The sequence below is a fragment of the Phocoena phocoena genome, chromosome 2 (genome assembly GCF_963924675.1).
Source record: "Phocoena phocoena chromosome 2, mPhoPho1.1, whole genome shotgun sequence".
NCBI lineage: Eukaryota > Metazoa > Chordata > Mammalia > Artiodactyla > Phocoenidae > Phocoena > Phocoena phocoena.
The window spans coordinates 119,820,766-119,962,852 of NC_089220.1; the positions used below are offsets into that span (position 1 = coordinate 119,820,766).

At 48.6% G+C, this 142,087-nt stretch overlaps 2 protein-coding genes and 1 non-coding gene across 5 annotated transcripts in view; 1 reads left to right on the forward strand and 2 right to left on the reverse strand.

The window, feature by feature from the left end:
• The first annotated feature begins 10,473 nt into the window (after nucleotides 1-10,473).
• TBC1D2B (TBC1 domain family member 2B) lies at nucleotides 10,474-95,326 on the forward strand. Of its 3 annotated transcripts, none has more exons than XM_065871435.1 (13): nucleotides 10,474-10,830; nucleotides 31,334-31,487; nucleotides 41,056-41,221; nucleotides 63,320-63,483; nucleotides 66,301-66,533; nucleotides 67,239-67,634; nucleotides 73,336-73,446; nucleotides 74,683-74,876; nucleotides 77,841-78,335; nucleotides 81,128-81,245; nucleotides 89,133-89,318; nucleotides 91,001-91,122; nucleotides 95,131-95,326. In XM_065871435.1, the coding sequence occupies exons 1-13, from the start codon at nucleotides 10,474-10,476 to the stop codon at nucleotides 95,324-95,326; spliced, it is 2,892 nt and encodes a 963-aa protein (XP_065727507.1). The 3 variants fall into 3 exon arrangements, with proteins under 3 accessions (XP_065727507.1, XP_065727508.1, XP_065727509.1); XM_065871436.1 differs by having other exon boundaries at nucleotides 66,304-66,533; XM_065871437.1 differs by having other exon boundaries at nucleotides 95,183-95,231.
• Nucleotides 40,092-40,198, reverse strand: LOC136119475 (U6 spliceosomal RNA). The gene has a single exon (XR_010655477.1). It is a non-coding gene; the product is annotated as a U6 spliceosomal RNA (small nuclear RNA).
• A 5,734-nt stretch (nucleotides 95,327-101,060) lies between the features above and the next one.
• ADAMTS7 (ADAM metallopeptidase with thrombospondin type 1 motif 7) overlaps nucleotides 101,061-142,087 on the reverse strand; it is a 56,958-nt gene continuing 15,931 nt past the window's right edge. The window contains exons 5-24 of the mRNA XM_065871411.1: nucleotides 141,403-141,486; nucleotides 140,932-141,056; nucleotides 137,537-137,686; nucleotides 136,248-136,391; nucleotides 117,474-117,618; nucleotides 116,793-116,885; nucleotides 116,266-116,411; nucleotides 114,737-114,906; nucleotides 114,353-114,486; nucleotides 113,252-113,372; nucleotides 111,777-112,021; nucleotides 111,352-111,493; nucleotides 109,064-109,190; nucleotides 108,425-108,638; nucleotides 106,720-108,099; nucleotides 105,587-105,739; nucleotides 104,948-105,121; nucleotides 104,718-104,864; nucleotides 103,548-103,710; nucleotides 101,061-101,218 (exon numbers count right to left, since the gene is read on the reverse strand). Of these exons, the coding sequence (XP_065727483.1) occupies nucleotides 101,061-101,218; nucleotides 103,548-103,710; nucleotides 104,718-104,864; nucleotides 104,948-105,121; nucleotides 105,587-105,739; nucleotides 106,720-108,099; nucleotides 108,425-108,638; nucleotides 109,064-109,190; nucleotides 111,352-111,493; nucleotides 111,777-112,021; nucleotides 113,252-113,372; nucleotides 114,353-114,486; nucleotides 114,737-114,906; nucleotides 116,266-116,411; nucleotides 116,793-116,885; nucleotides 117,474-117,618; nucleotides 136,248-136,391; nucleotides 137,537-137,686; nucleotides 140,932-141,056; nucleotides 141,403-141,486 (4,215 nt within the window). The remainder of the gene's footprint in view (nucleotides 101,219-103,547; nucleotides 103,711-104,717; nucleotides 104,865-104,947; nucleotides 105,122-105,586; nucleotides 105,740-106,719; nucleotides 108,100-108,424; nucleotides 108,639-109,063; nucleotides 109,191-111,351; nucleotides 111,494-111,776; nucleotides 112,022-113,251; nucleotides 113,373-114,352; nucleotides 114,487-114,736; nucleotides 114,907-116,265; nucleotides 116,412-116,792; nucleotides 116,886-117,473; nucleotides 117,619-136,247; nucleotides 136,392-137,536; nucleotides 137,687-140,931; nucleotides 141,057-141,402; nucleotides 141,487-142,087) is intronic.

Sequence of the window (142,087 nt, forward strand, 5' to 3'; positions counted from 1 at the left end):
GAAATACTACAGGACAGGCCCACGGGCACATAGCAAGTGTTCCCGAGGGTCAGCTACCGGGAACATCACTTTTATAAAAATTTCCAGCCTTGACAGAGAGGAATCAACTCCAGCCAGGGGACACCGAGAGGGATTCACATACTTGTGAAATGGTCTTCCTGTCACAGATGTAAGCCAGTGATATACTGGGGTCATAATGGAAATCCCAGGGCCAAACTAGAAAGGACTGGAATTTCCTAATGTGGGGTGGGGGAGGCGTAGGAGTGGATTACATCTTTATCTTCCCCAATCTCTAACTGAAATTCAGCATTTCCTTCCATGGCGAGTGCAGAGAACATATCTTATTAGTGTTCGTAACACCTGTGACTTTGTCACCAAAGGAGATCACAGATATTTTCATATCACATTACAGCTGCTGCAGACATCCTGAGATATTGATTTTGCTCATTACCCCAAAATTATAATAATTAGACCCAAAGCTGGATCTTGATATTTAACATGCTAATAAAGAAGCACATCGTATTACTACATCACAGATATTTAGATAACCTTATTTCAATATGATTGATTTCCACAGTAATTCTATGTATTTTATTTCGTGCATTTAAAAATATTATTCTGAGAAAAAGTTCATGAGCTTTACCAGATACCAAAGAGGTCCATGGCCCAAACAAGGCCAAGGAAGCCGGGGTCTGACCCAGAGTCGGTTTGCTGCCAACATGAGGTCTTGGAGGTATTCAAATACAAAGAAATGTGTTTCTACAATTTTCCATGAGGTGTTCTCTCTCCACCTCCCTTTTAGGTGGGGCACTTTTATGAGCAGAACCTGGCCATTTGCATAAGAAGACAAAGGCTTTGTGTACTGGAAGGGGGAGCCCAGGATGGCTGCAGGACAGATGTGAAGATTCCAAGGTCAGGCAAATAAAGGAGAGCCTGTATTTATACTCAGAGGAAATGGGGGTGAGGAGGGGTTGAAGCCAGGTTTGCAGGCATCAAGAGAACTCTGTGAAAGACTGGGGATGGGTTTTCTCTGACAGTGTTCCACATCCCACGGTGCAGTTCATGACCTGTGCTCACCTACTAAGGGCTGGGTCTTGGGACAGAGAGAGGACCCTGGAGCAGCCCCGTCCTCCTTCTCCAGCCCTGGGTGCCCAGACGTGTCCAGAGAGGAACTAAGAGGTTTCAGGCTCTTCAGTCAGACTAAGCGACTTAAGAATCCTGGTTCCCCCTTTGCTGGCTTTGTGAGTTTGGAGGAGGTACTTCACCTGGCTGTGTCTCCAGTTTCTCATCTGTAAAAATGAAAGGGAGAAAAAGTACGCACCTGGTAGGGTTTGGGGATCCAGTGAGCTGATCCGATGCAAGGGAGTGGTGGGGAGGCATGGTGCACATGCAGTAAACATCAGCCCCAGCTCCAAATCAATCCCCCTGCTGGGAAGTCCCCAGAATTCTATGTCTCTGTCTGTCTCATCGAAATTTCCTTGTCCTAGGTTCTCCATCAAGGTCATGCTTCTCCTGTAGGACCAATAGATGGTAATGTATTATCCATTAATTTACTCTCTCCCGAGGATGCTCAGTCTGGCAAGCCTTCTCGGGAGGAGAGCGCTCAGATTTCTCCAGAAAGATGCTCAGGGTCAGTGTCTTTCCAGCTGTTTTGATGGAAACCCACTGAGTATGGCCAGAACCCCAGCACTAACGCTGCCACTCCTTCTTTCTTGAGCCTGTGCTGTGGGAACACAGTACATGGCCAAGTGCTGCTGGCAGCCAGCCTCCTGGGTAGAATGCCAAAGTGGGCTTTTCAGTAAATTCTAGTCGTATGTTCATTTTAGTTTATGAACACTGCATTTTCGTGCCCCTTAGTTAGTTATTCCATTAGAATTTGTTCCACAATAGTAGTGAGTGGAGAATGAACGATCCTATTTCTTTTTTCTCAGATTGTCTGCCTCATCCTCCACTGTATTCTGTCCCTAGAATAGTGCTTGGCACAGTTAGATGCTCAATAGGTATATTTTATTTTATTTTATTTTTTTGATGTGGACCATTTTTTGTTAGTCTTTATTGAATTTGTTACAATATTGCTTCCGTTTTATGTTTTGGTTTCTTGGTCGTGAGGCATGTGGGATCTTAGCTCCCCGACCAGGGATCGAACCGGTACCCCCTGCACTGGAAGGTGGAGTTCTAACCACTGGACCACCAGGGAAGTCCCGGTATATTTTAAATTATCATTCAAATTCGTGATACATCCGCATGGTTTTTAAAAATAAAAAGTGTGAAAAAGGTACCAGTAAAAATGTTCTCCTTCTAGGCATGAACCCCCATCTACCCAGTTCCATCTCTTTCCCACAAGGAACCGCTATTATTCATTCCTTGAATGTTCTTCCTGGGTTTCTTTATGCATATTCAAGTAAATACGTATATTCTTATTTTCCTCCCTTTGTTATATAAGGGTAGAATCCTATGCAGTGTTCTGCACCTTGCTTTGTAAAACGATTTAGTAATATATCTTAGAGTTCCTTTCATAAGAGTACATAGAGGGATGTCATTCTTTTTGTTACAGCTGCATGGCTGCACCATAATTTTTGTAACCGGTCCCCTACTGACGATCATTTGGGTTGTTTCCAGTGTTTTGATATTTCCAACAATGCAGCAGTGGATGACCTTATACAGATTTGATTAAACATAAGAGTGAGTACATCCATGGAACACATTCTCAGAAGAGAGATCGCTCAGTCAAAAGGGTATTTGCATTTGTCATTTTGATAGATGTTGCCAAATTGCCTTCTTTAGGGGTTGTAGTCATTTACGCTCAGGAAATATCGAATGAATGAAGAGACAAATAAATAATATATCCAAGCTCAGACATTTGGGGGCCCCCAGCTTGCAAGAAAAACTGGGAGGGGGCTGATGCTGACTCAGAGAGGTCACCAATTTTACCGTGACTCTTTCGGCCCCTTGATGTCACTGAGCAAACTCACCTTTTCACCTATAGATCATGGCTGTTGGGGTAGGAGGGCAGTACCCAGAGATGCTCCCTACAGATGTCTTCCCACCAAACAGGCAGCTCTGTTTCATTCACAGGACAATGGCCAGGTACCGAGAACTTTACAAGGGCTGGAAAGAGGCCCTCTGGGCACTGGGAAAAACTGGCACAACCATCCTTCAGATGGCCAGATATTTTCAGAAGAAGATTTTATGAGCCCAATTCTTGCATCTCCTCGTGTCTAGAAAAGCACTAAAAACACTGATGGTGACATCTGCTCCTCGTGACCAGCAGCAAGTCTCTGCAAAAATGGGCTACACATACCCCCGTTCACCAAAATCATGTATATACTGACCTCCCCCGCTACCCCTTTGGAGCAGTTTCTCAGAGCTCTCTGAAATGCTGTCTCCTGGGCTACAGTCCTCATTTTGCCCCAAATAAAACTTAACCCACAACTCAAAAAAAAAAAAAAAAAAAATGTCTGAGACCTGAAAAAAAACACCAACAACAAAACAACTCTACCACTATTGGCTCCAAAGTCCAAAAGGAGAAAACTGCAAAATCACAACAAATGCGTAATAAATGTCTATCCAATATATTGTTGCATCTACTTCATTTAGTGTTCATAAAATTTCACCATATCTGAAAATGGTTTGGAGGTCAGATTGTCTTACCTCACAAGAATCCCCAGGTGTTCAGGAAAACTGCCAACAGATTGTTACTAATTGTCAATTAAATGAATTCTCAAAGCCAAATCATTCCAAAGGAAAATCATAAAAGTAATCATTTCAAAAAAGTTCAAAGTAAAGAAAAATTATATATAGTATTATACATAAGATATATAGAATATTATGTCATATATAATATACATATGTAATGTTAATTAATACTATATATAATATTAATTAATATTATATTGTATATAATTTAAAATTTTCAAATGTGGATGTGTCATTAAATTTATTCATTTATTTATTTGCTACATAGGGAGATGCAGACTCCAAAAGTAAGAGTGCCTTGGACCTACCAAGGTCTTAAGAACACTGCCAGCCCCACCTACTCCACAGAATACCCCTGCTCTGGGACTGTGGGGTCCTGACAACCCCGGAGGAAAGGGAACCCACCCCTCAGATCAGAGGCGCTCCCCCGTTGGGTGTACCTCTCAGTTTTAGCAGCAAGAACAAGACGTAAATTTATTTCTCTATAGATTATCTGGCCTCACCAGTGAGTAGTTCTGAGTCCCATGCAAAAATGAAAATCTACAGAATTGCATGCTGTCTGCTCATGAGAAGTAAAGAAGGGACGGGTATGTAGGGATCAGTTTAGGGCCCGTTGGGAAGATCAGGGGCCAAGGACCATATGTTGGAACTCTTGTTCTATAGTTTCTTGGAGGCCAGTTGGCCGCCACGGGTCCTGGCACACCTGACAGCTTGGACAGCTGCGGCTGCCCCTCCCTTAGTCCTGTCCCCGTCTCCCCTCCCCTCACTTCACAGCTGGGAAATGGAGGCCCACAGTAGATCTATAACGATGTTGAGCCCCTATCATGTGCCAAACACTTCAAATACATACATATGATTGCCTTTCCTCTTTATAACAGGTAGACAAGGTAGCATTACTGTCTCCATTTGTCCCCATTGTAAAGATAGGAAACTGAGACTCAGGACTGGAAATGGTCTGCTTGAGACAAAGAGTAAGTCAGTGGCAGGGCTGGGACCAGAACCTGGGTGTCCCACCCCGGTTCCTAGTAAATATGCTGCATCTGCCTTCCATGCCTTTGCTCTTGACGTCTCCCCTGCCTGGGGCTCCTTTCCTTGCTACTCAAATTCTATAAGTACCTAAAAAATGCCCTGAATCAAAATTAATAAATATTTTGTCAATATATTCAAAATACAAAACAAATCTTAAAACATTCTCCTCTTCACTCCAAGATCGGCTCTTTCTGGGTGTCCTCACTGCCCATTATCACATCCTGACTGCTTTCTGGGACCTTCCCTCCAAGGTCTTGTCTCCTTATTGCTTTACTTGCACGAGCACCTTTTAAACTCCTTTGGAAACCCCTTTACCCAACCGGATGATGTCTAAACTTCTATCATCAGAACAGCATCTCTTCAAGACTTCAATGAACATACCCCCACCTCCCAGGCTGGGCCTCACAGTGGAGGCTGCAGTCCCAGCGCTTGTGTGAGCAGGAAGGAAGAATCTGAGCTCAAGTTTGGCTGAGGGACGGGGATCCTGGGAAGGGGACCGCAAGAGGGCCCCTGGGAAAGGTGAGCGGGGAAGGCAGAAGGGCTTACAGTGTCCTGGGCACAGTGCCAGGCCCAGAAACAGGACAGTGACCAGAAAGGACAGGGCCTCTGCAGCTACAGCCCCATTGCCTCCCCTGGGGTCCAGTTCTCACCTGCTTCCTGGGCAATGTGGCTTTCCCTAACTCCTATGCGGGCCTCACACGCAGCCCCTGCAAGCTTTCCACCCCCTATCAGCTCCCAGGGGCACCCAGGCCTCTACCTATCTGAGCCCTGGCTACCTGGTCCCGGGGCTGGGAGCTTGCCCAGCACCCCAGATGCCTTCCCTCCAGGAAAGAGAACCACAGGTGTGTAGATTTGCCTGCCAATTTGGTAGGGAAATGAGGCCTCCTGGAAGCTGGAGATGGCAAATCTAGGCCGAGAGGGTTCCCTTGGGGGGCTCCCCTGTCTGAAGCTCCCCCACCTGCCTAGACCAAGAGCTTCCTGCAGCAGGGGCCAGGCCCACTCCTTTTCGGAGTTTCAGCATCACTAAACACCAGGCGGAGGCAAAGAGGAGGGGCTGGGGATGTTTACTAAATGAATCAGCTACCATGCTGAGGCCTTACCACCCATGAGGGGCTGTGTCAAATGCTTGGCATTTGTTATCTCGTTTAAGCCTCACGACAGCTCTAGGAGGTAAATGCTATTATTATGCCCCATTCTATAGATGAGGAAACTGAAGCAACGGAAGGCTGGGTGATCCACCTAATGTCACACAGCCCCTCCTTTATTTGGGAAACCGTCCCCCCCAACAGCCAGAGGTCAGGCAGCGTGGTGCAGGGCTGTGTGGAAGCACGTGGACAGCCCTCTCCCTGGTGGTGGTGGGGGTTTCCCTGTGGGAGCTGTTCACCCTGGTCAGTGCAGCTTCTGCTATGAAGACGGTCTGGCTTTCCCTGTTCCCTCTGCCACCCTCGTGTGCTCCGCCCATTCACAGCTCCAGTACACCAGTCTTGCCCCATGAACTCTAGTACCCTCCCCATCCAGGCCAACTTCCTCCAGATGTGCTCCGGGTTGAGCAAGGCCCCACCAAGGTTGCACTGTGTCCCCCCGACGCCCCGAAAATGGAGCCAGCTCTGCCAGTACTCTCTGCCTCGGGCACAGAAGGCCTCCATTGGTGCCATCTGTGTGTGAGGCAGGATGGTTAAGGCAGCTTCTCCAGCAGGGCAGGGGAAGATGCAAAGTGGTAATGCTTGCACTGACCAGAGTGGGCGGCCAGGCCTGCAGGATGACATAGCACTCTGAAGGGAAGGGTTAGGTCGGTTGTAATGACTGGAAGAATCAAGAGACCTTTGAGCATGGAGGCTCAAAAAAACAGAGCCTCTGCTGGCCTGGGGAGCTGTAGGGAGAATGACCACAGGCCCTCACAGCTGGGCCTCATGCCACTGATCCATTTCAGAGCAGGTGGGGCAGGGCTCTTGGAGATCACCTTGCCATCCATTCCCTCGTGGAATAGATGGGAAACTGCAGCCCAGAGAGGGCACAGACACACCGAAGGACACACAGCATATCAGGTGGTAAGGTCTACGTTCCTCTCTGGGCTCCCCACGGGATTGTGGGCTCCTCCTGCGGCAGGTTGGTGTCTTAGCCAGCTCTGTCCCCTGGGGTCTGAGAGATGCAAAGGCAATGTGGCTGGGTGCTTCCTCAGAGGCCTCTCACCCTGTCCATCTCTGGGGAAACTGGAGTAGGATGAGTCACTGGCTCTGTGTTCCCTGGGGTTCGCCCAGAGGCTGGCCATGTGGGACCAAGTTCACTGCTCAAATTTCCTCTTTTTAGTAAACAGCAGCCACTTCCTCCTGGGTTGGCCATTTCCTTCTGGTCGCTGGTTCCTGAGAGGCTCGAGGGGGCAGGGGCTCACATGGGCAGGCAGGGCAGACCCTCTGGCACCAAGCCCACCCGTACTGGACACGGGGGAAGGCATGTAGGCTGTGTAAAGCTGGTGTCTGACCACAGGACATTGACCTTTAATCTAAGAGACTTTGGAAACTGCAAAATGTCAATAAGCCATCAAAGAAGGGTGCCAAGGAATTAGGAACCACCAGGGGCAGGCCCAGAAGGTCCATGTAGGAGGGCCTGGACAGAGGTGATCTGGTTAGAAAAGGGTAGAAACTGAAGCTGCATTTGTTTAGCATTTTACATAACATATAAAAATTTGTCCAAAATAAAGTTGGAGAGAGGTGTTAAGAGAGACGAGATGAAGGTTCACTGTCCAGCCCCGTTCAGCTTGTAGCTTTAGGAATGGGGAGTGACGCAATGCAGGATTTGCTCATGAAATAACCGGCATCCCAGGGTGGCCAGGAGAGAACTGGCAGGGCAGGGGGCCCTGGGAGAAGTCTGGAGGATCCAGAGGGTGTTGGGGTCTGTCCTGGAGCCTTGGGCCTCTTCTGCTTGGCTCTGCAGAGACGTGGGGCCCTCCAGAGGCCTCTGCTGAGATGTTGCCACCGGCTTGGAGGCCTCCACATTTTGCCTTTTCTCACTGGGGTCTCTGGGCTTGTGGCTGAGCAGCCTCCTCAGAATGCCACATTCTGGGCCTGGCCAGAGCCTGGCAAAGGGCCAGGAGAGTTTAGATATAGAGTTTTTATCAGTAGATAGTGTAGGTCCAGCACCCAGGTCTGCCAGCTTTCAAGGGGCCTAGGAAATGTTTGTAGCCTAAGAAAAGGATATTGGCTGCAGAACCCAAGAAAAAGAGGAAAATCAAAATTGATAAATATTTCATTAAATGTCTACAAAGTGTAACATTATGTCAACTTCATAGTTATCATAAAAATGTCACTCCCTTTGGAAACAATTTATAGGTTGGGTTTTTTCTCACTCAGCCAGGATTCCCAATAGACATGATGACTGCCAAGATATGGTAGCCAAACGTAAATTAAAATGAATTCCTCGTAGTCAGATACTATCCAGCGCATAATTCTAGAAATTCCTTCAAACATTTTTAGAGCAAAAATTATGTTTATTATGGGATGTGGAGCATTTTAATATGTTTGATATGATATGCGGTGTGGCCTCCATAAGGAAGAGGGCAGGGCCTGCGAGCATGTTAAAATGACAGGGAGAGAGTGGAAGTTCAAGTGCAGGAGGGTGAGGCTTGAGGCCAGCTTGCCCACTGAGAAGCACAGACACCAGCTCTGGGAGGGACGGCAAAGGTCTCTTGTCTAGTACCATCTGCCCAGACCCGGCCAGCCAGGCCAAACTCTTGCCCAGGGTGGGGGGCTCACTCCTGCCACCCGTGAAGGATGCTTTCCTCCTGCCTAGCAGGTATCTGCCTCTACCAGATACCCCACAGGGTTTAGTTCTGTCCTCTCAGTCGACAGTCTCTGGTCACCCCTACTTTTGCACAACTCACTGACAGAGCTGAGGGCGGAGGTGGGCTGTACCCCACTCCCACCCTGTGGCCTCCTGTATACCTCCTGTGTGTAGCTGTGTACTGCAGTCTCAGTTCTCCCAGCTCTTCCCCTTTCCATAGGATTTCCCGGTCACCTCCCACCCTGGCTGCCTTCCCCATAAGCCAACTAATCACAGCCCCTCTTGCCCATGGCAAGGCCCAAATTAAACATGGTTCCCTCACTCCTGAGGGTGGCCCATCCTATCCCTGCAGTGCATTCTCTGGCCTCCCATGTGTTGGGGCTGCTAGAGCCCCCTCTCCGAACATCAATGCTAATTGTAGAATAATAATAATTGACATACTGAGTGCTTACTATGTAAGCACTTTTACATGATCTTGTAATCCTTACAAGAACAATGGTATGAAGTAGCTACTTATACTGTCCCCATTTTATAGATGAAGAGACTGAGGCTCAGAGAGGTAAAATAAATTGCCCAAAGTCACACCTCTGGTTAGTGGCAGAGCTAGGAGACAAATTCCATCAGTCTGCATTCAAAGAGAACCAAAGGGCACTAAGGTAGAGGTGTCCTTGCTGTGGCCAGCCAGCCAGATTCTTGACGGACCCTGGGGAAAGGGGTGGTCATGTGGCAGCTCACATAGAGCCCGTAGCTGGTTGGCTGGCGGGGTAAGCTCACTCTTGCTACCTGTCTCCAAGTAAGCAGTCTAATTTGGTATCCGTGTCCATTTCAGAAAGCTCGATTTTCCACCTGCATCTGTTAGTGTGTCTGTGTAAAAACATGCAAAACGAAGATGAGATATTGTTTTGATTTGGCCATTTCACAAACATAGCTATGACCTTCCTTTTTTCTTCAAGTAAAGTGAACTTTTGTATTTGCTTCTCCCCCACATCTTTCCACGGCTCATTCCCTCACATCATCCAGGTCTCTGCTCCATGTCACGTCCTCAGAGGGGCCTCCCTGACCCTCTGGAACGTAGCCTGCCACTCCTGCCCTACATCCCCCCATCCTCTTACTTTGCTTAATTGCGAAACAATGGAACTTGCCTCTTGAAGTTATTGTGAGAATTCAAATGAGTTAATATATAAAGCACTGGTAAGTAATACATGCTATTTAAGTGGTAGTCCTTTTTAAAATTTCATCACAGCGTGTATACAACACAGTATACATTTATCTGTCTTCTTTATGTAGTTTGTATTACCTCTCTCCCTTACTAGACTATTATCTCCATGAGGGCAGGGAAATGATTGGCTTGTTCACTGCTGTGTCCTCCAGTGTCTGGAACTGTACCTGGCACATACAAGGCGTTCAGTAAATATTTGTTGAAATCGGTGAACGAACTGAGGTCTGGAGAGGTGGGAAGTGCTTTGGCTTTCATTCACGCATTCTATAAACATTTACTGAGCACCCACTCAGCGCCAAGCAATAGGCTCTCTCATTTTTGTAATACTAGCCTGTGAATCTGGCAGGGCAAAGATTTAAAAATAAAGTTTTTTAGTGAGGTATAATTTACATAGAGTGAAATGTACAGTTTTAAGGGGACCCCTGATGAATTTTGAGAAATGCGTGTTCCAAGTACCCACAATCCCATAAAAGAACAATGTTTCAGCCCGGCAGCGCGAGGTTTTGAGCCCCAGGTTACACAAAGGAACAGAGGGTAGGGGTGACTCTTCCGGACCAGCCTCTGGGGCGCCTGCGGGACCGCCCCGGGTGCGGGCAGGCGCTCCCGGGGGCGGGCGGGGGCGGGACTACAAGTCCCAGGCTGCTTTGCGCGCCCGCCAGCCGTGCGGAGCGGCGGGGTTGAAGGGAGGGGGCTCAGCGGCGGCGCCGAGGCGCTGGGGGCCGCGGCGCTGGCGGTTGGAGCGCGGGCTGGCGATGCTGGGCCCCGGGGCCCGGGCGGAGGAGGGTAGCACTGGCGAGGGCGCGGCCCCGGGGGCCGCGGCGGAGCCTGGGGCAGGGCCGGGGCGGGAGCCAGCGCGGCTGTGCGGCTACCTGCAGAAGCTGTCGGGCAAGGGCCCGCTGCGCGGCTACCGCAGCCGCTGGTTCGTGTTCGACGCGCGCCGCTGCTACCTCTACTATTTCAAGAACCCGCAGGACGCGCAGCCCCTCGGCCACCTGGACATCGCGGACGCCTGCTTCAGCTACACGGGCCCCGACGAGGCGGCCGAGCCCGGCGCGGAGCCGCCCGCTCACTTCCAGGTGCACAGCGCGGGAGCCGTCACGGTGCTCAAGGTGGGACAGCGCGCCCCGCAGCCCCGCACCTGCCTCCCGGGAACCCGCCCAGACGCCCTTCCCCTGCTCCCCCTGCCTAGCCTCTGGGGCTGCCCCCGATGCCCAGCTCAGCCTAGCTCCTCTGACCATCTAACTTTTTGCATACCCTCCTTTCTCTAAAGCCCTTCTGTCTTTCTTTCCCCACTTCTTCCTCAGACTCTGTCCCCGTCCCCATCTCAAGCCCTTTACCTGGGTTTAGGCCAGAGTGGCTGGGGGCTACTCAGTCCCTTGACCCGTTATCTCCCTCTGTGCCTTGCCTCGGGCCCTTCTCTGTCCACCTCCCTTCCCCTCCCCACCCCTGTCCTGTGGATGTCCTGTGTAACCCTCCCAGGCATTCATTACTGTAGGCTTCCTGCCCTTGGGTAAGTTATTAGCTTCTTCAGCTGCCTCTTCTGTAAAATGGGGATAGCAGTAGTATCTACTTCGTGGGGGTGTTGGAATTACAAGAAATATACTCTGACCTCTCCTAAGTGTTACTGCATTCAGGGCTATAGACCGAGAGAGTCAGAGTTGGCAGGGCCCTTAAAAGATAATCCACTGCAGTCTCCTCCACAGTGGGCAGAGACACTCCAGATAAGGTCACACAGACAGTAAGTAGCAGAGACTGTTTGCTTGCTCCGTATTTTGGCTGGGAGAGGAGGGAAACGTTTGCTTCAACCAGTTCTGCCTTGCCCATTTGAGGCTTCCGTAATCTTTTTTCTACACAGTGTGTAGAAGCATGGGACTAGAGTCAGAAGTCCTGATTCTGGTGCTGAGAAGCCTTCTCTGTCCTTGGGGCATCCCATTATCTCCTAGGGGCCCTCCTGCTTCCAGCACCTGGGCGTCTGGGCCCTGGCCTGGAGTTGGGTCTCTCTCTCCCAGCCTCCTTCCCTGCCTGGTTCCTGTGAGCCTCCACCCTCACTCCTCTCTCTCGCTTCTCTTCCGTATTACAAGCTGGGCTTTCTCCAGAGCAGCAGGGCTGGGCTGGGATGTATGAAAACTCTGCAAAGCTCGCCAAGTGGAGAGCAGAGTGGGCTGAGCCTGACGCCCTTGGCCTTGTGAGCACAGGGCTGTTCCCAGGATCTCCGAAGGCAGCAACAGTTGGAGCTGCTCCCCAGGTCGTTTTTAGAGCTTTGTCAGCTCAGTTCCTGCTGTTTCAGGCAGAGTCTGATTACTGTGTTCTTTTAGGCTCTACCATCCCTTCTTGAAGCGGGTGCAGACAGCCTTTTTCTCCAAAGGAAGCCAAGCAGAGTTTCAGTTCAACTCGGGCTTACTTAGAAAGCATTGGTGTAAACTTGGGAGTGATCTGAGCAAGTACACAGGGACTTTTGCCAAAGAAAGGCTTGTCCTCACTGTATATATGGACTGTCGCTGTGCACAGCTGAATTTCCTGTGGAATTGTTTGTTAAAACAGAAAATAGAGCATTCTGTTTCAGATTTTCTCAAATGACTTTGGAGCCCTCCATCAGGTTTTTTCATTAAAATTTTTTCAGTGATGGAGGTATCTACCTAAATGGGGCTACAAGATGCAGTGTCAGGAGTGTGGCTTTAGAGTTGGATTGACTTGAACTTGCGGCCTGAATCTGCCACTCACAGGTGTTGAGCAAACTATACCACCTCTCTGTCCCAGTTTCCTCTTCAGTCTAATGGGAATCTTACGTTCCTCATTGGTTAGTTTTGAGAATTCTGGAAAATAGCTGGCACAGAGTAGGCACTACATGGCAGCCATATGAAACAACAGATGGTGTCTTTGGCCAATTAGGTAGTACATTCATATAATGGAATATTATGTAGCTGTGAACATAAAGGAATGAGAGCTCTAGGTGTCAACATGGATGACTCTCATAAACATAAAATTGAGAAAGAAAAACAAAGTTACAGATTGATTGCATACAGAGGTACCATGTAAAGACTAAGAAGATCATGCAAACACATATGCTGCATGGGGAGTGGGAGAGCTGTGTGGGCATGATGAGCCCTGGCTTCAGGATGGTGGTTCCCACTTGGGAAGAGAGGGGAACGTGAGTGGGAATGGGTGCTCAGGGGGGTTCTAGTGTCTTTGCAGTGTTTTATTTCTAGCACTGGGTGGTGTTTGTTATATTATTCTATCTGTCTCTTTGTATGTTCAGAATATTTCTTTAAAAAAAAGGAAATTGATTTTCATGTAGGTTACTGACTATGGAATATTTTGGTACGTAAAGTTGAATTAGTCACAGAATAAGACAGCATGCCCGAGACAAAGGGTTTGCTTTATAAAAACAATGGAAATGGAAACACAGGCAAGCCTTTTCAAAGGAAGGGAGCAGTCAAAATGTAAGGTTTCAGAGTAGGGGTGTGTTTTAAGAAGGATTTTTAAAATTTTAATTTAACTCTTTTAATTTCTAAAAAATTTATTTTATTTTTGGCTGCGTTGTGTCTTCGTTGTTGCGTGGGGGCTTTCTCTAGTTGCGGCGAGCGGGGGATACTCTGTTGCGGAGGGCGGGCTTCTCATTGTAGTGGCTTCTCTTGTCGCGGAGCACGGGCTCTAGGTGCGCGGGCTTCAGTAGTTGTGGTGTGTGGGCTCAGTAGTCGTGGCTTGTGGGCTCTAGAGCGCAGGCTCAGTAGTTGTGGCGCACAGACTTAGTTGCTCCGTGGTATGTCGGATCTTCCCAGACCAGGGCTGGAACCCGTGTCCCCTGCATTGGCAGGCGGATTCTTAACCACTGCTCCACCAGGGAAGCCCCAAAAAGGATGAATTTTATTGTACAGTAATTCCTTCTGAATTGTGGGCATAAAAATTTTGTGGTGGTAAAAGTGGAAATTAGCAATTTATCTTCCTTTTCACCTTTCAGATCTGAGAACTGACTCCCATAAGCTTTAATGCTTCCCTTTAGGGCTGCTCAGCGGTAGGGCAGACCCTGATTTCTAAGGGGGATTGTAGGTTAGTGAGGATTAAACCCTGCTCAAGCTTCAGCTAGTTATATATAATTTTATAGATACCATTTCTTTTGACGGGTTAAAAAGAAAAAAAAATAAGCAATTTGCTTATTGTATTATCATATGGTTCTTATTTTAAAGTGACTTTCTGCCTTCTCTGGAGGAGCTGTGGTTTTGTTGAAGTTTTCCAAAATGTTTTACCGCTTGAGTCTTAATGAAAGCTGATATTGGAATTTCTTGGTAGGCTTTTCTATTCATAAACTCAGGGATGTGGACCTTATTTTACAGATGAGGGAATGGAGGCCGGAGAGGGGTTGTGATCTGTCTGAGATCTTGAAGATAGACTCAGATGCTCTTGGCTAGTAGAGACTCTGGGAACAGTGAGTGTCCAAAATGCCAAGTATCTCATTCTATTATCAGTTTTGACAAGTCTCCCTTTTTTTTTTTGCTTTGGATTTCAGTGATTTGGGATTAGATAAGATGTAGTGGTTTTTTCCCTTACTGCATTTGATTTCTGTCCTTTTCACGCAGAATGAAAGCACCAGGAACATTTTACCTACCGATTCTTTACCAGGATGTATGGTACCTGTTACTAGACATTTGGAAACTGCTACAACAGACAGAAACTGATGCTTCCTGTGTGTGTGTGTGTGTGTGTGTGTGTGTGTGTGTGTGTGGTGTGTGTGTGTGTAGAGGTGCTGGAGGCTTCTCACTGAGCTTGCCTGGGATCTGAGGCACAGGAGACCGTTCTGGAGTGAGCTGGCACTTAGGGAAGAGAGAGCATGTGACTGGGGGTAAAGCGTGAATGACCCTGCTCTGCCAGATCTCCACAGTCCCTGGAGCAAGGAGCATCATCAGACTGTCAGCAGATGCACTCCGCTCCCTCTCCTCCCTCTCTTGAAGGCATATGGTGCACAAATGGACGTGTATGTTGGTTTCTGAGTCGCACGTAACGGAACAATCATGCATCCCTATTCTTAACGCACTTTTGTGGGAAGGATGCACATTCTCTGGTGTTGAAACTGCTCTCAGGTTAATGACAGACATTTGCTAGCTTGGGTAATCATAGTGTGTGGAGTACAAAATAGATGTGGTGAACCAGCCTTCTTGGCTAAATGGCTCTGCTAAGCTGTTCTTCCCTGGGGCGTCCGCTCAGGGGTCTTGAAATGTTATTTAAATCTTTTATCGAGACCTGACTTTCCATGGATTTTTCATGGCTTCCCAATGAGTAAGTTTCTTAAAGGCAGGTATAGTCTCACAGGTGTGATGTCGCAGTGGCTTTCTGTCTCCCATTGTCTGTCACACAGGCCTCATGGTAGTGTGACCTCCACACTATTTCCTGCTCATGGGGCTCCAAGCACTGCTGTTTGCATCCTTGCCCTCCCAGAACAGCACCTGCACAAAGTAGGTGCCCAGGCAGACGTTTGTTGAACGAATGAGTAGAAGGTCATTACCCAGTAAGCGCTGGTTTTGGTGTGAGCTCCAGCCCTTTAGAAGTGATCAGCCAGAATTCTCAAATGTATTAAATGACATTCTCACCACATGTCATGGAAGTGCCTGCCATTCAAGGAATGCCCAGTAAATATGACAGGCATCAGGGGTTCAAAAGATGGATTACCGTCGGTCCTTAATTTTCAGGTCTCTTGTATTTCATGCACACAGTCTTGACTCTGAGGACACTGTTGTAGCAGTGGGTGAATGTTTTATGTAAAAGGCCATGTAGTAAATATTTTAGGTCTTCCATCAGTGCCATCTCTGTGACTACTCTGCTCTGCTGTTATAGTACAGAAACAACTGTAGAATGAGTGTAGCTGTGTTCCCATAATTTTTGTTTATGGATTCTGGAATTTGAATTTCATGTAATTTTCACACGTCACAAAATACTGTTCTTTTGGGTTTTTTTTTTTTTCAGCCATCTGAAAACATAGAGACCTTTCTTGGCTTGTAGCTGTGTAAAAATAGGCAGTAGGCTGGATGGATATGGTCCTCAGGCTGTAGTTCACTGGCTCTGGTGTTTTAGAAAGGCCTGGACACTTCTCATTCATTCTGTCACTTACCCATTCTGTGTTCTTAGGCACTGGGGGTATAGACTGAACAAGGTGAACACAGTTCCTGTCCTTGGGGAGCTTTCTGTGTAGCCCAGAGACAGACGTTAATAAAAACAAAACCAACACCAACCAGTGCTGTGAAGTTTAAAAGGAAAGAGATGGGATGCATGTATAATAGGGGATCCTAATTTAGATCGGAAGGAGGAGGGCTAGGGAAGACTTCCTGAGGAAATGACATTTGAGCTGAGGCATGAAGGGCACATTGGTGTTGACTGGAGAAATGGAGAGGGGAGTAGAGTGTTCTAGGGAGAGGAAATGGCAGGAGCAGAGCCCCTTAGGTGTGTAGGGGACTCAAGGAATGCCCGGTGGCAGCTGGGGTGGAGGGGAGGGCCTTGGGGCCCGAGTTGTAGGAATCAGCAAAGAATTTTCAGCAGGGCTTAACAAATAGTTGGTGTTTTTTTTTTCCTCCCAAACTGATGGTTGGGTTATATCCAGTATTTTCATCTAATTATGTTGGAGGATTGTCTTGTCTTGTGTTTTAAGAGTTGAAATATTAATATGTTACCCACTGGAAAACAGGTTTTAAAGTTGATAAATGCAGAGTTGAAGATCTCGTGCTCCATTGCCTCTTAAGCACCATTGTTTCTGAGCAGGGGTTGCTGGCTCGGGGGCTGTGTGGCTACAGCCTGCCCCACCCCTCTCAGTGGACTGCCTTTCCCAAAGCCTTCCTCATGGCCCCCTTCCCTGACTTCTCTCATGTCCCACTTGCTTTGCTCATATGCGTGTTACCGGTTTCCTTACCCTTTGGAGGAAACTGTTGCTTGAGAAATGGAGGGAGGGGTCACATGCATTCAGGGTTGAGATGTAAATACAGCTCTCACATCTCACTGAGGCTTCTGAGGGGTGGACGGCTCTCCTTGTTCAGGTGCCTGCATCCATCGTCAGCCTCCCCATCTCTGGGCAGAACAAAATATAGATAATAACCCTCCTTCCAAAGAAAGAAAAGAACCCCGTTATTGTAGAAATGACTCTCCGGTTGGTGGAGTGGAAGGGGTTTTGATTAGGAATTTTCAGTTCTTTTAGAGATTTATGTAGTAGGGTCTTAATGACATTTGAGTGGGTGTTTAGCTACATCCTGGAAGGCCCAGTCCTAAGTGGATTTTGTTCACTTTCACAGAGTGAATGCAGTATGGAATGGTGAATTAGGAAGTAGTGATGCTTCTAACCAGCGTCCTGCTAAATACTCTTCCTGGGAACTTGGTGAAGTGAATGTGCCAGGTGCATGGATGTGCGAGGCCTTCAGGGGCAGGAGGCCGAGGTGGTCCCGGAGAGACTGCAGGTGTCATGATCACGCAATGAACAGTAGCTCACCAGTCTGCACAGGAAACCCCGAATGGACAGATTCAGGGTGGTGGTGCTCCCTAAAATGGGCCTAGTCCTGTTCTGGTGTTTGAGCATCTGATGCCGTGTCCTACTAGAGCCCAACTCCCGGAGAGCAGAGTTTTGTCCCTGGTTCACCGCTTCAGCCTTAATGCTGAGCAGAGTGTCAGGCACGGATTATATGCTCTGTATATACTGGGTAGCCGAATGAATACTTCATACCCTCATGCCCTCTTGGGGTTGTTGCGCGGTCAGAAGGAGATTTGCAGTGTCCATTTCTTCCTTTAGCAAATAGTTTTGAGCATCCACCATGTTGTAAGCATTATGCTTTCTCTGCATATACAGCAGTGAAAGTTTTCCATTCATTTCAGAAACTACAGTGTTAAGACTTTAAAAATAGATTAGCACCTGATAGCTTTGAAAAAAAACTTTGGAGAGAAACCATTTTTGTCTGTAGTATTCAGAGTTGGGAGTAAATATCAAATGTCTGCAAGTTTTTTGATCCTGAGGGGGGTCTGGCATCTTTCCATAGTAAATAAAGAGGGAGGCAGGGAATCCTGAATGTAAAGTACTGATTTGGATATCACCCACGGCCAGAAATCTGTGGTTTGTACAATAATTTCTATGGGCATTGTGGAATTGGGGAGATCTGTGTGACTGATCACCAAGAAGAGCTCCCTGGAGAAATGGGCTGGGGAGTTGGTTAGGTTTTGGTATAATCGTGTAGCTGTTCAAAGGTTTAGTTCCTTTTGGATCAACAAGAAGTGTTCCCAGTCTGATGGGAGTCAGCATCTTTTCATGAGTTTGCATGCTTGGCCAATGCTTAACTTCTTCTGACGGATTGTGTGGGAAAACTGGAATCTGGGGGAGAAGGGGGCATTCAGGAGCTGAGATCCTTTGGCCTCCTCTCTGGCCCTTTCCAGGGCCAGCCGTCCTGGAAAGAGCAGATGTCCTTTGAGCGGTCTGCCCTCAGGTGAGAACTTGTCTGGGCGTCGGATGGCAGGCCTGACGGTGGACTGGAGGCTGACAGGCCAGTGTTATCAGAGATGTTGATCTTGGATTATAGGAATTATTTCTAGGCAGCGAGCCCAGTTTTCATTTCCCTTTCCAGCTCTGTGACGTCCAGGGGAGACTGTGCTTGCAGAGAAGGAGCCTGTGTTTGGCAATCTGATGCAGTCAGCCAGCCATTCACGTAACAGTCTTGGTTGGGCAAGGCCGTGATGGACATCTAGCGGGAGTCAGGTGTTGCCTCTGGCCTCTCGGAGCTGTCCTGTTCTGGGGTTTCATTAGGGCATTGTCATCAAGTGGCTCTGTGAGGTGGAGGAAGCCATTTGGTGTTTTTGTTCCAAGGGTCATTATCCCTGAGTCAGAACTGACGAGACCCTCAGGTGAGCCCGCCCTGCCCCTTGTGTGATAGAGTGAGAAACAGAGGCCCACAGCTAGTTGGCAGCCGCTCTGGCACTAAAGCCTCCCCCAGACACCTGAGTGATATTTAGCCATTTTAAACCCAGCGGTTTGATGCTGTTTGCCATTTTACTCCCTTAGTAGGAAATCAGGCTTATTCTGTTTTTAGCTGTTGTACACAGATTCTGAAATTGTACATTTACCTCTTTGGTGCTGCAGCACAGATGTAAGATGTTCAAGTCACGTGAAGATTGGAAGTTAACAGTCTAGATGATAAGCTTCCAGTGGGGGTTGATTGATTATAGACATTCGTGGTGTTTCCCTGGCAGGGACTAGACCTGCACACCTGTTCAGGAGCCTTCTCTTTGGAGGTGTGCAGAGGAAAACTGACCCTTGGTGTGATTTCTCTTGCTGCTCTGTAAGCCATGCCCTCTAGCTTCAGAAGCGAACCAGTTTGGGGGCTTCCCTGGTGGCGCAGTGGTTAAGAATCCGCCTGCCAATGCAGGGGACACGGGTTCGAGCCCTGGTCCTGGAAGATCCCGTGTGCCGCAGAGCAACTAAGCCCATGCGCCACAACTACCGAGCCTGTGCTCTAGAGCCTGTGAGCCACAACTGCTGAAGCCCATGTGCCTAGAGCCTGTGCTCTGCAACAAGAGAAGCCACTGCGATGAGAAGCCCGCGTACCACAGCGAAGAGTAGCCCCCGCTTGCCACGACTAGAGAAAAGCCCTCACGCAGCAACAGAGACCCAACGCAGCCAAAAATAAATAAATTAAAAAAAGAAGTGAACCAGCTTTTTAAGCTTCACGGTTTACACAGCTCTCTCACATATACTATCCCAGAGGTAGCATGATGATAAGGCTATCTTTCATTTCTGTCCTTTAAAGGGAAGCATCTCCTTGAGAATGGTGGTTCTCAGATTGGTGTGGGGAAGGAGCCTCCTGGGATCCTGTTAACATGCAGGTTGTGGGGTTCCCCCCTAGAGATTCTGGTTCGGTTGGTAGGCCAGGGTGGACCTCAGGAACCTGTATCCTTATCCATTGTGCCGACCCTTCTGCTGCAGACCTTTGTGGTCCTCTCTTTGAGAAACACCACTCTCCGCCAGATCATGAATTACTGCTCTCTTTGACTGTGAAGTAAAGACTGGCCCTATTTGAGGATGGTTTTCTAAGCAGACTAGAAATAACTAAACTGCGTGGGTGGAGACCGGTGAAGTGTGAGCCATTTATCCTTAGGTTGACACTCTGTGGTTTATGTCTGCTACCTTCTTTGCATTCTGAGTTTCTGTGCTCCAGAGCAATGGTTTGGGGCCTGGGACTCCCTCCTCCCAATGGCCCTGAAGTTTCTGTCTCCTGAGCTGATCGCTCAGTCACTGGCACAGCACCACATTTCAGTGTTCCTCCAGGGCCGTTCAGAGGGAAGCTCCTGGAGGGCGATAGTGTTCGCTTGCCATCCTTAGGGTGATTCTGGGAGGGTGAGTTTTAATGATTACCACCACCAAACAGCTGATAAGGACTTTTAGAGCCCCCAGCTTTTCACCCAGAGAGGGGGGAATAACCGATTGATATAGGAGAACCATCTGGCACTTTCTGGAGGTACCAGCTCTATCTTAAAAGACTGTTAGAAATCAACATGCTTCCCAAACACTCTTGTAAACTCACTAAAAGGTTAGGCAGATTTCTGGTTCAGGCTCCCGTGTTCCTCCTAATCTCTGATGGGCGGTGCCTGGGAATCTGCCCCTCCCAAACCCCAGTTCATAAAACTTCATATTAAGTCAGTCATTCCTGTGTCCTACTTTTTTTTTTTTTTTTTTTTTGCGGTACGCGGGCCTCTCATTGTTGTGGCCTCTCCCGTTGCGGAGCACGGGCTCCGGACGCGCAGGCTCAGCGGCCATGGCTCACGGGCCCAGCCGCTCCGCGGCACATGGGATCTTCCCGGACCGGGGCACGAACCCGTGTCCCCTGCATCAGCAGGCGGACGCTCAACCACTGCGCCACCAGGGAAGCCCCCTGTGTCCTACTTTTAAGTTAAAAACCAGCAAGCCGGAACATTGCAGTGTTGCATGGTGTGTGGAAACCATCGCAGACAGAGGTGGCGTGGGGCTCTCCAGCAGTCTGCTGGCTGTTGTTGCAGGAGTTTTTATTTATCCTGAGCTCATGAAACCCTGGCGCTCTCTTATTGTGCAGTGGCAGAGCTGATAGGCAGCCATAGGAATGTAGCCCTGTGGTCACTCGGAGGCCGCGTGCTCCCCTTCCCTCTGAAACAGAAAGCGTTTTGACAGGCTTCCTCACTTCCTGCAGGGAAGAGCAGGCCCAGAGAGTGTCTTTGTCCTTGCCCTTGCCTTGGTGAAATCTGTCATCTAGGCCAGGCCCCTCACAAGCCGAGTTATCTTTATTGTCCTCTTTTCTAGAACACGCATTTGCTTGTCTTTGTTCTGTTTGTAGTCTTCTCCTAGTTTGTAATCTTCATTAAATTGTTAGAGATGGGTTTAAGGAGTGGCTGATCTCTCAAGGTGTTTGCTTTTTAAAAGAAGATGCTTGAGTATCAGAGATGGCAAAACTCCTCAGACTGCTACCTCCCAGAATGGGTGAGAAGTGGGGCACCTTCCCGAGGAGAGGCTGCCCCCCACTGCCAACTGTCCAGGGAAAAGTGATGGCGGGGGAGGTCTAGGTTCTTGCTCAGCCTTTGAAAAGGATTTAGATTAGAATTCATGTAATTATTTTGCGAAATAAGTTATGTGAAAATGCTGACTTCCGGATAGCCATTTAAAAAGACAAAGAAATAAGAACTTACTGTGTTAGAGGAACGGAGGTCTGTACAATTGCACTCCATTTTCCCAGGAGCCAGGAGATCCAGTATTATTTCCCTTCTCAGCATCAGTCGCTGGGCTGAAACAGAAGATTTCAAAACTTTCCCAAGGAAAAATTACTTTTTTTTTCATTGGTACTGGGCCAGATCCCTTGAGATTGTTCCCAGGCCCATGGTTTTGAAATGTTCAGAAGAATATTTGGAACCTAAAGTTATTTATCAGATATGGGGTTGTAGTCTGTTTTTCATCCGAGTTTTGTTTTGTATTATCAGGCTGTTTACAATGTTCTTGTGCTTTTCATTGCTTATGGAAGAATTACCTTGGAAATCCAGATATACTTCTTTCTTTGTTTGGCCACGCCTTGGGGCTTGTGGTGTCTTAGTTCCCTGACCAGGAATTGAACCCAGGCTACAGCAGTGAAAGCACCGAGTCTTAACCACTGAACTGCCAGGGAATCCCTCAGATATCCTTCTTTAGATTTAAGAAACGAAAATTCCTTCATTATGAACAGGCATTGCATCCTTTTAAGATATGACTGAGTCAAACTATGCATGCAGTTTAAATTGCTTTCTATGACGTGTGCAAACTTAGCCCATCTCTGTTCTCTTCTCGTGGCTGTCTCGTGACCATTGGTTATTCTGTTCTTCTGACTTATAAACATGGTAGGCACTGACACTTTGGGGAGGAGCCCAGAGTTCACACCCTAAGTGGGTGACTGAAGTGGTCTGTCATCACCATATAGCATGATTGGTTCTATAAAGGACGTCGGATGGCCTCACAGATGGGGTGTTTGAACTGGGTCTTGAGGGGTGAGTAGGTGTTTGCAAATGGGTTTAATTAGTGCAGTAGGAGGAGGGGTCGTTGAAGCCGAGCTGGCTTCTGTGTGCCTGTTGTGTGGGCAAAAGGCTATGGTCCTGTGGAGTGTGGGGCAGTGTAGGCCAGGTGACCATGCCAAATTGCCCAGCACTTAGAAGCCACCAGAGAGTTTTAAGCATGGAATAAATATGGCTTAGGTGGCTATGTGTAAGAAGGGGGTTTGGGGAGGGGCGACTGAGGACAGCAAGACCAGTTAGGACGCTCTTGCAGAGGCCTGAGTTTGATGAACCAGGACAGTGTCAGGGAGTGGGAATCTGAGAGACTGACAAAGGGATTCTTTGGACTTGGAGACCTGGTGATCCTATTATGCTGGAGGACGGTTCCTCTCTTCTCTACATTTGTTTATGTGTGGTCTTATTATTGCTCACTGCAGTCTATTTTTAAAGAAATGTCTTTAGAGAAGAATTGTGGCTCAGAGCATCCAGTGGGAGCACCTTATAGTCGATTGATGGTCATACTCTCTCCAACCCAGTGAAGCTGTGCTGAGCCCCCTTCGATGTCCTGAGGAACTTCTGTACTGTCAAAAAGACCAGCCTCGGGCTTCCCTGGCGGCGCAGTGGTTGAGAGTCCGCCTGCCGATGCAGGGGACACGGGTTCGTGTCCCGGTCCGGGAAGATCCCACATGCCGTGGAGCGGCTGGGCTCGTGAGCCATGGTCGCTGGGCCCGTGCGTCCGGAGCCTGTGCTCCGCAACGGGAGAGGCCACAAAAGTGAGAGGCCCACGTACTGAAAAAAAAAAAAAAAATAGACCAGCCTCTGATGTGGGAGTTGTCCTTGCTCATGAAGCCAACACACTTTAAACTGAACTTGGCTGTTGGTTGGGGTCATCAACATTTCAGTATCTGAGAAAGACCATAGAGGAACTTCTGATTCCTGCTGACATGCTGAGGGGATGGATTTTGTCTTGGACGTGCACTTCTCCGTCTTCCCATTAATAGCAAGGAACACAGACCCAGGTTTGAATTTTGATGTGCCAACTGGCTGTGAGATCTTGGGTGATCATGATAATATGGATGGTTGACGCCTAATGAGTGTGCCAGGCACTGTTTTGAGCTTAACACGCATTAACTCATTTAATCCTAACAACATCACATGAAGTAGGTTCCTGTTGTTCCCATTTTGCCAATTAGAAGTCCGGGACACATTAAGTAACTTGCCTAATACAGCTAGCAAATGGCAGAGCTGGGATTTGAACTCAGTTAGGCTCCTGAGTCCAAGCAGGTAATACTTTGGGAAAGTAGATGATACTATCTTGTGAGATTGTTATGAGCTTTAAATGATAGCGTGTATAAAGTGTTTAGCACGATGTCTGGCACATAGTAATTGTTTACTTAATGGTATCTAATATTATTACTAATATGCACGTATACATTATGAAATAGTCTATATAATTTTATTCCATCTTTGTAAAGAAAATTGCTACATGTATTTATGGATAGAAAAGTATCTGAAAGGATGTACTCCAAAGTGCTGATTGAAGTTATTACTGGGGATGTGGTTACATTCATGTTATTTTCTTCTTTGTTTTTCTGGATTTTTCAGATTTTCCACAGCAAACATGGGTTATTATTATTATTGAAATAAAAGTCTAAAATATGTTGGGTTTTGTTTTTGTTTATTTTTTTAAAGCTGAATAGGAGCTCCCAGGCAAACAGGAGCTCCTTAAGTGCTGGCAGAGTGAGGTGCCTCTGAAAGCTGTGGAACTCCACACTGTGTTTAGTGACTTAGAATTTGTTTGGTCTTTTTTCTCAGTTTGCCTTTTAATTTTGTATGGTGGTTTTGGACACACATCCAGATATTTTTCTCTGCTGTCTTTCTTTTTGGGTTTAGACAGGCTTTTACATTCCAAGAGAATAGAAATGTTACAGCAGAGACTTTTTTCCGTGTTGCTAGAGTAAATAATCAATGCAGTGAAAATCAATGCCTCCCTGCCCCTCCTCAGCCTGGAGTCAGCTCCCTAGAGTTGCCTGTGTGAGAAGCAGCTCTGTGGCTTGCAGTCTGAAGATCTGCCCTTCGAGCCTTCAATCTGGGGCTCAGTCCTGAAAGAGCATTGGTTTTCCTTGTCCACAGAGTCAGGACGCACAGGGCATTTGTTGTCACAGGGCATTCGTCGTGGCCGTTGATTGTACGTCAGTGTGAACTGTTCAGGAGATCTCTGCACAGACCTTCCGTGTGAAGTGCTGCTATGCTGACGGTTGGATGTAAAGTCAGATCATCCCTTGTGTACCTTTAAAATTTGGCAGAAATCTACGCAACTGTTGTTACAAGATGCAGAAAGAGACAGAAACTTAATTTTAATTTACATAGACATCTTCTACTAATTTAAATGGCTTTTATCTTGCATTCAAATCTTGAATCAATTTTGAATTTATTTTCTTTTATATTGTGACCTAGGTTTCACACCTAGGTCGTAATTCATAATACTTTTATTTCTTTCCAAATTTTTAGCCAGTTGTCCTAATGTCATTGTTTAATAATTAATAGTTTTCCCACTGATTTGATTTGAAATGCCACATAAGTATTTTATATCTATTTAGCCCTGTATTTTGATCCTCTGGTAGTAGAGTGCTGGTTTAATTATTGTGGCTTTATAATATGCTTACTTATTTGGTAGGGCAAAGCCTCATGCCTCATTTACTTTTTCAGAATTCTCAAAGGTTAAACTTCAGATGAATTTTATAATTTCATTGCCATACTTTGAAGAACTTTTTAGAATTTTGGCTGGATTTTTTTTGTTTCTATAATGCATACAGATTTCTTAAATGTATACCTATGCATTTTATGTTTTGTTTGTAATTGTGAACATGTTTCTAACTGTCTGTTGCTGGTATAAAGGAAACGTTTGCTCACTGGGAACGTCTGAGAGCTGAAAATTGACCAGGTCTCACCCAGTTCTGTACCCCTAGTGTTGACTGCTGCGTTGGCCTAAGTCAGGCTCTTAATAAATATTTGCCAAGTGAATGAACAAACATTTCTATGTATATGGTGTTCCTCCTTTTTCTTCTTTTGGATTACTTTAGATAGATTCCCAGGAATGGAGTTTTTGGTTAAAGGAAATGAGCATTATTATAGCTTCTAAAATGTGCTGAGTCTTTTTAGATGGAGATTCTTTACCAAAGGGCTGGGGAATAAGAGTGCTTGGGTCAGTTGGTGGTATAGTGAGAATGTAGTTAGGAGATGAGGCCTGACTCTTTGTGTGTGCTGCAAGATTGTGGCTCCAGCCCCCATCCCCAGTAATGCACTTGCCTGCAAGAGTGGGCCCTTAATAAATAAATGTGTGTTGAGATGAATTAACTTTACTGTGGGAGTTTTCTGAGCACCAAGGAAAGAGCTGGTGTTGGAGAGAGGGAAGTCCCTGGGGCCCAAGAGAAGGGACAGGTGTCTGGGGCCCATCTCCCGAAGAGTGGACTTGTTTTGGGCTACTAGAGGTCTGGGTGCAAAGGCTTGTGGGAACAGCTGGAGTATCGCATGGTTCTTCTCAGCCAGCTTTCAGGGACCGATTTCCACCTCAAGCTGGATGAGGCATGGCCTGGTTTCCATTCTCTGAACTGGCACTTCACGTCATGGTGCCTAAATGCAGCAGGTGTCTGTCATCTCAGGACTGTGCCCACCCAGTCCTTGTCTGCCCCCAGCTCCCCAGGACATTCATGCAGCTGTGTAGGGGACAACCAGAATGGCTTTCCAAGATGTTTGGCATGGTCTCTCATGTTTGGATTTGGTGCTATATTTGAATTATAATTTTAGCAGTTTTGAGGCAGTAGCAGTAGCTGAACATAGGAAAGAATGAGTCAGATATATGAATGCTTAACTGCATTCCAATCACTGTGCTACACATCTTGGGCCATATTGAGGCCAGCAGGTTTTGCCTTTGTCTTGGAGGAACTTAGACTAGTGAAGCACACTGCCGTGGGAAGCTGTCCTGGGCTACATGGTGCTGTGAGTTCCCCATTCCGAGGATGGAAAGAGCATGCAGGTCAGGGAAACCTTATTTGGGTTTTGAAGAATGAGTAGGAGTTGGAGAGAATGGTGTCATGGGAGACTCAGGATATGGTCCCAGTGAGACTTCAGACAGTAGATGCTGACACTGACCTGTTGGATGCCTGCCTGGCATCGGCTCTTACTGTCTACTGAGCTGTGAAGCTTTGCCTCATCTTTGCTCCTTCCAGTATGATTGGAATGTCTGTCTGGCTTTTCAGAATTTGGGACTGAAGTATTTAAAATGGTGTTTTGGGGTAGGGTGGGGCAGATATTGATTCTCTCCGGGTTATGCTGGTGGTGGTGATAAGCTTCAGCACTGACTGGCTCATTTGTCACCAGCTGGGCTGCAGCTCAGTGGAGTGAGCCCTGGTGATGGACTCCTTGAGGTGCTGTCTGTGAAGCCAGATCACTCGAGGGTCCTTGCCTTCCTTTGGGAGGGGGCAGTGAAGACACTGAAACTGTGAGCCATCAGCCAGACCAGCCAGACCCATTCTTTGGGGTCCTCAAATAATGTTGGCATCTCCATGGACATTAACAGAGCATGGGGTGCTTGGAGATATGGAGGTACCTAGTTAAAGAAGAAAGTTATTTGAGTCATAAAGTCCTTTGGGAGGTGAATAATGTTGGCTGCCCCACACTCTCAAGAACCCCATGCCCTTGGTCATCCCCAAGGCCGTTTCCCACCCGCTGGGTTTCCCACCTAGCCAGATCTCCCACCAGCCTTGGCTCTCAAAATGGAATTTGTTTGCAATCATGATCTAGACCAGCATTGTTCAATAAAGACAGTGTGAATCAGTTATATACTTTTTAAAAAAAAAATAAATTTATTTATTTATTTTTGGTTGCGTTGGGTCTTCGTTGCTGCGTGTGGACTTGCTCTAGTTTCGGTGAGCGGGGGCTGCTCTTCATTGCGGTGTGCAAGCTTCTCATTGCGGTGGCTTCTCTTGTTGCAGAGCACGGGCTCTGGGGTGCACGGGCTTCAGTAGTTGTGGCACGCAGGCTCAGTAATTGTGGCACGTGGGCTCAGTAGTTGTGGCTCGCAGGCTTAGTTGCTCCGCAGCATGTGGGATCTTCCCGGACCAGGGCTCAAACCTGTGTCCCCTGCACTGGCAGGCGGATTCTTAACCACTGCTCCACCAGGGAAGTCTCGCCAGTTATATACTTTTAAGTTTTCAGATACCCACATTAAACAGGTGAAATTAATTTTAATAAATATATTTTATTTAACCCAATGTGTCTATAATATTTCATCATGTGGTAGTAGCCGTATTTCACGTGCTCATGAGCCATGTGTGGCTAGCGGCTACTGTGTTTGGATGGGGCAGATTTAGACTAACTTTACCTGACTAACCAGGACTGGGGCAATGAAGAGACATCTAATTAGGACTGAACAAGATTAAATCTCAGTTCAGTCTCTGTTTAAAAGATATCAAGTGGGAAACATGGAGGTTTTGTAGATCGCTGCTGATTGTGCTGTTCTACTTTTAATCCTGCCCTGTCTCATGGGTCTCAGCTCCCTGAGGGAAGGGCCTCTGGGGGCTTTTCCCGCCTCCTTGATCATAGCACATGCCCTGGAGCCATGTGCCCCCAACAGCCTTTCACAGCTGCTTGGGATTGAATTTGAGGTGCTTTTAGTGGTTGCTAGATTTTTTTGTTTTTAAAGGAAATGAACCCCAGTTAATCATTGTCTCGAGGTAGTTTTGCCTGCCTTATTGACCAGATTTCTGTAACATGAATAATATGTCAGACATTGAGAGCACATGATCTAAAAGTTTTTTTGCCCGAGGAATTTAGTGAGAGATGATTAAGAAGTTACTAACTGTTCCTCAGTCCGAATTTAATACTCAGAGATTTAAAGGGAAAAGGCTTTCTTGTAACAAGCAGCTTTCTCATGGTGTTTGCATTTCAGGAAACAGCTAGAGAGGTTAGTGATGGATCTGACACAGTATGGTCTTCTCCCTGGGATGGGGACGGGGGCCAGGCAGGGGAGCTGGTGGGAGGACCAGAACACACGCACACATGTGCACACACATGCATGCACTGTCAAAACACACACTTTCCCCTAAGCTGGGGGTCGGGAGACTAGGTGCTCAGTATGGACTCTGTGAAAGGAGGGAGGAGGAGGGATTAGGTGGGCTTTGGGTTCTGATTTGGCTGTCTCCCAGCCCCTTGCTCTTCCAGCCACTCTCTCCCCTCCTCTGGGAACGCTGGGGTCTCTTGTCCTGCCTCGGAGCCAGGCTGAGCCCCCAGCTGTGCTTTAGGGCTCTTGGGCCTGAGCAAATCTCCTCTTCTACCTGAACCCTTCTTCCCCTGCCCCCCTCCCCGACCCCCCCAATTTCCAAGAGCAGTGACTTTGTCTAATCTCATCATTGCCCTGCCAAGAATCCAGGAAGGCACTGGAGTCTCTTTGGGCGTTGTCCCTGCTTATCCCAGCTCCACCCTCCTGCCAGCCTCCGCTTGCCTGTGCTCTCTTGCCTCTGGGCCTTTGCACATACTCTTGTCTCTGCCTGGAGCTTCTTTTTTGTCTTGTCCTTATGGCCACCACCTGCTTCCCCTTTAAGACCAAGCTCCTGCATCATTTTATGATTACTTGTTTATTCATTTCTTCACTTACTTATTCAGCCAATATGTATCTGGCACTGAGCTGGATGTTAGAAAAATGGAGACATCTCAGAGTTTATGTTTATTCGAGAAGAGAGACATTAAGCCAAGACTGTGAACGTTTTGAATCCACAGGTAGCAGCTTTCCTAAACTTTCAGTACCTGATCCTTGACCCATCTCCTCTGCACCCTTCCGTCACACCAGCCCCACTTCACCCACTCAGACCTCTGTCATAGCACTTAACACACTCTTGAAACTACTGATTTATTTTTCCTATCTTTCTCACAAGCCCTGATTCCAGGTTCCTGGTAGATAAATATTAATAGTAAATGTTCGTTGAATGTATGGATGAAATGATGGCTTGGCTGATAGTTGGAGGGCTTTTCTGTAAGAAACCCAGAGATCATGTAGCGAATGGCTTTCCTTACCAGGGCTGTGCCTGCAAGTGTCACTAAAAAGACTCCAGGTTGTAGCAAGAGCACTTTGCTTGTGGACAGTAGAGGTTTGGTCTCTGGCTTGTCACTTGCTGTCGGGCCTACAAAGCAGTTTTCCAGATTGCCTCTGACCCTGGGATAGAATTTATAGGTGCCGAAACCACCGTGTCTGATGTCTGTACACCTTACTGGGTGCCACTGGTTCCCATAATCATGCCGTGGCATCCTTCTCCTTGGGACTTCTTTTTGGGGGCAGCCTGGAGACCTGTGACCCACACCTGCCATCTAGTTTGTTTTTTGTAGCTAGGTTCATTGTTTTGGGTTCCCTCTGTATCTTGGTTGATTTTTTTTTTTTTTTTTTTTACAGTACGCGGGCCTCCCACTGCTGTGGCCTCTCCTGTTGCGGAGCACAGGCTCCGGACGCGCAGGCTCAGCGGCCATGGCTCACGGGCCCAGCCGCTCTGCGGCATGTGGGATCTTCCCGGACCGGGGCACGAACCCGCGTCCCCTGCATCAGCAGGCGGACTCTCAACCACTGTGCCACCGGGGAAGCCCTGATTTTTTTTTTTAATGTTTACAGTGAAATTCACTCTTTGTGGTATATAGTTCTTTGAGTTTGGACAGATGCGTAGAATCATGTATCTACCCCCACAGTCATGGTGCAGAATAGGTTGATTACCCAAAAATCCACTTGTGCTGCCCCTTTGTAGTCAGTCGCCCCCTTCACCCAAGCCCTGGAAACCACAGATTTGTCTTCTGTCCCTATAATTTTGCCTTTTCAAGAATGTCACATAAATGGTATTGTGCAGTATGTAGCCCTTTGGGACTGGCTTCTTTCACATATGCGTGTAATATTCATCCATGTTGTGTGAATCAATCGTTTGCTCCTTTTTACTGCTGAACGGTATTTCATGGTACGGATGTGCCACAGTTTATCTGTTCACCAGATGAAGGACATTGGGCTTGTTTTCACTTTTTGGCGATCATGAATAAAGCCTCTGAACACTTGCATGCAGGTTTTTGTGTGAATGTACATTTTTATTCCTCTTCATTGAATACCTAGGAGTGGGGTTGCTGGGTCACTTGGTAAGTGTATGTTTATAAGGAACTGCCAAACTGTTTTCCAAAGAGCTGCACTGTTTTACATTCCCACCAGCAATGAATGAAAGTTCCAGTTGCTCTGGATCCTTTCCAGCCTTTGGTATTATCAATTTAAAAAAATTTTAGCCATTGTAATAGATGTCCTCTCTAGTTTTTAATCTGCAGTTTTCTTTGCTCACTCTCCCAGTTGCTGACAGGATCTAAATACCATTATTTGATTTGATTTGGCAGGGATGTTATCCATACCCATGTGAGATTTGACTTCTTAATTTATAGGTGCTCAGAGTGAAAGGGCACTGGGGATATCAAGCCTTCCTAAAACCTTTTGAGGAAAATGTTATGTTGTATCATTCTGTAATTTTAGAATTTAAAAAGATTTCTTATTATTAGGGTTAAATTCTTTATTTTAAAATTGCTATTTTCTTGACCAATTGTAGTGAACAAAAGTTACTAATCTTTTTTTTTTTTTTTTAAGAAGATGTTGGGGGTAGGAGTTTATTAATTAATTAATTTACTTTTGCTGTGTTGGGCCTTCGTTTCTGTGTGAGGGCTTTCTCTAGTTGTGGCAAGTGGGGGCCAGTCTTCATCGTGGTGTGCAGGCCTGTCACTATGGCGGCCTCTCTTGTTGCGGAGCACAGGCTCCAGACGCGCAGGCTCAGTAGTTGTGGCTCACGGGCCTAGTTGCTCCGCGGCATGTGGGATCTTCCCGGACCGGGGCTCGAACCCGTGTCCCCTGCATCGGCGGGCAGATTCTCAACCGCTGCGCCACCAGGGAAGCCCCCAAAGTTACTAATCTTGAAATTGAAATTTCTTTGACCTGTTCTTCTTACCTCTCCCTTTCATGTGGCAAGGTGTCCAGTCTGTCTTCACAAAACATAATTATTTTTTTAAGGTATGTTATTGGTGGCTATAACACTTTTTCCTCTTCCTTCTTTTTAGGCCCCTAATCGTCAACTCATGACTTACTGGTTACAAGAGCTTCAGCAGAAGAGATGGGAATATTGCAACAGTCTCGACATGGTAAAGTGGGACAGCAGGACCTCCCCGACTCCAGGGGATTTTTCTAAGGGTCTTGTGGCCAGAGATAACACAGGTAGGTCAGAAAGGGAGGGCACCTGTGTCAGTGCTTTGTGTGTCGCCGTTTGACGTAGCGAGTCAGCTTAGCAGAGGAATTGAGAATGAAAATAATAGTGGTGATCCCTTATAAGTGGGCCGCATCCTATAGTTATTGAGGGCTTCCGTTTCCATGTACAGAATTGTATTCAAGCCCAGTGACAACCTCAGGAGTAAGGCAAGGCTGGTGCTATAAGCATCCTAAAGAGATGGTACGGCTGAGAGCAGTGGGTCGTGAGTTGTGCTGACGTCCAGTCTGACTCCAGGGCCAGCCCGCTCTCTACTCTGTCTGAAGGTGAAGCACCCAAACCCACAGCCCTGTGCACAGATATGCGTGCACACTGGCAAGATGTTCTCAAAGCACTCAGTGTGATTCAGTGATGTTTCTTGGGAAGCTTTTAACTATCAGACACTAATTCTGTTTTATCCTGGATCTGTGGTATTTCCATAACTCATGCTAATCCCTGGCTGATTGCAGTGTGGAGATGATGTGGTTTTATATTGGAATATCAAAAATTAGAACCCTGTGATCTCCTCCTGACTGTCTGGTGGTGCTGAGCATTGTTAACTGAAAGAACAGGACTATGGTTATACACAGACCACCCCTGACCCGGCGCCTGCAGGGACTACTGAGGTGGGGCTGTATTTGTGGTCCCTCTCTTCACACAGGGAGAAGAGCAGGCCCAGAAAAACCTGACCCCTGGGCCTTGAAGTAAGGCATGAAAAGGCCAGGCCATCACACCAGCGTTTCTTAAGGACTGAAGGAGTGCATATTGGAATTTAGCCAGCATGGGCTAGTTCTCATGCCTGTAAAGAGGTGTGGTCCAGGCTTTGTAACACCTGCGGGACCTTTGCTCAGGAGAACACAGGCGACAGTCAAGCTCCCTGTAAATGAACGGTGGCATTGGCACATGTGCAGCCAACTTGTTTTGGAAACAAACACCTTCTTGGACTTCTTAAATTATTTTTTTCCTCCAAATCCCTGTTTTCCTGCCAGCCTTGTTTTTACCAATCAGTAGGTTAACCCTCTGGTCAGTGAGAAATTACTATGTGTACTTCACTCCTCTTCCTATGCTGTGCTATGAGAGTTCTCAGGTCATTTTCATGGATGTCTTAACACGAATGATAGCAGGAGCTGAGAGGATGCCTCCAGTTTGGCTGAGAGGATGCCAGAACCCTCACTATGTTTAGTTTGTACTTCTGCTCATTGATGACTTAGTTATTTAAAAAAAACACTATTATAGTGCTTTTGATCAAAAGAAGCTCTATAACTCAGTATCAGTCACTTGGAACGATTGGAAACCCTGCAGGGAAACCAGCAGTATTCATGGTGGTAGCTAGTGCCTTTGGCACAGACGATACTCACTTTGCCTCTGTTCCTTCTTTCTGAGGTCACCAAGCACTTCTCTCTAAGGGAGACTCAGGCATTAGACCGAGAGGAGGACCAGAGGAATGAAGCCCTGTGGTCTCTTTATAACACGCATCCTTCCTTCTTTTAAGCCAAAGTGCTGAGGCTAGGGAGCCGGCAAAAACACCTGCAGCCCGCATTTGGTTCTCTGCATTTGGTTTTGGGACTCTAGCCTGGGAGTTTGGAGTTGGCACCCTCTGGTGTTTACTCATTCATTCAGCAAGTAGATGCCCATGATGGGCTTGGATCTCCTCCCTCACAGAGTTTCTAGTCAAGCAGAGTGAAGAAAAAGTGAGATCACATGAGAGGGAAGGTACAGGGCACCAAGTGCCATGAATGGGTTGAGCACAGCTTTGGGGTGGGTGGGTTCACTCTCTGAGATCTGAGGATGACCCGGAGTCAGGCCAGGTAAGAGGAGTGCAATGCCCTCCAGGAGCTGGAAGGAGGGTGTGGCCAGAGGGTGCCAGCAGTGAGCTGAGCCTGGAGGCACACCCAGGGCCAGGGTGGGAGGGGCCTGGACCTCTGGGTTTGGGGTTTTGGACTCTCCTAAGAGCAGTGGAATGCTCTTAAATGCTCTTAAAATTGCTATTTTCTTGACCACTTGTAGTGAACAAAAGTTACTTGAAGTCATCTTGAACAAAAGTTCAAAGTCATCTTGAACAAAAGTCATCTTGAAGATTTTATGTGCGGAACCGACTGTAATTTTGAACTTCTGCCAATTTTTATATAGCTTTTAAGAACAAATGATGAAACTTTGGATGACCAGGCAATTTTCAAGACTATAATTATTCAGGAAGTCAGAAAGTCTAAAGGGGGAAGACAAGAAGAAAAGGCTAGATTTTCGTCACCCTCCTTTTTTATCATCATTTTAGATAAAAATTGGTTTAAAGGTAAAATGAGTTAAGGTATGTGGTGGTGCTCTGTCGTGTTTCTGAAGCCATGCTTGTAATTATCTGCTTTGCTTATCCTAAATCGTGCTAACTCTAGCTAGGATTGAAGACAAATGTTTTATTACTCTGATTTACATTAAAAAATAAAACTTTTCCTACTGTCCTCTCCTTGTTACCCAGTTTTTGGTAACATTTTCATTTGTTGTCTAATGGGTGTCACCCAGCAGTACCCTCCTAGCACCGAAATTCAACATGGGGAAAGATATAGGGAATTAACGTTTGACAGGCAGTTGTATCTTGGAAGGCAGCTCTCTCTGGTGGAAGGATCCCTGTGATCCTGGGTTTGAGTCTTGGCTTTGATATTTACTATTTGTCAGACTCTGAGTGAGTCATTTTCTCTCTAGTAAAGGGTAGCAAACTGCAGCCTGTGGAAATGAAGTTTTATCAGAATAAAGCACCACTCACTTATTTGCATATTGTCTGTGGCCGCTTTTGCACACCAGTGGTAGAGTTGAATAGTTGTCACAGAGACCATTTGGCTCACCAGTCTAAAATATCTACTACTGTCTGGGCCTTTAAGAAGAAGTTTGCTGACCCTTGCTGTGATGTCTTGAGCATACCTCTCTTTTTGAGCCTCAGTTTCTTTATCCGTAAAATGGACATTGTTCATTCCGTCTTTCACTCCAGGCATTCTTGTATTCTAGGCATTTGTGCCAGTACCTGGGATGTAAAGACAAATAAGTCGTGGGTCATGTTCTCAAGGAGTGTGTGGTCTGGTGAGGGACCCAGACAGGTAAAGAGGCCTGCACAATGCAGTCTGGTAAGCACAGGGCCAGAGGTGAGCACAGGAAGCTTACCTGCGTGTGGGTGTTGGAGGGTAGGGTGTTGGTGGTGTCTGAGAAGGCTTCCTGGACTAGGAGAGGGCTGAACTGAGTCCTGAAGAGCTGGCCTTGTGAAGCAGGGAAAGGAAAGGCCTGGAGACCCTAGAGACCAGGGCCTGACTTGAAGGTAGAGAGTGTGGACAGGAGTGACAAAGAGAAAGTTGGATGGATGATCAGGGACCAGACCTGGAAGGGCTTATGCATTTGAGATGATTAACCATGGCCGAGTGGGAGAGAATGGATTCCTTGGCAAGACAAGAGGAAGGGAGACCAGTTAGAAGGCTGGTTGAGCCTAGAAATCATAGTATCCTTGAGTAGGGTTGCAGCAGAGAAGATGGAAAAAAGTGGGCAGAGTCGGGAGATTGTATGGTGGGAGAACTGGTGGATTAAAAGGTGGGATTAGCTTTGAGGGAGAGGGAAGGCAGAGGGTGCCATCCAGGTCCCAGGCCCAGGCATTTGGCTGGATGGGATTGGAAGGAATACTAACAACAACCTTGTCCCCCACCCGTCCCCATCCCGCCAGTATTTCTGTTTTGAGCATCAGATGGGAAACTGCAGTGTTAAGTGTAAAGTGTCAAGTGTATTATATATACACACGTATACATACATATATGATATTACCATTTTGAATCGGTTAGGATTATGTTCAGCCGCAAGTAACAGGAAACCTAATAGGGACTTACAAATAGAGATTTATTTGTCACACGATGGCAGTCCATAGCTGGCGAACTTCCTCCCCAGTGCCATTGAGGGACCCATTCTGTTCCCCAGCCTTAGAGTATTAGCTTCCCTCCTCGTGCTAGCTGCCTTTGAGAGTGACACCTATATTAAAAAGGAGAAAGCTCTCCCAGAAACTCTTGCTTTATGCCTTATTGACTAGAACTGTGTCATAGAGACTCCGGAATGGAGTTTGAGGAGGCCAGTGTTTTAGCTGAGCGTGTGGCCACCATCAAAACCAGGGTCTGTAAGGAAGAGCTAGAATGGGTATCAGACAGGCAGCTGGCAGTGTCACGTAACTGCCTACATTAAATTTGTTTTCAAGAGTTCATGTTTCTAGAGTAAGAATCTGTTCATCTGTGTGACTGTAGTTTGCAGCCTCGATTAGTCAATCAAGTGTTAGAAAGTGAGATGACTTTGTTTGATCTGATCTGTCTGCCTTCCATCTGCAGCCTGGCCTCTGAAAGTATGCCACGCCTCAGACACCACTCTGCTTGTCTTCCGTGTTTGGATAGATAAAGACTTAGTTTCAACACAAAAGGAATACTTTGCAAAGATAAAATCAAGAGTCTGCAGACCTTCATATCTGTTGGGAACGAGGCAGCCAGAATCCAAAGGAGGCTTGTAGCGAGCTAATAGCCTCATTACAAGCTGTGTGTCCAGCACGTTCTGTTTACCTCATTTCCCATGTAAACTAATAGACAAACAAGTCAGGGATAACAAGACTTTGTTTTTTTAAGACTTCCTGAGAGTTCAGGAATACAAAAGCCCTCACCATCACAGGGGGAAAATGGTACAGTGAAGATGGTTTGAGGGATGACCACACCTTTCCTTCTCTGAAGCAGCCTCGAGAGTAACTGCCACCCTCTCTCTCGGCTTGTGTGGGAGCAGGGGGAGGGGAAGGGAAGTGGCTGCTTGTTCCAGTCCTCCCCCAGTTTGAGCCGCGCTGTCTGTGCAAGTGCTGGAACTGGTGGGAGGGAAACCGTAGGGTGGGACGCAGACCCCACATTAGCAGAGCCACAGGAATTCCATGCAATCATTTCATGTCACAGTTCCCTAAAGTCATCAAAGAAGCTGTGCTTTTATGTTATCCTGTTTGTAGAATACTACAAAACGCCATGTGTTGTTTTAAAGTGTAAGTCACGGTGATTAGCAGCCTTGTAGCTGAGAGGCAGCCTGATCTAGTGCAGAAAGCTGATGGAATGAAGGGCACACACTGTCTCCCTCTCTGTGAGCAAGAAGCTGTCTCTGATTCCTTCTGGATGGAAGGTTCTGTGATTCCTAACGTCAGGCTGTGAAAGGGAGGGAGATGATGAGCAGGGTCAGATTCCAGCTGTGTCTCTGGGGGAGCCTGGGGGAGCCTCCTGAAGAAGGTCCAGAGGAGACGGTCCGTGGTGGGCTGGAGTGTGGTGCCTGTGGAGGCAGGCGGGGCCTGGCTCTGGGTGCGATGTGGCGCCGTGAACTGGGGGGGGGCGGGGGTTGGGCGGTGTGCTGGGGTGCCGAGCCACTGCAGGAGTGCAGGGCGGTGGGAGAGGGGAAGAGAGGGAAGCCCTGGAGTCAGGTGTGCTCCCCACCCCTAGTGCAGGGGGTCTCTCAGAGGCAAGGTGGCAGGAGAGGGGCAGCCAGGAGGGATGATGGGCGTGGTTCCTTAGAGAACGACATGGGCCTGCCGCCTCCTGCGTGATTTCCTCAGCCTCCAGAAGGCCCTCCCTGCCGCACCATGGCAGTCGTTTATTCATTCCTTCAGCCATTTTACCAGCATTTATTGAGTCTCTCCTCTGTGGCTGCTGTTGGGTACGCAGCTGTTAGCAAATCAGGCTGGGGTCCAGTTCTCACAAGATTTACGTCCTTGGTGAGGCATGGGAGAGAGCAGACAGATGCGTAATTAGCCAGACACGTGGCCTGGCCCACGGGGGATGCTCAGACCCGGTGGCTTGCTGCCTCTTCCTTTTGGGGTTAGATGCACACTGTGTCCTTACTTGGAAGATAACTGTACCGCTCCTGACCACGCCTTCACAATCTGGGTTAAACTCACTTTGATAAAAAGGGAAAAAAAGCTTTTTCAGGTTAACCCTGCTCTGAGTGTCCTCCCCCAGCTCACACTGGGGACTTGCAGGCTCTCTTTTGCGGTATCTTTGAGACACATGGCAATGGCCTTTTCCCAGTGCTTTTCCCTCCTTTCTTGGAGGATGCTGCCTCTTGGGCACTCTGTTCTGCCCTCTGCGAGGTTGCTCGTGGTGGAGCTCGGAGCCGGAGAGGAGGGCAGACTCACGGAGGTGTCCATATGTGAGCAGGAGCCTCCCTCTGTGGGCCCCACAGGGCCCCTGGTGTTAGAATGCGTTCAGCGGGAAGGACTCCTGGAGATCTGGGAATGGCCACGCCAGAATGATAGAGGCTGTGCTGGAATCAGAACCCAGGAAATCTGTGGTCTAAAAGTCGCTCAGAGGTGTCATTTAGGCATTGGGAAGTGTTCAGAGATAACAGAGAAGGTCTGAACACCAAAACTCTTCAAGCACAGACTCTCTCCCTACTGCAGCTGCAAGATAAAGCACATGTTCATGAATCCAATCCATCCTCTTAAGGATTTCAAGGAAATACTGCCCTGTCCTAGTTTGTGTCCTTCTTGAGGCGGTTCCCTGAATGCTAATGTTAGGACATGTATTGAGGAGAAGCCAGCAGCTCCGCTTTTAATTAAGGAAATCTCATGTGGTCTTTTAACAACCAAAAACCAGACAAAACAATCTAGCTAAAAGTGGGAAATGGCTTCTTTTTCACGTCAAACGATGACTTTTAGAAACGGTTTGTTTTGCCAACATCCTCCCTGGCCTCCGGTCCCTTTTCTGCACCCCACCCCCAGGGCCTGAGTTCCTCAGGAACCATTTCCAGTGTGGGTCCAGGGCTGCTGGCAGGCCTGGGCGTCCTGGTAACAGGTGCTTGGCTATGCGAGAGAGCTTGACAGTCTCACCAGCAGAGGGGCCGCTCCTCACCTTGCTGCCAACCCACACAGGAAGAAGGGGCTGGACTCTGCTCGAAACAGAAACAGTGCAGTGCACTGTGTTTATTTCCTGGTTTGGTTTAGAGTTGTAATGCTTTGCCTGTGAGGGGTCTGCGAAAGACCAGCCTCCGGGAAGCCTGGGTGTCGGTTTTACCTTTGTCTGAAATAGAGGTGGTGCATCTGTGTGCCCAGTGACCGACACACACTCACAGATGTCGGATGCCTGCCTCTACCCAGTACAGTCACTGCACCCGCCATAAGGCTGTTGTCACTGCAGGAGCAGGTGACTGCCTTCTAGCCCCAGCTCAGGGCTCCTGTGTCCTGACAAATAAAGTAGGTAGAGGAAACTGGACCTGGTTAGTGGTGTTTGAACTTGTTTTTTGTTTGTTTATTGGAACTCTTTTTTTCCAAATGAAATCTCAAGAGGAACTCCAGGATATAAAAGAGTGAAAAGAGGAACCACTGTGGTTGAAGCTGAGAGTGGGACCCCTTCCTTCTCTCCCTCTGAAAATCCCCAAGGCATCTCCTGGACCCTAAGGCTCAGAGGAAAGTCTGGATACCAGGGACTCGATGCATTCGGTGGTGACTTGGAGCTTAACATTTTATTATTTTATATCTTTCTCCTAGATGCGTTCTCCTTTAGGGCAAGAACTCTCTCATTTTTTTGTACTCCGAGCACGTAGTGCTTCATACACAGTGGTAACTTGAACCAAGAATCAGGAACCAGTGGTGGTTTGTAACTTCTGGCCTTCTTGACTTAATCTTATAATCCATTGCCAAGCCTATAGTTCTTCTGTCTCTCAACACACCCTCTTGCTTTTTCCACTTAGAACGCTACTGTGAGCCAGGTGTTGACTCTCCTGGGCAGGCACCAGTTCCCCTCATGGATACACAGCAGTCATTTCGTGTCACAGCCAGCATACTTTTCCCAGTGTGTTCCTGGAGCCCTTGCCATGCTGACTGTGGTCAAGTTAGTGACCTGCCAACAAAGTGTGAGCCCATCATAAGGTGTTCCCGTTTGGAACATCAATTTTCAAGGGCCCCTGAGTCCAGGATTCCCTGTGCTCTGCCTTCTCTATGAGTGCTCGATGACCTTCACAGTGACCTGTCCTAAGTGAACTCAGGTTGTGTGCTTATCTGATTAGAAAGTAATTTTTTACTTGGTTATCAGTGTTCAGCGTTCCATTCTGATTCTGTTTCCACTGAAGGAGTGATGGTTGATATTGCCAATGTAGGGATGCTTTATTCAAGGGGAGTATAGGTCAAATTGATTATTGTAAAACAATGTTAAATTCTGTTTACAAACATATATATTCTCTGAGAGATTATATCGTTTGGAAGAATACAAAGTATTTATTGTTGGATACATTTTATCAAAACTTTAGAAAAGTAAGTTTTTATTATGGGTCTTATGGGAAATTTTAAGCATATGCAAAGAGAGAATAACATAATATTACCCACATGTTTATTAGGTAGTTTCAACAATCAGTATTTCATGACCCATCTTGTTTCATTGGTATACTTACCCACTTAATTTTGTTATTTGGAAGCAAATAACATGTTATTTGAGGCAAATATTATTTATTTGTTAAATAACAAAACGTTATCTTTTTCTTTGAATTTTATTTTTTTATACAGCAGGTTCTTACTATCCATTTTATACATATTAGTGTATATATGTCAATCCCAATCTAAAAATACAGAACGCTTCATGAATTTGCATGTCATCCTTGCGCAGGGGCCATGCTAATCTTTTGTGTATCGTTCTAGTTTTAGTATATGTGCTGCTGAAGCGAGCACCAAAATGTTATGTTGAAGCAAATTCTGGGCATCATATGATTGCAACCTTAAATATTTCAAACATTTACATTTTATTTTAAGATTTTTTTGATGTGGACCATTTTTAAAGTCTTTATTGAATTTGTTGCAGTATTGCTTCTGTTTTTTAATGTTTTTTGGCCACGAGGCATGTGAGATCTTAGCTCCCCGACCAGGGATCGAACCCATACCCGCCCTGCAATGGAAGGCAAAGTCTTAACCACTGGACCCCCAGGGAAGTCCCTCAACCACTTACATTTTAAAGATACATTCTGAAATTTGATCATGCTTTAGCATCAATGCATTTGCCTATGAATTTACTGAACTGCTATCCTTTATATGCAAACTTATTTTTTCAGTGTCACTATTTGCGATCAGCAAGTATATATATATTCTATTCCCCTCACTTTCTTACAGAAAAGGGCATTAATGTAATCTGGTCTGCACTTTGCTTTTTTCACCTAACAGTTTATCCTGGAAATTGTGCCTTATCGGTATAGGTGAGTGGACCATGATCACAGCTTTATACCTGGTGTACTGATCTACAAGACAGCAGAGAAGAGCCCTAGCTGCTTCTTTCCCTGGGCCGATGCTGTTAACTTGGTGGTTTGAAGCATGTACCACCTTCCTTTGAGGACCATGGGTCTACTTTAGATGAAAATGGTTGCAGAACACGCTAGCCGCCTACAGATTGTGTTTTCATGTAGTACACATTAAAAATATACTATAATATATACTATATAGATTTTTATATAGTATATCAAGACAGTGTGCTATGTAGGATATCAAGTTCCCCGTGGAAACTTGCAGTAACTGACACTTGTTTGCCTTTCTTTCAGATTTAATTAACCTGCACCCAAATGCTTCTGCAGAAAAAGCCAGAAATGTCCTAGCTGTGGAAACTGCCCCTGGAGAGCTGGTGGGAGAGCAAGCTGCAAATCAGCCTGCCCCAGGGCATCCAAATTCCATTAACTTCTCTTTGAAACAGTGGGGCACTGAGCTCAAGTGAGTCTTTGGAAAGCAGCATGTGAAACTGAAAATGGCTTATTTCTGATAATGTATGTTATAATTTTATATATGAAATTATAAAACCACCTGACATCTGTGAAGGCTTTATCACAAGGTACTTTTGCATATTTTGTTATTTTTTTAGCTTGTGTGCCTGTTGCTGTGAAACACTTCCACACTCATGGTTTAATTGCTTGACTCTGTGAGGTAGGTCATATGGTTGACATTTTACAGAGAGAGCAGTTGGCTCAGGAAGAGTCCTTGTCTAAGGTCACAAGTCTCCCAGGCTACAGAGTTGAATGAGCATCACCACAATCAATTTGAGAACATTTTCATTACCCCAGAAAGAAACCCCAGTACCCGTTAGCAGTCCCTTCCCCTTTCCCCCAAACCTCTTCCTATCCGGCCCTTGGTAGCCACTAATCTACTTTTTGTGTCAATGGATTTGCCTGGTCGGATATTTCATATAAATGACATCATACGGTATGTGATCCTCTATGTCTTGCTTCTTTCACCGAGCATAATGTTTTTAAGGTTCATCCATGTTGTAGTACATATTAGTACTTCATTTCTTTTTTTGTTGTTATAAATTTATTTTATTTATTTTTAGCTGCGTTGGGTCTTCGTTGCTGCGTGCGGGCTTCCTCTAGTTGTGGCGAGCGGGGGCTACTCTTCATTGCAGTGCGTGGGCTTTTCATTGCGTTGGCTTCTCTTGTTGCGGAGCATGGGCTCTAGGCACACGGGCTTCAGTAGTTGTGGCTTGTGGGCTCTAGAGCGCAGGCTCAGTAGTTGTGGCGCATGGGCTTAGTTGCTCCATGGCATGTGGGATCTTCCCAGACCAGGGCTCCAACCCGTGTCCCCTGCATTGGCAGGCGGATTCTTAACCACTACGCCACGAGGGAAGTCCCTATTTCTTTTTATTGAGCAATAAGATTCCATTATGTGGGTATACCACATTTTGTTTATCCATTCTTCAGTTAAGGGAAATTGGGGTTCTTTCTACTTTTTGGCTACTATGAATACAGCTGCTATAAATATCTGTGTGCAGGTTTTATGTGGGCATAATTTTTCAACTTCTTTGAGTAAATACCAAGGAACACGATTGCTGGATCATATGGTAAGAGTATGTTTAGTTTTGTAAGAAACTGCCAGTCTCCTGAAATGTACCACTTTGCCTTCACTTCTACCAGCGATGAATGAGAGTACCTGTTGCTCCACATCCTTGCCAGCATTTCGTGTTGTCAGATTTTTGTCATATCATGCCATATGATGTGATGCATTTTTCATGTGCTTATTTGCCACCTCTGTATCTTCTTTGGTGGAGTGTCTGTTAAGGTCTTTGGCCATTTTTTAACTGGGTTGTTTGTTTTCTTATTATTGAGTTTTAAGAACTCTTTGTATATTTTGAGTAGCAGTCCTTTATCAGATGTGTTTTTTGTAAATATATTTTCACAGTCTGTGGCTGTCGTTTAATTCTTATATTGCCTTTCACAGAACAGAAGTTTTAAATTTTAATCAAGTTCAACTTATCAATTATTTCTTTCAAGATTGTGTCTTCGGTATTGTATCTAATACCTTCACCATACCCAAGGTTGTGTAGGTTTTCTTCTGTGCTAACTTGTAGGAGTTCTATAATTTTGAGTTTTACATTTATGTCTGTGATCCATTTTGACTGAATTTTTGTGACGTGTGTAAGATTTGTGTCTAGATTCTTTATTTTGTATGTCGACGTCTAGTTGTTCCAGCACCGTTTGTTGAAGAGGTTATCTTTGTTCCATTGTATTGTCTTTGCTTTTTTGTCAAAGATCAGTTGACTGTATTTATGTGATTCTATTTCTTGATTCTCTGTTACGTTCCATTAAGGTATTTGTCTATTCTTTTGCCAATACCACACTGGCTTGATTACCATAGCTTTATAGTAAGCCTCAAAGTAGAGTAGTGTCAGTCTTCCAGCTTTGTTCTTCTTCAGTATTGTGTTGGATATTCTGGGTCTTTCCCCTCTTCATGTAAACTTTAGAATCAGTTTGTCAATAACCACAAAATAACTTGCTAGGATTTTGATTGGGGTTGCATTGAATCTATAGATAAAATTGGGACGAACTGACAATGTTGAGTCTTTCTATTCATGAGTGTGGAATATCTCTCCATTTATTCTGTTCTTCTTTGATTTCATTCATCAGAGTTTTGTGGTTTTCCTCATACAGATCATATATATATATATATATATATATATATATATATATATATATACTTAGATTTATACTTAAGTACTTTGCTTTCTTGGGTGCTATTGTAAATGATATGGTGTTTTTAATTTCAAATTCCACTTGTTCATTGTTGGTATATAGGAAAACAGTTGAATTTTGTATATTAATCTTATATTGTGCAACCTTGCTGTAATCACTTATTATTTCCAAGAGTTTTTTGGTTAATTCTTTCAGATTTTCTACATAGATGGTTGTGTCATCTATGAACAATTTTTTGTCTTCCTTCCCAGTCTTTTTAATTTCTTTTCTTTGCCTTATTGCATTAGCAAGGACTTCCAATATGGAGTTGAAAAGGAGTGGTGAGAGGGGACGTCGTTACCTTGTACCTGATCTTAGTGGAAATGCTTCAGGTTTCTTACCATTAAGTATGATGTTAGCTGTAGGCTTTTTGTAGATAGTCTATCAAGTTGAGAAAGTTCCCTCTATTCCTAGTTTACTGAGAGTTTTTATCATGAATGGGTGTTGGATTTTGTCAGATGCATTTTCTGCATCTGTTGATAGGATTATGTGATTTTCCTTTTCTAGTCTGTGATGTGATGGATTACAATAATTGATTTTAGTTTTTAAATTTATTTATTATTTTTGGCGGTGTTGGGTCTTCATTGCTGCACACGGGCTTTCTCTAGTTGCGGTGAGCGGGGCTACTCTTTGTTGCGGTGAATGGGCTTCTCATTGTGGTGGCTTTTCTTGTTGCGGAGCACAGGCCCTAGAGCGTGGGGACTTGAGTAGATGCGGTGCATGGGCTCAGTAGTTGTGGCTCGTGGGCTCTAGAGCACAGGCTCAGTAGTTGTGGCACACGGGCTTAGTTGCTCTGTGGCATGTGGGATCTTCCCGGACCAGGGCTCAAACCCATGTCCCCTGCATTGGCAGGTGAACTCTTAACCACTGCGCCACCGTTAGAATGTTGAATGAGTCTTGCATACCTTGGATAAATCTCACTTCGTCGTGAAGTATAGTTTTTTTATACATTTTTGAATTTGATTTGCTAATATTTTGTTGAAGATTTTTGTATCTGTGTTCATAAGAGACATTTCTTTTTTTATTCTTTTTTTGGTTTGCCATTAGGGGAATGCTGCTCTCATAGAATGAGTTAGCAAGTATTCTCTCTGCTTCTATCCTTTGAAAGAGATTGTAGATAATTAATATAACTCCCTGGGACTTCCCTGGTGGTCCAGTGGTTAAGACTCTGTGCTCCCAGTGCAGGGGCCTGGGTTCGATCCCTGGTCAGGGAACGAGATCCTGCATGCCACAACTAAAGATCCCGCATGCTGCAACTAAAGGTGCCTTATGTGGCAACGAAGATCCCGTGTGCTGCAACTAGGACCCAATGCAGCCAAATGAATAAATAAATATTTTAAAAATTAGTATAATTTCTTTCTTTAATGTTTGGTAGAATTCATCAATGAACCCGTTTGGGCCTGTACTTTCTGTTTTGGAAGGTTATTATTGATTCCATTTTAAAAATAGATATAGGCCTATTCAGATCTTTTATTTCTTCTTGTGTGAGTTTTGGCAGATTGTGTCTTTCAAGGGATTGGTCCGTTTCATCTGAGTTATCAAATTTATGGACATGGAGTTGTTCGTTGTATTTCTTGCGTATCCTTTTAATTTCCGTGGAATCTGTGGTGTTTTTCCCTCTTTAATCTCCGACATTAGTAATTGGTGTCATTTCTTTTTTCCTTAGTTAGTCTGGCTAGAGGCTTATCACACTGATTGATCTTTTCAAAGAACCAGCTTTGGTTTCATGTTTGTTTTTTTTAACATTTACTTAATTTATTTTTTGGCTGCGTTGTGTCTTAGTTGCGGCACTAGGGATCTTTCATTGTGGTGCACGGGCTCTTCGTTGCAGTGTGCAGGCTTCTCTCTAGTTGTGGCCTGCGGGCTCCAGAGCACATGGGCTCTGTAGTTGCAGCACGTGGGCTCTTTAGTTGTGGTGTGTGGGCTTAGTAGTTGAGGTGCACGGGCTTAGTTGCCCCACGGCATGTGGGATCTTAGTTCCCTGACCAGGGATTGAATTGGCATCCCCTGCATTGCAAGACAGATTCTTAAGCACTGGACCACCAGATAAGTCTCTGGTTTCATTTTTTTCTGTATTGATTTCCTGTTTTCAATTTTATTGATTTCTGCTCTACTTATTATTATTTATTTTCTTCTGCTTACTTTGGATTTAATTTGCTCTTATTTTTCTAGTATCCTATGGTAGAAACTTGGATTATTAATTTTAGATCTTTTTTCTTTTCTATTATATGCATTCAATGCTATAAATTTCCCTCTAAGCTCTGCTTTTGCTGCATCCCACAGATTTTGATAATTTATGTTTTCATGTAGTTCAGAATATTTTAAATTTTCTCTTGAGATGTCTTCTTTGACTCCTGTTAGTTGGAAATGTGTTGTTTAATCTCCGCATACTTGAAGATTTTCCTATTACCTTCTGTTACTGATTTCTGGTTTAATTCCACTGTGGTCTGAAAGCAGATGTTGTATGATTTCTGTTCTTTAAATTTGTTAAGGTGTGTTTTATGGCCCGGAATGTGGTTTGTCTTGATGAATGGTCCATGTGAGGAAAATGTATATTCTGCTCTTGTTGGATGAAGTAATTTATAGATATCATTTACATGAAGTTGATTGATGGTGTTCAGTTTGACTGTGTCCTTATTGATTTTTTGCCTGCTGGATTTGTCTATTTTGGATAGAGGGGTGTTGAAGTCTCCATCTATGATAGTGGATTCATCTATTTCTCCTTTCAGTTCTATCAGTTTTTGCCTCACATAGTTTGATGCTCTGTTGTTAGGCACATACACATTAAGAATTGTTATGTCTTCTTGGAAGATTGACTGCTTTATCATTATGTCGTGCCCTTCTTTATCCCTGATAACTTCCCTTACTTTGAAGTCTACTCTATGTGAATTTAATATAGCTCTCCTGCTTTCTTTTGATTGGTGTTATTTAGCACAATATGTTTTTCTCTATTTACTTTAATCTATTTGTGTCTTTATTTAAAAGTGGGTTTCTTGTAGACAACATATAGTTGTGTGCTGATTTTTGATCCATTCTGACAATTTCTGTCTTTTAATTGCTACATTTACACCACTGACATTCAAAGTGGATATTGATATAGTTGGATTAATATATACTGTATTTGTTACTGTTTTCTATTTGTTGTCCTTGTTCTTTATTGCTCTTTTTGTCTTCCACTCTCTTAACTGGCTTTTGTGGTTTTAATCGAGCATTTTATATGACTCCATTTTCTCTCCTTTCTTGGCATATCAGTTATACTTTTTTTTCTTTTTTCTTTTTTTTTACTTTTTTAGTGGTTGCCCTAGAGTTTCCAATATGCATTTACAACCAATCCAAGTCCACTTTGAAATAACGCTATCCACTTCACAGTTTGTGTGAGTACCTTATAACAACAAAATAATCCCAGGATCCTCCTCTAGACCCTTATATCATTGCTGTTATTCATTTCACTTATATATAAAGCATACATAGCACATATATACATAATGTGTATACATAAGCATACATAATATATGCATAATATAAGCTTGCACATATGTAAAATGTACATCAGTATACCATACATAACATGTATACATAAGTGTACATTGTTGGTATTATTATCTTGAACAAACTGTTACCTATTAGATCAATTAGAATAAGAAAAATAAAAGTTTTCATTTTATTTTCACTTATTCCTTCCTCAATAATCTTCCTTTCTTTATGATAGATCTGAGTTTCTGACCTATATTATTTTTCTTCTCTCTAAAGAACTTAATACTTCTGGCAAGGCAAATCTACTAGCAACAGATTCCCTCAATTTTTTTTTTTTGGTCTGAGAAAGTCTTTATTTTTTTTATTCTCCTTTTCACAGTTTACAGAATTCTAAGTTGGTGGGATTTTTTTTCTCTCAACACTTTACATATTTCAGTCTACTACTATTTGCATGGTTTCTGAGGAGAGGTCAGATGTAATTATCTTTGTTCCTCTATAGGTAAGGTAGTTTTTTTCCTCTGACTTCTTTCAGAATTTTTTATCTTTGATTTTCTGTAATTTGAAAATGGTATGCCAAGGTATGGGCTTTTTGGCATTTATCCTGCTTGGTGTCCTCTGAGCTTCCTGGAGCTGTTCTGTGGTTTGGTGTCTGAGGTTAATTTGGGGAAATACTCCATCATTATTGTTTCAAATATTTCTTCTTTTCCCCTCTCTTTCTTCTACTTCTGATATTCCCTTTATGAATATGTTACACCTTTTGTGGTTGTCCTATAGTCCTCAGATATTCTGTTCTTTTTTCTCTTCTTTTTTTTTCCCCCCAGTTTTTGTTCTCTTTGCCTTTTAGTTTTGGAGGATCCTATCTAGATATCTGTGTGCTCAGAGATACTTTCCTCAGCTGTGTCCAGTCTACTAATAAGCCCGTCAAAGGCATCCTTCATTATTTTCGCAGTGTTTTTTTTATCTCTGGCGTTTCTTTTTGGTTCTTTCTTAGAATTTCCATCTCTGCTTACGCTGCCCATCTGTTCTTGCATGCGGTCTACTTAATCCATCAGGGCCCTGAGCATATTAATCATAGATGTTTTAAATTTCCCGCCTGATACTTCCAATATCCCTGCCATGTCTGGTTCTGATGCTTGCTTGTCTCTTCAAACTGTGGAGGCTTTTGCCTTTTGGTATGCCTTGTAATTTTTTGTTGGTAGCTGAACATGATGTTCTAGGTAAAAGGTAACTGCTGTAAATAGGCTTTTAGTAATATGGTGATGAGGTGTGGGAGGTGAGGAAGTGTTGTATAGTCCTATGATGAGGGCTCAGTCTTTTAGTGAGCTTGTGCCTCTGGAGTTTGAACTTTGCAAGTGTTTCTCCGTGTTTTTATTCCTCCCTTAGGTGGGGCAGGATGGCTAGAATGGGCTGGAGTTGTGTATTCCCCTTCCCACAGGTCAGTTAGGCTCTGATAATACCCAGGTTAGTCTCTGGTTAATAGTTCAGGCCTTGTTAAGAACAGAGTACTCTGGAGTATTTAAAAATTATTCCTGGGCTTCCCTGGTGGTGCAGTAGTTGAGAATCCGCCTGCCGATGCAGGGGACATGGGTTCGTGCCCCGGTCCGGGAGGATCCCATGTGCCGCGGAGCGGCTGGACCCTTGGGCCATGGCCGCTGAGCCTGCACGTCCGGAGCCTGTGCTCCGCAATGGGAGAGGCCACAACGGTGAGAGGCCCGCATACCGCAAAAAAAAAAAAAAAAAAAAAAAAAATATTATTCCTTTTCCCCTCTCCCTGCCAGAAGTCAGAGGGAATTTTTCTCTGGTATTCACTGTGGGAACCTGGTCGAGCTCCTGGAGGTGACTCTCACAATATTGTGGGGACCCCTATGACAGGCCCTCTGGAGTTTTTATATTCTTTTTTTTTTTTTTTTTTTTTTTTTTTTTTTTTTTGCGGTACGCGGGCCCCTCACTGCCGCGACCTCTCCTGTTGCGGAGCACAGGCTCCGGACGTGCAGGCTCAGCGGCCATGGCCCATGGGCCCAGCCGCTCCACGGCACGCGGGATCCTCCCAGACCGGGGCACGAACCTGCGCCCCCTGCATCGGCAGGTGGACACCCAACCACTGCGCCACCAGGGAAGCCCACCTCTGGAGTTTTTAACTCGCAGTTGTCTGTACTGAGCCTCCAGCAAGTCATCAATTACGGTGAGTTTTCCTACCCTGGCACTGGTTCCTTAGGTGATCCTCTGCTCTAGGAAGCTGCGACTCCCCGTATTGGCCTGTCCTTCCAGTATTGGGGATAGCAGTTGGCCCTGTGTCCTCCCCTCTCTTATGGATCCAGGAAGTGGCTTGTTCCTTAGGTCACTGTTTCCCCATATTCTCACTCCCTGAGCTGCTGTGTTCCGGCCATTCCGTACCTTACTCCTCACCCAGGACCTTCACTCATGGTGTGTCCTTCTGCTCGGGGTGCCCCATGTCATCTGATTGAGTCCTTTGCCAGCCAGTTCCGAAGGTAAGGTGGGAGGGAGGAGGCAAGGTGGGGCTGTCTCCCTGGGTGCCTGCAACTGGAGCAGCACTGCTTTCATTGATTTCAACCTGTTGGACTTCTCCTTAAAGAAAGGGTTCTGTGCTCCTAAAAATGTTGGAAAGCCACCAAGAGCTTATCCCTTTCTTTTACAGGTTAAGAAGCTGAGGCTTAAGAGAGGTAATGAAACCACAGAAATGCATCTTGGTCGGGGGCTCTGAGGAGCTCCGGTTCTTTATGTCTCAGCACAGGAAGAATTCTGTGAGAGGCAAAGTGATAGATAAGAAGTGGTTTATTAGAATAGGACACTTGTGAGGTTTACAGGCGGGTGGGCAAGAGGGTGCCTCCCCAAGAACTTAGTGGGCTACAGTTTTATAATCAAAGGAAAAGAGGGGAGGGGGAAAAGACCACCTTCTTCCTCACTCTTTGAGTCTTCCATCGTTAACTCCTCCAACATGTTGGGAGGGGGAGTTTTTGACCCTATATGGCCCATCCAGGACTGTCATGGTGCTATGGAAAAGTTACTTCAGTATAATGAGGGTCTTTCACTTTGAAATGTCACCTTTCCCAAATTATTGCTTTTTATGTGTGCAGAGCATGTCCTAGGGGTCATTAACTTACTGACATCACAGGGCAGGATGTGGGTCTCATTCCACCATTGTTTTATTGTTTTGGGACATGTCTCATGCTTCTGTTGCATGGTTTTGTTGCTAAGCAAGCCTGCTTGGCTTTGTTGCTAGGGAGGTCTGCTTTCTTGAGTGATCATTAACTTACAGGGGACTCCCATACTTTTTTCTTTACTTACGATCCCTTAGTGGAATTGACTATTTAATTACCTACTTTGTCCCTTTACTCCGTCCCTATCAGTAAAGTGACTTGCTCAAGACACATAGCAGGTGTATGGCAGATCTGAAAGGCACCTTGGGTGCCTCGGTTGGTTGGAGCCCAGTGTTCCTTCCACCTCTCATTGTAAGAACATATTCGGGAAACTGTTGATTTGCCAGATTTCCATGCCTAACTAGCCTCATCTGCCCTCAAAGTTAGATAATGGAAAGTTGGGGAGACAGACCTGTAACACTGGCGGCTTTCTGATTATGGAGTGTGTCCAACCTAGGAAAGTGAGCACGTGTCACCTTTGCTTGTAACAACTGACTGTTCATTTTCAGGGTTAAAGGTCACTTGGAGATATCGTCTGTCAGCTGTGCCTTCCCACTGTAGCCCAGTGATTAAGAGCCAGACAGCTGAGTTCAATTCCCAGATCTACAATTTAAAAGCTGGGTAACTCAGGCAAATTACTTAAGTTTCATTTGTAACATGGGGGTAATAATTGCACATACTTTGGGAGATCAACATGATGATGACAACTTAAGCTGACCCTCCCTAAGTACTAGATGAGGGCTAGTTGTTGCTATTTTTGGGGGAGACACAGCTCATGGCAAAGCCATTCTCCATGGAAGTCCAGGGGGCCACTTCCTGTAGAAACCCTGATGTTTATTGATTGGCACATGGATCTTAGGTGTTTATGGTTTTTCTTTGCTTTTTTTTTTACTTACGGCGTGCTTAGCGAAGGTTTAAATAAAATGCTTTAGGTGCGTAGAGAGATTTTAATGACCATAGAAGTATTAAAACAATATTTCTATATTATAAATCCATGGCTCAAAAATTACATATATTTTATATAAATTTAAAATGGTGTTTTAATTAAAGTGTAGTCATGGATTAAGGGATAATTTTTTGTTTAAGTTTTTTCAAAAATTTATTTAACTTATTTTATTTTTGGCTGCATTGGGTCTTCGTTGTTGCCCACGGGCTACTCTAGTTGCGGCGAGCGGGCTTCTTATTGCAGTGGCTTCTCTTGTTGCGGAGCACAGGCTGTAGGTGCGTGGGCTCAGTAGTTGTGGCACACGGGCTCAGTAGTTGTGGCTCATGGGCTCTAGAGGGCAGGCTCCATAGTTGTGGTGCACGGGCTTAGCTGCTCCATGGCACGTGGGATCTTCCTGGACCAGGCCTCAAACCCGTGTCCCCTGCATTGGCAGGCGGATTCTTAACCACTGGGCCTCCAGGGAAGCCCCTTAAGGGATAATTGGATGCTTGTCTGCTGTGCTTTTATTGTGTTTATCAATACAGTTGAAACTCTCTTAACCAGCTTCCATTCCACCAGCTCCCCTATTTAACTGACATTCTAAATTCCCTCTATAGAGCTGTGGTCCGCAATGACCGCACGAGACTAATGGGGTACTGCAGGGCACCCTGTGCCTCTGCTCCCACCAGCCACCGGCAAACTTACCAATAGTTGGCTGGCTTTGTTCCTAACTAGTTGTACTTGTTCTTGTAATTACATAATTCAGTAAAATACTTAGTAAACCCATAACATATTGAAATGAAATGTTTTTTTCTGTGAAAAGTAAGTTGAACGCTTGGGGGAAATTTCATAAAGGTGAGTCACTAAAACACTGCCAGGATGTGGGTGGCACAGTTGTGAAAGATAGGAAAAAAAAAATTGTTCAAAACCTATAAAGGTTCTATACTTAGATTGTTTCACAACTGTTAAGCCCCCATTCTACTTTTTAAAAAGAAGCAAAACAAATTTGGAAAAGTTAGATGATGTCTTATGGGTGTGATTTATCCAAAAAAGATACCAGGGAACTGTGTTCAGTAACCTCAGACTCAAGAAGAAGCCTTGGCTGGCCTACATCAGGAGGCTGGCACACCAGTGCACACTTACTTGTGCCTTTATAGGTACATATGTTTGTTTTAAGTTACTGTTAAATGGTTTCCTGCTTTAACCAACGTTTTCATTAATCTTCTAACAGTCCAGATCACTTCAGATAAAAGAATTCAGGTAAAAGCTCTCATGTGCGGTTCTGGCTGGTCCATGTGTGAGTGTGCATGCTTGGGGGTGGGAGTGGGAGTGTGTGCTCTGGAGGCCGTGCAGAGTTTGAACAAGTTGGGTAGGCGTGGGAGGTGTGCTTAGGCTGCAGCAGTGCTGCAGGTTATGTGATGGCAATGAGCATTGCCCTGTGGTTCTGTGGGCCTGGACTGCGAGTCCATTGCCAGGTGCTCAGCCATGCCTGACATGTAGCCGGCAGCTCCCAGGGTCTAGCTCTACCTCTGCTCAGGAGTGGGGTCACGCCGTGGCTAGTGCTCTTTGTAGTCAGCCTGGGTTTTGGAATCACAGTCCTGCTACTCATTAGCTGTGTGATGTTGAGCCAGTAACTTAACTTCTCTGAGCTTTATATTCTCCATTAGTAAATTGGCTTCTCTGAGCTTTATATTCTCCATTAGTAAATTGGCATGTGTGTGTGTGTGTGAATATCCTTCCCCACTGGGTGGGTGTGTTAAGGTTATAAATAAGAACTGCCTAGCTCAGTGTCTAACTCATTGTAAGTGCTCAGGAAAAAGTGGTCACACGATCCAGTCCTGTTGGTATTGCTGCCACTGTTGTTACCCTGCCTCCGTTGAGCCAGTAAGTGAAGTGGACCTTTACTTTATTATCCATAAATAAAGTAGAGGGTGCCTTTCTGGAGGATGGGTGTGAAGGCCGGGGTGACTGGGAAGGTGTGCTTATCCTTCTGGGCTTGCCTCTGATAGGTCTTCTGCTAGCCGCTGACCTGCTCTGACCCTTTGTTTTTTGCTTCCCTCTTGACCCCTCAGGCCAGGTATAGTTATTTGTGTGCATGGCTGGTGTTCTCAGGAGACTGTTCTGGTTTTGCTGGCTAGGACCATGCCTGGTGGCTCATCCCCAGTTTGTAGCAGAGGGTGCGGCCCAGACCAAAGCAGGCAGATGGTTGGTGAATTTGGGGAAGTCGTTCATGCCCAGTAACTGTAACATGGTACTTATTTGTGGTTTCCCTTGTAAGGCACAGCTCTGTCTATACCAAGACAGAATTTAGTCACCATGCTGCTGCCCCACGCTGATGTTTCAAAGCCAAGCCTCCTGGAGAGGGAAGCATGAAGGGCGGTGACCGGCTTCCTGGCTGGCAGAGTTTCAGTGATCGCGGGAGTTGGCTGGGCTTTCTGCACCTTGCTGCATTAGCGCCCAGTCCTCTCCGACAGCTCCTTGGGGAGCAAGGGTCATGCTCAGCAGCTCTGTCCCAGCAGTCCTCTCCACCTCCACTGGCCACACACTTCTGGGGGCCCACGAATCAGAAGGGCCACGGTTGCGTGACACCGCTCCATGAAAATTGCTGCAGTGGTGAGAGGAGCGATGGCTTTGGCTTATAACCCTGGCTGGGATGTGTGGTCATCCTAGTCAGCATGGGAAACAGGCTCAGAGAACTTTGGTGCCTTGTTCAGGGCCACCGAGGGAGAGAGTAGCTGGTGCACGTCTGCCACTGTATTTAGAGTTGGGGGCTGGGAAGGGAAAGCTGCCTGCACCCTGTACCGTCTGCCGGTCCTGGGCCCACCTATGGCAGGGGCCCTATACTCTCAGTGACCTGCATCAGTTCTTGCCACTAGCTCAAGCCTTTCGGGAGGCGTCTCATTGCCTTAGGCCGCAGGCTACGCGCTGAACGTGGCATTAGAGGGCCAGTGGGCTCATCTCCCCTATCTCAGGCCTGCTTGGCCTCTTTCAGTTCTTCAAACACACTGTCTTCCCTACAGGCCCTGGTCAGGCTGACCTTTTGCTCGGAGGGCTCGCTCCTCCTGGTGACTCCCGGTCACCCTTCAGGGGAGCCTCGTTCCGCCCACCCCCCTGCTTTTCCTTCACAGCCCTCACTACCACTTGGAATGATTCTGTTTCTTTGCATTCTTGTCTGTGGTCCACCTCCCTGGTGGGGCTGGGGCCTCCATGGCGGGGCAGGGACCCCGTCTGTCCTGGCTGGGTGTGTCCCCAGCACCTCACATGGTACTTGGCACGTGGTGGGTGTCTGGAGCCTGCTTGAGGAAGGAATGATGAGCGAAGGGCTCAGTACCCTTCCCAGGGCAGAAGCACTCTGTTCCTGCCGCTTGGGGTTTGTCCTCACCCTGTGCACACGTGCGGGTGGCACTGTCCACACCCTCCTGCCAGGGGCTGCAGTTCCGTGGGTGCTGTCTCTGCTATTTGGCCTCCTGGGAAGGGGTTTCCTTCTAATGAAGTGTTCACCTTCTTGACTGGGAATCCACGGCAAATAATATACATTCATACATAAATGTATACTGTTTGTAAGCACACAAAACTGAAACAGAAATTTCATACAGTTTTAACGGTTATACCTAGTAAAGCCGAGTACTAATTTCTCTTCCAATGTATTAAAAAAATTCCCATCATGACCCTCGAAATTGATTTCATGGCTCTTTAATTCTATCTCCTGGCCCGCTAATGGGTTGCCACCCATAGTTTGAGAAGCACTGCTTGGAAGGCTGCCTCTGGTTGTGTAGCCTGGCTCCGCCCCCCCCCCGTCATCTTTGCATCTTCCTCTTCCCCCTCCTCTGTGGCCTGGGTGCTCCATTGGATAAGAGGTAGTCCCTCCCTGCCTTTGAGGTACTTAGAGTCCTCAGGGGAGACAGACAGGCAGGTAAGGAGTCCTGTCATAAGGCACTGTAGGGTGCAGTTGAGGGCTGAACCCAGCATGTCATGCCTCCCCGGGTGCACTGAGGGGGTGCTCGGGGAGAAGGTCGGGGAGGGCAGGCTGTGCCGTGGAGGATGAGGTGGGACCTGCCAAAGGGAAAGGTAAGTACAGAGACTCACCTATGCAAAGGTGTGGAAGTCAGAACAGGGTTTCATGAGTTCACAGATTCATGTGCTGGGAGCTTAGGGTGCTGGGTGGAGGTGATGATCAAACAGTTGCTGAAGAGGCCGGGAAGCCCAGGGTGAAGGGATGGGGTAGTGTCTGTCCTTTGGGCAACAGGAAGCTGGTAGAGCTGTACCTGCCTGGAAATTCTATGATGAGATTAGTTTTACTTTGATTCTTTTTTTTTTCTTTTGAGGCAGTGCACATTTTATTAGATGTGTGTTCTTTAGAATAGGTGGACTCATTATCCACATTAAATGTATAGGATATTTTGGAAAGGGCCTTTCTTTCTTTTTTTTTAAAAAAAAATTTATTTATTTATTAAGGCTGCCCGGGTCTTAGTTGCGGCACACGGGATCTTCGTTGTGGCATGAGGGATCTTTAGTTGCGGCATGAGGACTTCTTAGTTGTGGCATGCATATGGGATCTAGTTCCCCAACCAGGGATCGAACCTGAGCCCCCTGCATTGGGAGTACAGAATCTTACCCACTGGACCACCAGGGAAGTCCCTGGAAAGGGCCTTTCTGATGACACTTCTTTCCCATTATGTCAACAATAAATATATTTTAACTTTAGATATAATGCTCCAAACTTGAATGCCTGTTGAAATACGGACTGTAACAAAAAGTAGTCTTGCAAAGCCCATGGTTCGAAGGGCAGTAGCTTATTGGAGAGTGGTTGTGTTCATTTGCTCTGGCTGCTGTAACAAATTACCATAAACTTGGTGGGTTAAAACAACATAAATTCATTCTCTTAGAGTTCTGGAGGCCAGAAGTCCAAATCAGTCTCACTGGGCTAAAGTCAAGGTGTCAGCTGGGCTGGTTCCTTCTGGAGGCTCCAGATGGGAATGCGTCCCTGGCCTCTTCCAGCTCCTGGTGGCTGCCAGCATTCCTCGGCCCGTGGCCGCATCACTCTAATCTGCCTCCCCAGTCACGTCACTTGCTCCCCTTCTTATAGTGATATCTTCCTCTGCCTCTCTCTTATAAGGACACTCGTGATGACATTTAGGGCCCTCTCAGATCATGCAGGGTCATCTCCCCATCTCAAGATCTTAATATAATCACATCTGCAAGTCCCTTTTGGTTATTTCTCCTTTTTTTAAATCATTTCAAATAACATTGTCCTGGTATCCCTGACATACGTCTCCATGTCCTTGTGAGAATCTATCTGAAGAATTGATGTGTGCAAGAGGAGATACTGCATCATCTTTATTAGGATAGCTATTGCCAGTCAGAGCCCCCCCCCGCCCCCACTTTTTGTTTCTCTTGACAGGGCTTGTAGTTAGGAGGGATGGAGCTGATTGGCTGCCCTGGAGGTAGCCTGCTCTCCTTCTGCCCCTGTCTTCCTGACACGTACAAGGTAGTAGCAGAGGCCAAAACTTGGCTGGGCAGGGTGTTTGTAGAGCTGTGAGCTCTTGAAGGATTTAATGGGGCATTTTCCAGCCATTCTGTCAACTTGTAAAACTCTAGCTGATTATCAGAGTTGAAATGAATGTTGAAAAATTATTACTGTTTTAGGTGGACATTTTAAACTGTATGTAGAGAAATTGTACTGAAATATGTAAACCTAGAAACAGGTTTTCTTATTAATTATATAGATTGCTGGTATTTGGTTTGTTTTTAAATTTTCATCGGAGTATTTACAATGAAATAGGATTTACAATGTGGTTGCTGGTGTTTGTTTTTAAAAGTTCAGCCTGAACACTGCAGCTGTCAAGGTGACATTTGGCTGCCTGGTGGTCTCCTGCTTTTCACTTCAGATCAGAGTAGCTGCGTGTTTATTGAACAAAACAGCAGGCACCTAGCACCGTGCCTGGAAGGACACAGAAGTTGCTCTCAAAGCTTTGTCAGATGACATTGGGTTCTTTAAAGGGCAAGCACTGTATGAGAACGGCCTCGAGCATCAGCCAGCAGAACCCCGTTTAAACTGGCAGTGAATTCTAATTAGTGCACAGGCAGGACACCTGGTCAGTGCAGAGGCCTCTGCTGACCGGAGCGGATAGGACGAGTGGTTTGAGAAGCATATACTTTACTGACCCCCATGTTGCACAGTCACAGAATTCGGTTTTACCACTAAAATCTAAAGCAGGGATTGGCTCTCTAGTGTTTCAGCTTAAAGAGGGTTTTCGCTTTGAGCCAGATCTGGTTTCTTCATCACCTAAGGCTTGGCAGGTGGTACCTCCCGCAACCGAGGCTCAGTCCCTCAGCCATAGGTGAGAGTATGGCATTTGTGCAGGTGGGCCTCGTGACAAGGCAGGGGTGCCAAGACCATGTTGGGGAGAAGGAGGGCGTGTGGAAGTTCTGAGCCATTTAAGTTGCTGTTCTCTCTCCGCAGGCATGTTCTGTTCTTCCCTGTTCTCTCATTCCTCCCTCCCATATCCACCATTTAAGGACCAGGGCTGAGTAGCACAGTTTGAAGGCTCCGACAAATGGCAAGGAGAATTTAACTTCTCAAATCGATGGTGGTGGTAGTAACATGCCACATGTGAGTGAAGGCTGCTGTGAGACCCTGGCCATAAGTGGGGCGACTGAAAATTTATAGTGTAGTGGGTCCAGTGTACCCAGCTAATTGTATCAAAGAAATGAGCAAAAGTATATGGAGCATTTGTGAAAGTTTCTTTTTTTCCTGAGCAACTATTTTGAAATAGCTTTCTCCACAATTCTGTAATTTTTATAAAATCAGCCTTTACTTCAACTTTGCTCATTGGGTTATAGTGGGGATTTTACTAGCATTCCCCTATGCAGTTCTCTGGGAAGATGTGTAGCACGGTTGCCAGGCACTAGAAGAGACTTAGGAAATAAACAGTACATGTAACAAGCTCTACATTGTTTGTTTGCCAGTTCACTCTTGGTCCCAGTAAATAAACCATAAGAAAACTTTTAGCAGGTGTAAACATATAAGCAGGTATAATTGCCAGGTTCCTGGTGACTCCTTGTTAAAACAGAGTGATGGGAACATAAATGTTTTAGGTAATTTCTCTGCATTCTTCTAAATTCTTAACACACTTCAATGAAATTCAAATAAAGCAAAAACAATCATGCTTTCAAAAACATAAAACACTGAAAATGACTATTTTACGTGAGAATGTCATCTGATTCACACTAGAGATGAAGCTACCTTTTCATCCCCTACCTTTAATCTACCTCAGGAAACTCCAAATGATGCACATTTCTTCCTCTTCTATATTTGTTTTTCTTTATTTTTAAATATTTCCTTGTTTATTTGGTTGTGCTGGGTCTTGGTTGCAGCATGTGGGCTCCTTAGTTGCGGCTCATGGGCTCCTTAGTTGCAGCACGTGGGCTCCTTAGTTGTGGCATGCGAACTCTTAGTTGTGGCATGCATGCAGGATCTAGTTCTCTGACCAGGGATTGAACCCGGGCTCCCTGCATTGGGAGTGCAGAGTCTTACCACTGCACCACCAGGGAAGTCCCTGTTTCTTTATTTTAATAAACTTTCTGAAGTATAATTTATCTATGTTAGGTGTACAGGCTGATGGAGTTTAGAGATTATACATAGTCATGTAAACACCTCCATAATCAAGATATAGAGCATTTCCACCACCTACAAGTTTCCCTCATGCCCCTTTGCATGAAATTTCTAAGAATTTCATATATATGGAACCATACTGTATTTGTATGTCTTCTTTCATTTAGCATCATCTTTTTGAGACTCATTTATTTTGTTGAGTGTTTTCACATCTCATTCCTTCTTTATTCCTTAATAGTATGCGGTAAGTACGGATATATCACAGTTTGGTTTTCCATTCACCAGTTGACAGATCTTTGGTTGATATCCAGTTCATGGCTGTTATGAATAATGCTTGCTCTGAGTATTCACATCCAAGTCCTACATGTAGACATGTTTTCATTTCTTTTGGGTAAATATGTGGGATTGGGATTGCTGAGCTGTTTAGTTAAGTGTATATTCAACTTGAAAACATACTGCCCTACTGTCCTCCAGGTGGCTGCCCCGTTCTGTGTTCCCATTAGCAGTACATGACTGTTGCAGTTGCTCCACATCCTTCCTGACACTTGGTACACTTGGACACTTGCTGGTGTTTTTAACTTTAGCCATTGTGGTGGGTGTGGTTCATTTTGGTTTTAAGTTGCATCTCCCTGATAATTAATAACATTGAGTATCTTTTCATGTACTTGCTGGCCATCTGTATATCTTTGGAGAAATGACTATTCAAGTCCTTCACCCACTTTTAAATTGAATTGTTTATTCTCTTATTATTGAGTTGTAAGAGTTCTTTATATTTTCTGAATACAAGCCTTTTGTCAGATATAGGTTTTGCAAATATTTTCCCAAGAAGAACTTTTAAATCTTAATAAAGTTCTTTTATCATTTTAATCTGTTACAGATTGTGCTTTTTGTGTTCTGTGTTGGAAATCTTTGCTTAACCCAACGTCACAAATATTTTCTTCCCTGTTTTCTTCCAGAAGCTTAATGGTTTTAATTCTTACTCATTTATATATTTTAAGTTAATTTTTATGTATTATGTGAAGTAAGGATTGAAGTTCATTTTTTCCCATACAGATAACCAGTTGTAGTACCACTTTTTGAAAAGACTGTCTTTTCCCCATTGAATTTCTTGGTACCCTTGTTGAACATCAGTTGACATTATTACATGCTTAACATTACCCCATGGCTCGTTGATTCTTCCTTCGTCTTTCTTCTCTCTGTTTTATTTTGGATAGTTTCTATTGCACTGTCATCAAGTTCACTAATCTTTCCTTCTGCAATATCTCATCTGCTATTAATCCCATCTAGTGTATTTTCATCATAGACATTGTAGTTTTATCCCTAGGTTATTTTTTTATTTTTTTTTTTGCGGTACACGGGCCTCTCACTGCTGTGGCCTCTCCCGTTGCAGGGCACAGGCTCCGGACGCGCAGGCTCAGCGGCCATGGCTCACGGGCCCAGCCGCTCCGCGGCATGTGGGATCTTCCTGGACCGGGGCACGAACCCGTGTCCCCTGCATCGGCAGGTGGACTCTCAACCACTGCGCCACCAGGGAAGCCCCCTAGGTTATTTTTAATTGAAGTATAGTTGATTTACAATGTTATGTTAGTTTCAGGTATACAGCAGAGTGATTCAGTTATATATTCTTTTTTGGATTCTTTTCTATTATAGGTTATTACAAGATAATGAATATAGTTCCCTGTGCTATACAGTAGGTCCTTGTTTTTAATTTTATAATAGTAGTGTGTATATGTTAATTCCAAACTCCTAATTCAGCCCTCCCCATCACCTTCCCCCTTTGTAACCATAAATTTGCTTACCATAAGTTTGCTTTCTATGTCTGTGAGTCTGTTTCTATTTCATAGGTAAGTTCATTTGTGTCAGTTTCTTCAATTCCACATATAAATGATATCATATGATATTTGTCTTTCTCTGCCTGACTTACTTCACTCACTGTGACAGTCTCTAGGTCCATCCACGTTGCTGCAAATGGCAGTGTTTCATTCTTTTTTATGGCTGAGTAATATCCCATTGTATATATGTACCACCTCTTCTTTATCCATTCATCTGTCGACAGGCATTTAGGTTGCTTCCATGTCTTGGCTATTGTAAATAGTGCTGCAGTGAACATTGAGGTGCATGTATCTTTTCAAGTTAGAGTTTTCGTCTTTTCTGGATATATGCCCAGGAGGGGGATTGCTGGATCATATAGTAACTCTATTTTTAGTCTTTGAAGGAACCTGCATACTGTTCCCCAATTTACATTCCCATCAGCAATGCAAGAGGGTTCCCTTTTCTCCACACCCTCTCCAGCATTTATTGTTTGTAGACTTTTTGTCGATGGCCATTCTGACTGGTGTGAGGTGATACCTCGTTGTAGTTTTGATTTGCCTTGCTCTAATAATTAGCAGTGTTGAGCATCTTTTCACGTGCCTGTTGGCCATCTGTATGTCTTCTTTGGAGAAATGTCTTATTTAGGTCTTCTGCCCATTCTTTTGCTTGTGCTGGGTTTTTTTTGTTTTTTGTTTTTAAATATTGAGCTGTGTAAACTGTTTGTATATTTTGGAAGTTAATCTCTTGTTGGTTGTGTCGTTTGCAAGTATTTTCTCCCATTCTGTAAGTTGTCTTTTCATTTTGTTTCTGGTTTCCTTTGCTGTGTAAAAGCTTTTAAGTTTAATTAGGTTCCATTTGTTTATTTTTGCTTTTGTTTCCATTACTCTAGGAGACGGATCTAAAAAAATATTGCTGTGATTTATGTCAAAGAATGTTCTGCCTGTGTTTTCCTCTATCTCTAGAAGTTTTGATTTGGATCTTTCTCTCACATCTTCCATATCTCTATTTAACATGTTCAGTCTTTCTTCTACCTTCTCAAACGTGGGGAAACAGTTACAGTAACTTTTAAAATCCTTGTCCACTAATTTTATTATTTGTCATTTCTGAGTCTGTTTCTGTTTAGTGATTTTTCTCCTTAGAATGAGTTGTATTTTCCTACTTCTTTGCACGCCTGATAATTTTTTATTGCATGCCCGATATTATGAGTTTTACCTTTCTGGGTGCTAGATTTGTGTGTGTATTCCTGTACATACATTCTTAAGCTTTGTTCTGGAATGTAGTTTAATTACTCAGAAACAGTTTGATACTTTTGGAGTTCACTTTTAAGCTTTTTTAGGTAGTATGAGAGCAGGCTTTAGTCTAGGGATAATGTCAGTAACCTTTTTCCAAGTACCAGTCTACCATACTCCATGACGTGTGAGGTTTTCCACTCTGGCCAGTGGGACTAGACACGATTGTGTGAGCAGAGGGATGGTTCTTTCCCCATTCTTGGATAGCTTTCTTACACACAAGCCTGATAGTACTCATCTGGAGACTTGGGAACCCTCTGATGTTCCTGCAGCCCTCCATACAGCTCTCTTCTCTCCAGTACTGTGCGCTGTGAACTCCACCTGCCTTGGGATTCCCAGCTGCCTCCCAGTTCATGGGAGAGCTCCACCTGGGTTCCCCCTGCCTGCACCGTGGCCTGGAAAGTGTCTAGGCAGTAAGCTTGGGCAGGGGTGGGGCTTACCTCATTTGTTTTCCACCTCTCAGGGATCACTGCCCGGTGTAGCCTGATGTCCTATATCTGAAAGTCATTGTTTCCTGTATTTTGTTCAGTTTTTCAGTTGTTTCAGATGACTGTAAATCCAGTCCCTCCTAGTCCATCTTCACTGGAAGTAGAAATCCCAACCTAGTTTTTAAAAGTTTTAATGAAATAATTTTAGCACACTGGCAAGTGCAAAGTATAGTAAATTGATTACCTGGGTAACCACTACTAAACTATATAATTTTGTCATATTCCTGCTGCGCTTTTTCAAACACAAACTAAAACATTACAGATATGGTTCAGATCCTTTCTTGTCTCCATGATCCCATTCTTTTCTTGCCCTTCACAGGAGTAACCATGTTCTGTATTTGATAATTATCATTCTTGTGTGGATTTTTAAGTTTTACTACATACGTGTGTATCTATAAATGATATCTATTAATAGTATTATCTTGAAGATTTAAAAAAAATCATGTTGTACATGTCATTCTTCAATTTTCTTTCTTTTCTTATTCAGCATTTAAAAAATATTTGTCCATGCGATCCACGTAGCTTTAGATAGAATGTACATTCCACAAGGACAGGAATATTTGTTCACTAGCATATCCCAAACATTTAGAACAGTGCCTGGCACATTGTAGGCACTTAATTAATATTTGTTGAATGAATGAATTCACTTTAAGTGATGTATAGTATTTGATCGTATGAATATGCTACAGTTTATTTATCTGTTCTCTTGTCAATAGATGTTTAGGTTGTTGGGGTTTTTTGCTAATGTGACTAGTGCTGCAGTGGATGTTCTTGTCTGTGTCTCCTTGTGCACATGTTGAAGAATCTAAGAAATGCTGGGTCGCTGGGTCTTAGGGCAAAAACTTCTTCAACTTATCTGTATGTTGCTGAATTGTTCTCCATGGCAATAGTTCCAGTTTATACTCCCACCAGCAGTGTATGAGAGTTCTCATTTCTCCATATCCTCACCAACATTTGCTATTATCAGAGTTTAGTTTTTGCCACGCGTATGTATGTGACATTATGTTTCGCTTTACCATTTAAAAAAAACATTTCATTTTTCCCAATAGAAATTCAATGTCTTCTTTTCGTCCTGGGAGAGGGCATAACGACAGTCGGAGGAGTGTGTTTTACACCAATGAAGAGTGGGAGCTTTTAGAGCCAAGCCCTAAGGACCTGGAGGAGTCCATGGTGCAGGAAGAAAGGAAGAAGCAGATCCCTGAAGGAAACAAAGGTATGGATGTGGTTCCTGCTGTCTTTCATTCTCTCCGCTGCCATCTGTTAACCACTGGTGATGTGGGAGACCCTTTGGTAGCAGGTATCACTGGGAGCATGAGACCCGACGGGAGTTGTGTTCTCTTTGTGGGAAATAAAACCGAAAGGCTTGAAAATGAGATGTCACAAGAAATAAACAACTGTCCAATCCTGTGGTTCTGCAATATTTTCAGGAGATAGAAGATCTGGAAGTCGTGGTGCTCTTTACAGAAATACTGATTTAAAAAAAACTAAAACTTTTTATTTATAGAAATTTGTTCACGCACACACAAGTAGAAGCTGTAGTGTCACATTCCACAGTTTTGAACTTACGGCCTCTCTTTTTTCCTCTGTATCTCCTCTGAGCTCCTGCCCCTCCTGGCACCCACCACCAGCTGGGTTATTTTAAAGGAAGTTCTAGATATTAATCCTTTGCATCTGTAAACATTTTAGTATGTATCTCCAAGAGATGACTCTTCGAAAGAACCACAGCTTCATCGTTATACCTAAACACTTACAGTGAATCCTTCCTGTCTACTTCCCCAGTTATTCCATAAATGTCTGCTTGCAGTTGGCATGAGCAAATGAGGGGCTAACAGACCCCCACGCGTGTTTAGTTGTGTGTCTTCTTGGGTCTCTCTCAGTCTGAACAGCTCTCTGTTTGTTTTTTGTGTTCCGTTTCCCTTGCCACGCCTGTTGAAGAAACAGGGTCTACATGTCAAGGAATTGCCCACATTCTGGATTTTGTTAATTATATTTTTGCGGGGTCACAGAATATGCTCCTCCATCCCTGTATTTCCTATACACTTGTCGCTAGAGTAGAGGCCTGCCCAGATGCAGGGTTGACTTTTAATTATGGCAAGAATATTTTGGGGTGGGGTGGGGGCTAGGGATGCTGTGTATTTCTTGTTGCATCACGTCTGGAACCACATCGTATCTGGTTTTCCCTCTTTTTGTGATATTAAGGTCAATCAGGATTTAGGGTGTCAGCCTGACCCATTCATACATCTCTCCATTGGCATTTTGCCTAATGCATTAAGCAGCCCTTCATGATCCTACATCCATTGATCCATTGAGGGAATATTGATGTTATAAATGTAAAATAACAATAAATAATTTTGAAATTCTGCCTTATGCTTCATTCTGGCACGAGCTGGCAGGATTAGGAGGCAGGATTTTAGGAAGTCTTTACTGAGAGCACATATTTACTGAAGGTAATATGTTTTTCTGTCCCCTGGGAAAGGACCACATGACTTGCTTTGGTGGGGAGTTTACTTGTGATCCCCAGGATGGTAGCATGGAACCCTAAGGTCCAGTGTGACGTGGTGAAGATGTGGGTCACGTGCCTCATGACCCAGCCCGTGGCACAGCCAGCGGGGCACCCAGGAGAGGGGCTCATTGTCAACTGGGAAGGCCTTCTGAGGAACAGGGATTTGTGTTGGGGATTTGGATTGTTGAAGGTAAACATTGTTGGCTCTGACTTCCCCATAGAGACTCTAGGAATGAAATGGAAGGGTGAATGGTAGCAAGATTGGGAAGGAAGAATCAGTAAGGCTTAGTGACTCGGGTGGGGCAGGAGACTCCCAGCACCCCTGGACAGCAGCTTCTTGTCTGGGAGCAGCCTTCTCAGCCTCTGCCCTGCCCCTGCTCCCTTTGAGAGGGAGCCTGTGTGGAAGACACGGAGGGACAAGGATGTCTTTGGATTTTTATCTTGATGATTCATGGATATTTCCTGTAACCGCTCCAAGAATCAGCCTGCCAGCTTCTTGTCCATGTCATTCATGGGAAGTAAGCTAATCTTCATACACACAGAAAAGTCCCCCAATCAGAAATGTATAGCTCAATGGATTTTCACAAAGTAAGCATATCCATGTAGCCAGCACTTACTTGAAGAAACAGGACAGTACCAGGAGTCACAGCCTCTATCCCCAAACCCCTTCCAGTCACTACCTCATCTCCCACCCCCGCCCCCACAACCACTGTCCTGACTCCTGACATCATAGATTTGTTTTGCCTGTTTTCTAAAGTTATATAAATGGAATCTATATAGTATGTACTCTCCTCTTTATATTTTTAATATATATTTGAATCCATTTATTCTAAAATTTATTTGGATCCCTCAGTATTTTTAAATACTCGTTTTTAGGGAAGAGAATAAAATGTGTTTACAATTAAGAAAACATAAACTCGGGGTTTCTTTTGTTTGTTTTTTTAGTAAGGACAGATGAGCTAAAAATAAGCAGCTGGGGATCCCTAGTGTATCTCTTAAGTCCTACCCTCTAACTTTGTAGATGCAGGCCCTGTCCTTACTAAGGTGCCCGGCGGAAGGGACACCTTGTGTTCAGGATGCTGTAGGAACTTGGAGCAACCATGTTCTTCCCTGGTCTGTGTCTCTGTTCTCTTTGGTCCTCAAAGTAACTGAAATAAGAAAATAGTGATATGAACACATCAGCTTAGAACTGATCTTTTGGAAAATAAACTTAACATTACAAAAGAATCTTGAGAGAGTTTAGTACAGTTTTGTCATAAATTCCTCATAAGTACTAATGTATAGTCTTGACTTTTTTTCGTCTGTCTCAATGCAAAAATTGAGCAAATAGAGAAAGTTTTCTTAAAAGTGATCACATGAAAGATCATCTTTGATTTTAAGCTTGGTTATTATCAAGAATGAAGTAGGAGCAGAGAGTGACGCATGCAGAACTCCTTAGAGGATGAAGGATGGAATGTTAATGTATTTCACTGGAATTTCCGAAAGGAAAATTTGACCTGAACTTAAACAAGTTTTGTTTTTATGTAGGAGTAACTGGCTCAGGATTTCCCTTTGATTTTGGACGTATTCCCTACAAAGGAAAACGCCCTTTGAAAGACATGATTGGATCGTATAAAAATCGCCACAGTAGTGGTGACCCTTCAGCCGAGGGGCCATCGGGCAGTGGTGGCACCAGCAAGTTGGCCTCCGAGATGCAGCTGCAGGTCCAGAACCAGCAGGAAGAGCTGGAAAGGTTAAGGAAAGACTTATCCAGTCAGAAGGTAATTCTTCTTCCTCACATTTCTATCTCATCTCACATCAGCAGGCCAGGGACCAGAGGAGCAAAACCCGGCTTTCATGTTTCTCTGACTCCATTATTTCCCAGAAGGTGCTTTTCCCCTAAGAGTTGTATGTTGCCGCGGCCACTGACCTAGGCACTGCTGTTCTGCTTGGTCATTTTTTCATAGACATTTGAAGCTCCGACGAGAGTGAAGACCCCTCAGAGTGGGTCGGGGAGGGTGTTGTTTGCACCTTGCCCACGCCTGCCCTGACGTCAAATCTCTCTGAGCATAGCTTCAGCCCAAGGCCCATGAACAGTTGTTAAATGAGTTTCCACATCCTGTTAAAACAGCAGCTTCCTTTTGAGCTGATCACACCTAATTATACTTAATTCCTCAGCAGGTCAGTGAATTTAGACCTCAGATTTTTTAATACAGATGAATGTTTACTGGGAGCCGTTGCTAATTGCAGTCTGCCTATCCACTATTTCCTGTTTCCTATTATTGTTCTCTACAGACAGCCTTTATGGAATAAATATTTTTCCTTCTCTATTTTTGAGATCCTTGAAGAGGAAGTTGGTTATTAAAATATTTCCAGTAAAGTTTCTGCATTTGCTCAAATACCAATGGTTGCTCCATGCAGAGTTGCCATGACTTCTGCTTTTTCTCCCGCCCCTGCTCCCCACTCCATCCTCCCCTGGCTCCCAGGAGCTCGTGCGGCTCCTGCAGCAGACGGTGCGGTCCTCCCAGTACGACAAGTACTTCACGAGCAGCCGCCTCTGTGAGGGGGTCCCGCAGGACACGTTGGGGCTTCTGCACCAGAAGGACGACCAGATTCTGGGCCTCACTAGCCAGCTGGAGAGGTTCAACCAGGAGAAAGAGAGTCTTCAGCAGGAAGTAAGGACGCTGAAGAACAAGGTGGGCGAGCTCAGTGAGCAGCTGGGGATGCTGATGGAGACCATCCAGGCCAAGGACGAGGTCATCATGAAGCTCTCCCGGCAGCTCAGCGAGTGTGAGGGCAGCGCATCCTCTCCCACCTCCATGCCCAGCTCTCCTGTGGCCCTCCCCACAGCCAGGGACCAGCTGGAACTGGACCGACTGAAAGTAAGAGCAGGGCGTGGGCCCCTGTTATTGGGACAAGAAATCCAAAACCCGCTAACAGCCTGTCTGTTGATGTCACTCTAGAGCTGCTAACCTCAGTGAGCTAATTTGGCATGACAGCAGAGCAGCTGTGCCTTTTTTAAAAAAACAAGTGTCACAGGACTTCCGGTCAGATAATTACTAGGTTTCTAAGAAGCTTCCTTGGAAAATGAAAGTCTCAGCCCGTCAGTGTCGCCATAGCTCAGAACAGTTTCAGATCTTTCCCCTCCCTTGCTTTCAGGCAGCTGTGATTTCTCTTTCTGTTTATACACCCTTAGAACTTCATTATTCCATGTAATCTACAGAGGCTGTTTCTTGCCCCCTCTGTGCGTGGATGCACACACCATCATTTGCATAGCCCGCCTCAGGACATAATGGGGGCCAGGTGAGGGAACACTGTTCCCAACAGCTAGTGTGGGGTCAGGTGGGAAAGCAGACCCTGGCTCCCAAGCACGCCAGGGAAGAGGGCCTGCCCAGAGTCAGTGCCCCCCATGCCTAAGGCAGGAGGGTCCTGACACTCAGAAGGGAGGGCAGAGCTCTCTTCCCAGTGTCCCAGTGGCCCTGGGGATGGGAGGCTGGTTCCTAAATGGAGGTGACTCTCCCCATCATACCTGGGGTGGTGGCCAGCTGATGAGGTAGGAAGAGCGTTACTGGGGGCATGGGCAGTCTGACTCTGTGCCCGCGGAGAAGCGTGCTGGTCCCGAGGGGAGAGCTGAATGGCCTTGGGCCACTGTCAGTCAGGCCACAGCGAGGGTCCCAAAAGTTTTGCTGCAACCAGTTCTCAATTTGGAGAAGTTTCAGGTGGAGAAGTGTCTCCTAGGACATGAGGCATTAGGTGTAGCCCAGACCCCAGCTGACCCCACACAGTTCTGCAGCTGTCGGTCCCACCTGGCCGCAAAGTCTTCCTCACCTGGCTACCCACTTTTTGCAAATAATGTGGCACCGAGGATGTTTTGCCCCCCCAAATGCAGTTTATCCTTGAAGGGCAAAGGTTTGCCACTTTTGAGGTTGTTACTGAGCCTGCTTCCTGACTAGTAGTACCTGTCACGCAGTGTCAGTAGATTGCATGCCTGATGGACATGCCTGAGCCTTAAAGATAATTCCAAAATGGAAATTAAAACACTGGAATAATGGCAGCTTTGTCGGAATATGTGTGTGGTCTCCCATGGTGACAGCTTCTCAGTGACAGCACCCAGTAGATATATGAGGCCAGAAGGATTTATTGGTGAGAAGGACCAAAAGGGCAAAAACACCACCAAAACCCTCAATCTCATTACTTTATAATTATATCTACTACAAAAAGAGCCGTGTTTTAAAAAAAAGAGGTCCTGGTTAGTGTTGCCTGTAAAATTTGGTTTTGTTTATATATGCAACTTAGAGTGTACTGACCCTAAATATACATCCCATCAATGATACACGTTTTAAGACCACTTATTTAAGGTCAACTGAATTTTATATTTTGCGAGCACGTCTGTCTTGATAGTGTTTGGAGAATGACACCAGGGCATTCGGTTTCCAGGTCCCAGTGCTCGGCAGTGGGGGACACGTGGGGAGCGTGTTTTCCCGGGTAGCCGAGCCAGGGTGTGGAGGGGAGTGTGTGGCTTTGTTGTTGTGGCTCCACACAGCTCCTTTTGGAGACGACTGATGGAGCTGATCACAACTAGACTTCTCGACCTTTTCTTTTTGTGGGGTAGCGGGTGACATTTTTTTTTTTTTTTTCCTCCAACATTTCTCAGCTTAATTTATAAAGTCTGTGGCTCCAGAATTCCACAAGAGTGAGGTTAAGTGGTGAGGCAGAAAGGTTGTTAGGGGACTTCCCTGTGACCTGTTCGTCTGAGTGAGTCCTGCCCGGCTTGGTGACCTCATGTTTTCTGACATTGCTCTACCTGGGCCGGATATTGCCAGGGCATCCCCTGGGCCATGCAGGAGGCAGTCACGTTCGTGCCTCCTCTGCGGTGGCACTGGGAGAATTGGAGTGAAGAATCTCATTGTCCTTCACTTTTAGATACCGCATGGCTTCTATATTGATTTCTTCGTTTGACCCCAAATTTAAAATGTCTGGGTGGGGAAAAAAAAATTTTGTGTCTGTTTTGGTGGGGGGAAGGTATCTTTTTTGTTGTTGTTACTGTTACTATTCAGTGTCTTGCTTTATAGTCAGTGTATGTGCCTGTAAAGATTTCTGCTTTTTAGAAACATTTCTTTTTTTGGTCTCATATGTGGTCACTTTCTGTTCCTGTAGTATCTTGAGGCAGGAGCACATATTGGTCTTAGGATTTTACCACCCTAGTGATTTAAATATTTTTCCCACACTTCCTTCCAGGCCTTTTCCATGTTTACATAATTCTTCCATTTCCTGGAGTAGATAGACTTTTGTTTCATTCAGCCTTGGAACCCAGGCACTTTCTGTATTGCTATCATTAATGGTTCCAGATTGTCCATCTTTTGACTCTGTCATCATTTACTTACTCAGCCTCTGTCTTCTTTCCTGTGATTTGTTATTTCGTGAATATCTTCATGCGTACAGCTTTTCCTTCTTGGGACTCTTTCATTCATTCAGCCAGTCAGCCATGTGCTGGGCTTTGTACTCCACACAAAGTATACAGTCTCTGTCCTCCTGGAGCTCAGAGCTTAGTTTATAAAGCACAAAAACAAAAAAGCAGAACACAACTGTAATAAACATCAATGAGGAAGGGGATGTGTCCCAGTATGGGGTGGCGGTTTAGACTGAGCATGGGCTCTGGAGTCAGACCTGGCTGGGTTCAAACCCAGCTTTACCACTCATGACCTCTGACCTTGGGCAGGCTGGTTCACCTCTCTGCCTCAGTGTTCATCTGTGAAATGGCGCTTACCTCATAGGGTCTTGTAAGGGTTAAAAGAGGTATTCCATGTAAAGTCCTCACAGGGCACCTGGCACCTCATAGAGTCTTAACTTGCTGTGATCATCGTTCTAGAGAAAGAATCCTTTTTTTTTTTAATTTTTGAATTTTATTATATTTATTTTTTTATACAGCAGGTTCTTATTAGTCATCTGTTTTATACACATCAGTGTATACATGTCAGTCCCAATCACCCAGTTCATCACCCCCCCCCCCAACAACTGCTTTCCCCCCTTGGTGTCCATACGTTTGTTCTCTACATCTGTGTCTCAACTTCTGCCCTGCAAACCGGTTCATCTGTACCATTCTTCTAGGCTCCACATACATGCGTTAATATGTGATATTTCTTTTTCTCTTTCTGACTCACTTCACTCTGTATGACAGTCTCTAGATCCATCCACGTCTCAACAAATGACTCAATTTCGTTCCTTTTTATGGCTGAGTAATATTCCATAGTATAAATATGTGCCAACTTCTTTATCCATTTGTCTGTCGATGGGCATTTAGGTTGCTTCCATGACCTGGCTATTGTAAACAGTGCTGCAATGAACATTGGGGTGCACGTGTCTTTTTGAATTATGGTTTTCTCAGGGTATGTGCCCAGTAGTGGGATTGCTGGGTCATACGGTAATTCTATTTTTAGTGTTTTAAGGAACCTCCATACTGTTCTCCATAGTGGCTGTATCAATTTACATTCCCACCAACAGTGCAAGAGGGTTCCCTTTTTAGAGAAAGAATCCTTGAGATACATTATCAGGGCTTCCTTAGACGGTAAGGCAAAGTTTGACTCAAAGTCACAGATGGCACACTGTGGTGTCCTGCTCCCTCGACCCAGCTTGTGCTGCTCAGTCTCTGGCCGTCATGGCCCAGTGTGTTCTTTTGTTGCCCTCTAGCTCACCTTCCTTCAATCAGCCTGCCTTTTAGTAACATGTTTGCTCATTGTTTCCAAATATGAGAGCTTCAGGATGCCAGGAGAAAGGAGAACATCAGGCTTCTGATCAGAAAAGGAAGTCTGTGGACCTCCTCTGGGGTTTGACAGCGCCTGTCTTCAATGCTTGTCATGACGTGCGGTCTTGCTGAGACTGAGAAGGTGTGATGCATATCAGAGCTCAGGTGGGCGTCAGGGGCCAAGCACCTGGGCCAAGGGCGCAGCAGGCCTGGCTCCCAGCCCGACACTTAGTAGTTGTGCAGCCTCCCCGTGGCTCAGCTCTTCACCTAGGAGGTGGAGATGACGAGAGTGGCTGCTGAAGAGCTGTGAGGTTTAAATGGGATCGAGGACCACAGGGCACCTGTAACCCGTAGCAAGTGCTCCGTAGGTGTCAGCGATCAAAGGGACCGTTGGAACATTTTCAGTTCTTCGGTATTTTCAGGGGAGATTGTGTACCGCCATGGTGGCTTCTAGTTTGGAGATTGGGGCATGTCTCTGGACACATCTCTGGGGAGGGGCCATGGTCTCTGTCCTGGGACAGCACAGGTGTCAGTGCCTTTCTTGACCACCCTTGGCCTTCTCTTAGAGCTGTTGTGAACAGTTTCTCCTGTGATTGAGGGATCAAAAATTCCTTGAAAACTTCAAACAGAGTAGGGGAAAATGACATTTGTAAAAGACTGAATTTGGTAGGGAGCATTTAGAAATCACTGCCACAGTTGTCTCAAAGGTTCCCTTTCGCTTGCCTTGCTCAGGGTGTCAAGGGCTGAAGGTCACGTATGGCACCCGCTTCTGCCAGGGCTGAACTTTTAGTTGGACTTGGCAGAACGTGTCACCGGCTTGTGATGTTCTCTTAAAAACAGAAAGTAAATGTGGCAAAAGTTAACAATTGGCAAATTTAGGTGAAGGGTATATTGTGTTTATTGTACTTTTCTTTCAACGTTTTCATAAGTTTGAAATTTTTTAATGTAAAAAAGTTGAGGAACATGTTCTCTTAGGTGCCTTGTACATTGTAGGTTATAGGTATTCATTATTAAGTGTAATTCTTTAGGTAAGGGCTTTGTGTATGTGTGTAGCCTCTTCCACATAAACTGGATACGTAAAAATGAGAATCTACAGAAAATTTGTTCAGTTTCTCTAGTTAAAAAACAAAATGAATGTAAGGCATTACCTTTTGTACCCAATGAATGTGGGTAGATAAAATATTTGCATAGATTTAGGACATAAGTCCTACTTACTTTTCCTAAGGACAGGTGAGAAAAATCTCCACCATTAAATAAATTTATTTCCCCATCTCCTTCATTACAGCAGTAGTCCCTGCCTACCTTCTACTGCCAAGGGTAGCCGCAAAGTTTACTCAGAAAGGGTCTGGTAATCAGCTTTCATTTCCTTAGAACTTGTTCTAACTTAGCAGGGCTATTTGATTGGTGAGGCAGCAAAATATTACTTATATTGAACAGGGGTCCCCAGCCCCTGGGCCACGGAGTGGTATCGGTCCATGGCCTGTTAGGAACCAGGCCGCACAGCAGGAGGTGAGCAGTGGGCGAGCGAGTGAAGCTTCATCTGTATTTATAGCTGTTCCCCGTCGCTCGCATTACCGCCTGAGCTGTACCTCCTGTCAGCATTATGGTGAGTTGTGTAATTATTTCATTATATATCGCAATGTAATAATAATAGAAATAAAGTACAGAATAAATGAAAAGTGCTTGAATTGTCCCAAAGCCATCCCCCCACCCCCCGGTCTGTGGAAAAATTGTCCTCCATGAAACCGGTCCCTGGTGCCAAAAAGGTTGGGGACCGCTGATATAGAATAATTAATCAACATTCAACCAATGTGAATTGATGGACCTTTTTTTTGCAACAGGATAATCTACAGGGGTACAAAACGCAAAATAAATTTCTGAATAAGGAAATCTTGGAACTCTCAGCTCTACGGAGAAATGCAGAAAGAAGAGAGAGGGATCTGATGGCAAAGGTGGGTCAGGATGGTTATATTCTATTATCTGGTGGGAGGTATGATTCAGAAACCATTTAAAAATGGACATGCTTTAAAATCAGTTCAACCCACATGCTTGGAGGGTGTGGTTATTGATACCAAATTATATTGAAAGTATATAAAGTGCATAGCACTGTGTTTAGTTTCACTTCATGATGAAGACAAATAGAAATGTCCTGAGAGGTGGCTTTTATTCACACATATAATGAAGTTTACAGAAAAAAAATTAAATACAATTCTAAGGTTCCCCCAAATTAAGGTTATTTGGATCTTGATTTATGCTACTGAGTTGTGTGAATCAGTTTCTTATCTATAAATGGGGATGGTGAGGGTGATGCCCCCTCTGTGAACCTGATAGGGTTGGTTTGAGAGTTGGATGTGACTGTGGCGGGAAAGGGCTTTGCAGGGTGTAGAGACATCACAGACTTTCCAGTTACAATCAAATGAAGCTCAGAGACACTGTGTCAGCAGCTGTTGTATGCCTCATATACCTTTTGAACAGTCCTCAGAACATCTTCCCAAACGTTGTTCCTGCATGTTTTCCAGGGGTGTATTGATTTGTCTGATAAGGTAGCAGATGAGAGCTAGTTCTGGGTCACAGCGTCCTAGGAAAGTATTGATGTTGCATGGGATGGCTGCTTGGGGCTCGTGTCCAAGTGGCACTCAGCTTGACCTCAGTAATGGGTGTGTGGCCTGGTTTCTGCTGCTCACCTCAACCCTGTCCAGAACTGATATGTGTGTTGACATGCAGAGGCCTTATTACCAGTACTTCTGTGTCATACCCCCCTAGAAGGAAGACGGGGCCCATGTGGGCCATTTAAATAAGACAGGTGGCCTGTGGCATAAATTCATCTCGTCTTTTTTTTTTTTTTTTTTTTTTTGCGGTACACGGGCCTCTCACTGCTGTGGCCTCTCCCGCTGCGGAGCACAGGCTCTGGACGCGCAGGCTCAGCGGCCACGGCTCACGGGCCCAGCCGCTCCGCAGCATGTGGGATCTTCCCGGACCGGGGCACGAACCTGTGTCCCCTGCATCGGCAGGCGGACTCTCAACCACTGCGCCACCAGGGAAGCCCCATCTCTTGTCTTTGATACAGTCTCTCTCTGGCTCGCTTGCTAGTGGTTCTTGGCTTGTCATTCTTTGCTTGCTTGAGGTACTTAAGGATTGCTCTTCCTGTGTCTCTGTCTGATTGGAGGTAACTACCACATTCTCTGTAGTATTCTAGCCTGGAAGCCAAGCTCTGCCAGATAGAAAGCAAATACTTGATACTGCTCCAAGAAATGAAGACACCAGTTTGCTCAGAAGAACAGGGGCCTTCTCGGGATGTCATAGCCCAGCTGCTGGAGGATGCTCTGCAGGTTGAGAGCCCGGAGCATCCGGAGCAAGCATTCGTTAAACCTCATCTCGTCAGGTAAAGGTGCTAGAGGCTGTTGGGGATAGTGGGACCCATTTCTCAAGCCCCTCTTTCAACAGCAGTAGCCATTCATTGAGAACTCTACACAATTCTCCGTGTCTCGTTTGATGCTCATGACAAGGACCGTCCAGTCATTAGAACAGATAATGTCATCAGTCTTGCTGTAATAATCAAGTAACAGAGCTGGGGTTCAGCCTAAGTTTTCATTCCGAGACCTTTCTGCCATGTACCATGCCAACGTGGGTGGTAGCCAGTCCTGCTGCAAGAGGAGCCCGTCTTCCTAGGAGTAGAACCCTCTCCAGAGACATGGCTGGACCCATGGGTAGTTTGAAAGCCAGGGGGGACCCTATGTGGAAAATTGGGTCTTCTCTGTAAGGGAAGGACACTTGGGTAACCTGATTCAGTGGTTCAGAACTCATTGAGGGTCTGATACAAGCCGTGGACACCCTTGGCCCCAAAATGCAGTTGGACACACACACAGTATTGCATATACTTTTCAGAAAATCATGGAGTGTGGAAGCCTGTGATGGATCTTGGATTAAGAACCGTCATATCCTAGTTTCTTAAAACTGAGATTCATGAAATACTGGCTCAAGGAGAAATCTGCAAATCCACTCAGTCCAGTCCCCTCCTTGTCTCCGCCCCCTTGCCCCTGCAGCCCTGTACCTAGGCCCTGCTTGCTGCTGTGGCTCAGCTTCTCCAGCCCCACCCCTGCCCCAGGGGAAGCCTGGCTTCAGCTTGACCCACTCTTTCCCTTCTCTGTGCTTACAGCACTGGCCTGCCTTGTCCATGTTACTCAGTCGACAGGTAAAACTATGCTTTCAGATTGCGACCAACGCCAGTTACAAAACTCTTACGGAGGCCTGTGTGCCGGGAGCCGTGCCAAGGGCCTTATGTGCAGGCCTGTATTTAACGTAGCTCAGCCAGGCAGATGTTTTTATCCTTGCTCAGAAAATGTGGAAGCTGAGGTTAGGGAGGTGATGTAACTTGCCCAGGTCACACAGATGGTGAGTGGCAAGGATGTGGCCCCAGACTGGGCAGCCCCATTCCCAGGCCAGGAGCGCTGTCTCCATGCTGTGCGCTTGTGCTGCGTCCGCAGTGGCGGGGGACTCCCGTGAGGGTGGCCTAGCAGTCTGCCCTGAGGGCACCACGTCTTCTTCCTGCTTGTGTTTTAGGCTCTTACTATTCATGTTGTATCTTTTCAAACTTCATGTATGACTAGAACAATGGCTGTGTATATTGATTTACTTTCAACTTTTCATTATGGAAAATTTCAAACATACAAAGTAGTAGACGGAATCATATAACAACCCCCATATGCAACCTGTTACCCAATAATTTAGCAATTATTAACATTTTGGTAATCCTGTTTCTTCGTACCCTTCCCTTCCAAAGTTTTTTTTTGTTTTTTTTTTTCCTGGAATATTTTAAAGAAAGTATCAGACATGTCATTTCAGCTTTAAACACTTCAATATGTACCTCTAATTGAAGACAGGTTTTAATATGCTAATCCTACCGTATTCATACCTTTTTGCAACTTACTTCTTTCAACATTGTTTTCTGAAATTATACAGGTTGATACGTGTAGCTCCTGAGAATTTTTTTTTACCTGCCTCACAGCTTCACATTTTTATTCCTTCTGTCATGGTGAACACTTAGAATGGTTCCATTTTTCCTTGTTACAAACCATGGTGCAGTAAACATCGTGGTACATGTATCCATGTGTCCGTGTGTCTGCGTGAGAGAGTTTCTCCAGGGTGTAGGCTAGAAGTGGAATTCCTGACCTGTAGGGAATGCACATCTTCAGCTCTGCTAGATCTGACTTCCAAAGTGCTTGTACAGGTTTACACACTCAGCAGCAGTGTGTGAAAGGCCTTTGTATTGGTTTTCTATGACTGCCATAACAAATTATTGTTTTAAGCCAGTAAGTTTGTGATACATATTTATTATGCAACAGTTCTGTCGGTCAAGCAGCCCAGCATGGTCTCGCTGGATGAAAGTCAGGGTATTAGCAGTGCTGCGTTCCTTTCTGGAGGTTCTAGGAGACAGTTTGTGTCCTTTCTTATTCAAGATGTTGGCAGAATACAGTTCCTTCTGGTTGTAGGACTAGGTCTCTGTTTCCTTGCTGCCTGTCAGGTGTGGCCATTCCCAGCTTCTGGAGGCCACCTGCATTCCTTGGCTTGTGGCCGCCTTCTTCCATCTTCAAAGTCAGCAACCGTGGGTCCAGGCCCTCTCTCCCACTTCACATCCTTCCTGCCTCTTCTTCCTTTGTCGTATCTCTGGTCCACTCTTCTACCTTCCTCTTCCACTTTAAGGGCTCCTGTGTTTACTGTGGTCCCACCCGGCTAACCCAGGATAATCTCCCCGTCTTAAGTTCTGTAACTGTAATTCCACATGCCGTAACGTGACATATTCACAGGTTCCAGGGACATTTTTGGGGGCCATTATTCTACCTACCACAGCAGAATAATTCTTTTTCTTTTTAAGAATTAAAGAATTCTTAATTCTTTGTCATCCCTAATATCTTACAAATGTTTTCTCCCTTGTCTTTTCACTTTTTAAAACATTCTTCGAGCGTAAGTGTTAGGGATGTGTGTATGTAGGCTATATAAACATACATGCACATGTATATTAATGTAGCCAAATTCATCAGCCTTGTATTTGCAGTATTGCTTGTATTTTCTTTTGTGCTTTTCACATTTAGCGCCTCAGCCATCTAGAATTGATTATTTTCCTGTATAGTATCAAGGAAAGATCTAACGTAATTTTTTCCCATATAGATAGCCAGTTATTCTCACCCTGTTTATTGAGAAGTTTATTATTTCCTCACTGAGTTGAAATGCCTGGTCATATATCAAAGTGCCATTTACACACGGGTAGATTTCTAGGTTCTCTTTTCTGTTTCATTGGCCTTTTTGCCACATTGCATCATTTAATTTTTTCTTTTGTTTTTCTCAACAGTGAATATGACATTTATGGGTTTAGGACTGTCCCAGAGGATGACGAGGAAGAGAAGTTGGTCGCCAAAGTCCGAGCATTGGACCTGAAGACTCTCTACCTCACAGAAAACCAGGAGGTTTCCACTGGCGTCAAGTGGGAAAACTATTTTGCGAGCACAGTGAACAGGGAGATGATGTGCTCTCCAGAATTAAAGAACCTGATCCGTGCGGGCATTCCACACGAGCACCGTTCCAAGGTGTGGAAGTGGTGTGTGGACCTTCACACCAGGAAATTCAAGGACAGCATTAAGCCTGGTTACTTCCAGACCTTGCTTCAGAAGGCTCTGGAGAAACAGAACCCGGCCTCCAAGCAGATCGAGCTGGACCTGCTGCGGACTCTGCCCAACAACAAACATTACTCGTGCCCCACCTCGGAAGGCATACAGAAGCTGCGCAATGTCCTGCTCGCCTTCTCCTGGCGGAATCCAGACATTGGCTACTGCCAAGGTCTAAACAGGTGGGTGCCTGGCCCACGAGGTCTCCTCTCTGCTGTTAAGATAACTTGTAGCTCCGGGCGCTGCCTGACAGCCCCCTCCCCTCCTCCTGGTGAGCCAAGAAAAACCAGTCTTTTAAGGGAAATAAATATCAATAGCTGCAGTAAGCTAGTTTTAGTTATGCAGTATCCCCAATTCTAGAATAATTGAGAGAAACAGACATGCTTTTGGAAAGTATTGGGTTGGCCAAAAAGTTCATTCGGGTTTTCTGAATGAACTTTTTGGCCAATCCAATATTAAGAACACCAAAGTCAAACTATTTGGAACAACAAAATGAGAAATCATTTTGATTCCTTGTTGTTCTCATCACACTCAGGTTTTTTTTTTTTTTTTTTTTGCGGTACGCGGGCCTCTCACTGTTGTGGCCTCTCCCATTGCGGAGCACAGGCTCCAGACGGGCAGGCTCAGCAGCCATGGCTCACGGGCCCAGCCGCTCCGCGGCATGCGGGATCCTCCCAGACCGGGGCACGAACCCATGTCCCCTGCGTGGGCAGGCTGACTCTCAACCACTGCGCCACCAGGGAAGCCCCACACTCAGGTTTTGATCAGAAGTTTGCTATCATTCATTTATAATGCTTGATGTGAAAACAAGGCCACTGTTTGTTTATACAGGATCTTTGTCAATCAAGAGGTTGCCCCAAACAATTTTTCAGTTGGTTAAACCTAGCCCTTGAAGAGCCCAAACTTGTTTTTTTTTTAGATGAGAGCCTTCTGCAGGTCTGGCATACTTCCCTGCTTCCATAGGCAGAGGACACTGAAAAGCCTCTCCTCTTCTCTAAATGATCCAGGCTCCTCATTCTGAGCTGAGATGCACCAGGATGAGGCCACGGGAGGTACTGAGGTCTGTTCTCCATGGAGCTGCTCCCCATCACTGGACTTTGAGTGCTTGTGGCTGCTTTTTACCTCCTGTCTGTCTCTTACCTCGCTGGTGCACTTTTGCTGCTGTCATTAGAGTCCTTTTGTGTTCCTCTGTGTAATCAAAGTAGGTAACCAAGCTTGCTAGAAATATGGACAAAGAATGAAGAAGCTCCGTGTGCCATCTTTAGCAGTTCTCCTTAAGTCAAGTGCATGCATTGAGTTTTGAATGCTGACGTTTATTGTGGCAGCTCATGGGCCTTTTTAATCCTCATCTGTGCTGGATACTGACCTCCAGATAAGGGCTATCTATTTGCATCTGAAATGAGAGTATTGCAGGAAGAAAAGCTTTTAAACTGGAATGTTAGTTGGTTAAGACCTGAAACCAATGGTTTCCAGGAAGTCATTGCCTCTGTGGTGGTCAGGATAGGGTGCCCTCTCTGGGCCCTGAAAGTAAAAGGGACTGTGGCTGCTCCTCGATGGTCCCCATTAAAAAAAAAAAAAAAGCCTGTAAATAAGTTATTGCCTAACAAAGCAGCCTTGTTTTGCTTAAATGCACAGTTCACACTGTATACTCAGTCTAAAAATTCCTGGAAGCTAAAAACCTCCGAAACTTAAGGGATCTTGGCGAGGACTCGAGCATGCCTGTTAGGGGTGCAGCAACACCCCATTTATCTGACATTGTCATGGAATCAGCTGTTCCACACATATGGAGACTTTCCAGAAAATTAAATCTTTCTCCGTACCATCACCATTAGGACCTCTAAATTTTAACCGTTTTACTGGACTTTTTTTCTCCACATTATTTTGTACATGCGAACAGAACTGTGAACCCAGAACTTCAGCAGAAGAATGCTAGCCTTTCCTCAGTGATTCAGGCCTGTCATCTGGAACATCAGTTAACTAAAAGTGATGTCGTCAAAGGCTCTGCTCTTTTCAGTCTCTCTACCCTTTCTCCTGGCGTCCGCAGGTGCTGTGCATGTCCTGGTTTTCTCTCCCTGTCCATCTCTACCTGTTGTAACCTTTCTACTCTTCATCTCATTCATGCCTACTCAAAGCATCCCCTTCCCAGTTCTTTTTTTTTTAACCTTTTGAGATTTCATTATAATTTTATCCAAGGAAGAAAACAAAAACAGATTCTGAGAAGTGACTCTAGGGTTTTCTGTAAGTGATGCACAGAAGCTTCATGTCGCGAGCAGAGCTTCTTGGATATGTAGAGGGGGGCTTTTCTCTTGCCTCTTCCTTTTCAGCCTTCTGCCCTGAATGCCCGCTCAGAGCCAAACCTGGGGTTACTGGATGAGTAACCGCTCAGTGGTGACCATGTAACTAGCCAGACCCAAGTTTCTATTGTGAATGACGTAACAGGTGATACATACGGTCCCCTTTCCCACCCCACGTGTGTGCTGTGGATGCAGTTCTTTGAGAAAGCCCCACCGCAGTGATTCATTTGTCTGAAGCCCCTTTCAAGTAGACTGGTATCAAGAAAGTTGTTTTTAAACCATCATGTGTTCTTTTCCCCTTATATTCACCCCTGGATTTTTTTGTGCATAAAAGGATTAGTTGGAACTTCTTGAACAAAAAACTCGAAGAATTAGCTGCCTTAGCAAAAATCTTAGCATGAAAACATTTTCCAAAATGAGGCTGCCTGCTCATTGGGAAACAATTTCATCATCTTTAAACAAAAACCAAATGAAGGAATGTGGATGCAGCTTTGCTTCTCAAACTAGGAAATGCCACCCTCGCCAGGGAACGCTCGTTTAGTGTACTTTCTTGCAGAACTAGAAGTTGCTGTGGCCGTGGGAGAGTGCGGCATACCGCAGAGGCCTCTGTGAAGACGGGCCGGGCTGCCCGCGTCTGGGCTAGGAGGCTGGCGCTCACCTTGTTCTCCGTTTGCTTGTAGATTGGTGGCAGTGGCCCTCCTATACTTGGAACAAGAAGACGCTTTCTGGTGTCTAGTCACCATAGTGGAAGTTTTCATGCCTCGAGACTATTACACAAAGACTCTTTTAGGATCCCAGGTACCTCTAAAGATATTGTGCTTCTAGTCAAAAACCTGTAGAATTAGAGCTGCAATGTGACCTCAATTAAGCCTTGGCGGGGGAGGCTCCACGTGTGTGGACCCCTGAACAAGGTGCACACCGAGGCTGGGCCTGCCCTGGAGACTGGGCTGGGCTGCTTGTGAGCAAGTGCCAGGTCAGGCTCACTTAGTGCCCTGGAAGCCAGCAGAGTGATTGCTACATCCAGAGAGAAACAGACCAGGCCTGCAGACCTGCTCTGTGGTCACTGCTCAGCGCTGTCTACTCTGGGCTCAGCCTGCCTGGCCAGCTAAGTCACAATCCAGGGGTGCCTGGGGAGCTTGGTGTGTTAGCTTGGGTTCTCCAAGAAGTGGAGACCAAGGCAGAAGCAGATGTGCCAGAGATTCTGAGGAAAAAGACCTGTGAAGGATCTAGGGGAGGGACTGGGAAAGGCCCCGTGAACCCCCAGACCAGGGGAAGGAAGGAGGTTTGGGTAGGTGGGAAAAATCCCAGCCTACTGTGAGGTTCTGAGAAGGTTTTGGCCAGGCCCGTGTGGCGTCCTCAAGCCAACGTAACCTGTTAAAGGTGCACACATCTCAGTGGGAACGGGCTGCATTAGCGCCCTCCCTGCTCACCCACTGGCTGGAAGCAGCGGGGGCGACATGGCTTCTGTAAACAAATGTGGTGATGGATCCAGAGGGGCAGCGCTGGGGCTGTCAGTACTGCCCACAGCAGGAGATCTAAACAAGCACAGTTCATGCCCACCACGCCTGGAGTCTGAAGCCAGGGGGCGGGTAGGATGATGTGGGCTGGGAGAGTCCGGGGGTTCTGTCTCCACTTGGGACTGTCCTGATTCTGGACCAGACCCTTGGCCGTTGCAGCCCAGGGCATCTCTTCCCTCTGCTGGGCTGGGGGTGCTGCCGTGACTGGCTTCTGTAATGGCCTTTCCCTGCTTCCCCGCTGGCAGCCCTCCTCCTGTGTCTGACATTTGGTCCAGTCCTGCCCAAGAGCCTTTTTTCTCTTGACCGCAGCTGTGCCCGTGTCTGTCCTCGTGGCATCCTCTTCTCCAGGCTCGTGCCAGTGCTTGGCCTGCCTGCTCACAGCCACTCCTTGCCCTCACTGCTCTACTCCTGTCCGGACAGCTGGCCCGCAGGCCGTCTCCCAGCTCCTGTGTCGGCCAGCAGAGGGGGGCGCGGCAGCTGAAGGCAGTTTTCTCCCTCTCCGTCCTGGGTACTGCCTCTGCCGGTGACTGTCTCCTCCGTGGTGCCAGCTCCTATCTGGCGGGTTCTTCATGCCAGCGGGGACCTCCCTGCTCCAGCCTGGGGGTGGCTTCCTGCCCTGGCCTCTGGACTGCCTCACTATCAACTGTTTGGTTTCTCAGCTTTTCCGTCACCAGTGTGACTGTTGCCCTGGGTAAATCCCTGTTATAAATGTTTAGCGTGGCTTCTGTTTGCCTAGTTGAGCCCTGAATTTTACTTTCTATTTGTATTTCTGCCTCTGGAGGGATCCTCATTACTGCCCTCTGTTACCACCTGTACTGCCCCCTCACCCGCTAGTTCCCCAGGCCAGGAACTCGAGTCAGCCTGCACCCCTCCTTCCTCTCTCTCTGTGTCCCTGGAGTTGCTGTTTCTGATCACTGCCACCGCCTGGCGGCTCTCAGATCGGTTCTCTCATTCGCTCCTCACTGTTAAGTCACCATCCCCTCTCCTGCATCACTGCAGTTGCCTCATCTCCTCTCTTCCTGCCTTCACTCACGCAGCCCTTCTGTCCGCCTCACTCACAGATTCAGCCACGTCCTCACCACCCCCCGCCCCACCCCCCGCCTTCCGGGCAGAGCCCAGCCTCCTTCCACACCCTGACCTGCCCGTTTGCTGGGCTGCTGGGAGCGCAGCATGCCCTGTGATGGAGCCCTTGTCCTCTGGTGGTACGCCATTCTCTGTGTACTTTTGTACACAGTTCCACTACCTAGACGGCATTGCCCCGCTTACCTCCCTAGAAAGCTGCTGCTCAGCCTGAGCTCATGTGCCCCTTCCTCTGTGATACTTTCCTGCCTCCCAAAGCTGACTTCAGGGCCCGCTCCCGTTCCCACTGCTCTGGCCCAGGCCTCGGTGACAGTGGTTATCATCCTGGGTCGTCCTGCGTGCTTGCTTGTCTTCCAGCTTAAGGGCTGCAGCCCTGTCTTTCATTTTAGTGTCTCTCGCACCCAGAAGTGAGTGTCTGAATTCACGTGAGCTCTTTGCCCAGGGAAAGGGAGCCCCGGCCCGTTGCTAGCAGCCACACAGCTGCACAAAGCCATGTGAGTGGAGGTATGGTTATCCCCATTTTACTTGGGAGAAAACTGAGGATCAAATCCACTAAGCATCTTGCCTGAGGTGCCACCACGGAGAGCCCAAGCTGGGGTTTGGCCTCAGACATCTGTGGCTCTGGGCCCAAGCTCTCCCCCTGCCCCGCCACTGCCTCTTGGAGTGCTGTGGGAGGACGGCAGGAGGGTGAGCTTTGCCCTTCCTACAGAGTGGGCTTTCCTTTGGGTTCCTGTCCCAGCTACATGGATGTCACCTGATCCCGGAGAAGCCCATCTGGTCTCCCTGTGATCGCTTCACTTTGCTAATTAAGCTAGAGATTAGTTTTTGTTAAAATAGTGGGTAAAGTAGTAGGAAATGAACAGCAGCGGGAAGAGGCAGCTGGCACAGTCAGGTGCGAATAAAGAGGTCAGTAAAGAAAGTTTTATATGTTCATGGACACCTGGAAGCTAGTAGCTTCAAAATTTCAAATGGGGGCTTCCCTGGTGGCACAGTGGTTGAGAGTCCACCTGCCAATGCAGGGGACATGGGTTCGTGCCCCGGTCCGGGAGGATCCCACATGCCGCGGAGCAGCTGGGCCCACGAGCCACGGCCACTGAGGCTGCGCGTCCGGAGCCTGTGCTCCGCAACGGGAGAGGCCACGACAGTGAGAGGCCCGTGTACCGCAAAAAAAAAAAAAAAAAAATTTTCAGATGACTCTGTTTCTGAATGAGAAGAATGAAGCACTGATCTTTCTTAGTCCCACTGAGGGGTGTGGTTGAGCACATCAGTGCTCGGTGTGCTCAGTGTGCCTGGCTCGGGGTTACATGGCCGGGTTGGAAGACAGGCCCTGTCCTGGAGCTGTGGAGCTTGGCCACATCACTTAACATCTCTGTGCCTCAGTTTCCCTGTCTGTAAGATGAGTGTCATATTCTCCTCTTATAGAGTGTCTGAGGTTGAATTCAGATGATGCATTAAAAGAGTTTAATATGATTAGAACACTGTAAAAACTCAATAAAATTATTATTAATGCTGTTATTACAGGCAGAAGGGGAAGACCTATTTTAAGTATGTGAATTTAAGATAAAGTTTGCCTCACATTGTCACATCAACATAAATGTAAACTCTAAAGAGACATTTTCCCCGACTTTAAGGGTTTTTAAAAAAAATTTTTGGTTGCATTGGGTCTTCGTTGCTGTGTGTGGGCTTTCTCTACTTGTGACGAGCGGGGGCTACTCTTGGTTGTGGTGCAAGGGCTTCGTGTTGCGGTGGCTTCTCTTGTTGTGGAGCACAGGCTCTAGGTGCACGGGCTTCAGTAGTTGTGGCATGTGGGCTTCAGTAGTTGTGGCTTGCGGGCTCTACAGCGCAGGCTCAGTAGTTGTAGGGGAAAAGGCTTAGTTGCTCCGTGGCATGTGGGGTCTTCCCAGACCAGGGATCGACTCCGTGTCCCCTGCATTGGCAGGTGGATTCTTTTTTTTTTGCGGTACGCAGGCCTCTCACTGTTGTGGCCTCTCCCGTTGCGGAGCACAGGCTCCGGACGCGCAGGCTCAGCGGCCATGGCTCACGGACCTAGCTGCTCTGCGGCATCGGCAGGCGGACTCTCAACCACTGCGCCACCAGGGAAGTCCCTCCCCCTGACTTTAAAAGTAATAGATGCTGTCAGAAGTTAGGTAATACAGAAATATATATTAAGAAGACGAAAAATCACCTGTTATCCTACCAGCTTGAGAATCACAGTTAGCATTTTGATATATTTCCTTTTTACTTTTTCCCAATACATTTAGGTATCCAGATTGAGAGACTGATTATCCTGGTTGGTTCACATGACAGCATGAGCATTTTCTCATACAGTTATATAGTTTTTAACCATCATATTTGGTGGCTGTAATATTCCATTGGGTGAATGGACTTGAGGTATTTAACCATTCTCCTATGATGGACATTGCATAAGGCCACTCGTAGAATGTGGATGGCTTTGTGTGTGCAGTCAGCCCCCAGCGCTGTGCTTTGCGAATCTCCTGCCAGAGCCCAGTGCCTGAGCCCCTTAACGCTGCGCTGCAGTCCAGATGCTCAGCGGCTTCTCCGTCAGTTCAGTGCACATTGTGCGCCAGGGCCTCGCTAGGCGCTGAGGACACAGAGATGAATACAGTCCTTCCACGTCCTCTTGAGCGGAGAGGGGCTGAACAGAGGCCCGAGCAAGTGTCCCTGGCAGCCTGCCCCACGCCAGCCATCTGCCGAGCACCCGGCAGCCTCGAGAACGAGACACCATCTGCCACCTACCTGGGAGGAGAGGTGTGTGCCTCGTTCTTCTCCCATTTCAAGGCCAGCTGACTGGTCCTTTCCTCTCAGGCACTTTCAGCCCAGTCCCTCTGGGCAGAGTGCATCACATCGCCATCTCTTGGTCCAGTGGTCAGTTGTCTGTGTCCCTTGCCCGTTTATAACCCCTTAAAAGTAGCACCTTGTCCTGTTGTCTCTTGTCCCCAGCCCTGGCCAGTGCTAAGCCTGAAGTGTGTGCAAATATGTAGTCGTTGTTTAAATGTTGAGGGATGGAATAGCACCAGCAGAAAAGAAGACCCATCACTAGTGAGTGATGCTGACCCTGCCCAGTGGGAGGAGCTGGGCCTCCAGGGAAACTGACCGAAGAAGACGTCTAGGAGTGGCCTGTCAGAGTGGCTACCGCACATGCATGCGTGGGATGCTTTTACAACTTGCCTTTCAGCTGTTGGTCCACCTATCAGAATTTTACAGAGGTGGGAAGTGGATGTGGGTGAGAAGGTGAGAGACTGATGCTTTTTGCACACTATGGGATGGTTTTATAACTTAAAAAAAAATAAATTTATTATTTTTGGCTGCACTGGGTCTTCGTTGCTGCACGCGGGCTTTCTCTAGTTTCGGCGAGTGGGGGCTTCTCTTCGTTGCAGTGCGCGGGCTTCTCACTGTGGTGGCTTCTCTTGTTGCAGAGCACAGGCTCTAGGCACACGGGCTCAGTAGTTGTGGCTCATGGGCTCTAGAGCGCAGGCTCAGTAGTTGTGGTGCACAGGCTTAGTTGCTCCGCGGCATGTGGGAGCTTCCTGGACCAAGGATCGAACCCGTGTCCCCTGCATTGGCAGGTGGATTCTTAATCACTGCGCCACCAGGGAAGTCCTATAACTTCTTATATACTTTTGTTTTTTAAGTCTTCCAAGAAAACTTAATTATATTTCATTTCAGCAAATTTAGATCTTCAAAATTTTGTCTCTTCTAGTCAGAAAGCAAACTGGACAAAAATGTATGTTTCCAACCACGATTCCTGTATTTTATCCTCTGTGCACCCTAGGGTGACTTTACAATGCTTTGGAATCATTTCTGTAAAAAATAATGTTTTTTAGTTTTTTAAGTTACTTTGCCTTTTAAAATTTTAAATTTCAACCAATGATACCTACTTGAACCTATGTAACATTCTTTTTTTAAAAAAAATTTTTGACTATAATGCCTTCTATATTTTTTTTAAAAAGCAAACCTTCCCCAAAGGATAAACAATTGATATTTTCAAAGTTTTGGATTATCCTAAAAAAAGGACATTTTAAAATGTCATTTTAACATTTATCTAGATTGTTTTTAGTTATTTTAGTATCCCAGTAATCCCAAGAATTATCACATCTTCTATCTTATCTTGACTGATATGCAGGTGAGAGTTTGGCAGGTTTTTCTGGGATCCATTCCTAGGAGTAGGCTTGCTGTAGGGTGAGGCTTCCCGTTTCCTGGGTGTTGCCGGATTGCTCTCCTAAATGGTTGTACCGGTTCACACTCCCCTCACAGTGTACCATTCAGGGAACGCTAAGGAGGTGATACACTTCCCGTGCAGCTGGCTCTTCCTCACTGCGCTCTCGTTCCTGGACGGCCTGGCTTTGGCCCACTGTGCATCTGTGGCTTGCTTTTCTCTGCTGGTCTCTCTCTTTCTCACGGTTTCACTGCTCACCTAAGGTGACCTCACTCCACCCAGGCCCTGGAGCCTCAGCCTCGGGTCTCTGGTGGGCTGCAGTTATCCTGCTGCAGATGCCCCTCGGGCACCAGCATGTCCCAGTCTCCCCCAGCCCAGCCCTCATTCCTATGATCCGGCCTCAGGGAACCACACTCTGCCCTCTCCATGCCCCTGTGGGAAGCCTGTGTATTCTGAGCACCCCTCTTCCTGACCTCTGACAGCAGAGGGGTCCGTAGGTTCATACAGACTTTACCTCTACACAGTTCTGATCCAGGTGCCCCTCTCCTCCCACCACCTTTCCTTGGTTCAGATTTTCATCACCTCTGCCCCAGGTGTGGTGGGGCCTCCATGGGGCCTTGCTTCCCCCTCAGCTTGGCCCCCTGTTTCAGGTGGAGAGATGGATCTAAAGTACAAATCCAACCACATCACTCTTCTGCTTAAAGCCTCTTAACGCTTCTCCTTCATTGCCTGCTGCGTTTTTCAAACACGAGTAATCGGGATTGGCGCTAGCTTTTTTTGTTTTTTTTCATCAAATCAAGTTGAATAGAGTAGAACTGTCCTACTTCGTGAGGTTAAGTGTTGTTTGTGAGTTTGTTTCTCTTCTGTGCACACAGACTAGGTGATGGCTGATGTATATTTTCTTGTGGGTCACAGACAAAGGCTGGAAAAGCCCCTGGCCTGTAGGTGAGGTCTGCCCCTCAGGGACCTGGTGCTTCTGCCGGGCTGAGCTGCGTCCTTCTCACCCCTTCTGCCCAGAATCCTGTGCTCCCACCGCAGGGCTGTTCTCCTCCAGGCTTGGCTGGGACCCGTCCGGGGCTCTGTAATGCTCTGTAAACACATCTTTAACCAAGCCCTGGTGGCCACAGCTATCGTAACAGTCCATACATCTGGCTTCCCCACTCGTCTTTTAGCTCCTAGAGGTCAGGGCTGAACCTGGTTCAACTCTCTGCCCAGCACTGGCCCCTGCTTGACACAGAGCATGGAGGGGTAACAGCCACCTATTTTGATATGTGTCTACCTAAGTCTCATGTAATCTTCACAGTAGCCCTGGGAGAGACAGATCATTAACTGTTTTCCAGGTGAGGCACAGAGCTGTCCAGAACATAATCTGCCCAAGGCCACCCGGCTAGAAAGTGGTAGAGCTGAGAACCAAACTCAGGTCCAGCTGACTCTGGAGTCCTTGCTCCCTCACTGCCCCACACAGCCCAGTAAATATTTGCTGAATGGATGTGGTGATATCACACTTCCTCTTTGGCCCGGGACTCGGGTATATGGCCCTTTGCAGCAGCACCCTCTGTATTTCCACGTGGATTAGCAAGACCGACTACGCCACCGGCTCTGCAGCAGCCCATTTTCATGGGGCATTTTGAGTACAGGAGTGGCTTTCAGGCCACAGAACCCACCCCCATACCCTGTGGAAAGGATGACAGGGGGCACTTGGTGAGCACCTGCAGTGTGCCAGGCCAGCTGCTTCTCGGGCTCACCCCAGCGTGGGTGCGGAGCAGTCCGCTCTGGGGTGAGCCCGCCACGCACTTGGAACAGCTACCCTGCTGTGTGTGGCGATGGGCCTGCAGCCCCTCCGGGGCCCCGGGTGGCCTGCTCGGTGCAGTGGCAGCCCCCATACGCTTCTCCCCTTTGCTCCCTCTCCAGGTGGACCAGCGGGTGTTCAGAGACCTCATGAGCGAGAAGCTGCCTCGACTGCATGCCCACTTTGAACAGTACAAAGTGGACTACACCCTCATCACGTTCAACTGGTTTCTGGTGGTGTTTGTGGATAGCGTCGTTAGTGACATCCTCTTTAAAATATGGGACTCTTTCCTTTACGAGGGACCAAAGGTGGGTCTGCTTGCTGCATGCCTCCATGGGCAGTGGCACTGGCAGCAGAGTGGCCGGCTTAGCTGGGAGGCACGAAGGGTGCCGAGGGGCAGAGTGATCCCAGCACCAGGTGCTGCTGGAGGTTGGTCTGGGGTCGCAGGAAGCTGCAGTCATTTGCTCGTTTATCAGAAACATTGAGTCTCTGCCAAACCCTGTGCCAGGCATGGGGGCTTTGATGGTTTGCAGTCTGAGCCTCAGCTTCTGTCAAACAGATGGCGGTATTATCCCCACTGTATGGATGAGGACGTAGAGGCCCAGAGCAAACAGAGGATCAGGGGCAGACTCGGGGGGCCAACTTCAGGGCCCTACTGCCCACAAGCCTCCCACCCAATCTGTTTTATGTTTAAAAAAAATCAGTTCGTGAGTAACACATGATAAACTCAAATCATATAACTAAGGGCGTGCAGTAGAAAAGAGATCCCCCGTCTCCCAGCCGTTCTTCTCAATGTACTGTATCTTTTTTTCAAGGTATTTTATGTATATCTAAAATATGTTTTTTAAATTTATTATTTATTGGTGATAGTTTCATATCAGGGCATATAGATCTGGCTCTTTTTTTTTTTTTTTTTTAAACTCTGCGTAGTATCTCCTTCTACAGATGAACCAGAAATTTACATAACAGTCCCCTGATGATGGACACTTACGCTGTTTGCAGTCTTTTGCCACGTCAGACTCTGCAGCTGTGACTCTTTATAATTGTCTTTCTGTAGGTTCAAGTGCATTCTTAGGTTTAGTCCTAGAAGTGGAAGTGCTATAGGTCCAGGGTAAATCCAGAACCAAAGGACCCTGTAGTTCTCATCGAGAATGCCAAACTGCCCTGCGGAAGGGCCTTAACCAATTTCTACTCCCACCGGCAAAGTTTGAGTGTGTATATTACCTCACACTCTGTCCAGTACAGTACATTATCAACTTTTTAATCTACTCTGTCATTATTGAAAAGAATTCTCAACCAGGGCTTAAACAGTGTTCCCTATTGGGCCACAGGTAGGGATGTTAAGAGATAATCTATTTAATCTCTGTAAACATTGTTTTCTAAATAAGAAAAAGTTCAGGTTGGTGCAAGCCAGCCCGTGCCCTTACATGTGGGCGAAGCAGTTTGTTCCAAAGCTGCTTGAACTTGTAGGACCACCAGGAGTCCATGCCCTCTGGCCTCAACGCAGCAACCCAGAAACAAATCAGTAGAAAAAAAAAGAAAAAAAAAATTATTTTCTTTCACCATACTCAGAAGTCAGAAATTCAGACCCTAGTTTCAGTAGGTGAGATAAAAACTGCCTCTGGAGGTGGAGCTTTCTAAGAGTTTCAGAATCAGAGGACCCTGGTTTTGATTTAATTTAAAAATTATTTCTAGTTCTATATAGCCTGTTGACTAGAAATGTGAGCTAAATGTGGAAGGATTCCACAAAGATTCTACTCCTTAAGGAAATTTTTGGTTTGGGCTGAAGTGTTGCTGAAAACCACCAAAGAGTGGAAACCTTTTTTCTATTAAGAAAGGCACTGGTGGAAATTGCACCTCAGGTCAAGTGTCTGCCCCAGGGCAGGCCGTGCAGGCTGCTCCCAGGGCCCAGGGAGGCCTTCCATCCCTGGAGCCGGTGCCTGGAGCCACGGTGCTTCTCTAGTCATAGATTTCCCTGTCCTTTCCACAGGTTATCTTCCGCTTTGCCCTGGCACTTTTTAAATACAAGGAAGAGGAGATCCTGAAATTGCAAGATTCGATGTCCATATTCAAGTATCTCCGTTACTTCACTCGCACTATCCTTGACGCTAGGTGAGTCCTTGGGGGCATCCCCAGACGCCCAGGAGGGCAGGGATCCTGACCTCTGCTTCCTTGAGAACGGACTGTCCCGGCCGTCTCAAACCCAGAGCCTTCCCAGGTGTGCAGTGGTGAGAGAGGGCGCTTCCTCCCAGGGAAAAGGGGGAAAGGAGCGGCCTCCAGAGACTAGGGAGGAACTAAGATGAAAGATGCTTTTATCCTTTATTCAACAAACACGAATCCCCGCAACCAAAGCACATTATTTGTCTGGTGAGCACCTGCTGAGTATCAACCACACGGCAAGCCCTCTGCCAGGCACTGAGGATGGTAGATGAGGAACAGGCCCTGTCCTTGAAGAACTTGTGGGGAAGTGTTACGGCCTGGTTTGCTCAGAGCTGCGGTGGAGGAAGCCCGGGGATGGGGCAAGTGCCAGAGGAAGGCCGGGTGACCTGGGCCAGGCAGGGGTGGTGGGGAGTGGGCAGCCCGGGCAGAGGGACTCAGGAGCCGTGTGCTCGCAGGGCTGTGGGCGCGCGGCGTGTTTGGGGGAACTGCCGCAGTGGCTCGGCCAGGGTGGGGCTGGCGCGGCAGGGATCGAGGCCGGGCGGGAGCAGAGCTGGGCTGTTAAGGCCCTTGTAGACTCTGCCCAGGACCTTGTGCTTCATCCTGAGTGTTGGGAAGTCCCTGCAGGGTTAGACACCAAAAGGGCACGTCAGGTTGGAGCAGGACTGACAGCAGGAGCCCAGGGGGTCCCGGCGAGAGAGGTGGTAGCCTGCAGCGAGGTGCCCCCAGAGACAGAAAAGAGGGGGCAGATTGAAGGGGGTGGAGAAGGAATTTGAACTTCCAAGTCCCCTGGCTTTCTGGCCTGGGAAGCTGAGCGTTCAGGAATCTCTTCACCCCCTCACTCCCCAGCCACACACTTTTTGCCTGTTCTGAGCCACCCTCGTCCGTGTGTCCCCTGAACTACAGTTGGCAGCTGCTCTGGCCCTGATGACCAAGGCTGGGTTCTCCAGGGGAGTTCTGTGGACCTGCTGCTGATTGGGCAAGTGAGGGCGCACGTCCCTGCGAACCACGGAGGCAGCGCTAACGTTCGCTGTGCCGAGGTGCTGGGAGCTGCCCGTACTGCACGGGAATGGATCCCTGCAGCAGACTTGTGGCCTCTTGAAAACCACAGGAGTCCTTTGACTGAGAAACATTTGGAGCTTATTAATGTTTTTCAAACTCTGTTGACTGCCACCCATAATAAGAACATTTTATCTCACAACCTAGGACACACGTACTGGAGTGTATGTAACTGAAACAAAAGAATTTGTTGAAATATTTCCAGCGCTTGCCAAAGATCTGTGCTGTACCCTCTGATATATTTTCTAAATACACTATTGCATATTTAAAATGCTCGTCATGACTCACTCAATTGATTCCTTGATCCACTGATGGGTGACAACCTACTTGACAAACACCAGTTCCCACCCTCCCCCCCCCGCCCATGATATGCTCACCTGACGGGGAGGGAGGGCTTCTCTCCTTGGCTGAGGTAGGGAGAGGTGGTTGGGCAGCGTCCAGGCCTCTGGTCAGCCAGGAGGGGCTGAGGGCTCCGGGGCTGCCAGAGTTTTGTGGCAGGAGAGCGTGTGGGGCCGGAGAGGGGGGAAGGAGGACCATTCCCCTGTGGTTCTCTTGAGTGAGGCCAAGGGACCAGGGAGGTGGACGCTGGGAGAAGGTGCTGGCTGAGGCCACACCTGGCTTCCTTGGATATCACCACTATCGTTAGGATCTTTTACTTGGGAAGTAGATTTTTAAGATGTTTTCAAGCTTATTGCTATATCAACAATAATAGGATATCCAAGAATAATGTTTGCCTGTGAAAGATTGATGCCGAGTCCTGGGGTGAACCTTGAGAGCGTTTGTTAATCTCACATCGGGTCAAGATGACCAGAGTGGCGTTCAGTGAACTTCACTCCAACAGCTAATGCGTGTGGAGGGCATCCTGCTCAGCCCCTAACAGTTTTGTGTGGGTCGTCAGTGCTGCCGGGTGGCAGAGACGCAAGGGGTGGTGGGCCTGGCCTGGATACGGGCCGTCCTGCGCACTCCTGCAGCGCCACCTGGCGAGTGGCTTTCGTGCAGTTTCCTGTCAGTTTGCCGCAGGAAGTCTGCGTCCACTGGACCCGGAGTTCCCTGTGCGGCGGGATCACCTGTGGGTGTTGTTAGGACTGCAGATGCCCTGGCCCCATCTCTAGACTGGGGCCCCAGTATTTTAATAAGCTCCCCAGACTAGCGGTTCCAAGGAGTGTCGACCTGCAGTGCCCTGATTGGTTCTGCGAGGAGGAGGCAGGAGACTGAGTGAGATGTGGTCAGGAGTCCGGTGCAACAAGATTAGACCCGTCTCTGAATCAGGACCTTCCGGGGCCTCGCACGCGCCAGGCGTTGTCCTCTGAACGTAGCTGACACGGGGCACTTTCACATCTCTCGACCGCACCTGCCAGGCCCGAGGCAGAGCGGTGTGCGGTCCCCCGTGCTGCCCCAGCCTGCGCTGATGGTGGCTGCCTGACGGAGGCAGCGGACAGTATCAATCCAATGCAGTGCTTTCTGTAGCAAGGAAGGGCCTGGACACTTGGATTTCAGGTGTGTGGAGCCTGTGACTCATAGCTGTTGGAGAAAAGGGGCTGGTCACGCAGGCCTGGTTCCCAGTCCCCAGCCAGCATTTTGTTTCACAGAGACCCACACTGAGTAGGCCTTTCCTGCTCACGAGTTCTAGAACATGCTCTGGGGAGCTCGGCTCCTAAAGCCAGCCTTTCTGACCCTTTACCTCCTTGCAGGAGCATCCTCTGGCTTGGAGTGAAGCATGTCTAAGGTGTGAGTGTTTAAAAATATAAGAGGGAGGGACTTCCCTGGTGGTCCAGTGGCTAAGACTCCGTGTTCCCAGTGCAGGGGGCCCGGGTTCGATCCCCGGTCAGGGAACTAGATCCCGCATGCCACGGTTAAGACCCAGTGCAGCCAAATAAACAAAATAAATAAATAAAATTTGAAAATGTATGTAAGAGGGAGGGATGCTAAGGGCATGTACACGTCACAGTAAAGCACCCCACGTGATGGGGCAGCGGCAGGAGCGAACGGTTTGTTTTCTGACAGGCGGGGAGGAAGTCCAGTGACACTGCTGTTTCATCACAGCCTCTCCCGGGTCTGCAAGAGCACCAGGCCTTAGATCCCTGCTGCTGGGGCCGGCAGAAGGGAGGCGGGGGCTTAGTGTGCGAGGAACCGGCTTCTGTGACAACACCAGATGGCTGTGGCTGCCGTGATTAGTGCTGGAAGCCCTTAGCCAGGCCTTGGGCACCTGCTAGTCCTGTTTTTATTAAACCGCTGGCCAGTGGTTAGGGGCAAGGTGCCGTGATTTTAAAGTATTTACTGTAGACGGGTGCCTTGACCTGGGGATAGTACGAAACCCACAAACTGCACGTCTCTCCGTGGACTGCGTCTTGACACCTGTCACACCACTGAGTCTGACAGTTACCCCAGGTTTGCTCGGGCATCCGTGCATCCATTCACGCTGCGTCAGTCCGTCCAGTGACAGAGCCTTTCTGAGCGCACCCTGCGCCAGGCCTCGTGCTGGTTCCGAGGACTCAGAGGCACGTGGCCCCCACCATCGCTGAGCAAGTGCCAGACCCCGTCCTTGTGCTCCCGGGCGGCAACTTGAGTAACCCCGTGCCCAGGAGGCAGCACCGCTGTTATCTGAACGTACAGATGAGGAATTGGGGGCTGGAAAGGGGGCTCACTTTCCCTGTTCTGCATCCCATGGGGAGCGTGTGGTGGAGCTGGCGTCTGGATCCAGGCCGGCGTTCGGGGGCTGCCCCTGCAGCCTCTGCATGAGCGCTGGCCTCCGAGTGACATATCTACATCAGGCCCTCAACGTGGTGTTCGGGCTCCGCCTCCCCACACCCCCAGGCCGGATCCAGGCTGGGCTGAAATAAGTGCTGTGTGTGAGCTCTCGCCTGAGCCCCCCTGATGCTCTGTCTCTGTGCTGTGTCCTGCCAGGAAGCTGATCGGTATCTCCTTTGGGGACCTGAACCCATTCCCCCTGCGCCAGATCCGGAACCGGCGCACCTACCACTTGGAGAAGGTCCGGCTGGAGCTGACGGAGCTGGAGGCCATCCGGGAGGACTTCCTGCGTGACCGGGACACCAGCCCTGACAAGGGCGAGCTGGTCAGCGACGAGGAGGAGGACTCCTGAGTGCCACCCACTCCCAGCCCGTGACGCCGCTCTTCCTGCCTTCACAACCAAAGTGTGCCAAAAGGATGAACTGCAGAGATGTTTCTGCTCGTTTCAAAGCCAGAATGTAACATCTGTGGTCTCTGGAAGTCTGCTGGGCAGATGTCCAAAGCCACACTGCACTTTCTCATTTCCACTCGGGGTGGGGGTCTAATCTGTTTACAGCCATCTTCATGCCATGGCACGTGGCTACTCGTATCCCATCATGCTTTCCGCCTGATCAGTGCATCGCTAGGCTTAGAGCTGGCAATTTTCAAGAGCCTATTTACAGCATCTGTCAGCTTTGTTGGTGACTCTGTGCTTAGAAAACCTGACGTGGGCCATCTCCCCTTGTGGTACCTCCTGTACGTCGTGGGCCGTCGTGGGCAACGTTTTCAACAGTTGCTGTGGAGGGTGCCCACTGCACTTCACACACTCCTGGGCCAGAGTCTGACTGCTTTGGGTGGCATAAGGTTGGTGTGAATAAAGGAACTTCCTTAGGAAAGGAAGCACATCCCTTTTTCAGAAACGGCCTACAGAAAGCCCACAGACCTTCTGCTGGTGGCTTCAGGGTGCTGGCCGTGCCCCATCTCTGGGATAGCTTTTGCCCTTCCACGCACAGCCTTTCAAATAGTAACTCCCAGCCTGCTGGGGGAGGGCCTGGCTCTCCAGACACCACACGCTCACTGTCCGCATGGCTCCACGAGGCTCTGTGCAAACCTCTTCTTTCCATCTGCGAGTTGACCCTTGGTTCATTCTACCCGTGTGGATGGGATTCCAGGGAAACTGTGGATCATCCTCCTACACGGCAGGCCCACCCGTGGTTGGGGGGGATGGAGGGAGCTTTTCCGGGGGTGCCTTGCAGGGCGACGGTGCAGCGGCAGAGTGAATGCTGTTGGGCAGCTGGGAACTGTGGCTTCCTCGGGAACAGCCAGTGTGTCTGGCTGGGATGGCAGGAGGCCGGCTGCCAGGGCCTGGGCTGGGAAGCCTTCACTTGAGGTCAAAGCTTTGGCGAGCCCTCCCAGACGCGTCCCCTCCCCACTGCCACTCGGGGGCATCCTTGTTCTCGGCAGCTGGCCTCCCCTGCGGGGTCACCATTGCTCCCAGTATGTGAGGCTGCCTAGGTAATTCTGGGACTTAGAGCACTACCGTTCTGAAGGCCTGGAAAGAGGCTTTGCCGCAGGGAAGGTTATTTTTACTTAATCACTCTGTGGACCATCCCTGATGTGTAGATGTGAGACAATGTTTCCTGGACAGTATTACTCAAACAGGAAAGAAAATTTGACACGGATTGTTTTACACTACCTGGAAAAAATTGGAAATAATCCTTAGTTGATGCAAAACACAGACTATTGAAGCAGTGTAGTTTGAAGCAGCACTTTTTTCATAAGCATTTTTTTTTTTTTCTGTCAACCTTCTAGCAGTATCATAGCTAGGATGGCATTTCAGCGTACTAGACCAAGCTCAACTTTTCTTTGGTCAAGCTGGTTAATTTGAATCCTCACTGTGTACAGGGAGCTGGCCTCTGTATGTTGCCAAAAGCCTTCGTCTGTTTTCAGGTGTCAAGAACATACTTTATCACCGTCTTGGTCTTTGGGAGCAGCTGTTTGAGGCCTGCCGTTTTCAGGAAGTTGCCTTGTGAGTTGGGCTGCGGCCTCGCCACTCTGCACAGACCCCCGCAGGGCCACTGGGGCTGCTGGAGACCGCCTCCCGGCCCCCACCTCCCACACCTGCTGTCAGCCTAGCGGCCAGCAGCCCAGGAGGTGCAGTAGGAATGGGGTTGGGGCCCCACAGGTCAGCTCCAGCTTCCTTGAGACTTCAGTTTCCAAGCTGATTTCCCCCTGGAACTGCTGTGTCCTGTGGGCTAAAATGCTGCCTTTAGGAATATGCTTGTTTTGTCTGTTCTGCCTTGAAAAGACTCATCTTAAAAGCACCTGAATTGGGCCCGGGGACCAGCTGTGTGTGGCCGGTGTCAGCCGTGCCCTGAGCGGTGGTGGCGTGTTAGTATTTCCAGGCTCTCAGCATCAGTGGTCAGGCAGTGGGCATGGGAGAGCAGAGAGAGAGATCGTGGGGGAAGTGGACCAGGAACCCTTGCTAGGAGGTTCTCCTCTCTGGAATAAAGCGCTAGGTGTCTAGAGGGGTGGGAGAGGGAATGCTTGGCCCGATTCCAGACTGGGGACGGGATGGAGCTGATTCCTTCCTCCAGAACTGTAGGGTTTGGTCCCACTATTTTGAGCCAACGCTTCCCCTCTCCTTGTGCTGTTGAGGAAAGAGCTGCTCTGTACCCTCCAGTGCCTCCCCTGCTGGTCCCACGGGGAGGGCCCTTCTGACAGGTGCTAGCCTAGGGGGGGGCGGCCTCCAGCCTGCTTCCCGGGCACACACACCATGGCCAAGGGGAGCCGTGCTCATCACACCAGGTGGGAACTGCCAGCTTTCACGTTGGTGAGTTGTTTTGTGTGGGTTGAACATTTGTTAATACTTTTGTATATTTTCACTACAGTTTATATTTTTATAGACTATTTTTTATCAAGGTTTTCTAGATTATGTACATCTATTTTATATAACAAGTTCTTCTGCGTGCACGACTCCTCTGTGCGTATTTATGTAAACCTGAGCCTCCGGAATCGCTCTGCACCTCTGTGCCATCTCTGACCTCTAGCCTTGACCATCACTGACTTCTCCTTATGTATGCATGGGCCCACTTCTTACCCCAGGTAGCCTCGGGGCTACTTGCAGTCATGCCGACAGCTATCCGACAGCAGCCAAGACTGCTGAGTGCTGGGAACAATTCTGGTTTCTACATTCTATTGATATAGGACGTACTCTAGGCAAATAGCCAGTCCTTTTTTTTTTTTTAAACTAAATGTATTACTGCACAAATCCCTACTCCTCACTTTGCACGGTGTTGCCTTTCTGCCTGTGTTCTGGGCAGCTGGGCATGCCTGGGGCCATCCTTGCAGGCAGGAGGCTGGATGCCAGCAGTGGAGGACTCGGAGCATTGCCAAGTGACTCTTTCCTTTTATGTCACAGCAGCTTCTGTACTTATCTTCAAGTTAAATTTTGGAATTGTCATACTAAAAGGCAAAATAAACAACTAATTTGTATAACCTTCTGGTTTGAAATGCAGTTACAGTCACTTGTGATGGGACTCAGCCCCAAGGGCTCGAAGGTGCCTCAGGGCTTATGGGGGGGGGGCGCGGGGGGGGGCTCTTCACCCTCCAGCTGGGTGTTTCTGCATCCCTGTCTTTGGTTTGCTCTGGGCAGGTGGCACAGAATGCCTGGGAGGCCCTTGAAGCCATGGCCAAACTGCAGGTGAGGGCTGGAGGCACTGGGTTTGGCCGAGAGTCAAGAGCTGGAGTTCCCTGTGTCCGGAGCAACCCCCAGCCACAGGGTGGCAAGCACCCCTCCTTCCACCAGCTGTGACGTGCCCTTCCTGAGTCATGGGTTGTTTGCCTCCTGCTAGGCTGACAGCTCAGTCCCAGCTGCCACCTGGGACACCACTCCCCGCACCCCCCATCATCGGAAAAACACGAGAATGATTAAGACCAAATGTCTTTCTACAGTGTGATGGTGGCGGGGGAGAGGGGGGGAGCTCCAGTGAGGATTCCCAGACAGAGCAGGCTGTTGAGTCTGTATCTTCCTGGGACACGGATTCAGTGAGGCTGGGGGTTCCTGAGGTCACAGCACACAGCAGTGGCACAGCTGTGACTGGGACCTGAGTGCTAGCCCCCGCTCAGTGTGTGGGTCAGGGGCCCACAAGTAGAGGCCCTGCTCCCTGTCCCTTGTAAGGAAGGGGTTGCTCTTGTGACAGTGCAAATCCCTAGGAAGACATTACTCACACCATGGGTCTCCAGGGCCGCCTCTGGCCAGCCGGGCTGCTGCAGACAGACAGGAAGCAAGCCTGACACCCCTCCACTCTCAGACAGCGCGGTGACGCTTGAACTCACGCAAGCCCCAGACTGCTCTCTGTGCAAAGCTACCGTGGGGCCTGCTCGGGCCATCTTCCTACCTGGTCAGAGGGGTCAGCTGCTAGAGGTGGCCCAGAGCTCAGAGCAGGAGATGATGGGAGCTTGAGGCCTGTGTAGTCAGGGCCTATGCCCTGTGCCACTCACCTCCCTCTCAGAGCCTTGGGCTTCTCATCTGAAAATGGGGTACTCACTCCAGCTCCATGGAGTGTGTTGGTGATTAAATAGGGTGTGATGTGTGATCAGAGAACGGGAAATGGGAGAGCTGGGCACTCCAGCACCCTTCTGACCCTTGGAGGGGCCAGCCCTGGGACAGACACTTGCCGATTGCTTCAGCCTCTGATCCCGTTTCTTGGTCTCAGTCCCCAAGGAGTGATTTTCATTCCCCCTCCGCCCGCCAACACACACACCCAAGCTGTGAGTAGCCACCACACGCAGAGCTCCAGAACCACCATTCACATCACAGTCTGTGAACGGCAGACACCGTAGAATGGAATGAGTGGTGGTCCCCCATTTGGAGAAAGGGGATAAACCCCTTCCAGGAGTAGGACTTGTGAGCAGATTGTAAAACGGTCCAGTCCAAGGCTCATAAGGAGAGGTAAGGGCTGGTGCCTGCAACAGGTCACTTCCTGGAGACAGTGTCTAGCCTTCTCCGGCCTCCTCACCCCTCACCAGGGCCCGGGACACCTTCAAAGCACCTTATGCGCATCTGCTCCCTAGTGTGTTCACCACAGTCCGACTCCATGGAACTGAGTGTGGCAGGCAGGGAAGGGCTGGCGTGGCAGGTGCTGGGGAGCCGGACCACATGTCAACGTAGCAAGAGCCCAGCGCCTGGGATTGTCAGTGAGGAAGAAGCCACCATACGTCCTGGCCTCAACCGGCCCAGCCCCACCGCTGAGTACAGAGAAGATGAAAGAAAGGGACAAGTGGGGGCTGAGAAGGGTGTGTCTGGCCAGACTGCCCCTCCCTCCACCCCTCTGGTGCAGATAAAGAGTTAAGAGTTAACAGATGAAGCAGAGGGGGCCGGGGATGTGTCCATGGGGTTCACTCCAGGGGGCAGTCCCTGCTGGTGACCAGATGGGCCTTGCTCCTCTAAGGGCGTGTGGCTCAATCCCTGAGAAACACAAGTCTCTGGTGAAGACCACAGAGTGGGGACATGGGGGAAAGGGCTGGGGGGCCTGGGCAGGGGGCATGAAGTGGAGGTGTGGAAGGATTGTGAGTAGGGACCGGCACCCCCGGGCCTCTGCCAGGCTGCCCCTGGTGCCCAGAAAACGCTCCTGCCGCCTGTTACCCGGCCGTCTGAAGCCCTGCACACACCGCCTCTAGGAAGCCCTCCTCCGCTCTGCTCCCTCAGGCCTTCCTGCCCACATGGGCTCTGCTCCCTTCTCCCCTGTGGGCCTCCCAGAGGAGCAGATGGAAAGATGCTGTCGGCCGCAGCAGAGGTGTAGTTTCTGACTTGAAATTCCCCCAATCCAAGAGGAAGCCAAGCTGTACTTCGGAACGGCAGATGCCTGTTTATGTATAACAATAATAATAATAAATGTTAGGCAAACTGTTAGAATAAAAAAATACCTTTTCTGAGGGGGAAGGGTCCCCAGCCTGCCACTGTCGGGGGGCCGGGTTAGCACCATTAGGGCGCGAGGGGCGGGGCTCCACCGCAGCCCGTGCTGGGCACTGAGGTCCTGCTGGGCGCTGAGGTCCGTGCATCGGTCTGGCTGTGCATCCTGGCCGCGGGGGGGCCGGGGTGTGGGTCAGCGGCGGGCGACCCGCTGACGGCCGCGGGAGGGGGCACCACGCCCAGGTGGGGGACAGGAGCGGCAGCACTGGGTGCGGACGGTGGGCAGCTGGCAGCGGCCCAGCAGGCGCAGCGTCTCGCAGAAACCGAAGGACAGGCGATCGCGCTCACAGCCTAGGGCTGGAGGGGGGGCGGTCAGGACCAGCAGGCGGGCACCGGAACCGCCCCCCTCCTCCCACCTGCACCCAGGGTGGAGGGGCTTCCCTGAGATTTTAGCTGGGCCGTCTCCCTGCCCCCCAACAGCCTTAAGGAGACCTGCAGCCACCCCCAGAGCATCGGCCTCCTGTTTCTGGAGGGGCTCCCCTAGGCCTGAGTTACAGATCTCCAGCTGTTGTCCTGTCCCACCTGCCCTTGGCCTAGGCCCCCACCTCCAGGACTGGAGAACTGGCCCCGCTGGGCTCAGGTTTCCAGAGGAAAGGCCCCGAGACCCCAGTCCTGACCGCCTCAGGTGCTCACGAGAAGCCAGAGAGCCTGCCACCCCTCTCGGTCCCTGACCCTGCGAGACCTAACAAGACCTGGCACACAACGGAAGTCCCAGGTGCCTCCTGCCAGCCTACAGTGGCCTCTGCCCCACACCCCCTGCCCAAATGCACCTGTCCTGCCAGACCTCCCTGCCCCCTGCAGCCATGGGCTGTACTCAGCTTCAGCTTCCGGGTCACACACCAGAACAGTCCCATCACCCGGGCCAGGCACGGAGGCCCTGACAGAGCAGGTGTGGCCTGGGCCATCAGCCCGTCAGCAGAGCCCAGGCCTCTTGAGGAGGGCCAGAGAGAGGCTGCCTGCCCGGGGCTGAGGCCTGGCGGGCCCTCCTGCCCTGTGCTTATCAGAGCTATTTTGGGAAGTGGCTTGCTTCCAGCCTCCCGGCCTTGCTCCCGCTGCCTGTGACAGCCCCCAGCTGCCGCCTGGACCTCTCACTTCAGCAGACATCCCAGGGGAGGAGAAGCAGGAAGGCAACTGGCAGCCCTGTCCCTGGGACATGCCTGGGGCCCGGCAGAAGGCATGAGGCAGCGGGCAGCCTCCTCCACCCTGGCTCTCAGCAGCAGCTCTAACCTACGCATCTGCAGACCTGCGTCCTGTTCCCACTGTGTGACCTCGGGCAAGTTACTTAACTTCTCAAGGGGCCCCAGTTCCCTCCGCTGCCAGTAACCCCACCTCCACAGGCAAACGGATGTGGCCGTGCTAATGTCAGCTGCCTCACCGTGATGACCAAGTTTCCAGGCTTTCCAAACGTCCTGCCACACAGCCCCACAGATCATCAAAACATCCTGGGGACTCCAGGGTCTCGGCATGCAAGTCACTTCCTTGGCTGGCCTCTACCCTTCAACTCGCTTGGGTGCCAGCAGCTACCTTGGGGCTGTGTGCAGGAGGCACGGAGGTGCTTGCTGGATGAATGCTGAGGGCTGGGCGCTTGGGGTGGGTGGAATTTCTGCTGGGCCTTGAGGTAATGCGATTTGGGGCAGGAAGCCTATCCCTCCCAGTGGTGTGGCCAGCAAGGGATGGCAGTGGCTAGTCCGGGCTTGCCCAAGGGCTACCAAGGAGCCAGTCACTGGTACAGAATGCAGACTGCGGCAGGTCCCTGGAGGCCCTGGATGCCAGCTGAGGGCCAAGGACTCTGTCCTAGGGTGGCTCTGGCCTAGGGGCAGGAGTCAGACAGCTGATAGGCATAGGAGCTGCTGGATTCTCTTGACTGACAAAGGTAGCCCTAGGCATTCTTCCTGACCTCATGATGGGGGATGATAGTGTCCACGAGGGAGAGGAAGAAGCCAACCTTCCCTGAGCACTTCCTGGGCTCTTCACCCCAAGACCTCATTTATGAGGATGGGGGTTGTCTGCCCCTTTATGCGTAAGACAGGGAAGTGGAGCCCAAGACCATAGAGCCGGGGACGGGAGGCCAGGTGTGACTCCAGGGCCAGTTTCCTGTGCTCAGCACAGCTGGGGGTGGCTGGGCCGCAGGAAGGAAGCGTGTGTGTGCATGTGCGTGTGTGCGCGTGCGTGTATCTATGTCCGGAGCCACCTCTGCCACAAGCTCTGCCTCTAGGGCCCAGCTGGCCAGGAAGCCACCAGCTGCTGGGAGCTAGCAGGACCCTAGGCGGGAGGCCCCTTCGTGCGGTTACACTGCTCTCTCTGGGCAGCCCTCCTCTGGCCAGGAGATGGACGGGCCAGAGCTGGGGATGGGGGCTCACCCAGGCCTGAGCGCCGCACAGTTTCAGGAACATCCCTGGCCTCACTCTGGGAACGGGGGGTAACTGAGACCCCCGAGCTAAAGAAAGCTGCCTGCGGGGCTGGACTCCCCTTGGCTCTGACCCCAACACAGCCCCAGCCTCTGCGTGGCTCCCTGTCAGTCAGCCAGTGCCGTAGGGGGACGGTTCCATGACTCTCCATCTCCCCACCGTCCACCCTGCCCACCCTGCCCACCCCCCGCCCAGCCGGGTGGGGCACTCACGCGGAGGCTCAGTGAGCTCGCAGTCCTGGGTGCCGCACGGCCGCGAGCTCTCGGGCCAGGCCTCGTGGCCACACTGGTCGCTGTCTTCCTCAGGCAGCCCAGTCTGGGTGTTGACGCACTTGACCAGGCGCCGCTGGACGCCACCACCGCAGGGGGCTGAGCACTGTGGGGAGCGCGGGAGGGGTGAGCCCTGCAGGGGGGCATCCCGGGCGCGTCCCCAGGGCAGCTGCCGCCTTCTCCAGGAAGCCTAGCTCATGGTTCCCAGCCCCATCTCTCCAGCCTCCTCAGAGGGTCGGTCCTGTCCCCAGAGGCCACTAGGTGTTCGCTTGCAAGAACTGTATCTGCAGAGCGGAGGGGAAAGCTGCCAGCCCCTCACACGGGTGGGACATGCCTGAGAGGCCTGGGCCGTGGCTCCGGGGCTGGAGGACCTGCTGCAGCCCATGGGCAGTGCAAGGAAGGGAGAGAAAGTTTCTCAAACAGGGCCCACCATCCCAAGTCAGGCTTTGTTCTCATCAGTTGGGGTCTGATGTTTTTAAAAAGCCGTAAAAATAAATTTAATCTGTGCCAACATCGTGCCAGGCCCTGTGCTAACTGCCTCACTGTGTGAGAGGAGCATCTAATGCTCACGACCCCACTTTACAGATGAGAAGACAGAGGCCTGGCGAGGTAAAGCAACCTGCCCAGGGTCCCTCAGCAGCCAGTGGGACAAGGACTGAGATTCCCAAACAGGCCTGGCAGGAAGTGTGCCGCCCAGCTGAGGCCTCACTGGCCACTCCCGTACCCCCTCCGCCAGTCTGGTCTTTGCTTAGTTTCCTGAACATCCTGTGTCTGTCACTCCTGCCCCAGGACTTTGCATTTGCCGCTCCCGTATGCCTCTCCTTCACATCACAAACCCCTCCAGTCTCGCTCTGAAGTCCCCTCCCCGGAAGGCCTTCCCTGACATCACAGCGCACATCCCTTTTTCTTTTAAGTCTGTCTCCCTGGTGGGCTGTAAGCTACAGCAGGGTGGGGACCTCATCTGGCCACCGCTGTATCTGCAGGGACCACAGAGAGCCTGGCATACAGGACACACTCAACAACTCCCTGCGTGAACAAAGGTCTGATGGATGCCTGCTGACATGAGTCCCCCCTCTGCATGTCCTCCCCGCACGAAACCCCGCGCTGGCTCACCTGGCCCCAGGGCCCCACCACCCACTGCGTACAGGGGTGGGTGTTGCAAGGCCGCGTGCTGTTGGGTCTCAGCGCCTCCTCACAGAGACCCGGCTCTGGGCACGTCACGAGACGCTGCTGCTCACCACCGCCGCAGGCCTCGGAACACTAGGAGGGCCGGGGAAGGGGTCTGGGCGCTGCTAGGCTCTGAGGACACCCCCGCTCCCATCCCAGACCCCCAGGCCTCTCACCTCCCTCCAGGAAGAGATGTACCAGCTGAGGCAGGGCTGGGTCCCGCAAGGCCGGCGGGCAGGCGGCTTGGCAGGCCCCGGCTGGCAGTGGAAGGGCCGCAGCGGCTGGAGGTCCCGTGTGTCCACACACTGCACGTCCCGCACGGAGGAACCCCCGCCACAGCTGCGGGAGCACTGGAGGCCGAGGGTCCCGCGTGTGGATACACCACCACCACGTGCACGCACACGAGGATGCGGTGAGGGCTGTGGCAGGGCGAGCGTTGGGCACTCTCACCCCCACCCGCGGCAAGTCCCTTAAGGGCCCCAGGGAGAAGCCATGGCTGACCAGCCTTGGAGGGCGGGTGGCGTGGCCAGGGGCTGCCCCGGAATGGGACAGATGGAGAAAGAGTGCAACAAAGGAGAAAGTGAAATCCCGAGGGTGACAGAAAGGAGAGAAAAGGATACAACCAGTGAGAGAAGGGGAGTGGGGCAGGTTGAACCACACACAGATGGAATGACCCCAGAGGCCAGAAATTAGGTACAAAGATGTACAGCACAGAGCAGCCCGCCCCCGGTGGCCATGGCTGACCCCAAACACAGGCCACGGGCCGCAGAGCTCCACCCCGTGCCCCAACGCTGCCCGCCTCCTCCCTCACGCACCTTACTCCAGCTGCCCACGTGCCAGGCAGCGCAGGGCCGCAGGTGGCAGCGGCGGGCGGGCTGGGGCCGGGCTGCGGGAGTGCAGTCCTCCTCTCGGCCGGAGCTGCAGCGCACGGGCCTCCAGACGGCACCCAGACCACAGGTGGTAGAGCACTGGGGGCAGGGACGCAGTGCCCATGAGGGCCGGGCAGATCCCTGCCCCCTCCAGCCCCCCGGCCAGGGGACAGGGACCCGCCAGTGCCTCAGTTAACTCGTCTGCAAAATGGGCTCCTCCACCCATCTCCCAAGGAGACCATGAAGATGAACAGTCAAATCCCCTGGCAACCAACTGTCCCTGCTACAGGAGACATGTGTGAGGTGGCCCGGCTGTGCTGACAAGGCTCACTGCTTCCCAGAATCACTTGGGAAGGAAGTCTGGGTTCCTCACTGGGCCTCAACCTGTCCCTCCCACACCAAAACTAGGGATCTGAACAGAAGCAGCTCACTTCCCCTATGGTAACAACCTGGGGACGTTGGGGTGGGGTAGGGGACACAGGACAGCTTCTTGCCATGCAGTTCAGACCCTCACAGGCCCGACAAAGCAGGTGGAGCCCTGAGGGGAGAACCGGGTGGAGAGGAACTGCACAGCACCTGGAGGACCCAGGCTGAGCCCCGCCGGGCCTGGGGACCATGGGAGGAGGCTTTCCCACTGACACAGCTGCCTGGGGTGAGCTCCCTATCCCTGGAAGCATGCAAGCCAGAGTATGAGAGGGCCGTTCACCCTGGCTGCCCCTCATTTGTGCCTGCCCTGCCCTCCCAGCGGCCCCCTGTGCTACTCAGGAATGAGCCTCTGGGGACCCTAGGGATACAGGCCCCCTTGCCCCACCCTACTGTTCAGAAGAGAAACTGAGGCCCAATGGGGCAGAGCAGCCCCAGGGGCACATGGAGGGCAGTATGACTGAGCTGGGGCAAAGTTCCTCCCACCTCACAGAGCCTCCACTCACCACGGGCTGTCAGTTCCCTAATCCCCACCCACCCAGGAGGCTGGACAGACAAGGCTTATATCCTGCTCTGCTCATTTTCAGAGGAAGTGACCAAGTTAGTGAGAGGTCCTGCTCAACCCTCCGGCCCACCCCAACCCCTGCACCACTTGCCTCACTCCAGTTCCCCACTTGCCAGCTGGCATTCCTGACGGGCAGCAGGTCTACGGGGGGCCCCTCCTCTGCTGGGCTGGGGTCCAGAGGCCCAGGGGCTCGGCTGCCGTTGGCCGGACTGTCCTGAGCTGGTAGGGACAGCAGCACAGGGCTTAGGGGCGTCTCAGGGCTGGGGGACTCAGGCTGGCCCAAGGGCCCCAGGCTCAGGGCAGTCACCCAAGGCACGTGCCCTAGGCTGGTCGGAGTCTTCAGAAGGAAGGTTCCTGGCATCGCCAGGGTCTGCAGGTCCTGTAGAGCCAGGCCTGGGGTGGGAAGGGTGGGAGTCCCGGGCTCCAGGGCACTGTCTGTACCCTGAGTGTCTGGCAGACTGGCGGTGGGAGGAGCGCCCCCAACGGTGGGCCACAGCTCACTGTCCACAGGCCCCGGGCCACCCTCCAGCGCTGGTTCCCAGGCCAAGGTGCCACTCGTCCACAGCTCTACTGTGTCGGGACTAGGAGAGGAGTGGGAGGTGATGATGGGGGACGAGGCGGGCAGCGTGGGGCTGGGTCTTTGGGGCGCTCTGCGGCCCAAGGCTTCCTCGCTGTCCTCGGAAACCTCATTGGTCCTCTCCCACCAGGGAGGCGGCGGCTGGCTGTGGCTGTCTCCCCCTCCCAGGCGCCTGTTCTGGCTCCCGGGGGCGGCAGGCGTCTCCACGCTGACTGAAGTCGGGGGCCAAGGCAAGCTGGGGAGCCCAAGGTCTGGGGCTCCCATGGGGGCATCTTCCTCAAATAAGAAATTGACCAAGGAGTTTCCAGGGCTCTGCTCCGAGGGTGGGGGTGGGGAACGGCCAGCCTGGCCGGGCCAAGGAGCAGGGGACCAATCTCCCAGTGCCCCCTCATCCTCAGGCCCAGAAGGCTCTGTGGTAGGCATGGGGGTGCCCACAGGAGGCTCAGCAGCACTGCTCAGGGGTGGGGGCATCCAATCCCCTGTGCCCGCCAGGTCTGCGTCAGGCTCCTCAAAGGGCCCGTAGGACAGGTTCTCGTGGAAGTTAATGAAATTGTAGTCGTAGTAGAAGTCGTCAACGAACACGGGCCCTGGCGGGCCCAGCTCAGGGTCCTCCTCCCCGATGGCATTGCCCATGCCAGCCGGCTTGGCTGATGAGGGGGGCGGAGGGCGTGGGGCTGGGCGGTGAGGAATGAAGTCGACCTCATTGAAGAGCTCGCGGCTGGAGGAGCCGCTGCCTGAGCCTTCGGGGCCCAGCACGTCCAGGGCCCTCGGGCAGGGCGGCAGAAGGCAGGTGGCCTCGCTTGCCGGCCGCTGGTCCTCAGCGCAGGGGACACCAGTGTCATTGGTGCAGAGGATTCTTCGGTGCTGACTGCCTGGGCCGCATGACACAGAGCACTAAAGGGAAGGCCAGGGTGAGGGGCTCAGGGCCAGGGGAAGCTGGTGCCTGGCAAGGTACCCTGCTCACTGCTCAGTGTCAGTGTACAGGGCCCCAGGCAGCCCTCTCTCGCCCTGACCAGCTCGAGACCATGACTTGTGGCCATGGCTGGCCAGGGCATCCCACCCCCTGCGGCTTTGGGGATGGGGCCGGACCTGGAATGCCCCAGGCCCCTCCCACCACGGTGCCCGGCAGTAAGGGCTCCCCAAAGGCTGTCTCTGCCTCCCTGTAGCCCAAGACCGATGGCAGAGCTGGGGGCGGGCCCCCTCCCATCGTGCTGCTCACCTCAGACCAGTTCCCCACAGCCCAGGTGGCCGGACAGGGCACATCGCGGTTGCAAGGGGTTTCGGCAGGGGGCCGGGGCAGGTGTCCACAGGCAGGTGGCTCCAGGGCGCTCTGCTCATCCAGACCCACGCTGTGGATGCAGAGCACGGCCCGGCGGGAGAGCCCCCCAGGCCCGCAGGAGCTGGAGCACAGCTGCCACTCACCTGCCCACCACCTGTGGGGGGCACGAGGGTAGCATCAGCGTGCAGCCACCTGGACTCCCGGGCACTCAGGGTTCAGGGAGGGTCGGGCCTAAGCCCAGGGGACGAGTTCCCAGAGCTCCAAGCCTGGGATGGCCCCCTGGCCCCCAAAGCCCAGTGACCGGGCACAGTCCCCTTTGCTCCTGCCACCTTCACCCCTGGGGGACCTGGGCAAGACTCAAGGCCCGTGTTCACATCCAGGGACCCAAGCACGAGCGATCAGGCATGTCCCTGGCTGATGCTGGCTATTGAGGGGGAACCCAGGCCCAGGCTGAGGTCGTGGGCAACCAGGGGCTGGGGCTTCAGCCTTGGGAAGGAAGGCTAAGAGCCCAGCTCCCTCTGCTCCTCCCAGGGGCGCCCTGATGAGGGACACTGGGAGTCAGGCGCCTGGTGGGCTCACCGGGCGGGGCAGGGCTCCTCGCTGCACTTCCTCTGACGGTCATCGGGCCGGCCCAGGGGCTCACAGTGCCTCTCGTCCACGGGCCCCGCCTGCCGCTCCATGCAGCGCACGCTCTGCCTCTGCATCCCTGGGAGGCCATGGGGGCTCAGCCTGGGCCTGGCGCTCAGGGCGCCCCCTGCCTGAGCCACGCTGCACCCAGAGACACAGCTCTACCCCACTCTGCTCAGATCCCTTCCAGAACAGGCCCCACTGCCCCCTCCTCACTGTCCTCCTGGCCGTCACCCCCACCCCTAGGGAGGAGGCCGGTGTGCAGGCTCAGTGGGCAGGGGCTCTGGCCCCACAGCTTCCTAGCTGGGAGGCCTGGGCAGCTCACTTGGCCCCTCTGAACCTCACTGTCTTCATCTGTTAGTGGGAGTAACGATAACACCTGCCTTGAAGGCCAGGTGTGAGGATAACGTGCTCACGGACGTGCAGGCTCAGCCCATGCCTGGCGCATGGTAAGAGCGCAACCAGTGCCAAATCCAACCACGGCCTAGCGCCACCTCTAGTGTCTACACTCCTCCCAACAGGATCAGGGCCCAGAAATTCTGGAGAAGAAATCCGTCAGACCTCCCAGTCAGGCATTCCTCTCCAGCTCACAGCCCTCCCCACCCCCTGCCCCGGCACTCGTCCTGTCCTTCACTCCCCCTGCCATTGCCGCTCTCTATGCCCTTGCAGAGCCCTGCTCTTCCCTTTCCACACGTACCCCACACCGCCCGCTGAGGCCCAGAGGCAGGACCAACTCCAACGGGCTCTGCCTTCACCCTGCTCCCCCTATGGCACAGAAGGGGGACTCACCCCTGCCCTGAGCCTCCAGTCTTCCCTCCACCCGCCTCCTTCCTTCCTAATAGAACGCAGGGTTTGTTCAAGGTAACAATGGGACCTGCTGAAAACACTCCCCACTGTAGTTCCCATGCAGCTAGGGGGTCTGGGACACAGTCGTGCCAGGGAGAAAAAGACACAAGTCCTTCCCGAGAGTCAGCCCTTTGCCCCTTCTTCTTCTTGCCAGCAAGAAGCCTGGGCAAAGGGTGCCATCTTGTGACACACATGAGGGGAAGGTGGGGCTGAGAGTGGTCCCTAAAAAGATGGCAGGCCATCCAGCCAGCTTGGACTCTGCACCCTCCCTGGGGGTTCTTACTGCTGAAGACAAGCAAACCCTTATCGGCTCCAGCTACCACTCATCAGGATCCTGCCACTTGCCACTCAACACATTCCTACTCTGTCCACGTGGGAAGCCACGGATTTGCTGAAAGACGATTTCCCAGTGTCTGGTTCATCAAACGTATTTGTTTTCACATTTGTAAATTTAACTCATACGGGGAAGGATGCCTTTAATAGCTTTTGAAGGTTCCCACCCAGCTTTAGTGGGTCAGTGTTCATTTGTCATAATAGCATTTCAAGGAATGTTCAAATGTCTCTGTCCCAGATTCCTGATACTGAGACCCCTGGACACCGAGGGGGAGGGGGAGGGGAAGGGAGACTGAAGAAGCCACGGGGGAGGGGGGGGTGAGAGTTAGTCAAATTGTTACACATTTTATAAAGAGTTTAAAGGAATAAGTAAATGTGGTGAATAGGTCATTGGGCTACGAGGCTCAGAGTTTGGGTGGGGAGATCCTTGTCACGTCCCAGCTCCCTCCTCCCTGCCCCTGTCCTACTCCAATCCTCCTCCCCCTCCTTCTTTCTCTCCCCTGCCCCTCCTCCTTCTCTCCCTTCCCCCTCCCCCTTCTCACTGGGGAAGCCCTCCTGGGCCAGCAGCCCAGGAGTGTCAGGCTCTGGGCCTCCTAGGAAGGGTGGGAGGGCACCGAGGAGGAGGGGGGCCCGGGGAAGCCTGTCTGTGGCAGGAGCTAGAGGAGAGGAAGGAGCTTATCCTGACGGAGATGCAGGTAAGGCTCTGGGAGGATGAAGGGGTCAGATCCCAGGTATGGGGCAGAACCACGGGCACAGGACCTGCCAGAGCTGAGCAGTGAGAAGAGGGAGAGGCAGCTGGTGCCTCCCTGGGGGAGACACACTGAACGCTCGCCAGGCACCACATGCTGTGCCTGCCTCACCTTGTTTACTCTCCCAGTGGACCTATGAGATGGGGCCAATGCTAGCCCCATTATATAGATGGGGGAACTGAGGCCCAAAAGCAGCATTCCAAGTTCACAGCAGCCCAGCAAATAAGCAATGAGCCAGAGGCTAGAGCCACGCATCAGTGCTCACAGACAAAGGCCCTGCTGGGCAGTAGCTGTGCCCACTGCTCTCCTCACCTGTGCCACAGGTGACTGTGCACTTGGTCCAGGGCCCATAGTGCCAGGAGAACTCAGGCGGCTGGATCTGGCTATGGCCATCCGCCTCCCTGTGGATGATGTACTCGTAGCGTACCCCAGGGTTGCTCTCCTGGAACAGGAGCTGGGGCAGGCAGAGGGGGGCGCCCCGTGAGCATGAGGTGTCCTCTCCCTCTGCCCAGACCTGCCACCCATCCTAAAGGAGCCAACCTCAGCCACCTCTGGGACCTGGGGCTATACCATGGAGCCATTCTAGAGATGGGGAAACCGAGGCAGAGGTCCCAGCAGTAGGGCCAGGCCCGGAGCCGGGCTCTGTGACTGCCCCAGGGCTCGCTCCTTCTATGCGGCTGGGAGCCACGGATCCCATCTCTGCTCCTCCCCAGCCCGGGGCCCCAGGAGGCAGTCACCTGGATCCAGATAGGCTCGTCGGTGGGACCCGGGGACGTGAGGTTCTCCCAGTTGCCTGTGCGCGCATATGTGAAGGTGGTCCCCGCCACCTGGTAGTCCCCGTTCCACTGGATGGTCCACCCACCGTTGAGGAAGTACTTATCCGGGTCCTCGCTGCGTAGGGCCAGGAAGTTGGCGGCCTCGGCCACCTCCTCGATGCGGATCTCGCGAGCACCGGCTGGGATCAGCCCCACGTCCACATACCCTGTTGGCCAGGGATTGTGCACAGGCGGTGAAAAGAGGTAAGAGGGTTAGCTGTTGCCTGCCCTCACCTCTCCTTCCACTTGCCCCTGCCTGCCGATGCCAAAGATTCCATCGTTAACTTAAGATTCTGGGTTCCCCACTTAGATCTGTCCCAGATCACCGAAGCCTCAGAAGGGCTCAAATCCTACCCCCTGACCCATGCCCCACCACCCTTCTCTGGGAAACCTTAGCTGGTCTCCCTGTCACAAGGCTGGGCCTCTCCCCTATACCTGGGGCCAGCATGACCTTTCTAAAAACCCCAATTGACTGGGCCTTTCCCCGGGGATATCCTCCTCATACCTATACAGCCTGCTTTTGTTCTTTCACTAAGTAGTACCCATCACGCGCCTGGCGTTACCCTGAGGACTCTACGGGTGTAACAACCCTATGACATAGGTACTACTGTTATCCCCATTTTACACGTGAGGGCACTGAGGCACAGAGAGGTTACATAACTTGCACCAGGGTTCTGCTGGGATGTGAATCAAGCTCTGAGGTCTGAGCTTTAACCACCACGCTGGACTGCATCTCTGGGGCTGAAATCTAAGCTTCTTGGTCTAGCATTCAAAGCCTTATGGCATCCCCGCCTTTCTTACAGATAGGTCCCCAGACAGAGCACGCTCTTTCTTGCCTCCAGGCTTTGTTGGGCACAAGCTCTTTCCTCCATGTGTAATGCTTTTCCCCCATCTCGTCTGAGTCTTTTATGATTCAGCTCAACTTCCACTTCCTACAGGAAGTCTTCCCTGACCTCTCCATGTCAGGACCTTCTTCCTCAGGGCTCTCACAGCCCTCTGGGCCTCCCTCCACTGCATCTGTCACACTAAAAGGTGACACTGTAAGCTCTTCACCTCTGTGTCTCCCTCACCTAGCACACAGTTGGCACTTAAGCAGTGGATGCAAAACAGGCCCTGAGGCGAGTGAGTGGAGCTGGGGGGTCTCTAAAACTTCACAAGGCCACTCATAAGCCTGATAAGCCCAGGCTGGGGTCCCTGGGGCAGGAGGACTCCTTGTGAAGGCAGGTCTCTGCACTTGGGCCTGGGTGCCCTGACTCCTGCCAGGATCCTAGACCCAGCAAGGCAGCTTCTCTGCTTCCCATCTCTGGCCATGGGGGCCGTGGGCAGGGCTCAAGGGAGACAAGGAAGGGTCACCAGGTCAAGAGTGCCCTGCCCCCCACCAGTGGTCCCACCCATACCCAGGCCCTCAGCCTCCTCGAAGGTCCCGCTCACGGTGTGACAGGTGGAGCCGTTGCCGTGGCACACGCCGCAGCGGTCCTCGATGGCACCCGAGTCAATCTCGAAGTCGCAGCCCACATTCTGCAACACATGGGGAGGGGAGACCCCTGGTGCTGGGCCCCTGGCGGCGAGCCCTCTCTGGCACCAGCCTCGGGGGCCTGCCAGGGTGGGGAGGAGAGAGCTCGGAGCAGGGAGCGGAGGCCCCACCACAGCTGTGCCCTCTGACCCCACATAAACCCCTCGACCTCTCTGAGCCTCAGCTTCCTCAGATGTGAAACAGGGAGAACCACCTGCACCGTGAAGGTGTGCTGTGAGATCGCATGAGACAAGAGACGGGAGAAGCTTTGTAAAAGGCCACAGCAGGCAGGGGGAGCTGGCACACCCGCGCTCCTGACCAGCGTGGACAGGAATTTCCCCGAAACAGGAATCAGTGTTCCCCGCTGGTCCTTCCCAGAGCCCAGGCCTCTACGCCCAGGGGCTTCCCTTCCCAGGAACAGGGGAATGAAAGTGCTGAGGACACGGGCAGGGGGAGTGGCACTGATACTGCTGGAAATAAGTCTAAGTATTGTCAGCAAACACTGACGCTTTCTCTGCCAGGCCCTGAGGCCTGCACGGCCCTGCAATGCCCTGTTAAATGACTGCATTTAACCCTGTGACGTGGCTACATGGACGGACAGTCCCCTTTCTATTATCGCAGAGGAAACCACTGCTGGGGGTCATCCAGCCAGCAGGAGGTCGAGCTACCACCTGAGCTCTGGTTTCCGGGCCAGGGCTGGGCCGGTACGAAAGCCAGCATTCAGAAGCCATGGCGGGCAGGCCGTGGTGCAGAGGCAGAGCCTGGGGGTGAGGCCCGATGATATGGGGGCCCCAGTCCCAGGAGGAGTAGGGAGGCTTTGCTGGGAGGCGATGGCAGACCATCAAAGGGCTTCACTGGCAGAGCGGGGAAGCCCAATGGTACAGCCTGGGGAGGGTGGCCAGAGGGAAGCAGGAGGAAGCCAGAGGAGACCGGCCAGGGGGTTGGGGAGGGCAGTGCTGGAGACTCTCTTCCTAGCTGGGCACACCTTGCAGATGCCGTTGATGCAGAGGTCACGGCTGGCCTGGCCCTGGTAGCAGGGGGTGCCATCGACCACAGCGTCCCGTAGCTTCTCAGCAAAGTACTCATTCGAGGGCCGGCAGTGCAGCTCGCAGGGGTTCACTGGGGGCCCAAGCAGAGGAGCCGTGAGGGACAACCAGGGCAGGGCAGGAGTCACGGAGGCCACCGGGAAGACCGCCTCCACGACACCCATCGTGGAGGGCTGGGGGCTCCACTGGGCTGGTAGTATCTGTCCACGGGAGCCAGGAGGGAGCAGCAGCCCCAGCAGACAGTGCCTGTATCACTGGGCAACCTTGGCCCTTGGATCCCTGCCCTTCCAGGCCTCAGTGTCCCTGTGGGCAATAGGACTCACCGTCATTGACCACGGGCACCCACGTGTGCAGCTGGCCCTTGTAGAGCATAGCGTCAAAGTGACTGCACTGGACTTGGCGGAAAGAGGGGCGGCCGGCGGGGCAGGCCTGCAGGTTGCACAGGCGAAAGCGCTTCCGTTCACCCACGCAGTATTTGCCCTTGTATTTGGGCCTGTGGGGAGAGTGGGGTGAGGGGCAGTGAGTGCCGACTGCACACCCGGATCCAGAAGTGGGCCCTCGGAGCGAGAGGCTCCTCCTGCACCCCTAACACCCAGAGATTCCCGCCGTCCACCTCCGTTCACGCTGCTCTCCCTGTGGGTCGCCCACACTCTGGTCCAGACACAGGCTCCCTGTTTGAAAGCATTTCAGGGGAGGTGGCAGCAGGAAGCCTGGGCTCTGCCCCTAACCTGCTGTGTGACCTTGGCCAAGTCTCTGGACCCCTCTGGGCCTCAGTATCCTCATCTATAAAATGGGACTGGGGCTGCCTCTGCAGGGGGTTGTTCAGAGGATGGGCCAAGCTGCAGACATGACTGGCTGAAGGGGCCACTCCAAGTCTCCAGCCCGTGAGACCCAGAGTCCTGACAGCCCATGTGTCAGCAGATGTGTTCCTGGTGGCAGCACCCCAGCCAGGTCAAAAGGAAGCCCCCTTGGCCCTGGCCCAGCTGAGAGGTATGCCCCCAGCATAGAGCCTGAACCCTAACCCCACCCCGACTGCCCCCAACCCAGCTCAGGCCTAGAGGCCTGGAGGCAGGGTGGGGTATAAGCACGGGGCCCTAGAAGGACCTGGCTCTGAATCCCATGCCCACCCTGGGGCAGCCTAGTGAAGTGGGTTCATCCAAAGGCGCCAGGCAGCCCCTCAGTCTACAGTACAGCTGGCCTCTCTGCATCTCCCTGAATCTTCACCTAACCACTCTTAGATGGGGAAACTGAGGCCCAGAGAGATGAAGTCACTCACCCCAGGTCACACAGCACCCCTCCCAGGCTGACCAATTCTCCCAGCTGTCCCCAGTCTCATCTTGGACCCACTTGTACCTCAAATGCCACTAAGTGGCTCTATTTACTGAGCGCTTACTACGAACTAGCTGCAGGGCTTTACCTGCATGTATCCTCTACCAGATGGGCACTGCTGCTGCCCCATCATATACTTTCTCTGGAAACTGAGGCCCAGAGAAGGGGTGGAGAGGGAATTTGAACCCTGATCCATCTAAGGTTCAGGGTCTAAGCTCTTAGCCACTGTCCTCCCTGCTTCCCTCCCACCAGCTGCTGCTTTGTTGTGTGGCCTCTGATGAGTCCCTCCAGTGTCTGGGCCTTGGTGTTTCCCTCTCTGCAATGGGGTCAGCAGTGGCGACTCAATCAGCCTCCGGGGCACTCCTAGAAGTGACCCGAGGTGGCTCTGGACACTCCAGGCTTGGCCTCCATGCGGATACTTCTGCGAGTGGGAGGCTGGGACAGAGCCAGTGTCCCTGCAATCGCCGACTCTGCTCAGGGCGCCCCATCCCACCTGCCCCGGGAGCCCTGGCCCCGCACTCACGCAGGCTGTGTGCACTGCCGCTCGGCACTCTGCACGCCCACACCACAGCTCCGGGAGCAGACGGACCAGGCGCTCCAGCCAGACCAGCCACCGTCCACGGCCTCGGGTCGGAAGCCCATGGGAACGCACTCCCCATTCAGACACCACTACCGAGACAGACAGAGGTAGAGCAAGCCCACTCCAAGCTCCTCACCCTAGTGAGAACAAGGTGGGTGGAAGGCCTGGAAAGGCCCAGAGGGGAAGGACCTAAGGGCTGGGGGAGGCCCCCTTCCAGTCGCCCAACACCTGGGCCCCATGGTGGAGCCGAGCAAGGAATAAAGTAAGAGTCCACATGCTGACTCTTCTGAGCTGAAGGCACTTTGGAGAATTGCCCAGTCAAGCTCTGCCCCAAAGCCTCCATTCTGCAGGTGGGGACTTGGGCCAGAGAGGGCTGGGGTTCTGCTAAGGGCATGAGCGACCCCAGAGCACGGACACAGCAGGGAGTCTCACCTCTCACCCCCTCCGCAGCTGGACTGGCGAACCCCTACCTTGCTCTCTCCACACCTGGTACCATCCACAGCTGCATCCAGCTTGGAGTGACAGGTGGTCCCCACGGAGCACCAGAGCGTGTGGCAGACATTCTGCAAGGAGGAGGGCAAGGGCCATACCCTCACCTCCTCCTCGGCACCACCACCTGCCCTGCCCCCTCACCACCCCCACGAGTCCCCTGGGAATCCCTCCTTGGGGCTGGCACATGGTGTGGGTCTATAGCTGGAACCCCTCTTGTCTTCCCGGACCACGTGGTGTGGGGGGTCCTGGGCTGGAGCCCCAGGCTCGGGTTTGTGGCTCAGGGCAGTGCCCAGCTCACCCACACCTCTCCCAGCCCCAGCCTACCCGTCTGGAAACACCCTGGTTAGAAGCTGCAGGGTCTCTGACATGCCCATGGCCATCACTTTGGGCGATCTTCCCCAGGACCCCGCAGGAGAGGTTTGATTTTACCTCTTATGATCCAGCTCCACCAGGTGAGGGCCTTGCCCAAAGTCCCATGGTTGGTAAATGGTCCACCCAGAATGCAGACCTGGGTCTATGGCCGCCCAACCCTAGGCCTCTCCCACAGGCCACTTTATGTCTCGTGGGCATCACGTGTGGGCCGAGCCCAGGCTGGGTGGGGTCTGCAGGCTGCTGAGGGCTGCCCTCCTCCCCCGTGTCCACACAGGCCCCACACTCACGTCCATGTCATCGCAGAAGGCAGAGTAGGCCCCATACTGGAGGCGACACTGGTGGCCCACGTCATAGAGGACGCCAGGTGGTATCGAAGGGAAGTCGATGACATCCTTGGTGGGAGAGTCATCCAGGCAGAGGCCCCACCCACGGCTGCAGAGATGGGACAGGAGTATGAAGTGAGGGGCCACCTGTCCTCTGGGGCAGAGGGGTCAGCCTGAGAGACCCATCAGGGAGGCCACACCAGACCAGTTGTGCAGGGAAGGTGGGAAGGGGCTTAAAGCCCTAAACTTACAGGAAAACTCCAGCCTCCTTGCTCACCTATCCTATTCTTTGACCTAAGTTAGCATGAAAGACCCTCCCAGCCACTCCCATCCATCTCCAGGGCACTCCAGCTGGCTAATCCCCGCTCCCCAGTGCCAGGCCTCTCCACAAACTATTCCTTCCACCCACGACACTCTCCCCACTCCTCCACTGGTGAAGCCTCTTTCCCCAAGATCCAGCCGAAAGGCCCTGCCCTCTGAAGCCTCCTGGACCACTAAGCCTGCTCAGAGCTCCTGCAGCCTCCACCCCTCAGTCCACGATCTGGAGAGCATCACATCACAGCTGATACAACAGCAGGCCTCTGATGGCCCCGCCCTGGGCTGAGACCTAGGGTCATCTGTGGGAGGACCAAGGCCTGAAGGCTGCCCCCTGTCCTGCCGCCAACCTGGGAGAGAGCCCAGTGTCTGCCAGCCTGTGTCACTCCCTTATTTACTCCTGTCCATCTCCTGCCAGGACTCCCTGGCAGCGGCAGGAGGGAGGCAGGACCTGTGGGACTTGGGATCCCAGGCTAAGCAGGGGTAGGGGGAGGCAGAAACCCCCCCGTTTTCCAGTCTGGGAGGCTTGAGGGTGGCTGGTGCCAGGTCAGGGAGCCAGGATGAGCAAAGCGTCCTGGTTAGGACTGAGGGAGGCACAGGAAAGAAAGGCAGAGGTGATGGATGCTGGGGTCTGGCCAGGAGGGAAGGAGGAGACACTACGGGCCACGGAGAGGCTGAGAAATAGGCCAGTGTGTAGACCCGCGTGAGGAAAGGCTGGGGGCAGTCAGTCACTGGGATCTGGGAGTCCAAATTTCAGAGGCAGAGGTCTGGGAGCTGCGAGCGCAGGCCAGGGTGGGTGGTCCATGTGGTCTCCCAAGTCCCCTGGCTGGTGGCAGGGCCTGGGCTCCACCAGAGCTTCAGGGAACAAAGCCTCAGCGACCAGACGCCTGCTGAGGACCCTGGGGGCCCCTCCTCACCCAGAATCACCTGGCCCACTTGTGTTAGCTAGAAATGGACCCTGTAAAATGGGCATCGGGCGTATGAGCAGGTGTGGGACCCAGCCATCTGTCCCGGATCGTCGCAGGCCAGGCTGGCCCTGGGTGCTGAGCGGGCGCTCTCTCATCCACTGCTCACAACCCCTCAAGCAGAAAACTCTACCACCATCTCCTTCCACTTTCAGGGCCCAGGGCAGTGCGTCACTTGCCCTGGGTCACGTGGGAGGGCAGTGATGGTCAGGATGTGATGCCAGGCCAGGCTGCCAACGCCCACGTGTCCACTTGCTAGGCTGCCCTTGATGCAGAGCTCCTCCCATCCGATCGTGAGCCCGCCTCAAACACTTCACTCCAAACAGAAGTTCTAAATCACGGCAGCTGAGCTGGCAGGGAGAAAGGAGTCTTCTGATTGCTGGCTTCAGCCTGGGGGCTCCCTGGGCCTGCACCCTGGGGCAGAGCATTGGCTGAGACGGGGAGGAAGGGGGTGAAGGGTCAACCTGGCCCCAGGGCTCCTCCTTTTCGCCTGGCAGGACACAACTCAAGATGTAGCTGGGGGGTTCACCCACTCCTCTGACTGGGGTCCAACGTGCCTCAGCCCCACACCAACAGGTCCCAGGCCACATCCAGCCCTTCAGTTTTCCGGCCAGGACCCGGTGCTGACATGCCACGAATCAAGCTTCTGTGGCCTGCTGCTGGGCAGCCAGGGCGACCACAACCTCTCAGGGCCATCCTATATGTGTGTGCGAGGTTGGGGGGCCTGAAGGGTCCTCGTAGGACCCACCACCAGAATCAGAGCCACATTCAGGCCCAGATGCTGACTGGAAACCCCAATTCTGCCCTGCTACAGATGCTGTGTGGTCTTGGGCCATCCCTTAACCTCTCTGGGCCTTCACGTCCTCATCTACAAGAGGCTGAGGCAGCCTATGGGATCCCAAGCAACAGAGGTATAAATAGCAGCATCTACTTGGGAAAAGTCACACGGGCGGCCGGCAGCCGGCCCTTCCTTCCTCTGGTCGGCTTACTGCCAGGCTCCCCGTGCTGCTGACATACGTCAGCCCTTCCCCTCGGCGCCCCTCCTCGCTCTAATTATAGTGGGCTGGGCAACCCCACATGGGGTCAGAGCAGACAGAGGGTGGCTCCAGTCGGAAGTGTCACTCCCACCTCAAGGGCTGCAAAGAGCTGCCCATCATCTGGGAGAAGCCTGTGTGCCCCCTCCCCTCGCCACCCCTGGGGCACTAGTCACGGAGTCACCAGATGGTGGGGGCAAGGGCCCGACACACGATCAGGCCCGCCTCTCTCCTTCCAGAAATCCTGGCTGCGAAGGCATGAGAGAACAGGGCCTCCCCTCTCTGGCCCCAGGTCCAAGTAGTAGCTCAAGAAACGAGAGGTCCCTTATGAAACAGCAGGGTCCCTTAAAGCAGCTCTCAGCCTAGAAAGGCTCTTCAAGTTCTTCAGGCTGACGTCTTGGACTGGCCAATGACCGCAGGCCCCAGAAGCTTTCCTCCAGCCCCACCACCACCTCTTGAAGATTCTCCATCCCACCCCACGCTCCCGCACTGCCAGCCCTGGACCACGCTGTGCACCCCACCTAGCGCACCCTTCTTCCTCAGGGTGCTGCGTCAGTCCTTAGAGGGCAGCTCCGCGGCTCCTTCTCAGAGGTGACGTCCCTGCCCCTCTTCTCCAGGTTCCTACAAACCTCACAGGCCTGTCTGCCACAGTGCTAATTACCCGGAATTGTCACATGTCTGCGCCCCCCAGATGGTGAGGGTCTTGAGGACAGGGACACTACCTCCTCCACCACTGTCCCCCTGAGCACAGTTTGAGACCAAGTGGGATTCGCCAGGTTCTGGGTCTGTGTGGCCTAATAAACATCTACTTGCGGGGGGCCGAGGAGTGTCACCTCCAGTGGGGAATGGGGGGCGGTCTGAGTGCCTCTAAGACACCCTCAAGCCCTGGAAACACTGCCTGACTCCACCTGGCGCCTTCCTTCCGTGAATCTTGCTCATTCTGGCCTCCATCCTGTCTAGGTGGGACCTGTCCTGTCTTCTGTCCCACCCCCAGCAAGGAGACAGAGGGCGGAGGGGCTAGAGGACAGGTTGGTACCCCATTTTCCGTCTGAGCACCCCCTCCGGCACCTGTCCTGGGCCTCATGATCCCCTCCTGCCTGACCCTCCAGGATGGAGAGGTGAGAGTGCGACCACCCTTGGGGAGATGAACTTCTCCCCCCTCCCCAGCTCCCCTCCATCTGCCGCGCCTGTATCTCTCTTTCCGCCTGTATCTCTTTCCGCCTGTATCTCTCTTTCCGCCTCCTTCCAGCTCTTCTCAGTGCCAAGGCTCCGGGAGGCCCTGGCTGGCTCAGGGTTTCGCCCTTTCCTCCCACCCTCACCCCAGGCCCCAAGCCAAGTCCCTCACGCATTCCAGCAGCTGAATGAAGACAGAGACATATCTGTCTGTCTGTCTGTCCTGACAGAAGTCAGGCTGGGTGGCACCCTGGGTGGGGGCAGCTGGGAAAAGCCCTCAGGGTACTGCAGGGGCGGCTACTCTTCTGATTTCCCAGCCCTTCTCTCACTCTTGACTCCTATGTCGGGAGGTGACAGACCTTTGGGATGGTTTTCTACCCAGCTTTCCCTGCGCGGGCCACTTCTCTGCTTCAGCTCCTTACCACTTATCACTTGGTAACAGTGACAACAGTCACCAGGCATTGAATGCTAACCATGTGGCCAGTGTTGTGCTACACACTTCACATGTGTGCTCACTGGATCCTCAGAGCAACCCAGGAGGCAGTCCCATCATTATCCCCAGTCTTTGAGGCTTAAGGCTAATGTAACTGTCTGCCAACACAGGTAGAAACCTGGCCCAGAGTCCAGGGTCTTAACATCAAACTCAACTCTTCTCTGCTTCTAGTCTCCCTCTCCACCCAGTTATCCCTCTTCTCTCAGAGGCCAGAGTCCTTGCTCTCACATCCATAATGAACCTGGCCCCAGTGAATGGACTTCTAGAAAAATATGGCTCATTGAACAGACACAGATTTATTTCCGCTCCCTTCCAGAGCCCCACTAAGATGATAAGAAAGGAATAAACAAGGCATAAATCCACAAGGACAAAGGGCAGGAGAGAGGTGACGATGGCAGATGGAAGATGTCAGCAAAAATTCTAGAAGCTGGAAAGCAGATGATTGAGTAGCAGCTGACTTACCACAGCAGTGAATGCTGAGAGCCAGTCCTGCAGGGAGAAACTACCCAGAAGTGGGACACTGGAAGGGCTCAGGAATCAGGGTCCCAGGGACCCCTGGAGGCCTGTGTGCCAGGAAGACTGAGGACAAGAGCCTGGCTGAAAGTCTGTAAGACCCACTAGATCCCCTTCCCAACCCTATGTAGCCAGGCGATGGCCACCTCCCTGCCTGGCAGAGGGCCGGGGTCACTCTCGGGGTGATCCAGGAGATCTGGTCCAGGAACACCAGGCACAGTGGAAGGCCTGAGGCAGAGGGACCTACAGAGAAAAGTCTACATGAGGAAGGCTGAGATAACCGCAAAGCTCCTTCCCCATTTGGATGCCAGAACGCTGTAGCCAGACTTACACCTTCCCAGGAAAAGACTAGAGAATGCCTCTCTGGGGCAACAATCACTCAGAAAAATGACCCTAGATACTGACATTTAAAGATCCCCCAAAGAAACAGCCCCATCCCCACCAGTCCCTCAGAGGTGATGTGGAAAATTGCAGCCCAGTCCACAGACCTCCCAACTCCAGCCCACTGCCTCCTTCCACGGAGGGAATACAGCCATGCCATCTTAAGAAAACCTATAACATGACAGAAAGATTTAAAAAAATAACTCAAAGGAAAGAAAGATATTGCAGGGAGCAAAAGAAAAAAAATCCACATAAATAATAACCTCAGAAAGATAAGATACTCTACTCATGGAACTAGAAGAGGATAATAAAAAGGAGTATTTAGCGAATAAGAAAGTTCAGGAAAGTAGAAGTACAATAGGAAACAAATTTTTAATGTAATAGAAGGGTTATAAGGTAAAGATAAGGATGTCTTCCAGTAAACAGAAAGAGATGAAAAAAAGTTAAAAAAAATGTAAAAATAAGAAAGGGAGCGTATAGCTGAATATGAAGGGTTCCAGAAGGAGAAAATAAAAGCAAGACGACTATCAAATAAATAATAAGAACATTTCCAAGAACTGAAGGACATGAATTTTTAGATGAAAAGGGACTACAAGTGTCCTCCTAGAATAAAAGTAGACCAAGGCACAGAACTGCAAAAGTTCAAATCACCAAGAGAAAAAAAAAAAGAGAGGGAGACACAGACAGAATATTCTCTATATTAAGAGAGAGACAGAGAAAATCCTAAAAGTTTCCGGACTTTTTAAAAGGTCACATACAAAGGTTTGGGAATTAGACTGGTATGAGACTTGTCAACAGCAGTGTTGGAAGCTAGAAGACAAAGGAAAGACACCTTTGAAATTCTGAGGGAGAAAGACTTCTAACTTAGAAGTTGCTATCAAATGATCAGTCAGGTATGAGGGAAGAACGAAGACAAGCAAACATTTTTTTTTTTTTTTTTTTTTTTGTGGCACGCGGGCCTCTCACTGTTGTGGCCTCTCCCGTTGCGGAGCACAGGCTCAGCGGCCATGGCTCACGGGCCCAGCCGCTCCGCGGCATGTGGGATCTTCCCGGACCGGGACACGAACCTGTGTCCCTGCATCGGCAGGCGGACTCTCAACCACTGCGCCACCAGGGAAGCCCGACAAGCAAACATTTTAAGACAAGCAAACCATTCACCTCCATACACCCCTTCTCAGAAGGCTACTTGAGAATATGCTCCACCAGAAAAAGAAGTAGACTCCTCTAAAAAAGGTAAGCAAGAGATCCAGGAAACAGAAAGACCATGCATGACAACTTTAGGGGGGCAACAGAAAGCCCCCAGCTTAGACTGGAGCAGAAGGACAAAGGGAAGTTTTGGGGGATGTCCAGGAAAGAAGGAAACTGTTAGATGATGGGGCAGGGATTGCCTTCTGGAAAACTGGATTAAGAGACATTTTGTAGAATTGTCGGAGGATACGGAAGACTTAGAGAAGCAAAGAAAACTAGGCAAATAAAAAAGTGGTTCTTAAAAAGAGAACATCATTTTGTTACAACGCTTGGTTCGGCATTATCGATACAACCCTAATGATGAAAACACTGAACGTGGATTTAACCAAGATATGCTAACAGGGGCTTCCCTGGTGGCGCAGTGGTTGAGAGTCCGCCTGCCGATGCAGGGGACACGGGTTCGTGCCCCGGTCCGGGAAGATCCCACATGCTGCGGAGAGGCTAGGCCCGTGAGCCATGGCCGTTGAGCCTGCGCATCCGGAGCCTGTGCTCCGCAAGGGGAGAGGCCACAATAGTGAGAGAGGCCCGCACACCGCAAAAAAAAAAAATATGCTAACATGATATTGGGATGTGATGGCAGGGGCAAATGTGTGCAGGAAGTGACACAAGGAGGTTAAATCCCAACCTTCCATTGTACAAGTCATCTGATAATATCTAAATTGAAAAACCAAGAAACAGCACTCTAGGAAGGCTTTTTGGAAATATGAAAGTAAATAAGGTAAGCAAAAGCTAAAAAGGATGAAAGTTGAAAGTGGCTGCCCAGAGAATGGAGGGTGGGGAAGAGTGCAGCAGGTGATTTAAAGCTCTGCTACTGCCATCTCGAACTCTTAATGTTTTTGAACTTGTGTTCTGTTAAGCGAGTTCTGATGGAACAAGAAGCATGTGCGTGAGCAGGGGAGATATGCGATGTCTGTGTCCTCTGCTCCTTGCCACCTCATGAGCACAGCATCCCAGCGGACCCATGATGTGGAGGAATTCAGTGAGACTCTAAGCAAATGGAAGCTAAGCATGCTATGTCTAGGACAGCCCCCGAGGCCGTACTTTGCACGACAACCAGAACTTGCTTCAAAGGCAGGAAGAAGGCAATGATGTTTTAAGAAACAGAAATGACCAGGGAACTCTATAATCTTTTGTTATTTGTGTTACTTCCTTGTATCAGCCAACTACCGCGCTGAAAATGATGGGCTAGAAGGAAATGTAAAGATAGTTCCATTTCCTGTCAGTTCTTCCTCCCTCTTCAGTAAGCCAAGGCAGAGAGTATTGGGAGAATGTGTGCATGTTACGAAGTGAAATAAAACCAGTCAAATTAGTTTCGTGCAGTGTGTCCACCGTTCTGGTAAATATGAGCTATGACATACGAATTGCATCATTTTGGTGATTCCACATGAGTTCAATGTGCCTATATTTGCATTAAAAATCGGCACTGCATAAAGATGAATGGTAAAATTTACACTAATCATTTAGAAATAAAGACTAAAAAAAAACCAATAAAAAAGATCAATAAGAGTCGGACCCTCACCCCACATAAGGAACAAGCTCGACGCCCCCCTCGGGGAGTGAGTAAGCAAGGGAACCTTTTGTTTGTTCGTGCTCCCCGCTGCTGCAGCGGGGGCCCCCATAAAGCCTTGCCTGAAAAAAAAAAAAAGAAAAGATAAACAAAACTGATAAACCTTTAGCCAGGCTCATCAAGAAAAAAAGAGAAAGGGCCAAAATCAGAAATGAAAAACAAGTTCCAACTGACACCATGGAAATACAAAGGATCATAAGAGACTACTACGAACAATTATATGCCAATAAAATGAACAATCTAGAAGAAACAGACAAATTCCTAGAAATATATAATCTCCCAAGACTAAACCAGGAAGAAACTGAAAATAGGAACAGACCAATTACCAGTAATGACACTGAAGTAATTAAAAAACAGAAACAAACAAAGAAACTCCCAACAAACAAAAGTCCAGGACCAGATGGCTTCACAGGTGAATTCCACCAAATATCTAGAGAAGAGTTAATACCTATTCTTCTCAAACTATTCCAAAAAATTTCAGAGGAAAGAACACTTCTGAACTCATTCTATGAAGCATCACCCAGATTCCAAAACCAGACAAAGATATCACGAAAAAAGAAAATTACACACCAATATCACTGATGAACATAGATGCAAAAATCTTCAACAAAAGATTCGCAAACAAAATCCAACAATACACCATGATGTAGTGGGATTTATCCCAGGGATGCAAGGATGATTCAATATCTGTGAATCAATCAATGTGCTACACCATATTAACAAACTGAAGAATAAAAACCATATGATCACCTCAATAGATGCAGAAAAAGCTTTTGGCAAAATTCAACAACTATTTATAACAAACCCCCCCCCAGAAAGTGGGAATAGAAGGAACATACCTCAACATAATAAAGGCCAAAAATGACAAACCCACTGCTAACATCATACACAATGGTGAAAAAACATCATACTCAGTGGTGAAAAGCTGAATGCATTCCCTCCAGGATCAGGAACAAGACAAGGATGCCCATTCTCACCACTTTTATTCAACATAGTATTAGAAGTCCTAGCCACAGCAATCAGACAAGAAAAGGAATCCAAATTGAAAAGGAAGAAGTAAAACTGTCACTATTTTCAGATGACATGACACTATACATAGAAAAATCCTGAAGATGCCACCAAAAAACCACTAGAACTCATCAACGAATTCGGTAAAGTGGCAAGATCCAAAAAAATTTTTTTAAATGAATTTATTTATTTACTTTTGGTTGCGTTGGTTCTTCATTGCTGTGCACAGGCTTTCTCTAGTTGCGGCAAGTGGGGGCTACTCTTTGTTGCAGTGTGTGGGCTTCTCACTGATGTAGTTTCTCTTGTTGCAGAGTGCAGGTTCTAGGTGCGTGGGCTTCAGTGGTTGTGGCACGCGGGCTCTAGAGTGTAGGCTCACTAGTTGTGGTGCACAGGCTTAGTTGCTCCATGGAATGTGGGATCTTCCCAGAGCAGGGCTCGAACCTGTGTCCCCTGCATTGCCAGGCAGATTCTTAACCACTGCACCACCAGGGAAGTCCCGCAAGATACAAAATTAACATACAGAAATCTGCTGCATTTCTATACACTAACAGTGAATTATCAGAAAGAAAATTAAGGAAACAATCCAATTGACCATCGCATTGAAAAGAATAAAATACCTAGGAATGAACCTACCTAAGGAGGTAAAAGACCTGTACCCAGAAAACTGTAAGACACTGATGAAAGAAATTGAAGATGACATAAACAGATGGAAAGACACACCATGTTCATGGATTGGAAGAATCAATATTGTTAAAATGACCATACTACCCAAGGCAATCTACAGATTCAATGCAATCCCTACCAAAATACCAATGGCATTTTTCACAGAACTAGAATAATTTTAGAATCTGTATGGAAACACAAGACCTCGAATAGCCAAAATAACCTTGAGAAAGAACAGAGCTGGAGATTTCATGCTCCCTAACTTCAGACTATACTACAAAGCTACAGTAATCAAAATAGTATGGTACTGGGAGAGGAATCAAGATGGCAGAGTAGAAGGATGTAAAACTCACCTCATCCCCCAAATACATCAAAAATACATCTACAAATGGAACAATTCTCACAGAATACCTACTAAACACTAGCAGAAGACCTCAAACACCTGAAAGGACAGGAAACACCTTCACATAACTGGGCAGGATGAAAGGGGGGGGGGAAGGAAGCAGGATGGGACCTGCGCCCCTGGGAGAGAGAGGTAAAAGAGGAAAGGTTCCTGCACCCTGGGAAGCCCCCTCACTGGGAGATCAACTGAGACAGAAAGGGAGCTACAGAGGCTTGGAGAAGAGCAAAACAACTGGTTTGTGGCAGGCAGAACAGAGAGAGACCTGCACAGACAGTCCACGCCACCACCCTGCATGCTGCAGCCTGAGACAAGAATCTGCTGGTACAGGAGGGGTCTCAGTGCTGAAAATTGGGGTTTAGAAGCGACCTGGAGAGAGGACTGGTGTTGCCTGTGTGGAGACAGCCTGAAGGGGCTGGAATGTGGTATGGCTGCAACCAGGGCTGTTTGCAGAAGCAGCCCGGGCCTGCCATAGAAGCGATGCACCATTGTTGAGTGGTGAGCAAAGGGAGGGGTGGGGCCGCAATAGCAGCCTCTTTCTCCATACCCCAGCTGCCGCCTGGGTGGGCCCACACACCCCAGCCACGGCCTTGGTGGGCTCCCATGCCAGCCACTGCCTTGGCGGGCTCCAGGAGCAGGTGCCAGTGGGTTGCCCATGTGCAGAGGTGGGGCTGAAATCACAACTGAGCCCCAGTGACCGCATGACTTATGAAGCAGGGCTGAAATCTTTCCCCAGCTGTGTGAACTGCAGATGTACACCTCTGCTGCCAGCTTTGTAAATTCAGCACCTGTGGGACATCCGAGCAGACAATGGGTGCTCCTGCGGCTGGGACAGGTCTGGCCTTAGGAGCTGTGGGCTTTGTGGGCACTTGCATGCAGGGGCTGGGCCAGGCCAGGATCTGAGCTGCCTCACTCCCACAGCAAGTCCAGGTGCATGACTACTGCAGTCCTGGGACCTGACTTCAGTGGATCTGCACTGGTGGCCTTGTGAAAACAACGCCTGAGAAACACCAGGGTTTATTGATGTCATTCCCATATTTGAGGCGGGGCCAAGGGTAGTGCCAACAACAGTGGACTTTGTGATCTCGCACAACAGGTGACACAACAGAGCATGCACACCAGTGGATGGCTCTGGCGGAGGAATACTCAGTGGCTCCTCTCCCAGTGGGAATGCTCCAGTCCTGCCTACCTTACACCTCAGCTCAGAAACGGATCTGGGGGCTTCTATTCCAACAACTAGGGAACAGTTAGACAAGGCAGTGACAACCACAGAGCAAAAAGGAAGGCCTTGCTCAACATCCAATGCAGGCTCTAGTCACACCTACTAACAAGGGGATAATGGCCAGCATACACTGAAGAAAGAGGTGGTGGGCATTCATACTAAAAACCGCCCTTGCACCAAAAACTTATTAAACCCACAGAGGCTACACAGGGCCACTCCCACACAAAAACAGCCCTTCAAGACCACAGTAGATAACTGTTTCTCCTAAACTCAGAGCAAGAGAAATATAAGTAAAATAAAGAAGCAGAGGAACCGCTCCCAATTAAAAGGTCAAGGGAATTGCCCTGAAAGAACAATGAAACAGATCTCTTCAGTCTAACAGACACCGAGTTCTGAAAATAAGAGACCTATGGGATAATGCCAATCTACGTATAATATGGCTCCCAGAAGGAGAAGAAAGAGAAAAGGGGATTGAAAATGTATTAAGAAATTATGGCTGAAAACTTCCCAAACCTAAAGAAGGAAGTAGATATCCAGGTACAGAAAGCACAGAGGGTTCCAAACAAGATGAACCCAAACAGACCCACACCAAGATATATTATAATTAAAATGGCAAAAGTTAAAGAGAGGATTCTAAAAGCATCAAGAGAAAAAGAGTTGGGAAGGGGGAAGGGTAAGCTGGGACAAAGTGAGAGAGTGGCATGGACATATATACACTATCAAACGTAAAAACGATAGCTAGTGGGAAGCAGCCGCATAGCACAGGGAGATCAGCTCAGTGATTTGTGACCACCTAGAGGGGTGGGATAGGGAGGGTGGGAGGCAGGGAGACGCAAAAAGGAAGAGATATGGGGATATATGTATAGCTGATTCACTTTGTTAAAAAGAAGAAACTAACACACCATTGTAAAGCAATTATACTCCAATAAAGATGTTAAAAAAAAAGAGTTAATTACAAAAGAACCCCCATAAGGTATCAGCTTATTTCTCTACAGAAACGTTGCAGGCCAGAAGAGAGTGGCAAGATATATTGGAAGTCCTGAAAGGGAAAAATCTGCAACCTAGTATACTCTACCCAGCAAAATTATCATTTTTAAAATTTTCAATTATCACAAGCAAAAACTAGAAGAATATAGCAATACTAAACCTATCATAAAGAAAATATTGAAAGGTCTTCTCTAAATAGAAGACTTCTAAGAAAGAGAAAATCACAATTAGAAAGTAAATCACTTAAATAAGTCAGTACATAGATTTAAAAAGAAATCAAAAAATTTCTGTGAAAGAGATGATAACCACAATTAACAATAAAAGGATGAGCATGAAGATGTAAAAGAGGACATCAAAATCATAAAATGTGGGTGAGGAGAGTCAGAAAATGTAGGGTTTTTTCCTAGAATGTGTTTGAGCCTATATGACTACCAGTCTAAAACAAGTAGATATAGGAAAGGGATAACATACTTGAAGAACAGGGTGACCACAAATCAAAAACATACAACAGATTCACAAAAACCAAAAAGAAGAGAACCAAAAAGAAGTATAATACAAAAGAAAATCATCAAACCACAAAAGGAAAAACAAAAAGCAAAAGAAAGGGACAAAGAAGAAATATAAAATCAATGGAAAAACAAGGTTTAAAATGGCAATAAATACATATCTGTCAATAATTACCTTAAATGTCAATGGACTACATTCTCCAATCAAAAGACACAGAGCAGCAGACTGGATTATAAAACAAGAGCCTACAATATACTGCCTACAAGAGACCCACTTTAGGGCAAAGGACACACATAGATTGAAAGTGAGGGGATGGACAAAGATATTCCTTCATGCAAAAGGAAATGTCAAGAAAGTAGGGGCCACAACACTCATACCAGACAAAATAGACTTTAAAACAAAGGCTATAAACAAGAAACAGAAGCAACCTAAATGTCCATCGACAGATGAATGGATAAAGAAGATGTGGTGTGTGTGTATATATATATATATATATATCTGAATCACTTTGCTGTACACCTGAACTAACACATTGTAAATCAATTATACTTCAGTAAAAAAATAAATATTAAAAAAAACAAAGGCTGTAAAGAAAGATAAAGAAGGACACTACATAATGATAAAAGGATTAATACAAGGAGGTGATATTACACTTGCCAACATATATGCACCCAATACAGGAGTACCCAAATACATAAAACAAATACTAACAGACATAAAGGAAGAAATTGATGAGAACACAAGAATAGTAGGAGACCTTAACACCCCACTCACATCAATGGATAGATCTTCAAGATGGAAAATCAATAAGGCAACAGAGATTCTAAATGATACAACAGAACAGTTAGACTTAATTCATATTTTCAGGACATTATATCCAAAAAAAGCAGAATACACATTCTTTTCAAGTGCATATGGAACATTCTCTAGGACTGACCACATACTAGGGCACAAAACCATCCTCAAAAAATTTAAGAGTATAGAAATTATTTCAAGCATCTTTTCTTACCACAACAGCATAAAACTAGAAATCAACCACAGAAAAAGAAACAAGAAAAAACAATTACAAAGGGCTTCCCTGGTGGCACAGTGGTTAAGAATACGCCTGCCAAAGCAGGGGACACGGGTTCGAGCCCTGCTCCAGGAAGATCCCACATGCTGTGGAGCAACTAAGCCCACGTGCCACAACTACTGAGCCTGCACTCTAGAGCCTGTGAGCCACAACTACTGAAGCCCGCGTGCCTAGAGGCTGTGCTCTGCAACAAGAGAAGCCACTGCAATGACAAGCCCACGTAGCACAACAAAGAGTAACCTCGGCTCACCGCAACAAGAGAAAGCCCAGTGCAGCAATGAAGACCCAACACAGCCAAAAATAAATAAACTAATTAATTTTTTAAAAACACAATTACCTGGAGAATAAACAACATGCTACTAAAAAAACCAATGGGTCAACAATGAAATCAAAGAAGAAATAAAAAAATACCTTGAGGCAAATGACAATGAGAACACAACCATACAAAAATCTATGGGATGCAGCCAAAGCAATCCTTAGAGGGAAGTTCATAGCGATACAGGTCTTCTTTAAGAAACAAGAAAAATCTCAAATAAACAACTTAACCATCTAAAAGAATTAGGAAAAGAAGAACAAACAAAATCTAAAGTCAACAGAAGGAAGGAAATAATAAAGATCAGAGAGGAAATAAATAAAACAGATTTTAAAAATAATAGAAAAAAAATCAATAAAACCAAGATCTGGTTCTTTGAAAGGGTAAGCAAAATTGACAAACCTCTGGCCAGGCTCACCAAGAAGAAAAGAGAGAAGACCCAAATAAACAGAATAAGAAATGAAAGAGGCGAAATCACAGCTGATACTGCAGAGATATAAAAAACCATGAGCGAATATGATGAACTATTATATGCCAACATATTCGACAACCTAGAAGAAATGGACAACTTTCTAGAAACATACAGCTCACCAAAACTAAATCAAGAAGAAATAGATAACTTGAACAGACCAATCACTAGAAGTGAAATAGCATCTGTAATCTGGAATAAAAAACCCCCAAAAAACAAATGGAAAAAACTCCCTACAAACAAAAGCTCAGGACCAGATGGTTTCATAGGCAAATTCTACCGAACACACAAAGAAGAACTTATACTGATCCTTCTCAAACTCTTCCAAAAGACTGAAGAGGAAGAAAAACTCCCAAAGACATTCTATGAAGCCACCATCATCCTGATACCAAAACCAGACAAACACACTACCAAAAAAGAAAATTACAGGCCAGTATCTTTGATGAATATAGATGCAAAAATTCTCAACAAAATATTAGCAAACCAAAACCAATAACACATAAAAAATGCCATACACCAGAACCAAGTTGGATTCAACCCAGGGTCACAGTGATGTTTCAACATATGCAAATCAACCAATGTGATACACCACATCAACAAAAGACAAAAACCACATGATCATCTCAATAGATACAGAAAAAGCATTTGATAAAATTCAACATCCATTCATGATAAAAAAAAAACCTTGCAAAAGTGGGTATAGAAGGAACATGTCTCGACATAATAAAAGCTATTTATGACAAACCCACAGCCAATATAATACTCAATGGTGAAAAGGTGAAAACCTTCCTACTAAAATCTGGAACAGGACAAGGATATCTACTCTCACCACTTCTATTCAATATAGTACTGGAAGTCCTAGCCAAAGCAATCAGACAAGAAAAATAAAAGGTACTCAAATTCAGAGGGAAGAGGTAAATCTGTCATTATCTGCAGATGACATGATATTATATATAGAAAACCCAAAAGACTCCACACAAAAACTACTAGAACTGATAAACGAATTCAGCAAGGTAGCAGGATACAAGACTAACATACAGAAATTGGTTGCATTTCTTTACACTAACAATGAAATATCAAAAAGGGAATGTAAACAAACAATTCCTTTTAAAACCACATCAAAAAAATAAAATACTTAGGAATAAACCTCACCAAGGAGGTGAAAGACTTATATGATGAAAACTACAAAACATTAGTAAAGGAAATTGAAGATGATTCAAAGAAATGGAAAGACAGCCCATGCTCTTGGATTGGAAGAATATTGTTAAAATGGCCAGCCTAATACCCAAAGCAATCTACAGATTTAATGTGATACTTATCAAATTACCCATGACATTCTTCACAGAACTAGAACAAAAAATCCCAAAACTGATGTGGAACCATAAATGACCCAAAATTGCCAAAGCAATCCTGAGGAAAAAGAACAATGCTGAAGGGACTTCCCTGGTGGTCTAGTGGTTAAGACTTCGCCTTCCAAAGCAGGGGGTGCGGGGTGGGGAGTTAAGATCCCACATGCCTCGCGGCCAAAAAACCAGAACACAAAACAGAAGCAATATTGTAACAAATTCAATGAAGACTTTAAAAATGGTCCACATCAAAAAAAAAAGAAAATCTTAAAAAAAAAAAAAAAAAGGAACAAAGCTGGAAGCATAACCCTCCCAGGCTCCAGAAAATACGACAAAGCTACAGTAATCAAAACAGCATGGTACTGGCACAAAAACAGACATATGGATCAGTGGAACAGAACAGAGAGCCCAGAAATAAACCCACACACCTAAGTTCAGTTAACCTTCAACAAAGGAGGCAAGAGTATACAATGGGGAAAAGACAGTCTCTTCAGCAAGTGTTGTTGGAAAAGTTGGACAGCCACATGCAAATCAACGAAATTAGAACGCACCTTCTCCCCATACACAAAAATAAACTCAAAATGGCTTAAATACTGAAATATAAGACATGACACCATAAAACTCCTAGAAGAGAACATAGGTAAAACATTCTCTGACATAAATTATACCAATGTTTTCTTAGGTCAGTCTCCAAGGTAATAGAAATAAAAATAAACAAATAAATGAAATAATGCCATTTGTAGCAACATGGATGTACCTAGAGATTATTATACTAAGCAAAGTAAGTCAGGAAAAGAAAGACAAATACCGTATGATACCACTTATATGGGGAATCTAAAATACAACACAAATGAACATATCTACAAAACAGAAACAAACTCACAGACATGGAGAACAGACTTGTGGTTGCCAAGGGGGAGGGGGCATGGGGAGGGAAAGATTGGGAGTTTGGGATTAGCAGATGCAAACTATTACATATAAAATGGATAAACAACAAGGTCCTATTGTATAGCACAGGGAACTATATTCAATATCCTATGATAAAACATAAGGGAAAAGAATATGAAAAAGAATATTTTATATATATATATAACTGAATCACTTTGCTGTACAGCAGAAATGAACACACTTTAAATCAACTATACTTTAATAACATTAAAAAAAAACAGTATGGTACTGGCACAAAAACAGACACACAGAGCAATGGAACAGAATAGGCAGCCTAGAAATAAACCCACACACTTATGGTCAATTAATCTATGACAAAGGAGGCAAGAATATACAATGGAGAAAAGACAGTCTCTTCAATAAGTGGTGCTGGGAAAACTGGACAGCTACATGTAAAAAAATGAAATTAGAACAAGTTTTCTCAAACCATATACAAAAAATAAAGTAAAAATGGATTAAGGACCTAAACATAATACTGGCAACCATAAAAATCCCAGAAGAAAACATAGGCAGAACACTCTTTGACATAAATGGTAGCAATATTTTTTTGGATCCATCTCCTAAAGCAAAGGAAATAAAAATAAACAAATGGGACCTAATTAGACTTAAAAGCTATTGCACAGTGAAGGAAACTATCAACAAAATGAAGAGACAACCTACTGAATGGGAGAAAATATTTGCAAGATACGACTGACAAGGAGTTAATATCCAAAGTATTTAAACAGCTCATACAACTCAACATCAAAAAAAAATAACCAGATTAAAAAATGGGCCGAAGACCTGAACATTTTTCCAAAGAAGACATACAGATGCCCAACAGGCACTTGAAAAGATGCTGAACATCATTAATCATCAGAGAGATGCAAATCAAAACTATGAGATATCACCTCGCACCTGTCAGAATGTCTATCATCAAAAAGAACACAAATAACAAATGCTGGTATAGACATGGAGAAAAGAGAACCCTTGTACACTGTTGGTGGGAATGTAAATTGGTACAGCCACTGTGGAAAACAGTATGGCTCAAAAAAAGAAAAGCAGAACTACCATGTGACCCAGAAATTCCACTCCTGGGTATATATGAGAAAAAAATGAAAACACTAATTTGAAACGATACATGCAAACCAATGTTCACAGCAGCATTGTTTACAACAGCCAAGATACAGAAACAACCTAAGTGTCCATCAACAGATGAATGGATAAAGAAGATGTGGTATATGTATACAATGGAATACTACTCAGCCATAAAAAAGAATGAAATAATGCCATTTGCAGCAACATGGATGGACTTGAAGAATATAATGCTTAGAGAAATAAGTCAGACAAAGAAAGACAAATACTGTATGATATCACTCATATGAGGAATCTAAAAAATAAAACAAACTAGTGAATACAATAAAAAAGAATCAGACTCAGATACAGAGAACAAACTAGTGGTTACCAGTGGGAAGAGGGAAGGGAGGAGGGGCAAGATAGGGACAGGGGATTAAGAAGTACAAACTACTATGTACAAAATAAATAAACTACGAGGATATATTGCACAGCACAGGAAATATAGCCAATATTTTATAACTATAAATGGAATATAACTTTAAAAATTGTGAATCACTGTTGTACACCTGAAACTTATATAATACGGTACCATCAACTACACCTCAATTAAAAAAAAAAAAAACTTGGGCTAATCATTTAAATTTTTAAGTTTGTCTTTATTTAGAACATTAACTAGCAAATAAAAATATAACATAGCGAATCAAGAGGACACAAAAGAAAGGAAAAGCTTTATATTTCATTGCCTTTAAGGGCACTTGCTTCCCTGCTTTTCACTGGACCCTTCCGGTCACATGGCCAGCCCTGTACCTCCTCCAGCTTCCTTTCCTATTCTGCTTTGGCTCCTGTAGCATCACATAATATCCTGCCGTTCTCTGAAAATTATCCCACACTGCTCATGTCCTCGTGCCTTTGCCCATGCCTCTTCTACCAGGAATACCACTCTTCTCCCTTCTATACATCTGTGAACTCCTGCTTATCCTCCAAGGTCCTGTCTGCATCTCCCCGGTCACACCCTGATCTCAGGGGCTCAGACAAGGCCCAGGGCTCGGGGAGGGACTTACTCAAGGAACCTGGTGATGTACTCGCGGCTGCAGCGGGACCAGGTGAGAGGCGCAGCGTCGTACAGGAGCTGTGGAGACATGATGAAAGGCCGTTTCCCAACGGGTTCACAGTCATTGCCGCTTCCGTCATGCTGAATGCCAAAACTGTGTGAGAGCACAGGCCCCAGGGGCGAGTGAGCTGGTGGGAAGCCACCAGGTCGCCCCTCCCTCAGAGGTCTGCAAGGTGCTGGGTCCTGGCTCCCAGGCCTGGCTCTGCCACCAAACCACTGTGTGGCCTGGGGAAAGTCATATCCCATCTCTGAGACTCAGTTTCCTTAAGGTAAAACGTGGGTGTGCTAACTAGTGTCCCACGGGGCCCTCTGCCAGGTGCACCAGCCTGAGCCTGAACTAAGCACCAGGGACACGGGGCAGCCCGGCTCCTGCAATGAGCTGGCCAACAACGGCAAGCCAGGTGGCATGCGTGGGGCCCACTGTGGCCCCTGCAACCTCACTGGTGCCAAGAACAGTCTGACAGAGTTCCTGCCACCCCTCAAGTCCTGTCCCAAGGCTGTGCAGTGGAGTTAGGGAGTCTGAGCTCCTGCACCACAGGAAAAGTCTCAAGACCATCCTTGGGAAAGACATGAGAAAAATTACCTTTGCTGAGCACTTACTATGTGCCAGGCACCATACTAAGCACTGTGAGAAACACTATCTCTCTCAGCCCTCAGGGATGACCCAACACCTCGGACCAACAGAGCTCTCTGTGAGCCTGCCCTCATTGGCTCCCAGACATCTAAGACTGCCATATTCACAGCTAAAGTGTCTGGGCACAGAGGGCCAAGGGTACGGGCCACGCCTAGGCATAATAGCCTCATGTGGAGGTGTCCAACAGAGGGAGCCTTGGACATCACTGAATCCAACCCCCTCAATCAACAGGGAACACACAGAGGCCCAGAGAGGGCAGGGAACTTGCCTAGGGTCACAGAGCGATTAGGAGCAGGGGGTTGGCAGGGACTAAGAGTAAGAAATGCAAAGCACTGAGGGCAACAGGGAGGGACAAAGGCCTATGGTGACTTTCTGGCCCATCTCAACCCCACTTCAAATAAGACTCACCCCTCTCCTAACAGGGAAGCGGCCTGTTTGTGGGGTGGGGACAGTGCCAAGGATAGCAATGTGGTCAGGCTGGGCTCATTCCTCAAGGCAGGGCTCCCTTCCCTGGGATTGTGTGGGCCATCGGCTTGGCTGTCTGGTGCCCACAGGTTGGGAGGTGAGGTCGGGTTCTTAGTGTGGCAGTGGGGTTGGCAGGGTACCTGTGCCCGAGCTCGTGGGCCACGGTGAAGGCCAGGGGCAGGCCCGTGTCCTCATTGATGCTGCAGCTGCGGTGAGGCTGGCACATGCCCGCCACGTGGGACAGGCCCAGGGTCTCGCAGGGCTGGTTCATGGCGGCACACAGGTCCTTCCTGCACATGCAGAGAGAAGGGGTCCTCAGGCTGACTTGGCCAGAAGCCAGGCCCACCCAAGCTGACAGGGCTAGGGAGGGGCCCCTGCTGACACTGAGGGAGGTTGGGAGTGAAAAGGATGTCCCTGCCATCGCTCCGAGACCAGCGCAGGAGCCATTTGGGAAGCAGGTGCCCTCGTTCACCCAGGACACCTATCTAGGCCTGGGGAGTAGACCCATGCACAATTTGGGTTACTACCCCAGCAAGGGTGCTGACAGAAGCTGCCGGAGCTCAGCAAAGGGAAATAACTCCACCTCAAGTTCAAAAACACTGCCTCTCATAGAGGGAACTTTCCTCAACATAATAAAGGCCATATATGACAAGCCCACAGCCAACATCATCCCCAATGGTGAAAAACTGAAAGCAATTCCACTAAGATCAGGAACAAGACAAGGTTGCCCACTCTCACCACTCTTATTCAACATAGTTTTGGAAGTTTCAGCCACAGCAATCAGAGAAGAAAAGGAAATAAAAGGAATTCAAATCAGAAAAGAAGAAGTAAAGCTGTCACTGTTTGCAGATGACATGATACTATACATAGAGAATCCTAAAGATGCTACCAGAGAACTACTAGAGCTAATCAATGAATTTGGTAAAGTAGCAGGATACAAAATTAATGGACAGAAATCTCTGGCATTCCTATACACTAATGATGAAAACTCTGAAAGTGAAATCAAGAAAACACTCCCATTTACCATTGCAACAAAAAGAATAAAATATCTAGGAATAAACCTACCTAAGGAGACAAAAGACCTGTATGCAGAAAATTATAAGACACTGATGAAAGACATTAAAGATGATACAAATAGATGGAGAGATATACCATGTTCTTGGATTGGAAGAATCAACATTGTGAAAATGACTCTACTACCCAAAGCAATCTATAGATTCAATGCAATCCCTATCAAACTACCACTGCCATTTTTCACAGAAGTAGAACAAAAAATTTCACAATTTGTATGGAAACACAAAAGACCCCAAATAGCCAAAGCAATCTTGAGAACAAAAAATGGAGCTGGAGGAATCAGGCTCCCTGACTTCAGACTATACTACAAAGCTACAGTAATCAAGACAGTATTGTACTGGCACAAAAACAGAAAGATAGATCAATGGAACAGGATAGAAAGCCCAGAGATAAACCCACGCACATATGGTCACCTTATCTTTGATAAAGGAGGCAGGAATGTACAGTGGAGAAAGGACAGCCTCTTCAATTAAGTGGTGCTGGGAAAACTGGACAGGTACATGTAAAAGTATGAGATTAGATCACTCCCTAACACCATACACAAAAATAAGCTCAAAATGGATTAAAGACCTAAATGTAAGGCCAGAAACTATCAAACTCTTAGAGGAAAACATAGGCAGAACACTCTATGACATAAATCACAGCAAGATCCTTTTTGACCCACCTCCTAGACAAATGGAAATAAAAACAAAAATAAACAAATGGGACCTAATGAAACTTCAAAGCTTTTGCACAGCAAAGGAAACCATAAACAAGACCAAAAGACAACCCTCAGAATGGGAGAAAATATTTGCAATGAAGCAACTGACAAAGGATTAATTTCCAAAATTTACAAGCAGCTCATGCAGCTCAATAACAAAAAACCAAACAACCCCATCCAAAAATGGGCAGAAGACCTAAATAGACGTTTCTCCAAAGAAGATATACAGACTGCCAACAAACACGTGAAAGAATGCTCAACATCATTAATCATTAGAGAAATGGAAATCAAAACTACAATGAGATATCATCTCACACCACTCAGAATGGCCATCATCAAAAAATCTAGAAACAATAAATGCTGGAGAGGGTGTGGAGAAAAGGGAACACTCTTGCACTGCTGGCGGGAATGTGAATTGGTTCAGTCACTATGGAGAACAGTATGGAGGTTCCTTAAAAAACTACAAATAGAACTACCATATGACCCAGCAATCCCACTACTGGACATATACCCTGAGAAAACCAAAATTCTAAGAGTCATGTACCAAAATGTTCATTGCAGCTCTATTTACAATAGCCTGGAGATGGAAACAACCTAAGTGTTCATCATCGGATGAATGGATAAAGAAGATGTGGCACATATATACAATGGAATATTACTCAGCCATAAAAAGAAACGAAATTGAGCTATTTGTAATGTGGTGGATAGACCTAGAGTCTGTCATACAGAGTGAAGTAAGTCAGAAAGAGAAAGACAAATACCGTATGCTAACACATATATATGGAATTTAAGAAAAAAAAAAATGTCATGAAGAACCTAGGGGTAAGACAGGAATAAAGACACAGACCTACCGGAGAATGGACTTGAGGATATAGGGAGGGGGAAGGGTGAGCTGTGACAAAGCGAGAGAGAGGCATGGACATATACACTAACAAACGTAAGGTAGATAGCTAGTGGGAAGCAGCCGCATAGCACAGGGAGATCAGCTCGGTGCTTTGTGACCGCCTGGAGGGGTGGGATAGGGAGGGTGGGAGGGAGGGAGACGCAAAAGGGAAGAGATATGGGAACATATGTATATGTATAACTGATTCACCTTGTTATAAAGCAGAAACTAACACACCACTGTAAAGCAATTATACCCCAATAAAGATGTTAAAAAAAAACCCCAAAAAAAACACTGCCTCTGAACAGATAAAGAGTTGTCAGAGGTTGGGGTCATGTTGAAGGGGGGTGGTGTGTAAGATTTTCTGGTTATAAAGGAGTTGCACAAGAGATCCTTCTAATAGAACCATTCTCTATCGAGACAGTGGCAGTGGATACAGAAATTTACACATGTGATAAAATTGCATAGGACTTAATACACACACACACACACACACACACACACCCAAACAAGTAAGTGCATGTAAAACTAATGAAACCTGAATAAGTCTGTGGATCATATCACCGTCAATTTCCTGGTTGGGATATAACTACAGTTATGCCAGATGTTACCACTGTGGGGAACTGGATGAAGTATAGATGGTACTTCCCTGTATTATTTCTGACAACTGCATGGAATGCACAATTATTCCAAAATAAAAAGATCTCCCCCAGTACTGCTGGAATCCAGTCTTGGGTCAAAGGTGTGAAAACCCTCCTCAAAATGAGGCTCCCTGAGAGCAGGGCTGTGTCTGCCCACCCTGAGGGTCAGGTAGCACCTCCCGCCCACGCAAGCTCTACCGGCCACACCTACGGCCCAGCCCCTCACAGTGGCGGTACCTGGTGAGCAGGATGGCGGTGTCGTGGTGCAGCGGGTGGGCGTCCCTTTTCATGTTGATATTTTTCTGCCACTTGCAGAAGCTCCTCAGGGTGTTGTCTGCGTGGTGAGTGATCTTTAGGTCCTCCTGGGGGCAGAGAGCGTGGCCACTCAAGCCTAGCCCTGAGGTCTGAAGGGTCAGGCCAAATTCTCCTTCACATGAAGGCGGGAGACAGAGGCCCAGAGGTGGCAGTGGGAAGACAAGCAGGCAGGCCCCCAGTCCAGCCTCCAGTCTGACAACCCCGCCTACAGGCACGTGCCAGACGGGACCTAAGAGAGGGTCAGCCAGGGACTGGGGGTGACAGATGACGCTGCTTGGGTCAAGGAGGCCCTCGCTGTGCCCCTCCACATGAGGCAGCTCAGGCAAGTGGCAGGAGGGCCCTGGCAGACGATGCCCATCCCAGGGGGCAGTGTGGGGCCACGTGACTTCTCACCTCCTCATCTTCCAGCAGGACCAAGCGCACGACGGTGATGTGGATGGGGTTCCCGATGCTGGGGTCATGAAACAGGCCGGCCACCTGCCCAAGAGATAAGGGTCAGGCTGTCACCTTGGATACAGGATATGGGCAGCCTCTGCCCACCTCAAGGGGTGCACACCCAAGTTCACACAATGGGGAGCTCACCAGTGCATGCATCCCATACATGAACGTGCCCACACCTGTACACACACTTCCCCAACCAGCAACTGCAGAACCTGGGGAGGACAAGAGGGCCTCCCAGCACCCGGCCATTCCTGAGCACCAGTTTCGGATCCTACTCCCCAGCTCACACCTCCAAATGCTGGCTTTTTGGCCCATCTCAGGGCCCTAACCTGCCCTGGCTGGGACAGCCCTGCAGCCCCCTCCTGCCCTGAGGACGCCAGGACCAGCATCCCAGGAGTGAGCCCTCCCATGAGGCGTGACCTGGGCACGGCCTGGGGGAGGGGTGGAGGCAGGCAGAGGCCCATCTGCCCTGGGGCTGAGAGCCATGGGGCCACGAGGGCAGGTGTGTGTGCCTCTCAGAGGCCCCCGTAGCTACAAGGGCGGCTCCACACTCAGCCCCAAGACAGAAGGCCATCCCCAAAGATGGACAGTGTGCCAAGGTGCTGGGAAATGGGGGTTAAAGCTATCTGCTCTTTTA

Coding starts and splice junctions, on each gene's coding strand:
- TBC1D2B (XM_065871435.1), top strand. CDS start 10,474: ATGCTGGGCCCCGGGGCCCGGGCGGAGGAGGGTAGCACTGGCGAGGGC. Junction 73,447..74,682: donor AGAGGGATCTGATGGCAAAG/GTGGGTCAGGAT, acceptor CATTCTCTGTAG/TATTCTAGCCTGGAAGCCAA. Junction 81,246..89,132: donor AGACTCTTTTAGGATCCCAG/GTACCTCTAAAG, acceptor CTCCCTCTCCAG/GTGGACCAGCGGGTGTTCAG.